Raw genomic sequence first — 144,179 nt, forward strand, 5'->3', positions numbered from 1 at the left:
AGAGTTGATTTGACTCCCAGAGTGAAGTTTTCTCTCTCTGAGTGAACTGGTCTTCAGTCTTTATCCATCAGCATTAAACCAGTCATGTCCTTGAGCAGAGTTCAGGCGTTTTTAGTTGTGTTTGGCCGTTTCCTGTCTTCTGCTCATGTTTTAGGTGAATTGTTGTTTTAACATTTTTGCACCATGAGTGAGGTTATCCACTGAGTTAGTGAGTTCCTGCCTGTGAAAACAGACGAGTTTCATGAAAGGGTGGTGTGCATACTTCATCAGAGTTCATTTACTGGCAGTGAATTTGTCTCTCTGCTTCTTCCTCTGCCATCTTTACCACAGGTGATAAACACAGGGGGCCTAACTCCATTTAGAACTCAACTCAACTCAAACTTTATTTATAAAGCACGTTTGAAACAACCGGAGTTGACCAAAGTGCTGTTCAGATCAAAAACTGCACAAATGACAAAAATAGATACAATACTAAGATACATAAATAAATATGTAGAATAAAATAAGTCAAAAATTGAGTTAAGATTTTGCCAGATGTCCACTCAACCTCGATTAAAACCAGGGAGAAGAGGCGCGTCTTTAAAGATGATTTAAAAACCTCAACTGATCCTGCAGAGCGGAAATGCCAGGGTAAGTTGTTCCAGAGCCGAGGGGCAGCCGCCAAGGCTCGGTCACCTTTGGTCTAAACCTGGTTTTAGCAGGAAACATGAATCACAATTCATCCTGTAAATACTTGAAGCTAACAGCCAAAGTGACAGTTTAGTTTATTCAATCATAATACAACACCAAACATTTTGCACAGTATAGATATTTCAAACTAAATCAATAGTCATGTGTTGAATAATGACTGAAAAGGCAAACTGCTTATAAAAGCATATCCTACATATTCAACTTTTTAAGCTACCAACTTCCAGCAATGCAAAGAAACAACAACAACAGATAACCAGTCACACTTAAACGCTTCAAAGATAGCTTTAACCTTTTTCTTGAAAACCAAAAGAGAATTACATGTTTTTCCATTTATACTGGCATCATCCCAGAGTTTAACTCCAACAATAGAAGCACGTCTCCTCTTCATACCTTTTTCAGCTTTTTGTACGGTAAATTTACAAACACCTCTGAGATTATACGGACTCTCCTGAGTTGAAAAGAACCTCTGTACTGAGTCAGGGAGCGTTTTTGACTTCGCTCTGAACATCATTTGCATTATTTTATAATAAAACAAATCATAAAATTTCATAACATGAGAATTTAGAAAAAGTGGATCCATGTGAGCGTAGTAGTCAGACTTACTGATGATGCGTACGGCTTGTTTTTGTAGTTTTATTATTGAATTTATGGTCGTTTTAAAGGTGGATCCCACAATTCCACACATTAGGATATATAAGGAACAATTAATGAGTAGTAGATTGCAAATGCAAGGCCTCAGAATTTCATACATTTCTAGACTGATATAGAATTGCAACTGACTTTGAAATTTTCCCTTTAATGTATTCAGTATGTTGTTTCCATGTTAACTTTTGGTCGATGACAACCCCAGGGAGTTTGGTCTCATAAACTCTTTCAGTGTCAACATTACAGATTTTTAGTTTAATATTACCATCACTTTCCTTTAGATTCCCCAAAACCATACATTTTGTTTTCTTAATATTTAAAGATAATTTATTGACATCAAACCAAGTTTTGAGATTTTCCAGCTCCCTTTCTACACCACACTAAAGTTCTCTTAAATTCTTACCACAGCAAAATAAATTTGTATCATCTGCAAATATTACGTATCTAAAAAATTCAGTCACATTGCAGATGTCATTGGTATAAAGAATGAACAGTATTGGACCAATCACTGATCCTTGTGGTACACCACAGGTGGTCTTTCTGAATGCTGATACTGGATCATTAATTTGTACACACTGATGTCTTTTACCTCAATAACTTTCCAGCCAAGAATGAACGACCCCTCGTATCCCATACGTCTTTCATTTCTTTACTAACCGTCTGTGATCGATGGAGTACACTCCTCATTTTCATTGGCATTTGCTGTTTCTTCAACCATCTGCATTACTGCAGAAGCAGTAGTTCTGCTTTCTCTGATTCCATACTGATTTTCACTTAATAATTTATTTTTATGAATAAACAGATTTAATTGTTTCACAGACAACTTCTCTAAAACACTGTGGCAGAAGTGATATCAGTCTGTAATTTTCCATACAGTGTTTATCTCCATTTTTATACACTGGGATCACCTGATCAATAACATCTTTAATAATTACTGCATCAATAGAATGTATGTTGATTGATCTCTTATTTTTTAATCTTCTTACAATTTCAATAATATCAGTTTCATGTACCCTGCCTAGAAACATGGAACTAGCATTAGTGTTTATCAAACATATGTTTTGTCAGTTTGTCAGTTAGGGGCCAGAGACCCAAACTAAACATTGTATTACAAAATTCTGTTGTCATTTTATGTTCATTCCATTTCATTAAATCAATATTGAAATCACGACAAACAAAAAGTTGTTTCTTATCGCATACCTTACCTAAAACGTCAACCATGGAGTTAACAAATGAATCGATGCGAGAGCCAGGGGTCCTGTACATGCAACTCAAAAAAATACTGTTCAGATTAGTGGAATGAATTTCAGTGGTCAGGCTCTCCATGATATCATCCACAACTGTACTGTCAACCACTCTACGCTGAAAATCTTTCTGTATGAAGAAGGCCACTCCACCGCCCCTTTTATTTTTGTGGTTTACTCTAAAATGATTGTATCCTGCTAACATAAAATTAGAAATCGTCGACCAAGGTTCACTAATGGCACTGACTTGAAACCTACGTTTCAATGATTGTACATTTTCTTTGATTTGAGGAAAATTTGCATAGAGGCTTTTAAAGTGTATGATTGAAAAACCATCCAGACTAAGTTCATTAAACTGATTTTCCATGTAGTATTTGGAGCCAGTGTTCTGATGTTTGTAAAAATTTGTGTCTGGATCAATATCATTCTCAAAGCTAAATGATTTATTTTCAGTTGACTTCAAAAAACATAAGTGTGACTCTTCATATATTCTATTATAACAGGGCTCAGCTAAATCATTTTCATTGTCATAGAAATCATCATACTCCAGTTCTAAAGGAAAAGATTCATTTTTATCTGTCATATCTTAAATGAAAAAAGCAAATGTCCACCAAAGTCTCAGGATTGTAAAATGTTTTTGTATAATTTAACTGCTCTCTTACATCATAGGGCGGTGGGTGTAACTCAAAGTAAAAAAAAAACAAAACAAGGAATTCTGATTTCATACTGCAAACTTGGCACCAACTCTTTATCGTGCTCCTTTGTTCCAATAAACCATCCCAACCCATTTGCTAACCAAGCTGCATCCATTGTCACTTGTATCGTTCAAGATCTCTCAGATTCCTCCCTGCAGCCACCTTTGCCTGCTCTGGTGGTCCATTTAACTTGATAAATATTTTCCCATTCCTTGTCCATGTTGCTTGAATTTTGTTTTGTTTTCTGAGTATGCGGCTGTGTCCAGCTATTTCAGCATTTTTCTTTGTCAAATGTTCATTTATGTACACCCCTGTGCCCTTTAGTCTTTGTGCCTGTCGTAGTACATTTCTCTGACACGTTGTCTTGCTAAAAGTACTGAAAGAGGAAATAAGGAGCTTAAAACACCATGAGCTCACTCCATGAAAACAGCTCACAGAAGAATGAAAAACACGGCTGCTTACTGTCCATTCTTGAACAAAGGAGCATAAAACACAACCAGATTGTTCCTTCTCTATGCACATCATTAATCATCATTAAGTACTGGACCAGATTTTGACAAATTGAATAAAGCATATATTATTTTCACTGTGATTGCCAGCCAATAAATGCTCCAGATTAATCTCAAATATGTGATGATTGAGAGGAAAGCTGGCAGCTGCCAACAAGGGATCAAAAACTGAAACTGTGCAGAAATGAGTGGTGTGTGATGTATGTGGTTAATAATAAATGGGATAAACGTGGAGAAGTAAGTGCTGCAAGTTAGAGAGAAACAGACAAACATGACCGTAATTTCCTGTTCAGTGGAAATGACTAAAGTGCTGCTTTGACAGTTTGTCCTGGGTCCAGCTCTGTGTCTGCCTCTCCATCTTCCCTGTCTTCCTCCTCCTCATAGCCTCTTAAACATGCTCCTCTTCCTCTTCTTCCTCCTCCTCCTCTCTCAAGTCGTCTCCATCTGCTCTCCAAACTGGCCTGAACTGGTTCCACATCCTGAGACCAGTGTTTTCAGGTCTGCCTGTGTTTAAAAAAGTACTACTGTGCTTTAATTGTCTTCTGCCTCTAGTGGTCACCATCGTGCATCGCAGGTGAATCACAATGTGTGCTGTGTTTTCGTGATTGTCTTTAGAGGCTGATTTAAAAGAGCGAATGCACTTTGTGTCCACCAGGAAGTGTTTAAGGTTTGACCAGCAGGAGGCTGACAGAATAAAGGAGTCTGGGGAAGGATCATTTGGTTGAGGGGTGGGAAACAGTTTTAGCAACAGTGAAGAACTGAAGGTGGTTTCTCCACTCAGGGCTGAGTGTTTTATGAAACCCTCATCAGAACCGTTGTGTTCTGGTAAACAAATCCATGTGTTCTCCTCTCAGCTGTCTTTCTACTTTAGGACCCGTGGCGACCGTCAGTTTGTCGCGCCAGGGTCATCACATTTGGCCCTGATGTGTCTCGCCACACGCCCCTGATCCCCAGATCCTCCCAGCATGTGTGGTCAGGCTGTACGCTGGCCTCCTGCAGAGCAGCCAGACACACGATGTGTCTTAAGTTTGAGTGAAAAACCACAGGAGACTCGCTCTAAAACCGAGTCATGGAAGAGTTTAAACCACCGCTACTTCTACCACAGCCTTCATCACGACTGTGAGTCACTTATTCTCTGCTTTTCATCTCTTCAACTTGACAGTTTGCTGTTAATTTTCAGAAATGTTGACAGCTTTCAGTCAATAGAATGAAAAAAAACATTCACTTGTTGAATAACTTGCTACACCGCTGGTCCCCAACCTGGGGTCTCTCTGGTCTCTGGGCCACAGTCCTGCTGGAGTAGAAAAGGGCCTTCCCCACACAGTTGGGAGCATAGCATGGTCCAGAATGTCTTGGTCTGCTGAAGCATTAAGACTGGCCTTCACTGGAGATAAGGGGTCTAGACCAGACCCTGAAAACCAGCCCCAGACCATTATCCCTCCTCCACCAAACTTCACAGTCAGACAGGTAACGTTCTCCCAGCATCCTCCAGACCCAGACTCACCATCTGACTGTGAACAGAGAAGCTGATTGGTCACTCCACAGAACACGTCTCCACTCCTCACATACAGCGCTGAAGTCTCTGAGAACGACCCGTTTAGGGTCACAGATGTTTGAGACTGCATGGACAGGTGGATTATTTCTAAACCAGGCACTTTAAAATGAGGGACCATCACACACACCAGTGTGTGGAGACAGTTTCTTTGTTTGTCTACTGATGAAACTCCTAAAAATGTTCTGAATTTATTATTACCTCCAACAAGGAGGTTAAGGTTGTTTGTTTGTTTGTTTGTTTGTTTGTTTGTTTGTTAGCAACATAACTCAAAAAGTTGTTGATGGATTTTGATGAAATTTTCAGGAAATGTCAGAAATGGCATAAGGAAGAACTGATTAGATTTTGGGACTGATCCGGATCACCGTCTGGATCCAGGAATGTTTTAAAGGATTCTGTACTATTGAGAGATAGGGCTAATGGCGGAGGTCTGCGCTGTTACCACTTTACACCAGGAGATGGCGGACATGAGTAACTTCAATCCCAGCAGCATTTTCGGGTGTGTTTCTATTCAAAGTTTTGGAGTTATAGAGTTTGAAAGACGCACGCCCGGTCGAGGAGACGAGTCGGAGCGTAACAGAGAGAAAGACAGCAAATTGTAGCGAGAATACTCACAGTGGGCCTCATTCACAAGCAGTGCGTACGCACAAATTACTCTGCGAACAAATTTAGAACCTCCTCAGACCATGCATACACACAAATAATGAAGGATCAGCTTTCTAAAAACTTTAAACACACACCTTTTACCCAAGATTCACAACGTATTGAAACTACATACATTTATAATAAGCTTAAAGGTAATAAATAAAACTGGGAATTTGCTAATGAGTTGACTGAAGGTACTAAATAACTATGAAATGGACACTTTTCCATTGTTCATATACTTAAAATCTTGAATCTTCAATTTAACACTTCATTTACAATTAAAAAAAAGTATGAGCATGTGAGTGAAATAAAACAACTTTGACTTTTCTTAATTCAAAACTGGAAACCACCGCCAACTATGAAATTACGCATCTGCTGCCAATCCAACTAATTAATTGTTGGCCTATAAAAGGAATGCATTATCTCTAAATAATGTAAAGATGGCAGATCTTGCCTTGCTGGAAGACATTGCGGACCGTGTCCTCAGAAGAGAGCGCGTTTTCAGAGACTGCAGAAACATGTTTGAGGAGAGTGATGAACGGCTTATCAGCTGATTCCGACTGCTGAGGCATGTGTTGCTGCAACTCTGCAATTCCGTGGAACAGCAACTGAGCGCCCAAACACACCGCTCTCATCCGGTTCCTCCTGATGTCCAAGTCCTGTTGACCCTGGGTTTCCTGGCACAGGTCAGAGGGAAATTGCGGATCGGGCTGGGATTTCACAGCCCTCTCTGAGCCGTGCCATCCCTAAAGCTTTGAATGACATTATAGCACAAATGGCCAACCACATTAAATTCCCCTATGGAGAACAGCACCAGAGAGAGGTAAAGAGGGGTTTCCATGGCAATGCCAAACACGGTTGGGGCAATTGACTGCACCCACGTGCGCACTACGGCTCCAACTGCAGACTCCATGCAGTTCATGAATCGTAAAAATTACCACTCCATTAACGTGCAGGTAATCTGTGATGCTGACTGCCACATACTCAACGTGGTGGCTCGCTGGCCTTGAGGAACCCACGACTCCTTTATTCTACAGAACAGCACGGTGGGGATGCGTTTGGAGGCAGGGGCTTTGAGAAATGGGTGGCTTGTAGGTGAGTGGAATTTATATTTTATATTATCAAATCTGAAAACATTTCCAGTTTGTGCTGATTATTTCATTTAAATTCTTTTTATCATTTAGGTAACCGTGGATATGGTCTTAAAACCTGGCTGATGACTCCTTTTGCCAATCCAGAGACCCCCAAGAGCTGCGCTTCAATAACATACATGCCCACACCCGCGCTGTAATAGAGCGCACATTTGGGCTGCTGAAGGGCCGCTGGATGTGCTTGGATACAGCTGGTGGCAAACCTCTCTACGCCCCCGGAAGGTTTGCAGGATAATCCTGGCATGCTGTGTCCTCCACATCCTTGCTGTGGTCCATGGCATTCCTGCACCACCCGGAGCAGAACCAGAACCAGACAGGGAGGAAGACGCACCGCCAAATGCAGGAGCTCCTGGCAGGGCAGCAGTTCAGGCTCGCTATGAACTAGTGCAGCGGCTTTAATAATGGTGAGCACTGAAAGATGTTAAATGATTTGATTCTTTGGACTTTAAGTTAAATTATCTATTTTGCACAATTAATACAAAAATGGACAGTGTAATACAGTGCAGGAAGACGCAGAAAACTCATGCGAATGCCTCCACCTAAATAATGTTAAAACTGTCAAAAATTTAAATTGCTTCAATTTGTAACAAGAAATTGAATTAAGTTTGTTCAACTCAAGTCAACAAGTTGCAACTAGAGCCAAGATCGTGCAACTTGTTGACTTGAGTTTAACAAACTTAATTTTTAACTTTCTTTTCAGAGTAGCAAAGTCAAAGCAGCATGCAATTGAGATACAGTTTCAGAGTAAATGATGCAAACACCGAGCTTAACTCAAAAAATAAATTTACTTTTCAACAAAAATATCCAACAGCTGTTTCAGTGTTTCATTAATGTTATTGATGCCCGTTGCTATCTCCTTCACAGCGTCCAGGAGAGCCACCTGATTTTTTAAGACTTCATCAGTCAGTAGTGGCCGAGTGGGATGTGCGGCTGGCACTGGCAAAGGGGACAAAAACGATGGCATCACATCCTCCACATCACCGCCATCCGGGCTTACAGATTCATTAATTGTGCAATCAGCATTGGCAGTTTCAGTTAAATGAAGTTTTGTTTTTTCTGATTGACTTCACTCGTTAATTGCAAGAGATTAAGAATTCCAAATATAAACAAATAAATAATTACCTGTAAGTGACGGATGAATGTCATCACTTTCACCCTCAATCCGTTGACATATGCCAGAGATGGATGAGTGTCCAATTATTGCAGCCAGTGGCTCATCCTGTGGAGTGAAGTCAGGTTGTCCTTGTCCTCTGGTTTCCTTCTTTCTTTTCTGGTCCGATATCCTTTTCTTTGCATCCACCTTGATATCAAACCTCTTTTTCTTCACCTGAGTCACAGTGTGGACCTCAGGTGACGCTGCAATGACAGCCTCTGTGATTGAGGCCCAGGTATCTTTTTTGTCATCAAGACTCCGTGGAAACGCTTCAAAAAAGTGTCGTTTTCCTTGCCTCCACCTCTGACACATTGACTTCAATTTCCACCATTGTGAAATTTCTTCCTTTAATTTTTGGGGCTATCTCTCGCAACTTCAAACCTCCTCGCCAATCTCGGTTTGATGCGTCAAACAGATGTCCTTTTATGGAGAAATAGGGGTGTGGTTTATGCTGATTGCAGATTGCGTGCATGAGCCTGTCAATTAGAATGATTCTGATTCACTAACGTACGCACGGTGGTGAGAAGAAAATTGGCCGGTGCACACATGTCATGAATCTGACGGTGATTTTGGATATACACTGAACTTGTGCACAGAGTAAGAACATTTCTACGCATTTATTAGTGAATGAGGCACAATGCTGGGAGGAATAGAGGAATATTCACCCTCTGCCATGACTTCCAGTCATCCAGTGAAACCCTGGGTGAGACTGTCAGTGCGTCTGTTGGCACCGGTAGTGAAGCCAGTGCTTCACTGTTTCCACCCCACCAGGGAGGGAGTAATCGGTGAATGCTGTGGTGGGGGGCACATGGGGATAGATCCAGGAATTTTTTAAAGGATTCTTCACTGTTGAGAGATAGGGCTAATGGTGGAGGTCTGCGCTCTCCGAGTGCTTTTCAAGTCATAATATAACATTTCACTGTTGAGATCAAACACTTCCTGTTTAAAGGGTTAGAGCATAAAGGGGTCAAACATGTGACCTTTAAATAACGGAGATAATTGTGCATCAATAACATCCACATCCATGGATTAATGTCCTGGTCTGGCTTGTGTTAACACGGACGCTTTTCTACCAGAGCTGGTTCTAGACCTGGTTCAGATCCAGTGCCTAGACAAGCACCAGTTCTGTGGTTTTCCACAGCCAAAGACCCGACTCGGGGTCAGAAATACTGGATCAGCATGGAACCAACTTCTTGCTGGACCAGAGGAAAGAACCAGTTTAGCTGGGGGCGTGTGTGCTTACATCTGTCACTGGGGCGGGTACTGGAATGTACCAAACTAGAAAGAGTGCTGTTTTTAAAGAGTCAAACTTCAGTGCTCATCAGAATATTAACATCAGGTTATTGACCTTTCACCTTGAACCTGACCGCAGTTCAACACGGTCACAACAGGAGACACAGATCTGGACCGGTGACGTTTGGAGCAGCAGGATCTGCCCTCTGTGTTGGTCCAGCTTTGGCAAACTATGGAGACATTTACAGTCATGTCATTCCAGAGTTGTCAGGTCCAGCCAGTGAAAAAGCGAAGTTCCTTGTTCAGTTCTGAAATTAAACAGACTCCAGATTGGCTTCAAGCCGTTTGAGTCCTCCTATTGTAAGCGGATGTCTGACGTACACAGGGTTGGTCCAGTTCTTTCTACAGTCTACGGATGCTACACAAAGGTAGACATGGACCTGTCCCGACTTTTCTGAGATGCGTTGCTGCCATCAGATTCAGAATAAGCTGATATTGTCCTGAAATGTTAAAACGTCTCAGTCTAACATCTGATCTGTTGTTTCTGTTCTATTGTGAATCAAATACGAGGTTTGACAATTACTGACTTCTGATTTCTTTACATTTTACACAGCGCCCCAACTTTTTTGGACTTGTAGAACATGTGTGGAACTGCTGCCTTCAGTTTCCTTTCCTGGGTCAATGAAACGCGCCGTCATTAACACACATCCATACATATCTATGATACATCACTGACAGGATCTGTGTTCAATGACGTCTCCTGGTCAGACGGTCGTTTTGTTTTTGAAACTTCCTGAGATCTATTTCTGTTGAGGAGATATTTTTCCAATAAGCAGTTAAATTCTCTGATACTGTATCTAATACCATAAATATGAGACAACAAGATTGAAAAGATAGCTTTAATTAAAAACTAAGGCTAAATCTACTCCAGGATCAACCTAATCCAACAAGATGAAACAAGCACAAGTAGAAAAACAAGCCGGCGAAAATAACGACTTTAGTCTGAGATAAAAACCCAGAAACGAGGAAATGAATGATTAGGAGGTCTGTCAGAGATGGCACACATGCTCAGGTCTTATTAGGGACATGTCAGCGTGAAACACAGAGTTCATCCTCCTCCAGTCTCACGTCTGGCTTTTCTTCATATCACAGTAAATGGACATCATGTTCTGGGTACGAGCTGGTCCCGCAGGCCTTAAACACCGGAGAGAGCCGGTCTGCAGGGCGGCCTTTAGGCATGCTCAGTGAGAGAAGATTTTCCCAGACCAGGAAGCAGCAAGCGACCGTAATGACCCTGGGTCACATGTTTAGGAGTGTTTGTTGTAACTGCAGCTTTGCCTCCTCTCCTGCAGCGTGTGAGTAGTGGGTGTGGCTGTCTCAGTGAGAGTCTGAGTGGGTGAGTGTGATTAGGTCCTGGTGCTGAAGATGATTGGCTGCTGCAGAGATTGCTGCCACCTGAGTGACTCCAGAAAGGCTACAAATACCTGCTGCTGCAGCCTGCTCTCCCTCTCTACTCCAGCCACTGCCAACAAAGCAGCGTGTGATCAGTAGCCTTGTGTGTGACCAGTTAGTGAGCATCAGTTAGTAGTAGCACCCAAAACTTTACTGTGTTCCTTTTGAGCTTTCGACACTCAGCCGTAGAGATACCCACTTTAATTGTTAAAGTTTATACTTCGTCTTTAGTTGTTTGGAAATGTTGTAGCAGCCAACCTTTAGGTTACATTTAAAAAGTGTGTTAACCCTTCTGCATTAACTGAGATTGGAAAACGCCAGTTTGGTATTTAGGTTTGGGTAATTAGAAATTCTGTCTTACTTGGGGAAATCTTTTGTTGTATGTTTTTGCTCTACGTTAGCAAAATAAACCTGAGTTTAACTTCTGAGGAATTCCTGCTGGCTTTCTCGGGAGTGGATGGAGTCTGGGACAACATCATGTTGTGTCTAGATTCCCCAGGCTGGGAACACAAGACGACGCTAATGTGTACATGAAATAACATCAACACCCCCCAGAAAGACATTTCACTCCTAGAGGGCTGGACTAGACCACAATCTTCTGATTTAAGTGGGTTTTTTTCTAAACAGGCTCTTATCCTGATTAACTGTGTTCTTGTTAACATACACAATATGGACAAAAGTATTTGGCTACACCTGCTAGTTATTAAACTCAGGTGTTTCAATCAGACCCACTGTGACAGGTGAATGTGGCTGAATCCTGATTCTCCCCTTAACCCTCAGTCTGAACTCACCTCTAAACCAAGTGTAAGGGTCATCGCTGACTTAGAAATGGGACACCCCTTATAGCAGTTATTATTTCAGACTGAAGGGGGCAGCAATGTGCCAAAACTGTGTAGTCGATTCAGAGGAAGAAGAAGGAGACGGCACGGTTACTGGCCTAGGATCATAAAAATAAAAGTAAATGTTACGCTACAAAAAGGCAAATAATCCATAAAACATCATTAACCTTCTGAGACCCTGCGTGCACATACTTTCTTTAAAAATTGGAATAAACTCTGCTATTAGAATTTTTGAGATGATTTGCTTGGGATGTCTATATAATTTCCTTTTCTTTTTAGGGGGATTTTTTTTTTTTTTTTTTTTCTTTGGTACTTTCAGGAGAATTTGGGGAAATTATTTTAAGTCTCAGGAATTTGAATGAAAATGTGGGTTGTTCATTTCCTTAAAAGTTTTCTTTAAATATTCCTGAAATTTTTAGGGATTTTGTAAAGATATTTTGGAGATTTGGGGAATTTTTCCATGCAACTTAAATGGAATTTATTTATACATTTCTGTGACTTTGTGTTGACATTTTTAGTGGAGTTTGCTTTTAAGTTTTAGGGAATTTTCCTAAATTTTCAGGAATTTTCTTGGGGGTACTTGGAAATGTTTTGATTTTTGGTAATCTTAGGAGAATTTTTAAAGTTTAGGATATTTGATCAGAAATTTGGGTAGTGAATTTCCTTCTAAATTTTCCTGCAATTTTATGGAATTTTTTAGAGACTTTAGATGTTGTGGGGTTCCTTGGAATTTATTAGTAAATTTTGGGGAATTTGAAATTATAGTGGAATTTGCTTTGAAATTTTGAGAAAAAAAATAAGTGAAATAAAATGTTGCAAGCCTGTTGTCTCCATATGTAGACACCATATTGTGGTCAAAACTACTTCCTGTTTAAAGACAGGGCTTTAGGTTTACTTATCAGGTCCTGATCCTAAATGAGGGGGAGAAATGAAAATTTCAGTACAAACAAAAGCTCTGGTGTCAGGAGGTTAAACTGAGATATTAGAGTGGTTTTAGCAATCTTTAGATCTCTATTAACAAATAAATTACATTTGTAGCTCGATTGCTTGCCTACATTCACCGCCATCTTTCTTTGAGCCTTCAAACTGACCCCTCAACTCAACTCTGGGAGAACTGAGACAGCCCTCACACTTCACGAGAACGTGCTTTTAGAGATTGAGGGTTAAGTCTGAGGGTTAAGTCTGAGGGTTAAGTCTAAGGGGTTAAGTCTGAGGGTTAAGTCTAAGGGGTTAAGTCTGAGGGTTAAGTCTGAGGGTTAAGTCTGAGGGTTAAGTCTGAGGGTTAAGTCTAAGGGGTTAAGTCTGAGGGTTAAGTCTGAGGGTTAAGTCTGAGGGTTAAGTCTGAGGGTTAAGTCTGAGGGTTAAGTCTGAGGGTTAAGTCTGAGGGTTAAGTCTGAGGGTTAAGTCTGAGGGTTAAGTCTAAGGGGTTAAGTCTGAGGGTTAAGTCTGAGGGTTAAGTCTGAGGGTTAAGTCTGAGGGTTAAGTCTAAGGGGTTAAGTCTGAGGGTTAAGTCTGAGGGTTAAGTCTGAGGGTTAAGTCTGAGGGTTAAGTCTGAGGGTTAAGTCTAAGGGGTTAAGTCTGAGGGTTAAGGCTGAGGGTTAAGTCTAAGGGGTTAAGTCTGAGGGTTAAGGCTGAGGGTTAAGTCTAAGGGGTTAAGTCTGAGGGTTAAGTCTGAGGGTTAAGTCTGAGGGTTAAGTCTGAGGGTTAAGTCTAAGGGGTTAAGTCTGAGGGTTAAGGCTGAGGGTTAAGTCTAAGGGGTTAAGGCTGAGGGTTAAGGCTGAGGGTTAAGTCTAAGGGGTTAAGGCTGAGGGTTAAGGCTGAGGGTTAAGTCTAAGGGGTTAAGGCTGAGGGTTAAGTCTAAGGGGTTAAGGCTGAGGGTTAAGGCTGAGGGTTAAGTCTGAGGGTTAAGTCTAAGGGGTTAAGTCTGAGGGTTAAGGCTGAGGGTTAGGGGGAGACCTGGGATTCAGTCTTACTCCGGTCACCTAGCCATGCAGTCTGCAGACATTTAAATAAACAGATTGTTCTGAAGAGCTCAGAGAGGTCAAGCGTGGCTCTGTGATGGATGCCACCTTTGTAATAAGGTGAAAGGTCATCCTTGCTGGATGTTTTTAACAGACAACTGTGAGTGATAATATAAAGAAAGTGGAAGAGTTAAGGAACAACAGCAACTCAGCTATGAGGGAGTAGGCCACGTAAAATTGTGCGTTAGCGTAACCAGCTCTTGGTTCTTTGCATTGCTGCATGCTGCTGAACTTCCTCTAGCATTAATGTAGCAGGAGCTTCATGAATGGGTTTCCATGGCAACAGCTACATGCAAGCCTCACATCACCAAATCCAATGCCAAGGTTCAGATGGAGTAAAAACGCACCGATACTGGACTGTGGAGCAGTGGAGACGTGTTCTGTGGAGTGACCAATCATCTTCTCTGTTTACAGTCAGATGGTGAGTCTGGGTCTGGAGGATGCTGGGAGAACGTTACCTGTCTGACTGTGAAGTTTGGTGGAGGAGGGATAATGGTCTGGGGCTGGTTTTCAGGGTCTGGTCTAGACCCCTTATCTCCAGTGAAGGCTGATCTTAATGCTTCAGCAGACCAAGACATTCTGGACCATGCTATGCTTCCAACTGTGTGAGGAAGGCCCTTTTCTACTCCAGCATGACTGTGGCCCAGAGACCAGAGAAGGACTGGAAAGACTAGATTCCTGACCTCAACCCCATCTGAGTGATTGAGTTTTTAATGATTTCTTAGTTCTGGTATTTAATGTGACGTTTAGGTCTGCAGTAAACATTACAGCCACGTGGAGGCTCCACCCTATGACACTCACCCTGCCCCCTAAATAAAACACAGAATAAATCTCTACCAGCCACTGGAAGACAAAAGAGCCAGAGCCACAGTTATTGATGCATGACAAATAATAGTATTAAAAAAACTTTGTTCCAGACCAGACAGCCCTGAAGGCCCGAGACGTCCGAGATGGAAGAAGCCTGGGTGATGGAGGTGAAGTGGCTTCTTTTAGTCTTGTAAAGCAGCAACCAGTACTCGAGTTGAGGGGGGATGAAGACGGATGGCACCCCCCTGAAATAAAAATAGTCAAAATCATCCCCCTTCTAAAACAGTCATCCCCCTTTTCCATCCCTTGTGGCGTTGCCTGGCCAGGGCATCCTGGGCTCTAGCCCCGAACATTTCTCATTTAGCCCCGGATGTTTTTTTTTTAACCTTAGAAGGAATGAAACAGAGGTGTACATTAACGGAGCCGCCCTATAACACTAAAGGAGAGGGTAGTTATGTAATTTCCTGGCTTCAGTGAATGCAACACAGGCACGACGCCATGACCAATCAGAGAGGAGTTGTATGGAGGCGGAGTATCTTCCGTGTTTTTTTGGAATTATACAGAGCAGCCAATCACAGCTCTCCCGCTCGGTACAGTCTGCCTCCTGTAAGCACTGAGTAGCGGACAGACATGTCAACCAATCAGCACCTACAGCCTCATCCAACCCCCACCTCAACTCTCAGGAGCCAATCACAGCCCAGTTTGCTGACACACACTGGCGGTAGTTTGTTCAAAATTAGCTGATACAGCAGTATGTTCAAACGACCAGCCTTGAAGGAACAACTGCAAAGGAGGAAGGACTTCTAAGCAAAGAGAGAAGTTTTCAGGTTTATCTTCAGTGAATGTTGGTGGAAATCCTGACGGCTCAAACCCCGTGGGTCCAGTTTAGCTAATCTCTGGGCAGGTGCCGCTGTCAAACCCAGATCACAGACTCAGAACATCACTGGCCACTCAAACTCAAAGAGAAGCAGCATCACCAGATCAGGATCTAACCTCTCCTCAAAACCACCATCAAGGCCAGGAAAGTCTTGAGCTGGTAAAATGAAGCGCTGCATGGAAAACCTGATTATTGACCCCTAAACGGCTGCAGCAGCAAGATCATACCCGTTTCTGTAGCGCGCAGGTTTTCATCCTTCAGACTGACTCAGAAACCACCATGTCAGCAGTTTAATGGAACTGAAGAGACTAATGGACTTTCAACAAACTGTACAGAGGACTAACCTGCTCAGAAAACTGAAAACCATGCTCCGTGAGGGTTTGTAAGATAGCTGAGTAAACGTCTAAAGGTAGGCTTCATTTCACCCGTGGTAAAATTAGAATTATATTCTGTAATCATGCATGTTTGGGAGTATAGAGGAGCTCCTATAGAGCTGCTGTCTGTGTAGTCCCACACCTGCTGTTTCACTTTAAATGAGGTTATCAGAGTTATTGAGCAGAGCTGCTGTTTTCCTGTGTGTTGTTGTTACATGCAGCAACAGGCCATGCAGACTGTAATACAGTTGACAATTACAGCACCTTTGTGATGCTGAAGCCTGTTTGCATTTTGCTTTTTCTGCTTTTTCTTGTGCAGCTTTATTGCTTCATGCTTAGCGGACGTTGGTGCTCCTCATTAGTGTTGGCAGGAATAAAGAAATATATAGTTTTACTGTTAAAAGCTTTCCTATAAATAAGAGTTCGGCCGATTGGACCTGACTTTTAATAGGCAGAGAGAGAGAGAGAGAGACATCTTCTTTTTAACAGTGTGTGTTACGATCATCTCTGGGAAACCTGTTGTGCGCATACGTCCTGTGTCTGAGGTGAAAATTCCAGTCTCTGAAATGTTCTAATTTATTATTCATTTAAGTGTTGAGCAAAATGGACTCTTAATAGCTTATATGCAACAACTTATTCACAATGAAGGCTCCAACAGACGTGGCTCCGATAAATGTAGAGTTTAAAATAAAGAGAGCAGTGATGATCCACGTAGACCAGCGGATCCCTGTGCAGCTAGCGCATGTTAGAGTGCTTTTATAAGACAGCAACGATCCGTTAGAGCACTGACCGGCCCTGTGCTGCACTCTTCACCGGTAAACTGAGAAATACTGTCAGACTAGATCAGGGATCATCCAGTACATTTGCACTAGGGCCAGATTTAGTCTTGACAAAGACTCTGGGGGCCAGACTTCAAATAAACTAAAATGAATAAATATGTTCAGTGTTAATTTGTTGACTAATTATTTTCGTTATAGTTTTTGTTAATAGCCTTTTTCCCCCCAATGAAAACGAGACAGTATCTAATAAAAACAAGCGCACATGGACAAAAACTAAAACTAAATTAAATAAAAACAAGATGAACGTGTTTGACAGACTTTTTCCAATCAGACCTCATTTCATCGTGTAGAAAGTAGGGGCAAGGTAGGCATACGTCCAATCACAGCTTCTTTGGCTGTGTGGAAATGTGGGATGAGATCCAATCATAACTGCTTTTGCTGCGTGGTGGCGGGGTGAGTTGTGGAGAGATCCAATCAGTCGACTAAATTTACTGTAAATATCGTTGGCTAAAATGTTGGGAAGTTTCGTCAACTAAAACTAGACTAAAACTAAAACAATTTAGGTGAGTAAATTATGACTAAAACTAAAAGACATTTTTGGCAAAAGACCATAACTAAAACTAAATTAAAAAGTGCTGTCAAAAGGAACACTGAATATGTTGGTCTGATTAACATATTTAGTTTTAGTATTTTCTTTTAAAATGCAGGAAGTGTTTAGGCATCACCAGTGAGATCCATCCCTATTATCAATAATGCAGCAGGCCACATGGAGACGGGCCTGCCTGCAGGATTGGCTGGCCCCTGAAAATCCCAGAGAATTGTCCCTCCCAGTTGTGATTTGGCACCAAGATTGACTCATTTTACACTCTTTAACCCATTTTCACTAATTCATTTGGCCAATTCTTCAACAGTTTTTGCCACTCTTAACACATTTTTGATCATTTTGCCCCTTTTAATCTGATGTTTGACACTTTTCATCCATTTTGCCTCTCTTAAACCCCTTTTCACTACTTTGCCAGGCTATTTTTGCTTTATTTTTGCCACTTTTGTCCAATTTTTTAAATACTTGTTGCCCCTTTTCATTATTCTTGCAACATTTCTGACATTTCTAACTAATTTTGGAACCTCATTGACTAATTTAATCGTCCTATCAGTATCAGTACTGATTGTAGAGACCTTGTTTATATTATTCAAGATTAATTTTGAAAATAAATACATTTTGAAGTACATGTTGTAGTATTTGGCTGTAGACAAGGTGCCACAACACTCAAGAAGGCATAAACATAAAGTGTTTTTTGCGGGTAGGATCCCCAGATTCCCCTACGAGGGTGTGGGCTCAGCCCCAAATATTCCCAGGTCCTAGAAACGCCCCCGGGCTTTGAGTTTGACACCCGGGCTCCAGATGAAAATAGGTCGCTAGCATCACATGTGTTTGTTTCCTGGTCTCAGCTGTCCCAGCCCTCTTTTACCTCCGTGATCACTCACTCCTGGAAGCAGACGTGTCCTTAAATGACCTTTGTCGTCTTTACAAGGTTAGGACTTTGAAGGAGGCCCACTTAATCCTGACTGATCCCAGACCCTCCATGTAACAAGTCTGACTCTCTCCCATCTGGCCTCATCTAGAACTATGCCACAGTAAGATATTTAAAGACCTTCGTCCCTGCTTTTGTTTATTGTTGCCTTGTTTTGTTGGTGGTTACTGCTGGATGTTCTACAAATTGGCCCCTGGGATAACGACTCTCCCTGCAAACACATGTGGAGTGTTTTCTCTGTCTGTGAATGTGTGTAAACTAAAGACGAGAATAAATCCCCTTAAAGAAGACGAGGAGCTCCTGAACTCTTGTTAGTTAAATGAGTATTTTCTTCCACAGTTGGACCCTTTGCCAGTAACCCACGCTGAAGGACTTGGAAGTCCTTATTGAGTTACGCTGCAGAGCTGTGTCTTTAGTCGAAGCGGCACACGGCGCCCTCCTCCTCGTCATTTCTTTGGGTTCATGTGTAGCTTAGACACACATGTCTCTGATTTTACAACTAAACAATCTAAATGTAGAAGTGAGTGATTTTTCTATGAGCTTTAAAAAGTAAGTGATAGCTCTGGAAACATCCCTGGGTGGCTGCTTAGAATAAATCTGTTCACAATCGATCTACCAGCGTGTCCTAAAAGAATGCAAGCATCAGATATCGGGTTGCATCCTGCAGCATCGGACCCTCGCTGTCCATGCTGCATCCATTAAACGTCTCCTTCTACACTCACGTCCTGGTAGCATTTGGAATTAATGAGGATTTTAAGGCAGGGGTGTGAAACTCAAGGCCCGGGGGCCAAATCCGGCCTGTGGTACAGTTACACCCGGCCCACCAGTTCCTGTCATATTTTTATTATAACTGGTCCACTGGTCTGCAGATTTCCTCCAGTTTAAAAATGTAAACATAACCATGACCATCTAAAATATCCCTGTTAGGTCATAAAATCAGAAAAAGTTAAAATACTTAGAAAAAAAAGTCAGGATTGTGGTGAAATACATTTATGTTTTTGTTTCATATTCTTTATTTTCTATCTCACAGTTTTGGTTCTAATGTTTTATTTCATATCTTGACATTTTCAATTCAAAATTTCAACATTTTCTCTTATTGTTTTATCTTTTAGGTCCTCAGTGTAAAGTTTTTGTGTAACATTTTTAACTTTTAAACTCATGATTTGATTTTTTCTCACATTTTAAAGTTTTTAGCTCCTTACTTTGGCTTTTGTCTCACAGTTTAAGCTTTGAGATCCTCAATTTTAAATTTTAAGTTTTATTTTGACCTTAAAACTCAAAATTTAAATATTTTTCTCACACTTTGACATTTTAAACTGATGATTTTGAATTTGTCTCATATTTTGACTGTTAAGAATGATGGCTTTAACTTTCTATCTCATGTATTTGCCTTTGTAAAACATTGTTTTGACTTTAAATGTCATGTTTTGAACCTTTTGAGCTTATAAGTTTGAATTTTTATCTCAGATTTTGAGTCTTAAAACATATCTTTTTGACCTTTTCAATCTAAAAATCTTTCATCATCATCAGTGCTGAGGTTTCCCCCCCCATAATTCATTGCAGCTGAAAATGAGGTTGACAGTTTCTGGTTAAATTTGGACCCTGACAGCAGGGGCCTCAGGTTGGACCCAGATTCAGAATTCAGCCCCCGCTGTGATTCAGTTTGACGTTCCTGCTTTAAGGCATTCAGAAGACGGCGCTTTAGAAAAGTCATCCATACTAGACACTAATAATACTAGTGCATCTCAAAAAATCAGAATATCATGAAAAAGTTCAGTATTTTTTGTCCCTCATGTCAGAAAGGTAAACCCATATATTATATAGACTCATCACACACAGAGTGAAATATTTCAGCCTTTATTTCTTGAAATGTTGATGATTATGGCTGACAGATAAGAAACCCCAAAATTCAGAGTCTCAAAAAATTAGAATATTCAATAAGATCAATAAAAAAAGATGTTTTAGACAGAAATGTCAGGCTTCTGAAAAGTCTGTTCATTTCTATGCATCAATACTTGGTTGGGCCTCCTTCTGCATGAATTACTGCATCAATGCGGCGTGGCATGGAGGCGATCAGCCTGTGGCACTGCTCAGGTGTAATGAAGCCCAGGTTGCTTTGATAGCAGTCTTCAGGTCATCTGCATTGTTGGGTCTGGTGTCTCTCATCCTCCATAGATTCTCTATGGGGTTCAGGTCAGAATCACAGTAACACTGAAGCAGCTTTTGGTACCTTTGGCAGTGTGGCCAGATGCCAAGTCCTGCTGAAAAATGAAATCAGCATCTGCATGAAGCTTGTCAGCAGAAGCAAGCATGAAGGTCTCTAACATGTCCTGGTAGATGGCTGCGCTGACCTTTGACCTGATTAAACACAGTGGACCAACACCAGCAGATGCCATGGCAGCCCAGATCATCACTGACTGTGGAAACTTCACACTGGACTTCAAGCAACGTGGATTCTGGTCCTCTTCAAGGTCCCAGAGTCTGGAGGAAGAGTGGAGAGGACCAGTCAACGCCGCATTGATGCAGAAGGAGGCCCAACCAAGTATTGATGCATAGAAAGGAACATACTTTTCAGAAGCCTGACATTTCTGTTGAAAATATCCTTTTTTTAATATTCTTATGTAATATTCTATTTTTTTGAGACACTGAATCTTGGGTTTTCTTATCTGTAAGCCATAATCATCAACATTTCAAGAAATAAAGGTTTGAAATATTTCACTCTGTGTGTAATGAGTCTATATAATATATGGGTTTACCTTTCAGAAACAAGTGACATAAAATATTGAACTTTTTCATGATATTCTAATTTTTGAGATGCACTAGAACATCTGCAGACACTACCTGATATCAGAACTCTCTTTCCCGTCTCATATGCATTAATACTTCATCTCTGCAGCTCTCTTACTGTGGCTCGCTGTCTCTATGTGCTGATCCAGGATATCTTTATCATCTCTGAGGGGAAATTTGCTTCACAGCCAGCAGTAGCATACAAACCATTCCTCAAACTATAGGAATAAAAACACAGCAGAAGCCATAGTAATGACAGTAACATAAATCATAGACAGATATGACTTTGAGGTATTCAGAAGGCTGATGACTCTTTAAAGAGTGGATGGTCTGTTTCATCAAGGATTGTCGGAGCTTTTTAAGACTTCTGAGTTTGATTTAATCCGTCTGATCACTCAGAACACTGCCTGCATGCAAGCAAATAAAAGAGAACGTAAGAACAGCCGACTCCCCAGAGAGTTAAACGACTCAAATACATGAACAAACCAGATGAAACCTGCACAGTGTCCTCTGGCTGAAGTTTCTCTCAAACTCTGCCACAGATCTCTTTGTTCGCTACACAACCAGAGATCTAGTCGCTAACAAACACACTGATGTCTGAACCATACACAGCCAGCAGAGCAGACACACACACACACACACCCCCACACCCCTATACACACACACACACACACACACATTCTTTGGCATCAAAGAAATCCATGCTTCCTCCAGTCCACTCTTCTACAATTTTGCACCCATCTCAGTGAAGCCTCTCTGAGGCCCAGCCAAACCGAGGACCCATGGAGGACAGGAGCATCATGGTTCATCATTAAATGAAGCTGTTATAACCTCCTCTGTGCCGTGAAAAAGTCATTTCCCCCTGAACCTAATAACCCCATCCTTGGCAGCAATAACTGAAATCAAGCGTTTGTGGTAACTGCTGATGAGTCTTTCTCATCGCTGTGGAGGAATGTTGTCCCACTTTTCTTCACAGAATTGTTTTGACTCAGCCATATTGAGGGTTTTCCAGCATGAACTGTCGGTTTAAGGTCACACCACAGCATCTCAGTTGGATTTAAGTCCAGACTTTGACCTAGCCACTCTTAAACCTTCATTTAGTTTATTCTGATCCACTCAGAGGTGGACTTGCTGGTGTGTTTGGGGTCGTTGTCCTGCTCCATAACCCAAGAGTGCTTGATCTTGAGGTCATGAACTGATGGCTGGATGTTGGCCTTCAGCAGAATTCATGGTTCCATCAATCACAGCAAGTGGTCCTGGTCCTGGTCCTGGTCCAGACCATCACGCTGCCACCACCATGTTTGACTGTTGACATGATGTTCTTTTTATCAAATGCTGTGTTATTGTTACTCCAGATGTAGCGGGACACACACCTTCCAGAAAGTTCCTCTTCTGTCTGGTCAGTCCTCAGAATATTTCCCAGAAGTCCTGGCGATCATCAGGATGTTTTTAGTCAAATGTGAGACGAGCCTTTGTGTTCTTCATGGTCAGCAGTGGTTTTGGCCTTGGATCTCTCCCATGATGCCATTGTTGCCCAGTGTCTTTCTGATGGTTGAGTCATGACCTCTGACCTTAACTGAGGCCAGTGAGGCCTGCAGGTCTGTGGATGTGGTTCTGGGTTCTTCTGGGACCTGCTGGATGAGTCGTCGTTGCTCTCTTGGAGTCATTTTGGTTGGCTGACCACTCCTGGGAAGGTTCACCACTGTTCCCAGTTTTCTCCAGTTGTGGATAATGGCTCTGATAGAGGTTCTCTGGAGTCCCAAAGCCTTGGACATGTCTTTGTAACCTTTTCCAGACTGATGGATTCATTCACTTTGTTTCCTCTGCCAAAGAGGTCATGTGATCGGGTGGGTTTGTTGTAGTTTGTTAGTTCATTTGTTAGCAACATAACTCAAAACGTTGTTGACAAATTTTCATGAAATTTCCAGGAAATGTCAGAAATGCCATAAGGAAGAACTGATTAGATTTTGGGAGTGATCCTCTGGATCCAGGAATGTTTTTAAAGGATTCTTCACTACTGGGAGAGAGGGCTGATGGTGGAGGTCTGCGCGCTCTGAGTGCTTTTCTAGTTTCTCATTTGTTCTTGAATGTCTTGGATGGTGGCCTGATGCGTTTCTTTCTGAGGTCTTGTAGCCTACTTCACTTTGTCTGACAGCTTCTATTTAAGGGATTTCTACATTCAGCTAATCTGGAGGTAATCAGGCCGGGGTGTGGACAGAGAGACTGAACTCAGCTCTCAGAAACTGTGGTTAATCACAGTTAACTCATGATTTAACGAGGGGGGCAATTACTTTTCACACAGGGACAGAGAGGTTTGAATTTTTTACTCCCTTAAAAAAATTAAATAATCATTCAGAAACTGCATTTTCTATTTACTTGTGCTGTCTTTGTGAAATATAAAAATTGGTTTGATGATCTGAAACATTTAAGTGTGATAAATATGCAAAAACTCAGGAATCAGAAGGGGGCTAATACTTTTTCACACCACTAATCAAGCATAACATTCGACCACTAAAACTCATGTTTCTGTTCAGGAATGACAGTACATAACTATAATTTGACATATTAATCAGAAATATTAATGTGCTTTACTGTTTTTTCAGTTTTTTTTTGTTAATTAGTAAATTTGAAAATTCATGGACAACAATAATAATTCTATTTTAGCATTAAAAATATCATTAGGGTTAATGAGCTTCTACATATTGGTGTATTAACCATTGCAGAAACATCAAAATGATTTTGGTAATTACCAATGCTGTTAATTTAGGGCACTGTGTATGTATATATATATATATATATATATATATATATATATATATATACATATGTGTGCGTGTGTGTGTGTGTGTGTACATAATTTTACCAGAAAATAACTAGTTTAATCAAAGCCACAAATAACTATTCATTTGTTTATGCTATATAACCTACTTTAAAATCCCCTATTCTTATAGAAATTAAAATGGGTTAAAAAATGGGGGGTGGGGGGTTAAAATGGGCAAAAACAGGAAGAAAAGTGGTTAAGAGTGACAAAAATCAATACGAAGCGGCAACAATGGACAGAAAATATGATTACATTGATTACAAAGTGGCATATATTTGGGTTAATAGTACCAAAATGTGTTTAAAATGGCTAGAAAAGGGTTAAAGTGTCAAAAACAGGCAGAAAATGGCATGGGTAACCTGCACCAATAATACTGACAGCAGCATCTGTGACAGTGGGGTGTATTAGTGTCCATGGCATGGGTAACCTGCACCAATAATACTGACAGCAGCATCTGTGACAGTGGGGTGTATTAGTGTCCATGGCATGGGTAACCTGCACCAATAATACTGACAGACACATTCATGCTTTAGAGATTCTGGGCTTCCATTCAGACCAGCTTCCTCAGGGACGTCACTGTTTTCTGTTTTTATTTATAAAATAAGACAAAGTTCCCATCTTTTCAGGATCTGGCGTTTGATTGGTTGCTGTGTATTATTCTTTTTGGAGCTCAGTAATAAAAAGCAGCTGTGAGAGAGCTTTAATGCTTCTAGAAGACTCAACGACACACTGGTGCCAAAAGAGAAAAGTTCACACCTGGTTCATCAGTGCACAGGAGAGAGTTCACCACCGCTGTGGCCCGTTGTGGTCTGATCTCTCAGCATCCGATGTTTTCATCGCTGCTTTTTAGTTGGGAAGAGATGAAATAAAGCCAGACTGAATCTTGATGTTCTGACAGTCCCCAATATGACTGATAACATCTGAACCTCCTGCCTTCATATCAACCAAGGAGCATGGCTGCCATGGGAGTGATTTACTGCAGAGTTTAAAGGGTAGAGTGGATGGATGATGGCGCACTAGTCAGTGACAGAGTCCTGGAGCAGGCGTTAGAGCTGAGGTGGTTTTTGTTTGACAGAGCTGTTTACGCCCTCCTGAAAGAAGCCGAGCACAGAGACGAGTTATTTCTGTGTGCAGAAGCAGCAGGGAGCCAGCCGGCTCTCTTTGACAAGCATTCATAACATTTAAACACTTCTGATAGATGAGGGCATGCAGAGAAACCACACGACTGCACCAAGCAGACCAAAGAACACAAGAATGAATCAACTCTGCTGTGATGGATGAGCTCTGCTGGAAGCTGATGGAGGAGTCCACAGTCGGGTTCAGGGCTCTGTTGGAGCCTCCTCTGAGTCTGTAATGGTCTGTTAGATTTCACACATCAGGTGTTCCAGACTCTCCAGAGGAGGAGAGAGCTCCTTCACTGACACGGCTCATTTGTCAAGTGGGAGCAGAAGATAGGACGTTTAAAGACCTAAAGGCAGAAGAGTGTGTGAAAACAGTCCTTTTCTAAAAAAAAAACCTAAACAGACCAGGTTCTGGATCAAACCCCTAGACCAGGGTCTAGTTCTGGTTGAAATGGACCCTGGGTCATGTTGATTCAAGCAGTTCAAGTCCTGTGAGGAAGAACATCCATCATTGTTCTGTATTTGTAAAAGTGGATGATGGACCTGCTGGGACCTTCAGAGACAACTCAGTGGTTCTCAACATGTGGCTCTGGACCTACACGGGGCTCTAGACCTAAATGGGGCTCTAGACCTACACGGGGCTCTAGACCTACATGGGGCCCTTTTATATCTGAACTTAAAAAAAACCTGATTGGGGGTATTATTCCTTTTTTCAGGGCTTTTCTTCATCTCTCTGATTCCCACGTAGCAGCTTCACATGGTTTAAAACTCCTGTTTCTCACACTGGCGTCCTGAAAAACTCTTATTTTAACCTCCGTCTGAAACGCTTCGTTTTCACTGCTGTCTCTTTAACCCACCCCCACCCCCACCACAGACCTGCCGTCCTTTGATTGGCCGATTTTCTGGAGGCTGGCCGGAGGCAGGACTCAATGTTTTGTGCCCACCCCCTCCAATGTGGTTATGTTGTTATGCCGGTACTTGTAAACTCTGAATGAACCGGTCCGACTGAGTCAAATATGGCGAATTTTGATATCCGCCCGTACGTGTTAGACCCGGAGTCTGATCCTGATAGTTTGGAGAGAGAGGGGGAAGAAAAGCAGCAGCAGTGAAGGATAGAGCAGGACGTAGCTGTTTGGTAAGTCTTTCATTACTGTGGTCCTAAATGGATAAATGGCTGAAGGCCTTGTGGGGGCGGTCTGTTCCGCTTTGCTGGCAGCACGGACGGATCTTCTGGCAGCAGTCAGAAGATCCTATTTCGATGACCTCATCAGTTTACTCCATCCACATCTCGTCTCAGGAAGATCCCGGAGAGATTCCCAACGAACTGTTTTCATCAGTTTACACTCTAATTCCAAGATTTCTGCCACACACGTTTATCTTGAGGTTTGAAAATTTGCATACGTGGAGTATGGACACCCTTCATTGTGACTTTATGTTCATGTTTTAAAAATCAGAAAAGTATTATACCCCCTCTTTAAGCTCACAGAAAAATCTGTAAAAAATGAATCTGTTAAAACTAAAACTTTCTATCACATACTGTAACTTTAGCAGGTTAAAAACACTACAACGGGGAGAGTTCTGTAGAAAATACAGTAAAAACATGTCAGATGGCAGGCAGCTGCAAAACCCGTGAACGAACAAAAATGAACCCGCTGTTAAAATCAGGGACCAGAGTGGCTTACCGTGAATTTTACAGATTTTTTTTTTTTACAGTGTAGAAAACAGCTGTTATCTCAGGAAAACACCTCACCTGCCACAGGTACGTAGAGTGGAATTCTTTCCCATCCCTGCTTGATGCAGCCCACACCTTAAGTTTCTCAACAATGCCAGGTTTAGGAAGAAAGGAAGGAAGGAAGGAAGGAAGGAAGGAAGGAAGGAAGGAAGGAAGGAAGGAAGGATGCTTTCTTCATCTCAAGGGAAATTCAAGGTTTTTCATTCATTAGTTTTTTGAGCTTCATAATGCTCCACACATGTTTCATAGTAGACAGCTCTGGGCTGCATGCAGGTCAGTCTAGGCCCTTTTTCATTGTGAAGCCATGCCGTTGTAACTCCTGCTGTATGTGGCTTGGCATTGTCTAGCTGTCAGTATTAAGGTTACAGTATATAACGCTGCCTTTGCAGATGTGGGAGTGACCCATGATGTGGGCACTAATACCCCCCCCCCCCCCATCACAGGGGCTGGTTTTTGAGCTTAGTGCTGATATCAGTCTTGATGGTATTTTCCTTTTGTCTCCAGAAAAAAAAGCATTTAAAGTGTGGACTCAGACCACAGCACACGTTTCCACTTTAGATCAGAACAGATGAGAAACAAAGCCACTGACATCTATGAGTCTGGGAAAGGTAACAGAGACATTTCTAAGGCTTCGGATTCCAGCCAACCATGGTGAGAGCCATTATCCACAAATGAAGAAAACTTGGAAGAGTGGTGACCTCAAGTGCAAGTGCTTTTGGGTAATGCAGCAGTACAATAATCTGCAGGAAGTCCACCTCCAATTAGTATGAAAAAGTACTTTCTGAGCTCTTCTCAGAAAGACCGCATGTATCTGTGAGAATCTGGGCTAGTGCTGTAAAATCACATTTTAGCTGATGGTCTATACCAATGTTTAATATCTGTTTTAGACTCCCAAAAATGACATTTCATCAAAAACAGATCAGAGCTGGTGAAAGCGGGCACTCCTGTGTAATAAAAACCTTCTAAATCAGCGGTCAGGCTTACTGGGCACCAAAATTCAGTAACAACACCAAACAGACACTGATGTGCTTCTAACATCTGTTTATGCCCCAGTCTCTGCCCACGTACAGATGTCAAGATGACCTATATTACCAACACCAGAGTTAAACTGATGCACCAGTCTGTTTAACAGATGTCTGCATGTCAGACGCTTGTCTTTGTTTATTGAACAGTAAAGAGCTCAGGTAGATCTAGTTAAGGTCCAGGTTGAAAACATCAGGATTAAGAGCTCAAATCGTTAAAAAAAATCACTAAATTGAATGTTTAACGGCTCTAATGTGGCACCAGAGGGGGCTCGTTAAAAGTACATCATCATAAAGAGGAATTAAGTCGTTTTAAGTCAAAGTGCAGGCTAAGGTACTCATTAGCTCAAGACGTTTGGTGTTTAATCCTTCTTCTTCTGAATTTCCTTAATGATGACGGTAATCAGTGACAATAAAACCTGTTTTGTGCATGGCCTCCATAAATGATCCCATCCTTTGAGATGAAGCAACAGACAGTGTTTCACAATAAGAACTTTCCCAGTAACAGGATGTTCTATCATTTTTACAGCTTCGTATTTTCCCAGCAGAAGCAGCAGATGAAGCCCCTCTGTCATTTATTTTAGCCCTTTTCCCAGGTCCGTTGTGTCGCTCACTCCTCATCCACATGAGCTGAATCCCCGTCTGGTCACTCAGACTCCCTGTTAGAAGGGTTTAAGACTGTCCCAGCTTTTCATTCTGCAATCTTTGCTTCATTTCTGGGGGAGTTTTTGCAAAGTAGATGATATGAATGACATCACTTTGTCTGAATTTAGGGGCCATTTTAGGATCGACTGTTGATGCCTTCAGATGGGTCAGAGGTCATGTGGAAAATGGTAGATCTTTCCTTTCAGGTGGGGGTGTCACAAGCATAAATAAATGGTTGTTGTAGCAGCTGTAAGGCAGACCAGGACAGCCAGCCAGGGATTATGGTCGTCCTCCATGTTTGGTTTCCTTCAAACTGATCTCAAAAGTTTCTGTGAGGTCTTGCATGTGGGGAGTCCTCACTCTGAGGTCTTCTTCAGACAGCAGGTGTGCGGTCTCAGTGGTCTCACTGACTGAATCAGCTACTGAGCTGCTCAGATGAAAAATCCTCTGGAAGGGTCTTTGCATCTGTGCTGTCCCACATTTAGAAAGCCATTTAAGAGTTGAAAATTGTCTAGAGTGAGGCCAACTTTAGAGATTTTAATACTGTCTGCATGGGTCTAGTATTATTATTTTTGGATTATCTTCTGACATCCGTGTTTGGTGTGGTACATCTGCGCAGATAGGCAAAGTCTTCTGCAGGAAAACACGGAGGAGCTGCATACAACGAAAATGGAGTGAATTTTTGTTTCTGAAGTCCAAATGTTGTGCAAATTGCATTCTGCAGGAGAGGTTTCCTTCATGTGTCCTTTACCAACCAGAGTTTACAACAACATGCCTTCAGTGATTTTTGTATACCCTGACATTTTTAGATGACCAGTAAACTAGTGAGATATCTCCACTAGCTTCCATCATGCATCACGTGTGTTTCTGCAGCTGATCAGGCGGGGGGGGTCAGCAACTCTCCTGTGAACGTACGAGGAAATAAGATGTCTGATGTGAGATAGAAACCTCTCCTGTTACTTTTAGCAGTTTTCATGCAGGTCATGTTGCTGATGTTATCCTGCTCTGTTCATTGAAGATCATCCAAACAGCCCTCCTCACAGATCAGCTGATCTAACCACTGATGTCGAGCCACACGCTTTAAATTGTAAATTGTGTTATACATGAAATGTACGACTAAGTAATCCTGATATAAATTCAGACTCTTGCAAAGAAAAACTGAAGAAGAGCTGTGTGTGTAAGAGCAGAGTTGCACATTTGGACAGCAGAGTTTAAATAAATATTATAATATTTAATTTTTATTATAATAAAAAATATTTATAACCTTTAAGTTTCAAGACTTTGTTAACAATCTTCTACGCTGGCTTTATTTTTTATTTTATTTATTTCTTTAATTTTTTTTTATAAGAAAAAGGAGCTTGAAAAGCAGCACAGACTAAAAAAAATAAAAAATACCCCAAAAAAATATAACCACCATAAATTACTGAGATGCCAGTTCACATGTTGTTTGCATTTCCTGTGGACCTCTGTGTTCTGAAATATTGATGGGGATTTGCCCTGGAATTTTTACTCTGTGTTTACAGACATGGTTGCTTCATACGGGATTAAAAATGCAGATGTCCTAAGGTAATACTAACCCATGGGAATATGGCATCAGATTCACCTACAGAAGATCCTTCATCATGGAAAGATGATGATTTCAGAGTAGAGGAAGCAATGGAGCTTCTAAAAGTCTAAAGTGGACACACCTGCTACTCCTCACTCCTCCTGCAGTCACTGTTTCCTCACCTGTTCCTTATTTCCTAATCAGCTCGATATAAACCACTCTTCCTCTGCTGTTTCTGCTGCTCTGCTCCATTGTTTTGTGTTGTTCCTCTGAGTCTAACTTAATCCTCTGTTATTGTCTCTCATTCCAACATCTGATGAGATTAAAGATGCATTTAATTCATTCAAACAACAATTGCATCTTAATCAGTCCCAAAAACTACAGAACAATGCATCCGTATGGTTTCTCTTTATTTGGGTCCCACTCCTGCTGTAACGTCCCCTTTATCTGACGTCTTTAAAATCACGGTGAATTAGAACAACAATGCCGCAATGATGCTGATCTCCAACAGCCCGTAAATAAAGTCAGTAATGGAGATATTTTCTGTGTCAGGATAAGCTGCTCTATAAATCAGGTCTACTGTTATTGATCCAGAGTCTTCTATTGTCTTCTCTCGTTTTACTCAAAGCGCTTCTCATCTTTGAAAACATGTTTGATTTAAATGTGAGAAATATGCAGAAAATAGGAATCGGGAAAGTGGGTGAATACTTATTCAGGGTGGCGTCTGGATCAGGATCTCAGCGCTGAAACTTTCTAAGTGACTCAGGCTGCACTAACATTCATTACAGCCACAGCCCAGAGCTCAGAATGTGCAGAATGTGTCGTGTCTTTGTAGTAAACCTCATTCACAGAAACGTTGATTACATGTGCATGTGAACAATGCATCCATCACAAGTTTAACAACGAATGGGACAGAGAATTTAAAGTCATCGTTCATTTCTACAGCATGCTCTCATCACGCTGTTCTTTCTCCTACAGGCTGCACCGTTTACGTGGAGAGGAAGAGTTTGTCTTACAGCTGAGCAAAGAAACTAGCTGTAGACAAAATACCAGTGGTAATGTGCATGTGTGTTTCTTTAAAGGACATAAAGGCCAGGTGGAAAGCATTTATTCCTTCAAAAAGATGTAGGATGGCACAACTGCAACATAAGGAACTTCAAACCTGAATCTAAGCTTAAAGCGTACTAAAGCAACAAAACACTGATGAAAAAAGTGGCTTTAGTAACTGCTGAATCTACAAATACACTTAAAGAAATCCACAAAAGCCACAGTTTAGAGATAAAGGAAAAAAGACATCATTTAACAATCCTTAAAGAGCCTGTAAAGTGAAAATAAATGTGTTTAGGTTTGTTGTATGACAGCTCATGGCAGCTCTAATGAACCCCTAAATCAAATCCCAGTCAGATAAATCATCTCTAAGTTTATAAAATTACACTTCAAAATCATGAAAAATGATGCAGGATGGTGTGGGCGTGTCTGTTGAATGAGCTGAAGCCACACCCACTCAGGAGAAATACCATCCTCTCAGATTTAAGAAATGCTACAATCTGATTGGAGGAAAGCAGTCACGCTATATCAAGTCTGTTTCCTGTCTCAGACCTCTGCTCTGATGCTGTCAGTGATCCATAGACCACTGTGGCTGATAGATTTGGTAAATTTACCTCACAGTGAAGAAAAAAACAGCATTTAACTGACTGTTAACTTTAATAAAGGCAGAGACATCAGCTAACAACAGACTGGACTGAGATGAACTGCTCTGGGATTTTAGATTGGAGCGTTAGAGGGGCGGGGCCATTTCCTACTATGGGCTGGTGACATCATAAGGCCACAAATTAGCCCTGCCCACATGAAACCCAGCCAGGAAAGAAGTGGAAACCTTTCTAACAGTCTAAATCCAGAGTTCAGTCACATGTAGATCTCAGAGTTTTCACATTTACAGAAACCAGATTCACACATTTCTAGAGTGTTCAGGGTCTTTAAGTCGGCCACAGCAAGGTTTTCAGGAGTGGAAATGGAGATATTTACGGGGATTTAGGTTCTTAGAAATCTGAAACTCAGCAGAAAGATTCTCTAAACCAGTGTTGATTTTGTCAACCAAAACTGTGACTAACAATGTTAGCTGACAGGAAGAGGGAGAAGACAGAACAGAGCTGTGATGATTAAAACCCTGACCAGTGTTTTCACCAAGGACACTCTAACTGGACCAGAGTCCATGTCAGTATTGTAAGGACTCCATCAGTGAGTTTAGAGAAAATTTTTAAAGACGCAGATGCAATTTCCCACATTCTGGTGCATTTTATCATGTTTTTAGAAAATGATCTCCCTCTGTCATTGTATTGTATTATATTGGTCTGCAGTTACTGTCTGTTATGTTCTGGTGTCATACACAGAGGACTGACACTGACAACATTCTTGGCACTTTATTCTCTATTTTATTTAATGTAATTTTTATTCTATTTGCATCGGATTTTTAGAATTAAACTTGTTTCGGGCTATGTAGCAAGCACTAACCTACTCTTTGCAGAAAAAACTGCCTGTCACCTTTCAGCACTCACCTCAGCAACAGAGCTGTCTCCTGCCCCTGCATGACCCCTGACCCTGCCTCTGACTCACTCTCAATCTCAACCACCTATGGGTGCTTCTTGTTTCATACTTTGGTATCATTCCTTCTTCCGTTCGCGTCGTTTCCTCAGGTCTTAGCTCCATCCAGCGAGGAATTGAAAGAGAGATGTGAGGAAGGGACAGGAGGAGAGAGGAGGTCCAATTTAGAAAATAGGAAATACCTCGGGGTACGACGGTACTCTTGATCGACGTCTTCTACTGATGACGTGGGTGCAGCTGTAGCGCGGCTGGCAAAGCGCTCTCCCTGGATAATACCGGCTTGACTTCGGTTCATTTATCATTAAAATGACATCCAACAATTTTAAATCATAGAATATCAGTGACGTGTGCCTTTGAGTTACTAATGTTTGCCCACCTTGGCACGTTGTATTTGTTGTAATTGTCCTTGGAAATGTTTCTTTAATGGTTCTTATTTGTCTGTGGTGTTGTAAAGTGGCTATGCAGCAGTGTTCAATAAAGTTGTAAACCACCGCTCTGACAGTGTAAAGTCCTCATAACAGTTTTCTTCATTATGGCATGAAATTGTATGACAAAATTAAATGGCATATGTCTATAATTGTGAGCTTTTATGGTTTATATGATTGATTGGTCAATGAACTGTACAAAATACTGTGATCCTTATTATCAACTTTTAGAGCCATCAGTCATCTAACTTATAAATCCCCACAGACTCCATAAAATAACCCAGTTTGGGATAAACTGTGGATAAAGAGTCGTTAGATAATGAAGTTATAATCTGTGAAAAACAAATACTCAATCTCAAATGGTCTAAATTAACCCCAGCAGTTCATTATTAACTGCTCAGCCCATAGACCAGCTGATACCACTCTGATGATGAGCCAAGCAGCCTCATGTAACATATAAAAGTGGCATATTTCATTTAGATCAGCTATTCCAAGAGCTAAATAGGAAAAAAAAATTAAAACATGAATCCAACAAAAGTCAATGCCATTCAGTGCTGGAGGCAACTGAGCCAGGAGAGCACGTCTGCATCACATGATTATGCTGGTGCTGCAGGTAATCATTATATTTGTTTGGCAAATAAAGTACAACTCATTAATGTTAACGGTATTGCATTTAACATTTCAGTAGCCTACCCCTATGCAGAAAAATGTTCTTTAAAGGAATCACTTGTAACTCTAGGCACTTAATTCAGCAGGAGTAGGCGTAGACAAATAGAAAAGCATGAATCTGTATGATGTTCTTTAAATGAACTCAACTGATCCTAAAATAAAGAATGCAATCTCTTCCAGGCTGATGATCCAGACAGCTCCAAACACAAACTGAAAAATATGTCGATCCCAGCACTAAAGCTGTGCTTTGAAGGCGGGGAGCTTATGAAAGACTACAGGCTCACCAGGGCCTCCATGGATGCACTTATGGCAGTACTACCTCTTCAGGGGAGCCGTGGCTGGGGCCAAGAAATTGCCATTCTTACAACTGTTTACTGGCTAGCCCATGGCCTGTCCTACAGTGTGGTGTCCCAGGCCTTTGAAATTTCACTCTCCACCGTCTCCAGGTAAGTTATTGATTAAAGAAAAGGTCTGGTAAATAACTTCTGACAGTGAATTTGAGTCCTCAGACCCTTACCCTTATCTTTTGTTTTTACAGGCTGGTCCACAGGGGGGTCAAAACCATCGGAGACCTGTGGACAACGGTCATCCGTTTCCCCACTGAAGAGGAACTGGGTGAGGTTGGGCACCAGTTCGAGGTCCTGCCCCAGCTTTCTGACACTAGGCCCTACATTGTGGCCCAAAATCTTTTGATAGTCTCCAGATTTCATGATTCCTTGCAGACAGTCAAGGCACCCAGTGCCAGAGGCAGCAAAATAACCCCAAAACATCCTTGAACCTCCACCATGTTTGACTGTAGGTACTGTGTTCTTTTCTTTGTAGGCCTCATTCTGTTTTCTGTAAACAGTAGAATGACGTGCTTTTCCAAAAAGCTCTACCTTAGTCTCATCTGTCCACTAAATGTTCTCCCAGAAGGATTGAGGCTTACTCAGGTACATTTTAGCAAACTCCAGTCTGGCTTTTTTCTGTCTCTTTGTCAGCAGTGGGGTTCTCCTGGGTCTCCTGCCATAGCGCTTCATCTCATTCAGATGACCACGTATGGTCCCAGCTGACACTTTAGCACCCTGAGTCTGCAGGACAGCCTGAATCTGTGTGGAAGTTGACTGAGGATGTTTATCCACCATTCCAACTATCCTGCGTTTCATTCTTTTGTCAGTTTTTCTCTTCCGTCCACGTCCAGGGAGATTAGCCACAGCTCCATGGTTATAAACTTCTAGATTATATTACACACAGTGGACAAAGGAATCTCAGGATCTCTGGAGATGGTCTTTAATCTTGAGATTGTTCAGATTTTTCCACAGTTTTGCTTCTTAAGTCCTCAGACAGTTCTGGGCTCTTCTTTCTCTTCTCCATGCTTGGTGTGACACACACAGACACACAACACAAAGACTGAGTCAACTTTTAGACATTCTAACTGGCTTCAGGTGTGATTTCTAGATTGCAGCACCTGTTACTGCCACAGGTGAGTTTAAATGAGCATCACATGCTGGAAATAAAATGATTCACCCACAGTTTTAAAAGGGGGACAATCATTTTGTCCGGCCCATTTTTTGAGTTTTGTGTAAAATTATGTCAGTTTTTTTTTTTCTTCAGATTTTTTGTGTTGTTCCAATGCACATAAAGGAAATAAACACGTGTAAACCAAAAACATTTGTAATTGCAACAATTTCTGGGAGAAATGGTGAATTTTCTGGAAAAATTCCAGGGATGCCAATATTTTCATCCATGACTGTAGATTGTAAGAATGTACTAATACATAAGACTGTGTGTTAACGGGACACTTTTGCTGTAATCTTCATGCTTGGGATGAGACAGGGTAAGATTTTGTAGCTCCTGAGCCCAGCTGATGGTCCCTACTCTGTCCTGATGATCAATAAGAACTGATGCTACCTCCTGAAGGCTGGGCCGTTTCTTCCTTCTTCTGCTGCCATGCAGGGCCGTTGGGAACACTCCTGAGTGGCTGACCCGTCCCAGACCAGACTGGCTGATGGTATGGAGTTCCCTGCTGCAGGCCTAAAGATGTAAGGGCAGACATGGCAGGAGAACTAGCAGTTCATGGTGTAAGAGTATCTGAACAGTGGATTATTGGGTTAATCTGCCGTTCATTTGGACACGATTCTATGGTTGTTTTCCTCTACCACGGGTTTGTTCATGACATGACAAGCTCTGTGGTTTTCCACCTCAAAAGTTAACTGTTCTTCATCGATGGCGCCATTGTAGCTCTGTGGCCCTCTGATCTCTGGATGACCTTTTGCTGTACCACAGGATGAGACGTAATGTTGATACAGAGGTGATAGTTTGCTTGTTTTTGCAGATGTTTGGATCGATCTGCTCCATGTAGACTGACGCGGTTTGGCAGCGGCGGATGCTGAAAATAGACCTGCTGCTTATCTCTAGTGGAGCACAGCGGCGTGGCGATTCTGGGATGATCCAGAGCACGGGCAGTCATGTCCTCCACTTTGTGTGAATCAGGGCGAATTTAAAAAAAATCCTCCTACTCTCTGTAGTGAATATGAACTGATGCTGTCTGGAAATGTTCTGAATACGTGGCAGATTGATGAATTTGTCCACAGTTGGATTTAGTTTTGTTTTTTCATGACAAAAATAAGTCAACCTCAAACCTCAGTGCATCTGCTCCAAACGTCAGTGGTTATTAGATTTGAGGATTTAGAGTCCTGGAGTTGTGTCGTCTCATTTTTGGCAGGATTTCCAGGACGTTTGTCCTCCACCAACGCTGTCCTGTGTCCTCACAGCGTCCCTCCTGGCGAAGGTTTCTCTTCATCTCCATGTGCTTTTACTTTTGGTTGACCACCTCTGCTAGCAGATGTTTTACCTCCACACGCCAATGTGGTTCTCATTTTCACGCTGCCATCCACTGCAGCGTCTGCGTTTGGTGGAAACGTGTCATTAGGCATGATAACGGGAGCTGTGAATTAGAGCACGTGTGTGTTATTAGGACTATTTACTGCTGCGATAAACACCCAAACCTTTGAGCTTCTGTGGGAGAGGGAAACTGATCACATTTAGCGTTTACAGTGAATTATTCAGTTAGTGACTGAAGTCAAAGAGTTTCATGTGGGATGTGGAAATCTCTTGAACGCAACACATCACTCACACAAATAACTCAAACATGGGAAATAACCAAAAAGCGTTCTAGAAACCCCAAATTCATTACATGGAACCAAAGAGTCAATTTATCCAACTATAAATCTGAGCTTTCTACCTCTCGGTTACTTAGTGGTTAGAGGATTTATCGACATGTGATCTTAGTTAAGATGTCTCAAAAAAACTTTCTCTTGAACTTGGAGGCTGATAAGAAAGCGTTCGAGGCTGTTTTAAATGAATGTGATGCAAAGGAAAGAAGGAAATCTCTTCACTAGAACCTGTCTGACAGTGAAGTAGGCTAAGAGATCTCCAACACATCATGGAACCATCTAGAGAAGAACAGATCACCACAGTCACTGACATCTATCAGTCTGAACGGGTTACACAGACATTTCTAAGGCTTTGGGACTCCAGACAACCATGGTGAGAGCCATTACCCACAAATGGGGAAAACTGAACAGTGGTGAACCTTCCCAGGAGTGATCGGCCTACCAACATGACTCCAAGAGAACATGGACGACTCATCCAGGAGGTCCAAGAAGAACCCAGAACAACATCCAAAGACCTGCAGGCCTCACTGGCTCAGTTAAGGTCAGAGTTCATGACTCACCAATCAGAAAGAGACTGGGCAACAACGGCATCATGGGAGAGTTCCAAGACCAAAACCCCTGCTGACCATGAAGAACACAAAGACTCGTCTCACATTTGACTAAAAACATCCTGATGATCCCCGAGACTTCTGGGAGATATTCTGAGGACTGACCAGACAGAAGAGGAACTTTCTGGAAGGTGTGTGTCCCGTTAACATCTGGAGTCAAACTAACCCAGCATTTCATCAGAAGAACATCAGACCAACAGTCAGACACGGTGGTGGTAGTGTGATGGTCTGGACCAGGACCTGGACCACTAGAACCATGAATTCTGCTCTCTAGCAGAAAATCCTGAAGGAGAATGTCCGACCATCAGTTCATGACCTCAAGCTCGAGCACATTTGGGTTCTGGACCAGGACCATGATCCCAAACACACCAGCAAGTCCACCTCTGAATGGACTAAAGACAAGATGAAGGTTCTGGGGTGGTCTAGTCAAAGTCTGGACTTAGATCTGACTGAGATGCTGTGGCGTGACCTTAAACAGGCTGTTCATGCTGGAAAACCCTCCAATGAGGCTGAATGAATAGAAGAATGGGACAACATTCCTCCACAGAGAGGAGAAAGACTCACTGGCACTTATCACAAACCCTTACAAGGTTGGAACACCCAGTTTTAGGGGTGGGTGGGGTGGGGGGGCTTTTCCCCAGTTAGGTTTGGATGTTTTGTCCCTTCATAAATGAAGCCATCATCTAGAAACAGACTTTAGTTTTCACTCTGGTTTATTTAGTCTGTGGACTTCTTTCTGCAGCCTGAATCAACACAAACGTGCTCTGGCTAAGCTAACTCTGGTTCTCATTATCATTAAACCTGTTCCATTATATTTTCATCTTTATAACAAAAATCTTAAAAGAGTAATGTGTGTCTGTGTCCGACTGTTTCATTGTAGGTTGTAATTTCATTTGGACGTTGGTTTAAGTTGAATGAGAAACATCTGCAGAAATAGGATTTTCTGAGCTTTGATTGGTCTCGTTTAAGTCGAGGAGGATCCGCTGTGTGAAAATGTCTTTTCTTGTTTCAGGCTTCAGCTGAATCTGGCTGTCATTCCTTCGTTTTCAGCCAGAGGAAATTTAAAATCTATACTGCTGCAGATGAAAGTTCTGTGTCCAGCTTCTCTGATAATGAATATTTGAAGCATTAGGTATTCATCACCCCTCGCCATCGCACGTCCAGTCTCTCTCTGTCAACCACTAACATCTCAGTGAACTCTGCACGCTGTTTATGATCTCACATTGTTCCACTTATCTTTCCTCTAAATGTCTCCCAACAACTCGACCGTGTAAGCAGAGACGCCATCAGCCGGTCACGGGTTACCACACATGGGCACCAGTGTGGCACACCCTGTTTAAATCGATACAAAATAAACTTTTTAAATAATGTTACAGTCAAGGTGGCCTATAAAGGGGAGAGCTTTCTGGGTCCAAACCAACTGGGGGATCATGGAGAGGCAAAAGTGGGCAAAAAGTGGCAAACAAAGACAGAAATGGGCCACAATTGGTAAAGAAGTGGCCAAAAAATGAGTTGAAATTGGCAAAAACTTGTTGAGAGTGTCAAAATAGTGGCAAAAAATGGGTTACAATTGGTCTTAAAGGGTAAAATTTTGTACAAAGGTGGTAAAAATGGATTAAAAGTTATTTTAAAAAGGGCAAAATTGGGCACAAAAAAGGTCAAACAAAAGCAAAAGTGGGCAGAAACTGGCCAAAAGGTGTCAGGAAGGTGGCGAAATAGATCATAAGTGGCAGAGAAGTGGCAAAAAAGGACTAAAGTTGCTAAAAGGTTGCAAAAAGAGGTTAAATGTGATGAAAAGATGGCAAAGCAATTGCAAAAGTGAGCAAAAAGTACCACAAAGGTGGTAAAATGGGTTAAAAGTTATAAAAAAAGGTATCAAAAATGGGTTGAATGTGGCAAAAAGTTCCAAAAAAGGGAACAAAAATGGGTCAAATAATAAAAATAAGTGACAAAAATGCCAAAAAGCACCAAAATGGTTTAAGTTTTCAAAATAAGTGGCCAAAAAGGGTAGAAAGAAATTGGTAACTTGGTTAAAAATAGCATGAATTAATCATTTCAACAACATTTTCAAACCAATGATAGCTCGCCACACTTGTCAGCTCTTAATGAGCTAACTGTTAGCCAGGATGCTAGCACCAATGCTACTGATCCAACACACACACACTGATATCATCGATAAATCCCAACTGGGGAGGGCCCATTCTCTGGGTTTTTTCAGAGGTTCAGTCAGACCTGTGGGCAGGCCTGGTTACTCGCCATAACGCTGTAGCTATAACTTATCGTACAAATTCCCACGGCACACCTAGACCTGCCTCGGCACACCGTTTGAGAACCACTGCCTTAAAGTCACAAATATTGTCATACACTTCTGCCCAAAACTCCACAGATTCTCCACATATCCACGCGTGACCTTTCCTCAGATACCTCTCTACCATCACAGGAAGTGGAGCGCTTCATTGTGAAGGTAACATCATCCTACACTCATGTCCTGTGAGGCAATCAGACGTATGTGCTTCCTGTTTGAGACCACCAGAACCACAGCAGCGAGTCTGGGAATGTTCTGATCCATAATCACATAAAAACTCTGTTTTTACTAAACATCATGTTTATTCTTAATTCATTGTTGTGGTTTGCAGACCAGCAGGAAAAAGCTTTAACAGATTTACTGGAGATGTGCTCAGGGGAGGGGGAATCCAGGAATCCAGGTGAGTGAGGGTCTACTTTCCACAGTGAAGAGTGAGGTGCTGCTGGGTTTTTTGGGCTGGTGCGAGGCGTGGAGGGAGGCACTGGAGGAAAAAGAGACAGAGGTAAGTCAAAATGTTCACAGGTAAAGCTCTGGAGATCAATCATAGATCTGTTACTGTAGTCAGGGAGTCTTGTACTGCAGAGCGTGGCAGACAACACGCTGACGCCGAGGCGAGAGGCAACGGCAGAGAAGTAGTGTGTCTGATTAAAGGACCACAGCAGGTGTGGTCAATATCCTCGGCGTCATGGGGGGGGGGGGGGGGGTAGCCTTGAAAAAGCAAAGTTGGATACAGCAGCACACAAACGGAAACTGGCTTTTCAAAATAAAATGAATGAATGAATCACCATATTCATCCTTTTTTAAATTAAACGTTGGCATTGAAAGGGTAAATGCACTATGATTATTATAAAACAACATAAATGAGTGTATCCGGAGCATCTTTGGATTTTATTTACCAAACTAGAAACCAACATAAAGGATCAACACATTTATTTAATTTATTACACAAAAATAAACCTGAATAAATCAAAAAGTCTGTTTCTAAATGATGATTTCATTTATGAAGGGATAAATCCATCCAAGCCTACCTGGTCCTCTGTGAGGAAGTCATCCTTGGCAGCAACAACTGAAATCAAGCGGCTGTGATAAGTGCCAGTGAGTCTTTCTCCTCTCTGTGGAGGAATGTTGTCCCATTCTTCTATTCATTCAGCCTCATTGGAGGGTTTTCCAGCATGAACGGCCTGTTTAAGGTCACGCCACAGCATCTCAGTCAGATCTAAGTCCAGACTTTGACTAGACCACTCCAGAACCTTCATCTTGTCTTTAGTCCATTCAGAGGTGGACTTGCTGGTGTGTTTGGGATCATGGTCCTGGTCCAGAACCCAAGTGTGCTTGAGCTTGAGGTCATGAACTGATGGTCGGACATTCTCCTTCAGGATTTTCTGCTAGAGAGCAGAATTCATGGTTCTAGTGGTCCAGGTCCTGGTCCAGACCATCACACTACCACCACCATGTCTGACTGTTGGTCTGATGTTCTTCTGATGAAATGCTGGGTTAGTTTGACTCCAGATGTTAACGGGACACACACCTTCCAGAAAGTTCCTCTTCTGTCTGGTCAGTCCTCAGAATATTTCCCAGAAGTCTCAGGGATCATCAGGATGTTTTTAGTCAAATGTGAGACGAGTCTTTGTGTTCTTCATGGTCAGCAGGGGTTTTGGTCTTGGAACTCTCCCATGATGCCGTTGTTGCCCAGTCTCGTTCTGATTGGTGAGTCATGAACTCTGACCTTAACTGAGCCAGTGAGGCCTGCAGGTCTTTGGATGTTGTTCTGGGTTCTTCTTGGACCTCCTGGATGAGTTGTCCATGTTCTCCTAGAGTCATTTACCCACTCCTGGGAAGGTTCACCATCATTCAGTTTTCTCTGTTTGTGGATAATGGCTCTCCTTGTTGTTGGACATTTACTGTAGTTCTGTGACTTTGTTAACTTAAAGTGATGGGGATTGAAACCCAGGTCCATAAGGACCTGGTTCTGTGTTTTTGAAACACCTAAAACCAATAAGGTTTCAGCTTATCGATACTGCTATGGAGTCTCACAGGCTCTGTGACATGATGTCATTTTAAGATACAACTAGTGGAAAACATAAATCAGTTCTCACAAGGGGGGCATGAACTAAAAACACATCAATATTGTTCATCACATTAGACCAGAGTCTGGAACCTTCTACTGTCAGCTTGAGGAAAAAAAGACGCTGCCTGTGAGTCGCTGCAAACATGTCCGCCTGTGCTGGGGGTGACAGGATCAAGTACCCCTCACTTCAGCTGCTCCAGGGCAGTTCTCTTCTTCAGGACAGTTCACTTCTTCAGGATGGTTTTCTTCTTCAGGACAGTTTTCTTCTTCAGGATGGTTTTCTTCTTCAGGATGGTTTTCTTCTTCAGGACAGTTTTCTTCTTCAGGACGGTTTTTTTAAGTCTATTTGACTCTATTAGATACAGGACCTCCAAAAAAAACACACAAAAGTTATTTTAAACAATACACTTTTGTTGATGAAAGCAAATTACAAAATGCTAACCTTATGGAAAGTGCCAGTGTGCTGGCAGGTCTGCCAGTATAGAGTGTTGTTTTCAGTTCTGTCAGTAGATGGTGCTGTTCTTTCTTTTGTATTTCTCTGCTAGAGTTATCACAGCCAATCAGAATGACTCAGGTCAGGGAGATTCAGGAAGTGAGTATGATATGGTTAGTTAATGGCTGACAGCGACAGAGATCAGTGTGAAATCAAATCTTCATCCATCCTTCATTGTTGTTATACTGAAAGCACTGCCTGTGAGTATCTATATCATTGAACATGTTTTGAAAGATATTTTGGAGATCATTTGGTGTTTCTAGTATTTTGAAGAGTTATAAATAATACAGCCTTATTATGACTCCATGTAGTTTTGAGATAAACCTCATGCTTTCATGCTGTTATAATTTCATGCTGTCATGCTTTCATGCTGTCATGCTGTCATCCTTTCATGCTGTCATGCTTTTATGCTGTTATAATTTCATGCTGTCATGCTGTCATGCTTTCATGCTGTCATGCTTTTATGCTGTTATAATTTCATGCTGTCATGCTGTCATGCTTTCATGCTGTCATGCTTTTATGCTGTCATGCTTTCATGCTGTCATGCTTTTATGCTGTCATCCTTTCATGCTTTCATGCTGTCATGCTGTCATCCTTTCATGCTGTCATGCTTTCATGCTGTCATACTTTCATGCTTTCATGCTGTCATGCTGTCATGCTGTCATGCTTTCATGCTGTCATACTTTCATGCTTTCATGCTGTTATAATTTCATGCTGTCATGCTGTCATGCTTTCATGCTGTCATGCTTTCATGCTGTCATGCTTTCATGCTGTTATAATTTCATGCTGTCATGCTGTCATGCTTTCATGCTGTTATAATTTCATGCTGTCATGCTGTCATGCTTTCATGCTGTTATAATTTCATGCTGTCATGCTTTCATGCTTTCATGCTGTTATAATTTCATGCTGTCATGCTTTCATGCTGTTATAATTTCATGCTGTCATGCTTTCATGCTGTTATAATTTCATGCTGTCATGCTGTCATGCTTTCATGCTTTCATGCTTTCATGCTTTCATGCTGTCATCCTTTCATGCTTTCATGCTGTCATGCTGTCATCCTTTCATGCTGTCATGCTGTCATGCTGTCATGCTTTCATGCTTTCATGCTGTCATCCTTTCATGCTGTCATGCTTTTATGCTGTCATGCTATCATGCTGTCATGCTGTCATGCTTTCATGCTGTTATAATTTCATGCTGTCATGCTTTCATGCTGTCATGCTGTCATGCTTTCATGCTGTTATAATTTCATGCTGTCATGCTTTCATGCTGTCATGCTGTCATGCTTTCATGCTGTCATGCTGTTATAATTTCATGCTGTCATGCTTTCATGCTGTCATGCTTTCATGCTGTTATAATTTCATGCTGTCATGCTGTCATGCTTTCATGCTGTTATAATTTCATGCTGTCATGCTGTCATGCTTTCATGCTGTTATAATTTCATGCTGTCATGCTGTCATGCTTTCATGCTGTTATAATTTCATGCTGTCATGCTTTCATGCTGTCATGCTGTCATGCTTTCATGCTGTCATGCTGTTATAATTTCATGCTGTCATGCTGTCATGCTGTCATGCTTTCATGCTTTCATGCTTTCATGCTGTTATAATTTCATGCTGTCATGCTTTCATGCTGTTATAATTTCATGCTGTCATGCTGTCATGCTTTCATGCTGTTATAATTTCATGCTGTCATGCTTTCATGCTGTCATGCTGTCATCCTTTCATGCTTTCATGCTGTCATGCTTTCATGCTTTCATGCTGTCATCCTTTCATGCTGTCATGCTGTCATCCTTTCATGCTTTCATGCTGTCATGCTGTCATGCTTTCATGCTTTCATGCTGTCATCCTTTCATGCTTTCATGCTTTCATGCTGTCATCCTTTCATGCTTTCATGCTGTCATGCTGTCATCCTTTCATGCTGTCATGCTGTCATCCTTTCATGCTTTCATGCTGTCATGCTGTCATCCTTTCATGCTGTCATGCTGTCATGCTGTCATGCTGTCATGCTTTCATGCTGTTATAATTTCATGCTGTCATGCTGTCATGCTGTCATGCTTTCATGCTGTCATGCTTTTATGCTGTCATGCTTTCATGCTGTCATGCTGTCATGCTTTCATGCTGTCATGCTGTTATAATTTCATGCTGTCATGCTGTCATGCTGTCATGCTTTCATGCTTTCATGCTTTCATGCTGTTATAATTTCATGCTGTCATGCCGTCATGCTTTCATGCTGTTATAATTTCATGCTGTCATGCTGTCATGCTTTCATGCTGTTATAATTTCATGCTGTCATGCTTTCATGCTGTCATGCTGTCATCCTTTCATGCTTTCATGCTGTCATGCTGTCATCCTTTCATGCTGTCATGCTGTCATGCTTTCATGCTGTCATGCTGTCATGCTTTCATGCTTTCATGCTGTCATCCTTTCATGCTTTCATGCTTTCATGCTGTCATCCTTTCATGCTTTCATGCTGTCATGCTGTCATCCTTTCATGCTGTCATGCTGTCATCCTTTCATGCTTTCATGCTGTCATGCTGTCATCCTTTCATGCTGTCATGCTGTCATGCTGTCATGCTGTCATGCTTTCATGCTGTTATAATTTCATGCTGTCATGCTGTCATGCTTTCATGCTGTCATGCTTTTATGCTGTCATGCTTTCATGCTTTCATGCTGTCATGCTGTCATGCTGTCATGCTGTTATAATTTCATGCTGTCATGCTTTCATGCTGTCATGCTTTCATGCTGTTATAATTTCATGCTGTCATGCTGTCATGCTTTCATGCTGTTATAATTTCATGCTGTCATGCTGTCATGCTTTCATGCTGTCATGCTGTCATGCTGTCATGCTTTCATGCTGTTATAATTTCATGCTGTCATGCTTTCATGCTTTCATGCTTTCATGCTGTCATACTTTCATGCTTTCATGCTGTTATAATTTCATGCTGTCATGCTGTCATGCTTTCATGCTGTTATAATTTCATGCTGTCATGCTGTCATGCTTTCATGCTGTTATAATTTCATGCTGTCATGCTGTCATGCTTTCATGCTGTCATGCTGTCATGCTGTCATGCTTTCATGCTGTTATAATTTCATGCTGTCATGCTTTCATGCTTTCATGCTTTCATGCTGTCATACTTTCATGCTTTCATGCTGTTATAATTTCATGCTGTCATACTTTCATGCTTTCATGCTGTTATAATTTCATGCTGTCATGCTGTCATGCTTTCATGCTGTCATGCTTTCATGCTGTCATGCTTTCATGCTGTTATAATTTCATGCTGTCATGCTGTCATGCTTTCATGCTGTTATAATTTCATGCTGTCATGCTGTCATGCTTTCATGCTGTTATAATTTCATGCTGTCATGCTTTCATGCTTTCATGCTTTCATGCTGTTATAATTTCATGCTGTCATGCTGTCATGCTTTCATGCTGTTATAATTTCATGCTGTCATGCTGTCATGCTTTCATGCTGTCATGCTTTCATGCTTTCATGCTTTCATGCTTTCATGCTGTCATCCTTTCATGCTTTCATGCTGTCATGCTGTCATCCTTTCATGCTGTCATGCTGTCATGCTGTCATGCTTTCATGCTTTCATGCTGTCATGCTGTCATCCTTTCATGCTGTCATGCTGTCAGGCTTTCATGCTTTCATGCTTTCATGCTGTCATGCTGTCATGCTTTCATGCTTTCATGCTGTCATGCTTTCATGCTTTCATGCTGTTATAATTTCATGCTGTCATGCTGTCATGCTTTCATGCTGTTATAATTTCATGCTGTCATGCTGTCATGCTTTCATGCTGTTATTATTTCATGCTGTCATGCTTTCATGCTGTCATGCTTTCATGCTGTCATGCTGTTATAATTTCATGCTGTCATGCTGTCATGCTTTCATGCTTTCATGCTTTCATGCTGTTATAATTTCATGCTGTCATGCCGTCATGCTTTCATGCTGTTATAATTTCATGCTGTCATGCTGTCATGCTTTCATGCTGTTATAATTTCATGCTGTCATGCTGTCATGCTTTCATGCTGTTATAATTTCATGCTTTCATGCTGTCATGCTTTCATGCTTTCATGCTTTCATGCTGTCATACTTTCATGCTTTCATGCTGTCATGCTGTCATCCTTTCATGCTTTCATGCTGTCATGCTTTCATGCTTTCATGCTGTCATCCTTTCGTGCTGTCATGCTGTCATGCTTTCATGCTGTCATGCTGTTATAATTTCATGCTGTCATGCTGTCATGCTTTCATGCTGTCATACTTTCATGCTTTCATGCTGTCATGCTGTCATGCTGTCATGCTGTCATGCTTTTATGCTGTCATGCTGTCATGCTGTCATGCTTTCATGCTGTCATACTTTCATGCTTTCATGCTGTCATGCTGTCATGCTGTCATGCTTTTATGCTGTCATGCTTTCATGCTGTCATGCTTTCATGCTGTCATGCTGTTATAATTTCATGCTGTCATGCTGTCATGCTTTCATGCTGTCATACTTTCATGCTGTCATGCTGTCATGCTGTCATGCTTTCATGCTGTCATACTTTCATGCTTTCATGCTGTCATGCTGTCATCCTTTCATCCTTTCATGCTTTCATGCTGTTATCCTTTCGTGCTGTCATGCTTTCATGCCGTCATGCCGTCATGCTTTCATGCTGTCATGCTGTCATGCTTTCATGCTTTCATGCTGTTATAATTTCATGCTGTCATGCCGTCATGCTTTCATGCTGTCATGCTTTTATGCTGTCATGCTTTCATGCTTTCATGCTTTCATGCCGTCATGCTTTCATGCTGTCATATTTTCATGCTGTCACGCTTTCATGCTGTCATTCTTTCATGCTGTCATGCTGTTATAATTTCATGCTGTCATGCTGTCATGCTTTCATGCTGTCATACTTTCATGCTTTCATGCTGTCATGCTGTCATGCTGTCATGCTTTCATGCTGTCATACTTTCATGCTTTCATGCTGTCATGCTGTCATCCTTTCATCCTTTCATGCTTTCATGCCGTCATGCCGTCATGCTTTCATGCTGTCATACTTTCATGCTTTCATGCTGTCATGCTGTCATGCTGTCATGCTTTCATGCTGTCATACTTTCATGCTTTCATGCTGTCATGCTGTCATCCTTTCATCCTTTCATGCTTTCATGCCGTCATGCCGTCATCCTTTCATGCTTTCATGCTGTTATCCTTTCGTGCTGTCATGCTTTCATGCCGTCATGCTTTCATGCTTTCATGCTGTCATGCTGTCATGCTGTCATGCTTTCATGCTGTCATACTTTCATGCTTTCATGCTGTCATGCTGTCATCCTTTCATCCTTTCATGCTTTCATGCCGTCATGCCGTCATGCTTTCATGCTGTCATGCTGTCATGCTTTCATGCTTTCATGCTGTTATAATTTCATGCTGTCATGCCGTCATGCTTTCATGCTGTCATGCTTTTATGCTGTCATGCTTTCATGCTTTCATGCTTTCATGCCGTCATGCTTTCATGCTGTCATGCTTTCATGCTGTCATGCTTTCATGCTGTTATAATTTCATGCTGTCATGCTGTCATGCTTTCATGCTGTCATGCTTTTATGCTTTCATGCTGTCATATTTTCATGCTGTCACGCTTTCATGCTGTCATTCTTTCATGCTGTCATGCTTTCATGCTGTCATGCCATTATAATTTCATGCTTTCATGCTGTCATGCTGTCATACTGTCATACCTTCATGCTGTCATGCTGTCATCCTTTCATGCTGTCATGCTGTCAATTTCATGCTGTCATGCTTTCATGTTGTCATGCTTTCATACCTTCATGCTGTCATGCTTTCATGTTGTCATGCTTTCATACCTTCATGCTGTCATGCTTTCATGCGGTCATGCTGTCAATTTCATGCTGTCATGCTTTCATGTTGTCATGCTGTCATGCCTTCTTGCTGTCATGCTGTCATGCTTTCATGCTTTCATGCTGGCATGCTGTCATGCTGTCATGCTTTCATGCTTTCATGCTGTCATGCTTTCATGCTGTCATGCCTTCATGCTGTCATGCTGTCATGCTTTCATGCTTTCATGCTGGCATGCTGTCATGCTGTCATGCTTTCATGCTTTCATGCTGTCATGCTTTCATGCTGTCATGCTTTCATGCTGTCATGGTGTCATGCTTTTATGCTGTCATATTTTCATGCTGTCACGCTTTCATGCGGTCATGCTTTCATGTTGTCATGCTGTCATGCTGACATACCCTCATGCTGTCATGCTGTCATGCTTTCATGCTGTTATAATTTCATGCTGTCATGCTTTCATGCTGTTATAATTTCATGCTGTCATGCTGTCATGCTGTCATGCTTTCATGCTGTCATGCTGTCATGCTGTCATGCTGTTATAATTTCATGCTGTCATGCTTTCATGCTGTCATGCTTTCATGCTGTTATAATTTCATGCTGTCATGCTGTCATGCTTTCATGCTGTCATGCTGTCATGCTGTCATGCTTTCATGCTGTTATAATTTCATGCTGTCATGCTGTCATGCTTTCATGCTGTTATAATTTCATGCTGTCATGCTGTCATGCTTTCATGCTGTCATGCTGTCATGCTGTCATGCTGTTATAATTTCATGCTGTCATGCTTTCATGCTGTCATGCTTTCATGCTGTTATAATTTCATGCTGTCATGCTGTCATGCTTTCATGCTGTCATGCTGTCATGCTGTCATGCTTTCATGCTGTCATGCTTTCATGCTGTTATAATTTCATGCTGTCATGCTGTCATGCTTTCATGCTGTTATAATTTCATGCTGTCATGCTGTCATGCTGTCATGCTTTCATGCTGTCATGCTGTCATGCTGTCATGCTGTTATAATTTCATGCTGTCATGCTTTCATGCTGTCATGCTTTCATGCTGTTATAATTTCATGCTGTCATGCTGTCATGCTTTCATGCTGTTATAATTTCATGCTGTCATGCTGTCATGCTTTCATGCTGTTATAATTTCATGCTGTCATGCTGTCATGCTTTCATGCTGTTATAATTTCATGCTGTCATGCTTTCATGCTGTTATAATTTCATGCTGTCATGCTGTCATGCTTTCATGCTGTTATTATTTCATGCTGTCATGCTTTCATGCTTTCATGCTGTCATGCTGTTATAATTTCATGCTGTCATGCTGTCATGCTTTCATGCTTTCATGCTTTCATGCTGTTATAATTTCATGCTGTCATGCCGTCATGCTTTCATGCTGTTATAATTTCATGCTGTCATGCTGTCATGCTTTCATGCTGTTATAATTTCATGCTGTCATGCTGTCATGCTTTCATGCTGTTATAATTTCATGCTTTCATGCTGTCATGCTTTCATGCTTTCATGCTTTCATGCTGTCATACTTTCATGCTTTCATGCTGTCATGCTGTCATCCTTTCATGCTTTCATGCTGTCATCCTTTCATGCTTTCATGCTGTCATCCTTTCGTGCTGTCATGCTGTCATGCTTTCATGCTGTCATGCTGTTATAATTTCATGCTGTCATGCTGTCATGCTTTCATGCTGTCATACTTTCATGCTTTCATGCTGTCATGCTGTCATGCTGTCATGCTTTCATGCTGTCATACTTTCATGCTTTCATGCTGTCATGCTGTCATCCTTTCATCCTTTCATGCTTTCATGCTGTTATCCTTTCGTGCTGTCATGCTTTCATGCCGTCATGCTTTCATGCTTTCATGCTGTCATGCTGTCATGCTGTCATGCTTTCATGCTGTCATACTTTCATGCTTTCATGCTGTCATGCTGTCATCCTTTCATCCTTTCATGCTTTCATGCTGTTATCCTTTCGTGCTGTCATGCTTTCATGCCGTCATGCCGTCATGCTTTCATGCTGTCATGCCGTCATGCTTTCATGCTGTCATGCTTTTATGCTGTCATGCTTTCATGCTTTCATGCTGTCATGCTTTCATGCTGTCATGCTTTCATGCTGTCATGGTGTCATGCTTTTATGCTGTCATATTTTCATGCTGTCACGCTTTCATGCGGTCATGCTTTCATGTTGTCATGCTGTCATGCTGACATACCCTCATGCTGTCATGCTGTCATGCTTTCATGCTGTCATCCTTTCATGCTTTCATGCTGTCATGCTGTCATGCTTTCATGCTGTTATAATTTCATGCTGTCATGCTGTCATATTTTCATGCTGTCACGCTTTCATGCTGTCATGCTGTCATATTTTCATGCTGTCACGCTTTCATGCTGTCATGCTTTCATGCTGTCATGCTGGCATGCTTTCATGCTGTCATGCTTTCATGCTGTCATGCTTTCATGCTGTCATGCTTTCATGCTGTTATAATTTCATGCTGTCATGCTTTCATGCTGTCATGCTGTCATGCTTTCATGCTTTCATGCTGTTATAATTTCATGCTGTCATGCTTTCATGCTGTCATGCTGTCATGCTGTCATATTTTCATGCTGTCACGCTTTCATGCTTTCATGCTTTCATGCTTTCATGCTGTCATGCTGTCATGCTGTCATACTTTCATGCTTTCATGCTGTCATGCTTTCATGCTTTCATGCTGTCATGCTGTCATGCTGTCATATTTTCATGCTGTCACGCTTTCATGCTTTCATGCTTTCATGCTTTCATGCTGTCATGCTGTCATGCTGTCATACTTTCATGCTTTCATGCTTTCATGCTTTCATGCTGTCATGCTGTCATGCTTTTATGCTGTCATGCTGTCATGCTTTCATGCTGTCATGCTGTCACGCTTTCATGCTTTCATGCTTTCATGCTGTCATGCTGTCATGCTGTCATGCTTTCATGCTTTCATGCTTTCATGCTTTCATGCTGTCATGCTGTCATGCTTTCATGCTTTCATGCTGTCATGCTGTCATGCTGTCATGCTTTCATGCTTTCATGCTGTCATGCTGTCATGCTTTCATGCTGTCATGCTTTCATGCTGTCATGCTGTCATGCTTTCATGCTTTCATGCTGTCATGCTGTCATGCTGTCATGCTTTCATGCTTTCATGCTGTCATGGTGTCATGCCTTCATGCTTTCATGCTTTCATGCTGTCATGCTTTCATGCTGTCATGGTGTCATGCCTTCATGCTTTCATGCTTTCATGCTTTCATGCTGTCATGGTGTCATGCCTTCATGCTTTCATGCTTTCATGCTGTCATGGTGTCATGCCTTCATGCTTTCATGCTTTCATGCTGTCATGCTGTCATGCTGTCATGCTTTCATGCTTTCATGCTTTCATGCTGTCATGCTGTCATGCTTTCATGCTTTCATGCTGTCATGCTGTCATGCTTTCATGCTTTCATGCTGTCATGCTGTCATGCTGTCATGCTTTCATGCTTTCATGCTTTCATGCTGTCATGCTTTCATGCTTTCATGCTGTCATGCTTTCATGCTGTCATGCTGTCATGCTGTCATGCTGTCATGCTTTCATGCTTTCATGCTTTCATGCTGTCATGCTGTCATGCTTTCATGCTTTCATGCTGTCATGCTGTCATGCTTTCATGCTGTCATGCTGTCATGCTTTCATGCTTTCATGCTTTCATGCTGTCATGGTGTCATGCCTTCATGCTTTCATGCTTTCATGCTGTCATGCTTTCATGCTTTCATGTGACAAAAATGGCAGATGATGAAATGACAGCGCTGTGATTGTGGACCTGGAAGGGTTAAAGACCGTCGTCTTTGTGTGGAATTAGAGTTACTGTGTGGCTCATTGAAATGAATTGTTACTGCTGATAGTTTTCACCTTTAAAAACATTTTCAGGAGGATTATTTTAAGTAGGCCTTTAAAGGGCCGTGACTGTTGACTAAAGATTCACATGCAGCTGGAGAGCCACTGATCTAAAGCCTCAGAGACAGCTGCCATCACATTCAGCAGTGGTGTGGTTCTTCTCAAACCTGACTGAGAGGAGGACAGTTCTCCACACTGACATTTCTACAGCTGTTTCCTTTCTTTCTTTTCTGTTTCCTGTTTGGTTGTGTTGCTTTTTCCTGCTGTGCTGCACTTATCAAAGAGAAACAGATCTCACTGCTGGATCTGGCAGAGCATCTCTGCGTCTGTGTTTGAGAGTGGGATGCAGGAAACGGAGGATTGTACATGCATAGAAGAAACAGGACAGTGATGGAGCCAAGCATTCCTAGGAAGTTTTGTATCATCCGTTTTATTCAAATTTATTTTATTTAAATCTGTTAAAAACCTCTGTGCTCTGCTGTTTCTCAAAGTGAAGTGCGTAAAACGATCAATGACCCTGACAGAGGCTGCCACATCTCTGAAATCATCTGGATTTAGTTTCAGATTCAGGTCAGCAGAAAAGGAACAGAGCTTCATCGGTCACGTTTGGATAAAATATTACGCTTTGGGAAGTCCACGGCCCGTCTTCATTCCTCGTAGAACCACAGGGCTCCTCTCCTGTTCCACCACTCACATCCAGTCCTCTCTGTGTGGTTTAGATCTGCCGAACCACGATGAGGAGCAGCTGTGTCCCTGCAGGGTTACTGCTGATTCAATCTTTACTACAATGGCACACATTCCTTTCCATCCACTGGTATTTTTGATCAGTTGGATGACTAGGGTGTCTAAAAACTCCAGCAAAGAGGCAGGTGATGAAGATTTCAGGCTGAATCAGGTGAATTCACATTTGTCTGACAGGAAAAATGTGAGGGATTTCTGCACTGAAATGTCTTTAATAATTCTAAAAAGACTAAACCAATGACATTTGTGGTTGAGTATGATGTCACAACCTCATTGACCCGCCTCCTGGAGGGCAAGAAAGACTTCCTGCGGCTGTACACCATGGAGAATCAGATGGTACTCAAGCACATCAGAAACACATTCACCTGTCTGTACTTTAGTAGACTTTCATCCTGGCGTGGGTGTAAAGGGAAGAACTGTTCTATTTAGAATATTCCACTACTGTTTGTTCCTCTGGTAGTGAGAATAAAAACTGTGTGGCCCATCCCTGCTCAGGGCATTACTGGGGAGCTGAACCGGCACGTCTCCACCTACCGGAACACTTTCTAGACTTGGGACTTGGACTTGGACGTGGCAGGGAGACCAGGGCAATCCTCCTTTGAGCGTCATTACATTAAAAAAAAATCAGCACTTTGTTTATGAGGTAGTACTGCCCCTCAACAGTAGGTGGCAGTATGTCAGGTGATGAGGGAAGGACTATTTATCATGAAAATCATAAAAATATTGGAGTTTTTATTTTAGAGGTGCTAACGGCATCTTACAGTAGGGGGCGCTACAGCAAAACTGTAAAATTAACATTGGGATTTGTAGAGAGGCAGACCTTGATTATACATGTAAAATCGGGTGTTTCACATGAGAGTTACACCCACTTCCTGGGTGCGTTCGAAAAGTCCAAAAAATTACCTACTAAGTCCTTTCCTATTCACTTTTCCTTAACCCTGACTAGAAACGTCACAGTGTTAAGGAAAGGTGTGAGTTAGAGGATAGGAAAGGTGGGAGTAAGAGGATAGGAAAGGTGGGAGTAAGAGGATAGGAAAGGTGGGAGTAAGAGGATAGGAAAGGAGAACTGTGGTGAGTGAGGAATCCAACTGCACTTTCCCTCGGAGGATGTTACAGACGTGACGTGTGTTTTTGTGTAAAAACTACAATTTAACGTTGATGGACTACAAAATTCGCAACTTCCGCTCAGTGCGTCCTCTGTGTTGTTTTGTGCTGTGAACGCTAAAACGTCAGAGATATGAGCTCAGTAAGATTTTTATGTCCTGAAGTTTCTTCAGGGAGAGGAACTGTGAACATCTAGACCAGCAGAAACCTTTCTCTTAATCTGAACTTTCTAAGTCAATACAACCAGATGAATAATGTTCAAGTCCTTTAGTTTCATAACCATATTAAATACCTTTGCTTTATTCCCTTCCTAATCATTTTGTCTTTAATTCTCTGGTCTCTGTTAAATTTATTCCAGAGTCTACTCTGGTTTCATCTTCCTCTCAGCTCGTTCTGTGAAAAGCTCTATAAACCGCGTCTTCCCTGCGTAATTATGATGATAAATATAATAATCACAATACAGCAACATGCCCACTTTATCGCTTTAGTTGGTTGTGATTTACAAACTTAAAACCTTTACTTTAATATTTCAAATTGCAAGACAAATACAGTTTAAAATACTGACTGATTGTTTACTATTTAAATAAAATGGGAATGAGAAGAAATGAAATGGTGATCATGAGTTGAATGACAAAGTTTTCATGTCTGTAATATTCCTCTGTTCATCCCTACTGCCTTCATTTATCACGTGGATTATACGTTTGACTGGATTATACGGTTTAAATCGGGGTTAGTAAAGTTATTCTAGTTATTCTAGTTATTCACTTGTTTTGATGAGCGGTCAACAGGTGCGTCACTTTAAATGAAGTTTATGCAAAGCATTGTGGGTCGTCTTTCCTTTATTCTCTCCTTTGGTAAAGGATGCTCCAGTGTTTCCTAGGCTAAAGGAGATCATAAAGGAAATAATGAAGCTCCTTTCCTTACCATTTGGAGAATTCGAACAGTCCTTATCATGGCCAACACTTCAATACTTCTGGGTCATTTCACTCAGTTAGGAACCTTCCTAAGCAAAATGGACTTTTGGAACGCACCCCCTGTGTCATGGCGAAGGATCAAAATGGCTGCCGTGGCCATTGGGGCATCTGTTAATGAGTCATATCAATTTTAGTACAGATTTTGATGAGTTCAGGTTAAAATCAGAGCATGATATGTTCAAAACAGTAAGCAAAATACAGAAATGACCCATTTGCATCACTTCCTGTTGGCAGAGGAGGGCGCCATGATGAGCCGTTTTCATGTGGGCGTGTTCAGTGTGATACTGATGTGTTGCCATAACACAGTGAAGGCCATAGAAGGATGTCCACCAAAGTTACATCAGTTTTCAGTGAATAAATGTCCAAAAAGAGGCGTTATTTGAAATTGGGGCGGAGCTGGTGGACTTCCTGTTGGGATTTTGGCATGGGTCCAAGAGGCTTTTTTATAGGTATGGTCATGGTGCATGTCCTGCCCAAAGATCATTTGCCTAAGTTGAACGGTGTTCAGGGGCTGAATTTTTAAAGTGAGAAAAGAGGAAAAAGGGGCAAAATCAATTTTGTTTTGTCAGAAGGGGGCGGAGTTATTGATTTTTGATGTTGGTGCGTGATTTGATAGAGGCTCCATGTGTGATCACCATATAGCGGCGCCGCCCACTGGTTAAAAGTCAAGCCTTTGATAACTTTTGGTCTCCATCTTGTCTAGTTTCAGGAGAAAACACTCTGGAGTCAATCGGATCAGTCCCCTCGGACTAGTTCGTTCAAATGCGCGGACTGTAAATTGACCAAAAAAGGGCCAAAACTGGACACTTTTCCTTGATGTCACTTCCTGTGCATTTTAGAGGATGGTCATGATGTAATTTTTGTTTGTCTAGTGAAGATATATATATGTGTACTAAGTTTCATGCATGTTGCTCAAACCTGTGAGTGTGGCCCCTGAATAATAGTGAAAACCAGGTTTGGGGCCCCTGAGGGGCCATTTTTTAAGTGAGATGAATGGAACCACCAGAATACTTAATTTTACACCAGGATCTAACAAGCCACCATTTGTGAGTTTTGGAGCATGTTAAGGCCCCAAAAATGCAAAAGTTGTGAGAGAAAAATAATAGTGAAGAATTCCTTGCATTTTGATAGGGCTCTCGCACTGGTCGGTGCTCAGGCCCTAAATATATATTTGAAAGAGCATTTAACAATAAGGAGAGACGACAGGAGGCATTGAGGACTGACCTCAGGAGCGCTCTGGGTCTGGATTCTGAGAGAAGGAAATAAATGCTGCCACCTGCTGGTGAAAGAGTGCAATCACTGTTTTTCTCTGATGATCATTTCACAGTAATGAAAAGCTTTGTGTGTGACTGGTCTCTTTTAGACCAGAAACCACTGACCACATCCTGGAGAAGCATCACCTGTTCAGCCGGGGAAACCTGATTAAACACAAAAACGTCCGTCTGGCCCAGAGGAGTTCTGAGAGTGAGCCTCGGCTAGGAGAAAACTGTGAACCCCCTCCCCCATAAAAATAAGATAAAAACAATTCAAACAACTATATTTCCAACCATTCTGTCTCTTCTGTTAAGATTTTGATATTTTGGTTTGCATGTTTTTAACATCCATCTTCCCCAGGAAATCAGCTCTTTAGTCTCAGTGATGAACTCTGAGTTTACATGGATGCAGGATTACTGAACAGCAGATCATCCTCCACCTTCAGTCTGGCCTGGTGCTCTCTTTGGATCATTGTTGGTGCCATAAACCTTTCTTAGTGTTCAGGTCCCTTCAGTGACCTAAACTCCTTTTACTTCCTGTCAAAAATCCCCCTGGTTTGGTCTCTAGACTTAGAGCTTAGCCTCACTCTGACCCCAGGGTCATACCACCACCTTGTGCTGTCATTAGCGTCTACATCTTTGCTGATTAAACACGTTAGCCGTTAAGCATCATCAGGAAAAATGCAGGAAAATCCTAACTTTATTAGTCAGCTCTACATTAACTATAAATCAGGTCATTTTGGCCCATGCACAGCAGAATTTAGCAAAGCAAATCACCTTTTTATAGTTTATGGTTGGACTGGTTGCCAGCCAGTTGCAGGGCTGAAATATAGAGACAGACAACCAGGCACACTCACACCTACTGCCAATTTAGAGTTACCAATTACCCAAAGCTTCACCTCCTCCACCCCAGCCTCCTCCTTTATAGACTAAAGCCTCACCTCCTCCACCCCAGCCTTCTCCTTTATAGACTAAAGCCTCACCTCCTCCACCCCAGCCTTCTCCTTTATAGACTAAAGCCTCACCTCCTCCACCCCAGCCTCCTCCTTTATAGACTAAAGCCTCACCTCCTCCACCCCAGCCTCCCCCTTTATAGACTAAAGCCTCACCTCCTCCACCCCAGCCTCCTCCTTTATAGACTAAAGCCTCACCTCATCCACCCCAGCCTCCTCCTTTATAGACTAAAGCTCCACCTCCTCCACCCCAGCCTCCTCCTTTATAGACTAAAGCTTCACCTCCTCCACCCCAGCCTCCTCCTTTATAGACTAAAGCCTCACCTCCTCCACCCCAGCCTCCTCCTTTATAGACTAAAGCTCCACCTCCTCCACCCCAGCCTCCTCCTTTATAGACTAAAGCCTCACCTCCTCCACCCCAGCCTCCTCCTTTATAGACTAAAGCTCCACCTCCTCCACCCCAGCCTCCTCCTTTATAGACTAAAGCTCAACTTCCTCCACCCCAGCCTCCTACTTTATAGACTAAAGCTCCACCTCCTCCACCCCAGCCTCCTCCTTTATAGACTAAAGCTCAACTTCCTCCACCCCAGCCTCCTCCTTTATAGACTAAAGCCTCACCTCCTCCACCCCAGCCTCCTCCTTCATAGACTAAAGCTTCACCTCCTCCACCCCAGCCTCCTCCTTTATAGACTAAAGCTCCACCTCCTCCACCCCAGCCTCCTCCTTTATAGACTAAAGCTCCACCTCCTCCACCCCAGCCTCCTCCTTTATAGCATGTAACACCTTCATATTCATGCTACTATGAATTAACTGCATTCAAACTTTTATTCATTACGAGTTGTCATTAATGTATCTCTCCATATGGGGGTCTCTGAAACATAATGGTTGATTAAATAAACAAATCAGTTATCATGTTTTAAGTTTCTTTATAGATATTAACTCATCATGTCTCATTCTGTCCATCCACAAGAACAAAGACAGAAATCCATCCTCATCTTTCTTTCTTTTTAAAAAGGAACCCTGCATGATCAGAGCAGGTAATCTTTTTGAATGCTAAAATTCTCCATGTGTGAGACGTGCAGCATCTCTGAGATCAGCCCTAACACTGGCTGCCTATCTGAAACAGATTACAGCAGAGGAACAGTGACGTCACAGCGCCAGTGCAGACCAAAACATGGCAGCCTCCTGGTTAGTTTATTAACTCAAACTACTCAAAATGCAGATATCTAAGGGGTTTTAAAGTTCAGTATACATACGAGAGATACAAAAACCTATCCAACAAGATGAACTGGTCTGATCATGCAGGGTTCCTTTTAAAGTGTAATACATCAGACTCAAGTCTGTAAATTCCAGTTATATTAATTGATCAGCCTACTCAGAGCATTGGCTTACATCAGATTGGTTGCTCTCACATCTGCTCCGTGTTTAGTCGGCTAACTCGATTTTTATGATAAAATAGAAGCCCTGACTGATGCCTGGAGGACCTGTGAAGGAGGCGATCTTATCCTCGGCCTGTTTGCATTTTAAATCTAAACAGCAGTTCCCCTTACAAAGTACAGAATCCCTACCCCGTCTGATCCAACCACAGCCTTTACTAACATTTCTTTAATAATATTTGAAAACAGCTCCGGATCTTTTCTTTGTAGCTGTGGACATCAGGCGTCTCGCTTTTTATTTCAGAGTTAAATAAACAGGTTTTCTTTCTTTCTCCCAGATCCTTCAGGCTCTTCAGCTCCTAGAAAAACAAAACCTCTGCATACACACGTCTAAGGATGTTTCTCTGCATAATTACAACATTTTAACTGAGTCAGGTTGGAAGAACCAACAAACCCTATAGCTGCACATGGAACAGGAGAATTAAAGAAAACACAGCACTGACATCTTTCTTTCTAAAAGGAACCCTGCATGATCAGAGCAGGTAATCTTTTCTGAATGCTAAGTGAAGTTCTCCATTAAGGTGAGGGGAAATCTCTGAGATCAGTTCCAAACACTGGCTGCCTATCTGAAACAGATTACAGCAGAGGAACAGTAAGTGTTGGGTGGATTTTGATGCTTCAATGATAAATCTTACAGCAAAGTAAATTTATTAACTCAAACTACTCAAAATGCAGATATCTATGAGGAACATGTAAAGTTCAGTATGACAGCAGAGATACAGCCTATCCAACAAGATGAACTGGCCTCTGATCATGCACCAGCCTTGCTAAACAGATCATCAGACTCAAGTCTGTAAATTCCAGTTATATTTGAAACAGATCATGAGCACAGCCTTCATTGAATATTGTCACCTTATCTTAATAGAAACAGATCATCAGCACAGCTCTCTGAGTTTTAATAATAGAAACAGATCATCAGCACAGCCCTCAGAGTAGACGTTAATAATTGTTTGAAACGCGGTCAGATCATCAGCACAGGTTGCTCTCAAACAGATCATCAGCACAGCCCTCGATTTTTATGATAAAATAGAAACAGATGACTGATGCCCTAGAGTAGACCTGTGAAGGAGGCAGATCATCAGCACAGCCCTAGAGTGCATTTTAATAGAAACAGATCATCAGCACAGTACCCTAGAATCCCTACGGTCTGATCCAACCACAGCCTTTACTAACATTTCTTTAATAATAGAAACAGATCATCAGCACAGCCCTTTGTAGCTGTGGAAACAGATCATCAGCACAGCCCTTTATTTCAGAGTTAAATAAAACAGATCATCAGCACAGATCCTTCAGGCTCTTCAGCTCCTAGAAAAACAAAACCTCTGCATACACACGTCTAAGGATGTTTCTCTGCATAATTACAACATTTTAACTGAGTCAGGTTGGAAGAACCAACAAACCCTATAGCTGCACATGGAACAGGAGAATTAAAGAAAACACAGCACTGACAGATCTCTAAAAGATCCCCGTAACCGCGCTGAAGCATCAGAAGTTAGAGCTGTTTTTCTTCAGCTGGAAGTGAAGTTTAAATTAAGGTGAGGGGAAATATAAGCAGTTCCAAATACTAGTCGTTCTGGCACAAAAAGTAAGGAAGTAAGTGTTGGGTGGATTTTTGATGCTTCTTAATGATAAATCTTACAGCAAAGTAAATTCTTATTATTTCCTTTAAAAATGGAGCCTCGTCTATGAGGAACATGTATGTAAGGGATGAGCAGCAGAGTACAGCCACACCAGCCTGGCTCCTCGGCCTCATGCTGCTCACCAGCCTTGCTGGAAACAGATCATCAGCACAGCAATAGAGTAGACGTTAATAATAGAAACAGATCATCAGCACAGCCCTAGAGTAGACGTTAATAATAGAAACAGATCATCAGCACAGCCCTAGAGTAGACGTTAATAATAGAAACAGATCATCAGCACAGCCCTAGAGTGGACGTTAATAATAGAAACAGATCATCAGCACAGCCCTAGAGTAGACGTTAATAATAGAAACGGTCAGATCATCAGCACAGCCCTAGAGTGGACGTTAATAATAGAAACAGATCATCAGCACAGCCCTAGAGTGGACGTTAATAATAGAAACAGATCATCAGCACAGCCCTAGAGTAGACGTTAATAATAGAAACAGATCATCAGCACAGCCCTAGAGTGGACGTTAATAATAGAAACAGATCATCAGCACAGCCCTAGAGTGGACGTTAATAATAGAAACAGATCATCAGCACAGCCCTAGAGTGGACGTTAATAATAGAAACAGATCATCAGCACAGCCCTAGAGTGGACGTTAATAATAGAAACAGTCAGACCATCAGCACAGCCCTAGAGTGGACGTTAATAATAGAAACAGTCAGACCATCAGCACAGCCCTAGAGTGGACGTTAATAATAGAAACAGATCATCAGCACAGCCCTAGAGTAGACGTTAATAATAGAAACGGTCAGATCATCAGCACAGCCCTAGACGTTAATAATAGAAACAGATCATCAGCACAGCCCTAGAGTGGACGTTAATAATAGAAACAGATCATCAGCACAGCCCTAGAGTACACGTTAATAATAGAAACAGATCATCAGCACAGCCCTAGAGTACACGTTAATAATAGAAACAGATCATCAGCACAGCCCTAGAGTGGACGTTAATAATAGAAACAGATCATCAGCACAGCCCTAGAGTGGACGTTAATAATAGAAACAGATCATCAGCACAGCCCTAGAGTGGACGTTAATAATAGAAACAGATCATCAGCACAGCCCTAGAGTGGACGTTAATAATAGAAACAGATCATCAGCACAGCCCTAGAGTGGACGTTAATAATAGAAACGGTCAGAGAGGAGAAATAATCCAGAGTCAACAGGTTTTCTTTATTTTGTTTCAACATTAATCCATCGTTTTACAAACAGTTGAACTCTGAACACTTCCGACAACCGTCTCCTCTCATCCTGCGCTCCGATTGGCTGCAGTAAGAGGTTTAATAGTCTGTTGGGGGCGGGGCTGGCGTTGCACATATTTTGGCCCTTTGAGTCAAATTAAATAATCACAATAAAAAGAAAGAAAAGGCTTCACCAGAGAGGGTAAGACTTTGAGTAATTCAGGCAACAAAACGATGAGCTTTGGTGTTTCTTTTGGCAGCGATGACCACGGGCATTTTCTCGCACAGTTCAAGTACATTTTCAAGTGCTTACAGAGCACACGGAGACGCTGGAATACAGTAAGGCTGCTGAACACTTAACCGTTTGATTGGTTCAATACTGATTCAGTCAACAAGATAGGAAAGCTCAGACAGATCCTAAAGCATCATGAGGGTTGATTTTATTCCATAAATGGAGAGGGAATGACAAAAACAACAAGAGAAACTCTCTTTAAACAGCCGCTACAGCACCTGATGGTGTTTCTAATGAGAAAAAGAAAGGGCCAAAGACTGAAGATCTAGATGTTTGTGAGAGTGATTTCAGATGGAGATGAGATCATCTATGATGAGAAAACCCATGAACAGGTCTGCAGCTTCCTGACACTCAGAGAGAGCTGCTGCAGACAGAAGCACTGCTGTATTTTATGGCCTGCCCCATCTGCACGCCACATTTTGTTGAGCTCACCTCGGTTTAACGAAACAAGGTGCTGCTTCTTAGCAAATGAAATATATTTTTCCTCTATGTAGAGCTTGTAAAGGTTAAAAAATCTACACAATCATCTCTCTGTATCCCTGAAAAGTCGACAGACGATGCCTCACTTCATTCTCCATTAACCATCTAAACCCTCTCATCCCCAGCTCCTCTCTTCGTCTCCTCTTCCTCAGCTGGGTGGGGTGTTTAATAGCGATAATGGTCCGGTTTGAAGGGCCCCTCCACAGGCAGACCCAGATACTTGGCCTGCTTGTCTGACAGCTTGGTGAGCTTGACCCCGAGTTTGTCCAGGTGAGCAGCAGCCACCTGCTCGTCCAGCTAATGAGACAAAGAGGAAGAGAGAGACGAGGTTCACTGTTAGAAAAAAAAAAAAACAGAAACAACCAAACGGCTGATTTAATCTGAGTTTAACCTCTTTATCAACACAACAAGGACAGCAGTTAACATTTACCAGAAAATCCTGGGGGAATCCCTTATACCTTTTAAGCATCAAAGTAGTGTCCGATATACTAGGACTGGGCAATTAATCTCAAATTAATTTAGATGAAATCACAGGATGGCCTGCTGCAATTTTCAAATCACAGAGAGTGCAGTATTTCTTTATCCTAAAAATTTGTGCCAAAATACCAGTTTCAATTCTTTTTCTGCAGCAGAGATGTTGTGCATTACATATGCAATCATTCAAGTGGCATTTTTTTTAGAATAGTCTGCAAAAAAGCCTACTTTCTACATTTTTGTGCATTTTTCTTTTTGAATATGAGAATGATAAAAATAACCATTCCCTTCAATACATACATTTATATCCAATTTGCAGTACGAGTCAAGATTGGCACAATAAGTCATCTGTTGGAAGTAAGATAAGATAAGGAACTTCAGTAATAATCGCATATCAAGCCTGGACCAGGGCTGGGAAATTAATCGAAAATAAGATTAAACAGCAACACTGGCTGCTGCAATTTTCAAATCGCAGAAGGTGCAATATTTCTTTCGCTTGAAATTTGTGTTAAAATACCAGTTTTCACTTTTTTTTTCCCTTACAGCGTGGATTTTATGTATTAAATATCATGCAGTCATTCAAGTGCCATTTTTTGGAACTCTACAAAAAAATTCTTCTTTTTGTGCATTTTTCTTATTTAATTATAGGAATTAAATAAGACTGATCACTCCCTGCAGTACAACAATTCATATTCTTATTTTGTAATACAAGTCAGAATCATCACAATTAGATTTTTTTTTTCCAGAGTTGTTCATCCCTTGTTCTAGTATTGTGTTGGTTTTCATAAAGAATGAGATATTGCTTGTGTTTTTTGGAAAATACATGTGAGGGCTCGCTAAGGAAATAAATGCTTATCAAATCACAATATTGGGTAAAAAAAATTGCAATTAATTTTTTCCAAAATGTTCAGCCCTGGCCTGGACTACCAGACTTCTGTGCTGCAAGGACGTCAGATGAACATATTCAAAGTTAACAGACCAGAAAGACCAGAAAAATGAATCTCATAGAACTTTTTATAACTGACACCCAGACCAACAAGAAGCTTTTCCACAGCTGCATTTGCCTTCTTCAGGCCTCGTCTATCAGGTGAAAAATAACACGCTAACAAACACACAAAAACAACTTTCACTATCATTTATCGCCGAAAAATCTGCTCACATTTTGCACACATGGCATTTCAGAGCGTTAAAAATGTGCATGAATTTCATTTTAGGAGCACAAACGTCCTCTTTTGATTATCTGGGGCTGGAGGACTTTTTCCTTTTCAAACTGGCGGATAACTATCTCATCTCTTGTTGATCTTTGGCGGGCCCTGGTTGTTTGCCACCAGCAAGGAAACAAAAGAAGAAATTGGGGAAAAACTGGAAATTGGCCGGCAGGCTAACAGAAAGTTGTCCTTAATTTTTGGTGTCAAAGTAGAGGACTGTAGGAACATGGCAAAGAATTTAATAAATAGTCCTCATCATGTATTTAGCAATGTGGGTTTGGAGAATCAGAGCTCTGTATAAACGCCGTGCTTTGCACCTGGATTAAAAATGTTCTGGAACAGATAAAAACACCAGGATCACTCTGAAGATCAGCAGTTTCAGATCATAATTTACTCTGCAGAGATACAGCTTATGGCTCCTGAGGTACTGTAAAACGCATGTGTTACTGCTTAGGATCGTTGATAATCCAGCAGAGTTTGAAGGCAAAGCTTTTCCTCATAATAAAAAAGCTGGAACCTGCACAAGTCTGACAGTTAACCTGGTTTTTCTTCAGTTCTGCTACATTGGATTTCCATCAATTCATAGAAAGTCAGAAAATCTTAATATCTGACCGTTTGGTCTGAAATATCTTTTGGATTTCTTTGTGATCTATGATGTTTCAGCCATGAGATGAATCTTTGGTTTTTAAACTTTAGTTAGGACTAAGGCAGTACTGAATGAACAGAGCGGGATCAGCCTCTCCTAGATATGAAAATGCTTATTAGCCATTCTCTGGCTGCAGTTTCCATCTTTTTGCAGAAATGAGATTAAAAGCTTCAAACTCCGGGTTCTTCTCTAAGCTTTTGATTCCAGTTTAAAAACAAGAACTTATCTTCAGCCCATAAAAGGAAGTCAGGACTTAAAGAAGAGTCCATATGGATGCTCTGTGAGGATAACCCCACTCTTTAAAGCTTCATGTAATCTCCGGGTTTTTATGGCTGCTGTCTTTAAAACCTCTAAATAAACGTACACTCCGTCTCATTCAGCAGCAGATCTCCCTCTGTTTTCTTTGTGTATCTTAGCTCTGCTTCTAAAGTTTAAAGTTCCTGTCCTCCATATGAACCTGGAGTATTAGGTATAGAATATTGTGTTTTCTTACCTTCTTGGGCAGGAAGTAGACTCCAATAGGGTACTTGTCTGGGTTCATCCACAACTCAATCTGAGCCAGAACCTGCAGAAGAGAGGAGGCGATGAAAGGAAGCACTGGAAGGAGGTGTGATGGGACTGTTTGTATTTGAAGGCCTGTGAGTTTCTCCTGTGATAGGGTTTACAGCATGCTTTTTCACAGTTTCCCTTCTCTGGCTCACACAAACTCGCAGTACCTGGTTGGTGAAGGAGTTGCTCATGACGAAGGAAGGATGTCCCATAGCACAGCCGAGGTTCACCAGTCTGCCTTCAGCCAGGACGATGATGTGGTTACCGTTCTTCAACCGGAAGCGATCCACCTGGGGAGGAGAGGCAAAGAGAAAAGAGCAGAGATTCAGCCTCCAGCAGATTATAATGTGGCGATGAGCTACAAACATCCAGCAGTATAATAAAGCAGATTCATACAGGTTTTAATGTTCCTACCTGAGGTTTGATGTTGATTTTCTCAGCAGCGTTCTTGGTGAGCCAGCTCATGTCGATCTCACAGTCGAAGTGTCCGATGTTACAGACGATGGCATCGTCCTTCATGTTCTCAAAGTGACTGAAAGAACCAAAAAATCAAAATGTTTCTACAGGAGCCGAACTTCTGAGCTCAGTTAAAGCATTCTGAATTTTAGTCGTTGTTTCTCCCGCTCATAAAGACGTTTAAATACTCTTTCCAAAAGTGCTTCAAACTCACTGTCCCAGGATGATGTCCTCACAGCCGGTGGTGGTGACGAAGATGTTTCCCTCCTTACAAGCCTCGTCCATGGTGGTCACCTCATAACCTGCAGAGAGGAGAGGGATTTACACTGTGATGGTCCCAATATCAGAATTATCTCAGAGGATTAGACAATTAACTCTCATTAGCATTTTAAAAAGAAGATCTTTGTTATTAGAAATTTCAGTTTAAACTCAATTAAACAGACATGTTTTAAACCTTTCCAACCCTGGAGATCAGTCTTCATGTCAAGGCTCTCAGCAAAGTTTTTATAGTTCACTAAAACTAACTAAATAACTAAAACTAAAATTCAAAACTTATTTGAAACAGACACACTGACTGGCACCTACACCAGAGTCTGGGGAATATAATGGTCTGATCTGGTTGGTTAAGACTTGACACAGTGGTAGTTTTATGTCTGGAGTTTATTCAAACATAATCATTAAATAATAATCAGACCTTGATCTAGCATAACTCAGGAGACATAAGGCTCTTTTGGATTACATCAGCTACTGTAGCCACAGAAATGTGTTAAAAACTACAGGCAGACCTGACAGAGCTTCAGAAATAATCAAATCTTTCCTTCATCCTCTCAGACTGCTGTCTGTGTGAGAACTAAAGGTTCTGGACATCAATCATTCCCAACTTTAATCGAGATAGATTTAAGTTTATTGGTTAATTTCTGGATAAATAACACAATCCTAGATAAACTAATGAGCAGACACGCCCACTCTGCCTTTTGACACACATTGGCAGATAGTCGAAGAAGATCACTTTAAGTATTACAGTTCACTTTTTACAGGATGTAGACCAGAGAGGTCTACGATGGACCAGAGAGGTCTACGATGGACCAGAGAGGTCTACGATGGACCAGAGAGGTCTACGATGGACCAGAGAGGTCTACGATGGGACAGAGAGGTCTACGATGGACCAGAGAGGTCTACGATGGACAGAGAGGTCTACAATGCACGGAGAGGTCTACGATGGACAGAGAGGTCTACGATGGGACAGAGAGGTCTACTATGGGACAGAGAGGTCTACGATGGCACAGAGAGGTCTACGATGGACAGAGAGGTCTACGATGGACGGAGAGGTCTACGATGGTCAGAGAGATCTACTATGGGACAGAGAGGTCTACTATGGGACAGAGAGGTCTACGATGGCACAGAGAGGTCTACGATGGCACAGAGAGGTCTACGATGGTCAGAGAGATCTACTATGGGACAGAGAGGTCTACTATGGGACAGAGAGGTCTACTATGGGACAGAGAGGTCTACTATGGGACAGAGAGGTCTACGATGGGACAGAGAGGTCTACGATGGCACAGAGAGGTCTACGATGGACAGAGAGGTCTACGATGGACAGAGAGAGGGCAACAATGGAGAATAATGGGACTAAACTTTGACCCAGGTAAAATTCAGACAACTTTTTATTTCTCCTTCATGGATCTGATCATCATAGATGCTGCTGATGCCTGCCTCTCTGTCTGCTCTCAAACCAATCAAACACTTTGCACTGAGATTGACAAATACCAGGAACAAACTTAGAGAGAATGAGAGGCAGAGTTTAAAGTTCCTGCATTGTCTGATTGTTTGTATTACATGTTTTCTGCACAGATGAGCTTGTCAAACAGCATGGAGCATACCGTGCTCTCCATTTAAGCCCATCACTCATCATGACCTCTCCCTCCCTCCACTAAGAACATTTACAAAGAATCCATCTAGATTGCATTAACCCACACTGTGATGTAAATTACTGTGTGTGTGTGTGTGTATATATATATATATATATATATATATATATATATATATTATTTTATGACTATGTAAATAACTGTATATTTTATTTTATTTTATTCTAATTATTAATGCATGCACCTTACCTTATTTTTATTAGTATTTTTATCTTTTCCTAGTTATCTATTTTTCTCCTATTTGTATCTACCATGGAAGCGTATTTTGCACCAAAGAACACCAGAACAAATTCCTTGAAAGTGTAAAAAAACCTACTTGGCGATAAATCTGATTCTGATATTATCAAAAACGGGTTTCTCCAAATGTCCGACACAATAAATACGATTTTTGCACTTAGAGCGGTATGCTGGATCGCGCTCATGTGAATAAATTAGAAAAGCCTAAATTAATTGATTAATTGCTGAGAACTGATTGAGAAAACTGAACACCAAACTCACAAGTTAATTTAAAAAGTTGTTGCACTCGCTGTTGAAGGACTGACTTACTGATCACCAAATGTTGAACTGACCTGTCCCCCTCCCCCTCATCAAAACTACTGTTTAACCCCTCATCACGTACCCTCCATGGCGGCCTGCAGGGCGTTGATGGGATCGATCTCTGTGACAATGACACGAGCGCCAAACCCACGCAGAGCCTGAACACAGCCTTTACCGACGTCACCGTATCCTGCAACCACGGCCACTTTCCCAGCAATCATCACATCGGTGGCTCGCTTGATGCCGTCGATCAGACTCTCCCTGCAGCCGTACAGGTTGTCAAACTTGCTCTGCACAAAGGAGAGGAGGAAAATGATATTTACTCAATGTTTCTACTCAGAATGAGGATTGGAGAGTTCAGACTGAGACGGCTGTCAGATTGCAAATATTTTTCCATACATTTCCATGAGCTTTTCTTTAGAGCAGCTTGTTGTATTTTAGATAATATTCAAAGAAATCAGCTAGGACTGGAAGTGCAAACTGACTATTATATGAGGAATAAAACACAAGTATGCATTTCAAGTCAAACTGACAGTGTAATAGTTCATTAAAACTCATTTAAGGTCTCATTTCACACCATCAGCCTTCCTCTACATTTGTCCGCCTATAGGTGGCGATGTGTTACCTTTGTGACAGAGTCATTGACGTTGATGGCGGGGATTTTCAGCTCGCCTTTCTTGAACATCTTGTACAGGTTGTGGACCCCTGTAGTGGTCTCCTCTGACACGCCACGGATACCTGAAAAACAAGAAGTATGACATTTTCAGAAACAGACATTTTTTTACCAGAAGTCCAGGACAAGAAACATGAGGTGTGTTATTTCTAGACAAAGAAGTTACTAAATTATCTATTTATTTATATAAAACGATGTGTATAATTGTAGGTGGACAGTATGACTCCGAGTCCTCCACATGTTGGAGTCTCAGTGCAGACCTCCACCGCTCTCTCTCTGCCGCCTTATGACACAGCTGCAGCACTGACGGCTGGGCTGCAACGCCTCAAGGGGCAGGATGTGAAACATGTCAAACATTATTATACTTGGTTTTCTCTGAAGGAGTGACTGTGCTCAGTAGGCGGGGTCAGCTGTCACAGACGGAAGGTCCGATTTCTGATCCTGCAGCTCCTGCAGTCACATTTCGACGTGTCCTTAGGCCAGAGTCCTAAGCCTGATTTACTTCGACTGCTTGGTCAGTTACTGTGGATGGGACTGGCTAATACTGGTGTCCAGCCCTCACCCTTACTGTATAAATGTCTAGTGAACTGGAGTGAAAGGGTAGGTGTGACCTGCAGTGTAAAAAGCACTTTGAGAAGACGTCTAGAAAAGCTCCAGTCTCTTTACATTTCCTGCATTTAGAACTGAGGGTTTTCATAAGGAATGCCACTGACAGAGGGCAGCCCCTGGTAAAAGTGTCATTTCTGAGTGTGATTATGGTGAAATGCTATGCAGATCTCCAACCATGAGTCTGACCTGCAGAGGACATCATTCATACTACACAGCTGACGGTACACTGGATGTCAGACACTTCACTGACATGCCCACATCTGCACAATCTGTCCCCAAAAGCCAGTGATCTTCAACTGGTGGCCCAGGGGCCACATCAGGCCCCCCATATCTTCCCATTAGGCCCCCAGAACATTATTCAATTCAAAATGTGCAGAGGAAAAATGTGTTGTGGTAATTCTGGCATCATTTCTTTAATTTTCTAAACTCTCTACAGCAGTGTTACTCAACCCTGCTCAACCAAAGAGCCAAATTGTTGTAAAATGCCATCGCAAGAGCCACAACCCAAATGGTGAAAAGTGACTAAAATGGGCAAAAAATCTATAAAAAGATGGGGAAAAGGGGGAAAAGTGGTAACTAATGGCAAAAGGCAGCTGAAATGGGTGAAAAATTGCAAATAAGAAGGATAAAACTGGCTAAAACTGATGAAAAGTGGCAAAATGGGATAAAAGTGGCTAAAAGCAGTGGTATGTATGGGCATAAAGCAGCAGAAATTGATTAAAAGTAGCAAAAAATGTTAAAAAAAAAAGGAAAAATAAAGTTTAAAAATTAAGTTTGACCGGTAAAATCAAACGTATAAGTGTGGGAGATAATCTGGTTAATGTAACTTGCAATTATAAATTTCTGAGGTCAAAGTTTAAAGGAATAATATTTCAAATTATGACAAAAGAGCCATAAATCATCACAAATAGCCACACGTTAAGTATCACTGCTCTACAGTTACTAAAATGGCTATCTAAATAACTGAGATTGACATCATTCATTAAGAAATGACTATGTCGGCCATTTTTAACAAATTTAACGCATGCTAAATAAAAAAATGTGTCAGTCCATTCTTGATGAAGAGCTGCTGTTGTCAAAAACTTTTGGCTTCAGGAGTTTTAGAGTTCAGTTTCCCTGCTTGGGTTTTTCCATATATCACTACACAGCGTATCAGAATCAAACTCATGAAATTCAGCTAAAATGTCTCAGTCGCCCCCTTGTGGCTGGTTGCGATATAGCCACTGATCTCACTGCTGGAGCCTGATAATTGCCAACATCCGAATGAAAATAAAAATCTGTAGAAAATATATTTAAACATTTCTTGTTTTATTTAAAAGTTTGGCCGCTAAAGTGCCTGTTTAGGAAAAGCTGGCCCTTGTACAAATGTAGTTGATGACCCCTGCCATCAGCCTTTCATTACTTTTACTAGTGTGATTGCTAACTTCCTTAGCTCTGGAACAGCTGGAGGTCAGTCATATTCTAAGCGGTTCTTTTAACAGACCAGAGTCTTTTTCATACCTGACAGTTTCGACTGCTCATTTGCAGTCTTCCTCAGAGTGGTCGCGTGATGTTGCTGTGACGCGTCTTGTCAGCTGATTCATACAGGTTTTGGTTTGCATACGAGCAACAAAACACAAAGCAGAACAAGAACAACTCAAATCTGCCATTTCTGACCATTGCAAAAGAGAGAACCACATCATGGACTGGGATGGAGCAAACATCACTGGGACAGAGGACAATAAACATTGTTGCTGGATTAAAGAGGCAATTGAAATACCGAAACGTGCCCACAGGACTATCAACCGGGACAAGGGGGCCTTTTTGCTCTCACACACCTGGGATGCTGTCCTGAAGAGGTCGGACTGCAGATGGCGCTGTTGTCCTGCCTTTACTGGTAGGAAGACAGCGCCAAAACCTGTATAAATCAGCTGACAAGACACGTCACAGCAACATCACGTGACCACTCTGAGGAAGACTACAAGTGAGCAGCCGAAATAATACAATACAATAATTATTTATTCCCGAAGGGAAATTCATTTTTCTGGCGTCTCATCTGTTTATGATAGAATTTTTACAGTCTTATTGGTGATGGTATGAAAGATCTTCTAAATCTTTCTGTCCTGCAGAGAAGAGAGAGGAGCCGTCCACCACCGTTGTTTCTTTGGTCATTTAGGGAGATGAGAAAGGAGAGGAGAAACTGTCAGATATGAAAAAGACTCTCTGGTCTGTTAATGGACCAAATGAACCTTATTGGACTAGCTGGAGGTCAGCTACAGCATGGTATGGGTGCTCATGCAAGAGGGGGGGGTCATATTAAGACTTGATGATGGATTTGTGATTAGGGCACTGAGTGCCAAAAATAACCACATAACCAAACTTTTACTTTTACTTTGTGACTCCTAGTGCAATTTAAATCTGTACATTTTCAGTGTCTAACATGACTGGAAAGAGTGCATCAAAATGCACAGCTCAGCTGTGGCGGACCACTGCTGCCATCTAGTGGGCAGTGAATGCCAAAAACCACAGAGGTTTTCTGCAGCCAGGTGTTGGTGTGTTGGTGAGCTGGCTGAACTAACCCCACTTTTAAAAAAGACAGCGCTATGATCACCTGTCCTCTCTGTGTGATTGTTACAGTGACGGTTTTAGAACAGGAGACTGGTCCTGAGAGTTACTGCAACACCTTCCACTCCATGTCTGTGATGTTTTTAACAAAACCTCAACCCTTTTCCAGCTGAATCTGAAATTAAACAACCTCTGGTGAACAAACCCACCTGCCAGCAGTTTAGGGTACTTCTGGTGGACCAGGTTGGTGAGGTCTCCTCCATCATCGAGAATCATGTTGAGGGGCTGACCATCTTTGAAGTAAATAGTCTGCTCGATGCACCAAACGTACTCCTCGTCTGTCTCGCCTTTCCATGCGTACACTACAGAAAAAGAGACACATTTAATTGTTTTCTGATGTTCTGACCATTTCTCCATCCTGAATGACTGAATCAAGTTTGTCAGTGGACAGTATGACTCTGAGTCCTCCACATGTTGGAGTCTCAGTGCAGACCTCCACCGCTCTCTCTGCCGCCTTATGACGGCCGGGCTGCAATGCCTCAAGGGGCATAGAGCATTTTTTTTAATTCCTCAGAGGTGGAGCATGCACAAACTGTAACATGCATTAAGAGTTTCTTTGTTCATTCATGTCTAATTTTAGACATAGTTTGGACACGAGGGTGTCAGTAAGGGAAAGGATGTTTTTATCTTCCTATTTTAGCCAGTATGACAGGTTTCACAGCAGTTAAAAACAGAAAACTTCTGTTTCGATAAGTGGGCGCATTTTTAAAACGTGTGACTTACCTGGAACGCCAGACTTGGCGATGGCGGCAGCAGCGTGATCCTGAGTGGAGAAGATGTTGCAGCTGGACCACTGAACCTGAAGACAGAACGGGAAGGTTCATACACTGAACACAGGACTGAGTTTACCAATCAGCTTTCATGTGCTTTAATAAGCCAACATTGCTCTAATTACTTGTTTCATAACAATATTTTCTGAGACTCATTTAACACAAAAATTAATAAATCCATATGAACTAAATCACAGAAATATTAGACTGTCTGGTGGACTAAAGACACAAATGTTAGCCTCCAACAGACAAACCCAGGGAAAAACCCACCAGGATTACTCCGTTTACTCAGCTTATGCTTAAAATAAATGAAAGATTCCCTTCTGATGCTCATTTTTGCACTCCAACTAAATCAACTGGATCAGCTGAATAAATGCTGACAAAAGGATTTCTAAAGTTTACCTGGTTAATTTAAAGGTGCTACAGTGAGTAACTGTGTCTATCACAACAAGGATATAACCTTGTGAATACTAGGGGTGTTAGAAAATAGCGATACACTGATACACAGCGCAATACTGTATTGATAACTTAAATGCAGTATTGATATTTTTTGTAATTAATTAATTACTTTGTACTCTGTTGGTAGTTTGTGGTGTAATTTCACCCCCTGACCACTAGTTGGCAGCAGGCAGTTGACTCTTGCCTCTTCTCCTCTGCTTAGACGAGATCATGGGAGACTTCTGGTCTGAGTGAGCCGGTTGCTCATGCCTACCCATCAGAGCAGCTTCTGCTGCATTTGTAGAAGATATGTGGACTTATTTTGGCTTCCAAAACATTAAAGACAGCACAAACTTAAGACAGGAGTCAAGTCATTTGTAAGACATGCCACGCCACAGAGCAATACTTGAAGACACGACGAACCTGAGCATCACAGCGATAGCTTAGCGGCTAACATGAAAGAAGTCTGCTGAAGCTACTGCTGGTTTTTACTCATGCAACCATAAAAACAGTCAATACTAGGGCTGGGCAAGTAATCCAAAGTTAGATTAATCACAATATGGCCTGCAGCAATTTACAAATCGCAAAAGGTGCAATATTTCTTTAACCTGAAATTTATGTCAAAATACCAGTGTATTACTTTTTTTCTTTTTTGCAGCAAAGATGTTACATTACATAAGTATGCAAACATTCAAGTGCAGTTTTTTAGAATAGTATACAAAAAAATCCTACTTTCTTCATTTTTATACGTTTTTATATTAAATATGAGAATGGCAATACATAAATTCATATCTAGTTTTCAATACAAGTCAAGATCTTCACAAATAGGTATTTATTCAAAATTGTTCAGCCCTTATTTAGTTTAATATTAGGTTGGTTGGTATATAGAATAACTGATTGCCTGTGCTTGTTGGAAAATACATAAGATTTGGAACTTAAAGAATAATCACATTTCAAATCGCAACTGCAATATTTGGTAAAAAAAAAAAACAACAACAACAAAAAAAAAAAAAATCGCAATTAGATTATTTTCCCAAATTGTTCAGCCTTAGTCAATACTTTGTTTTACTTTTTTGTAAGGACCTGCGCCGTGTAGTGAACATTAGTAATGACGGCTTCTGTTACCATAAAAACACGTCATCCTCACAACAGTCCACCAGTCCTTAAAGCTGGACATGAGGATGAGTCTACCTCCACAAACACCTTGTCATTACATGAAGACATACAAGCTGATGTATCATAAAATGTAAAAGATTTTAGTACATTTACTCTATACTGATTTATTTTTCCACTTTTCTCATAAAAATCCTGAAAGCATTTTAATTCACTACAACAAATGGGAAAAATCCTCTTCAGATTGCATGCAGGACCATATATTTTATAATACACTTTATATTTTTTTATTTCTATACTATAGATATGATTTAAACAAATTTTTAATAGATTGAGTCTGTTATATTCCATATTAACTTAAAATGACATTGTTGTTTATATATATATATATATATATATATATATATATATATATATATATATATATATATATATATATATATATAGAACACACATGCACACATACAAATATATATAAATATCGCAGTATATTGATATCGGCACCCCTGTATCAGGATACGTATCGTCTCCCCAGATTCTTGCCAATACACACCCCTAGTGAACACCCTACTAGAGTGTGTGACTGCAGGTGGACAGTATGACTCTCAGTCCTCCACATGTTGGAGTCTCAGTGCAGACCTCCACCGCTCTCTCTCTCTGCCACCTTGTGACACAGCTGCAACACTGACGGCTGGGCTGCAACGCCTCAAGGGGCATAAAGCATTTATGAACACCTTTAAGGGTTTCATATCAAACTGAAGCCATCATGCACCATTTTTGATCAAGATTTTAAAGGCTTACAGAACAAACTTCAGCCATGTTTACCTTGATCAAAACATAATAAGGCATCTGTTCATAGACTTAAAAGGTTATCTACTAGAGCAGTGGTTCTCAACCCTTTCAGCCTGCAACCCCCAAAATAAAGGTGCCACAGACAGGTACTGTACCTGAAGGTGGCTGAACAGCTTTAAATGGGCAAAACTGGGTGGAAATGTGGTGAAATGGGAAAAAAAATTGATGAACACTGGCAAAAAAACGGTAAACTTGGAGAGAAAAATAGGCAGATATTGGCAGAATTTGGTTAAAATAGCAAAAATGGGCATATCAAATGGTGAAATGGTGTTAAAAAGGGAAAAAAATAGGCATAAAAGTGGTTAAAGGGGGTTAATAGTGGCAGTCATGGGTCATTAAATTTAAGTGGCAAGAACTGATTTAGAATTGGCAAAAACAGGCAGAAAAAAGTGGTGGAAAGGGTTTAAAATGGACAAAAATAGGTACTGAACGGTAGAAATGTGTTAAATTGGTGGGAAAAAATTATGAAAGAGGTAAAAAAAAAGTATTGACAAAATTGGTGTAAAGTTGCCACAGTGTAATTTTAAAAATGTTCTTAGTTTTTTAGGGCATCTGTAGACACCCCTCTCAGTGTCTCGCTACCCCAAAAGGGGTCCCTACCCCAAGGTTGAGAACCCCTGTTGTAGACATCAGTGTAAAAGTACTCCTGCACCCAGACTCCTGCTGACATACAGACATGATCAAATAGTAAAAACCTCCCAGACTGAGAGACCTGATTGTTTATTCTGTCATTCTCAGGGTTCAGGTCTCTGCAGGAGTGAGCCAGTCCTGGTCCAAGAGATAAAAACAGGATAACACACTGCACGGCCTTGAGGCAGACAGAGGGAGAGAGAAAATCCCTGGCCCGCTCAGCTTGTTCTGGTAAACAGACACATAACCTTGTGTCCCTCAGATAATAGTGCTGTAACAAGGCAGAAGATTTCTCTTTAGGCGGATGTTGGAGTGGGAAATAAAAATGATTTCTTTGGATAAGCTCATGATTTTCAAAGGTGCATTTAGAAATTCATCCCAATGCCATGAAAAATCAACAGACACCCTTGTGTAGACTAAAGTTGACAACAAGAAGGTAAAGGTCACCTCAGCTCCGAGGGCGGTAAGGGTCTCGATGAGCACGGCGGTCTGCAGGGTCATGTGGAGGCAGCCGGCAATACGGGCGCCCTTCAGAGGCTTGGACTGGCCGTACATCTCCCTCATCTTCATGAGGCCAGGCATCTCGTTCTCTGCAATGTCGATGGCCTTACGTCCCCATTCGGCCAGGCTGATGTCAGCTGTCGGAGACAGAGAGAGACGCCAGGGTGTTCAGAGAAATATGAATAAACAGTTCTGCACAGCAGCAGATTTATCACCCAAACCTTTCTTCATTTAAACTCCTTAAACTCCTCAGGAATATCTTCCCATGCATAAACATTTCTCAGACGTACAGGGGAATTCAGTTAGGCTCCAGCTTCCTTTAAAATCTTTAAAATCATACCAACAGCATGCTCTGCCCCCTGCTGCCTTTGAGTAATGGACACAACTTTAACAGCATTTAGCTCATCATAAAGACACCAGCAGAGATAAACTGCATTAAAGAAAACACAAAAGAAAGGAACCACAGCTCTGTTGAAATAGTGTGGTCCCCATTTTTACAGAGTACATAAAGTATGGGTGGCTGAGTTTGAAATGCCCTGTTTGCTGTAACAAAAGTCAAACCAATCTTTTTAGATGGAAATGTGCTAATTACATTAACTGTAGCAGGATGTGAAGTACTGTGTCACATGCTCTCTAATATCAGCTGTAAACTCGGAGAGCAGGAGGAAGTCTTCACCACCTAACAAACAGGACTACTGCAGAACCTGCAGCCTGTGCAAACAGCCTTCAGCCTGGATAACTGCTCTGAACCAGCACTGAGCTGAATGAACCTGCCATGGAGAGGATTAGGAAGTTCAAACCCAGGTCAAAGAAGTGGCTCAATACCCAGACTGAGAGGGGGCATCTTTTTGGAGAATCAAGCTCCAACAGGGCACCAGCTCTGGACGGTCAATGGAATCCAAACCAATCAAAAATCCCCCCAGTATAAGTATGAACAGTACAGGAAGGCCTACGATTTAACTTCACTAAACTAAAGAGAGTATTTTAACTAGAGATGAGGAGTCAGAAATGGTCAGAAGTCTGACCTTTGATTTACAGAGAATGACGATCAGATTTCAATTTAAGCCAGAAGTTATTTCCTAAATCTGACCGACAACAGAGATATAGAAATGAAACCTGAGATACAGTCATTATTTAGCACCTTTATTAGATTTGTTAATGACCGTTTTCCTCTGCTATTTATTAAGAATGCATGATATCAGTATCAGCTGGTATTAGGTTAAAAAGTCAAATATCCATATCAGCAGATATGAAAATTAGGGATGCACGATATTATCTGGTATCAGCAGATGTCAAAATTTCTGTCAATGTGAGTCATAGCGATGCACGGTATTGGATTTTTGCCGATATGCAGATATTAACAGATTCAGTTTAGCCGATGTGGATACTGAGATTTTTAACGTGAGTCAGACCTAAAACTGCAGTCCTTAAAACACATTTCAACATTTAAGGATGAAGATGAACACGAAGACTTAAGCTAGCGTGAGTCAGTTGGTCCTGTAGAAAACTCAAACTGATTTATTTGAGATACTCGATATTACTGGCCTGATGTCAGCATCGGCAGATATCAAAATTTCCGTGAATCAGTTGTAATGCTGCACAATCAATCTATTAATGTAACTCTAATTCCAGTCACAATGTCAGAAAGTGCAATTACAAAATTAGAGGCTGCATAATTGTCGTATTAAGTAGCACTGAAAAGGTTTGGAAAAATGTCAGCAGAAAGGCCTTCAACTTTAAGAGTGCTCTTACTTTCAATAAAGGAAAAAAACTTTTTTTTAATATTCAAGTTAATTTGAAAGCAGTATCGCAGAAACTTCAGGTTTTATTTATTCTTTTTAAAGCTAATTAATATTTGTATGTTCGGAGTCGAGAATTTCTCTCATTTCCTTGATAGCCAAGTGAGTAGACTCATGAAACCATTTATGGATTATGTCATAATCGCAATCCTAATATTGTCCAGAACATGATACCAAACTCTGCAGCACTAGTCCGTAGTTTCCAAACTCTCTCTGCCAGGCCCCATATTAACCAAAGCAGCTGTGTATCACACATTTTCATCACATAGAGCAGGTCTGATGCAGAATCTGCAGGCACAGAATGAACCATTGGTGTCAAAGGTATACTATAAGCTCTATTTGTAGAGTGGCATCGATAGATTCTGTTTAGTATTTTATTAATATTCAACCAGATTATCTGCATGTGAGTGCAGATAACGATCCATCAAAGATGCCTCCACATTACTCCTGCTTCAAGAGATGGAGCGTTATTATTCACCAGCACAGGGAAAAGGAAGAACTGATCCAGATTTTCCTTGTTAATCCCCTTAATTCCTTTAAGGGGATTTAAAGATCCCAAATTATTTTGTGTTGTCATATTTCTATACTTCAGTCATTTTTGATTCCTTGCATTTTAAACTGGTAGAATAAGTTAGTTTGAGGACTGAGAAAATACAGAAGCTTTGAATTAAACTCTAGATCTTCAGTTGTATTTTAACCAACCTTTTTGCCTTTATTGGATAGGACAGTGGATAGAGTTGGAAACAGGGAATAGAGCGGGGAGAGACATACAGGAAATAGTGCCACGGGCCTTAACCACGCGACTACCGGCGCTCCCCATGGACTTCTATTTTTGATGCCAGGGTGTCCCAAACTATGGATACTGACCATTTTTACTATAAAGTTTCAAAAATCTGGTATAGTGCTGACCTTGTTGACCCCTGTGGTTAAATTGTCGTAAACCATTGTCAGAAATAAACCTCTGGCTCCAAGGTTGTTGCGGGGTTAAAACAGCTCATCTGAAGGATATAACCTCATCTGACTGAACCATGTTGGTTACAAAACCTGCAGAAAATGTTTCAAAATGATCAAAAGTGTGCAGAGACTTTAAATTTTCAGTAAATGACACCATCAGCTTGACTGACCATATCAGTAACTAAATGATCCCTTGTATTAAATCTGCCTGTATAAAGCATGTGCTGCAAACCCAAAACTCTGTGCATGAAAATGTTATGGTAAATTAATATTTTAATTGCAGAAGCAAAATTACCCTGTTGTCTGCTGACAAGAGGCTGTACTGACAGACTGGCTGTAGTAAATGTGTGATATGCCATTGAATAAACACATTTAGAATAAGCTCACTATCTGAACTCTATACACTTCAATGGTGAGAGCAGACTTTGATCCCAAGCTATCTGTTAGCAGGGCATTGTGCAACTTAATCTGCTTTGAACCAGATGCTTCACAGCACTGAGCAGCATGTGGACATGCAGAGGATAACAGCACTTTATCACTGCAGTAGTAGCAACGGATAGTAGAAACCAGTGCTTCTCAAATGGTGTGGCAAGGCTCACTAGTGGGCCTTGTGGTTAGTCTAGGTGTTCCTTGGGAACGTGTACAACCATACACTATTTGTACATCTTTATGGTAAGTACTGTAACCAGGTCTGCACACAGATCTGACTGGACCCCTGAACAAAAAACAACAACAGAGAATGGGGCCCTCCCCAGGTGTGATTCACTGATATCAGTGCATGTGTTGGATGAGCAGCATTTTTAACCTCTTTTTACCAGTTGTTTGCCACTTTTAATCACTTTTTACCACTTTTGCTACTTTTAACCCATTTTTGCCACATTATGCCAATTTTCACCCATTTTTGCCTTTGTTTGGCCATTTTTTTGCCCTATGTTTCTTCACTTGTAACCCTTTTTGTACCCACTTTTTTGCCACTGGTCACCCATTATAGCAACCTTTTTAACATGTTCACTAGTTTTTGCCACTTTAAACCTATTGTCTGCCCACTTTTTCACCAATTTTGCTATAGTTTGGCCATTTTTTGCCAAAATTTTCATCACCTTTTTTCCCCTATAACAACTTTTTACCCATTATTGCAACATTGTGCCAATTTCGCCTGTTTTTGCCTTTGTTTGGACACTTTTTTCCCCGTTTTTTCATCACTTGTAAACCATTTTTTACTATCTTTGCCAAGTCTTTCTACCTTATTGACACTTTCAGTACATTTTTGCCACTGTTAACCCATTTTTTGGACACTTTTTGCCAATTTTTTTCCATGTTTTTGCATCACTTTTAACAATATGAATATTAAGATTTTAGCTTAACCTTTGGTGTGCCTTGGGCAAAAAAAGTTTGAAACCCACTGATGTAAACAAACTCCAACTCTGCATGCATTATGCATTCAAGGATTTTTTGCTTTTCCTATTTTGAATAGTTTATTGTAGAGTAGCACCACAGCTCCTCTTTTCTATTTTATTTTAGGGTTTTAAGATGCATCTTCATTTCTAAAGCAAATGTTTTTCTAGTTTGAAAACTTTAAAAATAAAATTTAAAGTCAAAACTTTCGTCCCTAAAGGCTTTCGCAACGGCGCACCACGTGCACTCCCAGTAATACTACGTTATTCAAGCTGCACACAGACCAGCTCTGTCTACCTGCTCCTGTCACTCATGCCTCAACTGGCTGTGAGCCGCGAGGCATCATGGGAGCTGTAGTTTACTAACACAGGCTATGTCAGGTAACCTAACACCTCCCGGTCCGCTGAAAAACTACAAGATCCACAGGCTTTAGCTGGGAGACAAGTCCATGCTCGGCGCTAGTGTGGCTCTAACATGTCGATTCATTCTCAGATTGTCGTTAATTCCGGACTATGATCTTAGATAGCTTAAATTTAACCCCTAAATAGACTAAACGTAAAGTACACGTAAAAAATTAGCTAACCGACAATGACGACGCCGTTCAAACAGCCATTATACCATGCTAGCAAGTTAGTCTCAACAAAGACGAAGTGAATTAAACATTTAAAGCATGAATTTACATTCTAAGATGAAATTAAAATGTATGGCGTTGCCTTATTAGCTTTAAAGCTACATACGGATAACAGACGACTGTGAGGCACTGTACGTAACACATACTTGACGGCATGCTAATTCGCTTTCTAAGCCTTCAGCGGCCTATCTCATTAGAACCGGTAAAGTTGTATTCACAGACACTGACCAACTTTGTAGGGAAGTTTCTCAGACATGGCTGTTTCTTGGTGTTTTGTTCCGGGAGCTTGAGTTCAGCAGCAGCCTAGCCCACAGACGGAGTCAAAGAGGGAGGGACGGACACATGACGGCTCGCTTTTTATCGGCCAAACTCATTCAAACCAGTTTACACGGTGGGGCGGGTCCAACGTGGGTCCGTTCTGGATTCTTATTGGCTGTGGCAGCTCCCGCCCCGCGTGTGAGCGATCTGATTGGGCAGGGGTTGATGTTAGACAGCTGGCCAATGAGGGTTCGAGATGCAGTGTGGGTGGGACTTGAGTGGTTTGGAGCAAGTTTGGGCTGGACTCAGTTGGCAAACAGTAACTGTGTAACTATCCTGTTATAATACTCAGTGAAATGTCTAACTTTAAGGTCACAGAACCACCTAAAACACATGTAATCTATCGCTCTCACTCATAACAACATTAATAACTGATCTGTTTGACTTTCCATGTTGTTAAACGATAAATATTTCCATATGGTGCATTGAAGAATAAGTGTTTTGTAGTATTTCAACAATGGAAACCGACCATATTGCTCTTTAGACCAGTGAAAACTTCACTGAAACTGAGAGGAAAGCTATAAACAGCAGAAATATAACATTATCAGGAAACTGTTTTAAACCTGTGAACAAGAGCACTATGAATAGCCATTACCCAACCTGACCCCTGACCCCGGCCTTAACCTTTCCTCTAGTATTTTCTCCACTCTGGACTTCGTCTTGGTGTCGCTGTGGGTGAAGGTCCTCACACATGCTATTTCACAACTTCATGGTATTTTGAAACTTAATTGGATTCCTGGTTATTCCAATTCTAATTTCCAATTCTGTGGGCACGCCTGCCTCCTTCTGGTCTACGGCATCATAGATCAGGATAGATCTCACTGGTAATGCCAAAAAATGTCCTGCGTTTTGAAAGAAAATACAAATACTTATAAAATAATATGTTAATCAGAACAAAACATTGATGTTTTTTTTATTCGGCAGTCCAGCCCCCAGAGACTCTGTCAAGACTAAATCTGGCCCTTGTGAAAATGTACTTGATGACCCCTGCTCTATGCCATGACATTGTCCTCAGGCCTGAATCATGCTTATGCTTCTTTAGGGTTGTATTTTAAATATAATATAATAAAACATGTTTCAAGCATAAAATAATGAAGGGACTGTGGGAGTCGATGGTATAGCAGTTTGGAGCCAAAACCACATAGGATGCTGCACCAGACACTGGTAAACTAAATAAACATGATCAGTTTTTAAATAGCTTGATAAATAGAAATAATGCATGTATATGAATATGCAGTGTACCTTATGTTGTATGGAGAAATATTTTAATATGTTTTAGTTACCAAAAATTAGTTTGGTGTTGTTAGAGCAGGAAAAACGTCACGCACAAAGCAGGTCTCAAAGACTTATTTATTTATTATTTATTATTTATTGCACCAAAGAAGTGACGTTTCCAGCACTGCTGCTCTTCACCAGACTAAAATGTCAAATGCAGAGTGCTTCATTTTGTACAGGTCAGCACGACTTTGGTGCAATAACTCACTTGGATTTTTGGAGGCCTGCTGTGTGTTTTTCTCCCGTGTTTCTTTTTTTGGCGTTACACCTGACCACATTGGTTTGGATGTGCATGCTAAGACTTTCTTGCACATTCTGCAGTTAGGTAAGGTTTGTTCGGCCAATCATGCTGAAGCAGAGACTCCACTCTGCATGTTTCAGATGCCTTCCTGCCTCAATAAACCTGACAAGATGATCAGTCTATTGTCCAACAATAGCAGTCATTTAAAATCCTTCTGATAAAATGGATCAGATGAGGAGCAGCGATGAAGGGTCCCAGGGTCTTAGTGATAACTTTCAGATCATTGTGATGGTTGAGAATGTAATAATGACTGTTAGGATTGAAGATTAGCTGACCGAGTGACATGTTTGATGTGTATGACTAACTACAACTAACTAAAACTAACTAAAACTAAGACTAACTAAAATAACTAAAACTAACAAAAACTAACTACAACTAACTATAACTAACTACAACTAATTAAAACTAACTAGAACTAACTAGACCTAACTAAAACTAACTAAAACTAAGACTAAACTAAAACAAACGAAAACTAATGGAAACTTAATAAAACTAACTAGAACTAACTAAAACGAAGACTAATTAAACTAAAATAAACAAAAACTAAGACTAAGTAAGCTAAAACTAACTAACCAAAACTAACTAGAACTAACTAGAACTAACTAAAACGAAGACTAATTAAACTAAAATAAACAAAAACTAAGACTAAGTAAGCTAAAACTAACTAACCAAAACTAACTAGAACTAACTAGAACTAACTAAAACTAAGACTAAACTAACTAAACTAACTAAAACTAAGACTAACTAAACTAACTAAAACTAACTAAAACTAACAAAAACTAACTAGAACCTTACTAAAACTAACTAGAACTAACTAAAACTAAGTCTAACTAAACTAACTAAAACTAACTAATTAAAACTAACAAAAACTAACAGAAACTTACTAAAACTAAATAGAAGTAACTAAAACTAACTAAAACTAACTAGAACTAACTAACACTAACAAGAACTAACTAGAACTAACTAAAACTAACTAGAAATTACTAAAACTAAAAATAACTAAACTAACTAAACTTACTAAAACTAACACTAACTAAACTAACTAAAACTAAAACTTACTAAAACTAACTAAAACTTACTAAAACTGAGACTAAATAAACCTGAGACTAACTAAAACTAACTAAAACTAACTAGAACTAACTAAACTAACTAAGACTAACTCAAACTAACTGGAACTAACTAAAACTAAGACTAAAACTAACAAAAACTAACTAGAACTGACTAAAATTAACTAAACTAACTAAAACTAAGACTAAACTAACTAGAACTAACTTAAACTAAAACTAACAAAAACTAACTAGAACTGACTAAAATTAACTAAACTAACTAAAACTAACACTACCTAAAACTAAGACTAAACTAACTAGAACTAACTTAAACTAAAACTAACTAAGACTTACTACAACTAACTAAACTAACTAAGAGTAACTAGAACTACCTAAAACTAACTAGAACTAATGAAAACTAACTAGAACTAACTAAAACTAAGACTAAACTAACTAAAACTAACTAAAACTAACTAAACTAAACTAACTAAAACTAACTAAACTCAAACTAACTAAAACTAACTAAAAGTAAAACTAACCAGAACTAATGAAAACTAACTAAACTAAACTAACTAAAACTAACTAAAACTTACTAAACTAAACTAACTAAAACTAACTAGAACTAACTAAACTAAACTAACTAAAACTAACTAAAACTTACTAAACTAAACTAACTAAAACTAACTAAAACTTACTGAACTAAACTAACTAAAACTAACTAAAACTAACTAAAACTAACTAAACTAACTAAAACTAACTAAAACTTACTAAACTAAACTAACTAAAACTAACTAGAACTAACTAAACTAAACTAACTAAAACTAACTAAAACTTACTAAACTAAACTAACTAAAACTAACTAAAACTTACTAAACTAAACTAACTAAAACTAACTAAAACTTACTAAACTAAACTAACTAAAACTAACTAAAACTTACTGAACTAAACTAACTAAAACTAACTAAAACTAACTAAAACTAACTAAACTAACTAAGACTAACTAAAACTAACTAAACTAACTAAAACTAACTAAAACTTACTAGAACTAAACTAACTAAAACTAACTAAAACTAACTAGAACTAACTAAACTAACTAAGACTAACTAAAACTAACTAGAACTGACTAAAATTAACTAAACTAACTAAAACTAACACTACCTAAAACTAAGACTTAACTAACTAGAACTAACTAAAACTAAAACTAACAAAAACTTGCTAAGACTAACTAAGACTTACTACAACTAACTAAACTAACTAAGAGTAACTAGAACTACCTAAAACTAACTAGAACTAATGAAAACTAACTAGAACTAATTAAAACTAAGACTAAACTAACTAAAACTAACTAAACTAAACTAACTAAAACTAACTAAACTAAAACTAACTAAAACTAACTAAACTAAACTAACTAAACTAACTAAGAGTAACTAGAACTACCTAAAACTAACTAGAACTAACTAAAACTAAGACTAAACTAACTAAAACTAACTAAAACTAACTAAACTAAACTAACTAAAACTAACTAAAACTAACGAAAAAAGTAAAACTTACTAAAAGTAAAACTAACTAGAACTAACTAAAACTACCTAAAATTAACTAGAACTAACTAACACTAACTAGAACTAACTAAAAGTAACGAAAACTAACTAGAACTGACTAAAACTAAGAATAACTAAACTAACTAAAATTAACTAAAACTAACTAGAACTAACTAGAACTAACTAAGCTAACTAAACCTAAGACCAACTAAAACTAAGACTTAACTTACTAAAACTAACTAAAACTAACTAAACTTACTAAAACTGAAGAGCCTGAAGACGTCACACAGTGATTTAATTTTAGGTTTAGCCTAAACTAAACTAACTAAAACTAACTAAACTAAACAAACTAAAACTAACTAAACTAAACTAACTAAAACTAACTAAAAGTAAAACTAACTAGAACTAACTAAAACTAAGACTAAACTAACTAAAACTAACTAAACTAACTAAAACTAACTAAAACTAACTAAACTAAACTAACTAAAACTAACTAAAAGTAAAACTAACTAGAACTAACTAAAACTAAGACTAAACTAACTAAACTAACTAAAACTAACTAAAACTAACTAAACTAAACTAACTAAAACTAACTAAAAGTAAAACTAACTAGAACTAACTAAAACTAAGACTAAACTAACTAAACTAAACTAACTAAAACTAACTAAAATTAACTAAAACTAACTAAACCAAACTAACTAAAACTAACTAAAAGTAAAACTAACTAGAACTAACTAAAACTAAGACTAAACTAACTAAACTAAACTAACTAAAACTAACTAAAATTAACTAAAACTAACTAAACCAAACTAACTAAAACTAACTAAAAGTAAAACTAACTAGAACTAACTAAAACTAAGACTAAACTAACTAAACTAAACTAACTAAAACTAACTAAAATTAACTAAAACTAACTAAACCAAACTAACTAAAACTAACTAAAAGTAAAACTAACTAGAACTACCTAAAACTAAGACTAACTTAACTAAAACTAACTAAAACTAACTAAACTTACTAAAACTGAAGAGCCTGAAGACGTACACAGTGATTTAACTTAGGTTTAGCCTAAACTAAACTAACTAAAACTAAGACTAAACTAACTAAACTAACTAAACTAACTAAGAATAACTAAACTAACTAAAATTAACTAAAATTAATTAGAACTAACTAAAACTAACTAAGCTTACTAAACCTAAGAGCAACTAAAACTAAGACTTAACTTACTAAAACTAACTAAAACTAACTAAACTTACTAAAACTGAAGAGCCTGAAGACGTCACACAGTGATTTAATTTTAGGTTTAGCCTAAACTAAACTAACTAAAACTAACTAAACTAAACTAACTAAAACTAACTAAACTAAAACTAACTAAAACTAACTAAACTAAACTAACTAAACTAACTAAGAGTAACTAGAACTACCTAAAACTAACTAGAACTAACTAAAACTAAGACTAAACTAACTAAAACTAACTAAAACTAACTAAACTAAACTAACTAAAACTAACTAAACCAAACTAACTAAAACTAACTAAAAGTAAAACTAACTAGAACTAACTAAAACTACCTAAAATTAACTAGAGCTAACTAACACTAACTAGAACTAACTAAAACTAACGAAAACTAACTAGAACCTACTAAAACTAAGAATAACTAAACTAACTAAAATTAACTAAAATTAATTAGAACTAACTAGAACTAACTAAGCTAACTAAACCTAAGAGCAACTAAAACTAAGACTTAACTTACTAAAACTAACTAAAACTAACTAAAAGTAAAACTAACTAGAACTAACTAAAACTAAGACTAAACTAACTAAACTAAACTAACTAAAACTAACTAAAATTAACTAAAACTAACTAAACCAAACTAACTAAAACTAACTAAAAGTAAAACTAACTAGAACTAACTAAAACTAAGACTAAACTAACTAAACTAAACTAACTAAAACTAACTAAAACTAACTAAACCAAACTAACTAAAACTAACTAAAAGTAAAACTAACTAGAACTAACTAAAACTAAGACTAAACTAACTAAACTAAACTAACTAAAACTAACTAAAATTAACTAAAACTAACTAAACCAAACTAACTAAAACTAACTAAAAGTAAAACTAACTAGAACTAACTAAAACTACCTAAAATTAACTAGAGCTAACTAACACTAACTAGAACTAACTAAAACTAACGAAAACTAACTAGAACCTACTAAAACTAAGAATAACTAAACTAACTAAAATTAACTAAAATTAATTAGAACTAACTAGAACTAACTAAGCTAACTAAACCTAAGAGCAACTAAAACTAAGACTTAACTTACTAAAACTAACTAAAACTAACTAAACTTACTAAAACTGAAGAGCCTGAAGACGTCACACAGTGATTTAATTTTAGGTTTAGCCTTAAATTCAACAATCAAATTTAAATAAATCAAATGAAAAGTGAAGAGTAGCCTGTTTGATTGTGTTTTTAAAAAAATGCATGATGTTTTCCTTTTGTTACCCTTTTGAGAGTCACCCCTGACAAGAATCCTGAAAACTGTTAAAAACAACAAAAAAAAAACAAAACTAACATTAAAACAAACAAACAAAAAAAAACAACAACAACAAAAAAGAAAAGATTCTATCTAAAATTAAAACTAATAAAAATATAATGAAAAAAATAAAACTAACATTTAAACTAATAACAATGTAATGAAAAAAATTTAAACTAATGTTTAAGCTAATAAAAATACAATGAAAAAATTAAAACTAATGTTATAACTAATGAATATGTTCATTTGAAATTAAAAACAAAAAATTTGAAATTAAGACTCAAACTATCCCAAATGACTCTAACATTGATCCCTGTAGATTACAGCATCTGTTGGTCCTTGTTCTAGAGAGAACAGAGAACATAGTTCTGTGTTTTAGTGTCTTAAAGATGGCTGCTCTGTTCTCAGGTCCTTGTTCTAGAGAGAACAGAGAACATAGTTCTGTGTTTTATTGTCTTAAAGATGGCTGCTCTGTTCTCAGGTCCTTGTTCTAGAGAGAACAGAGAACATAGTTCTGTGTTTTATTGTCTTAAAGATGGCTGCTCTGTTCTCAGGTCCTTGTTCTAGAGAGAACAGAGAACATAGTTCTGTGTTTTAGTGTCTTATAGATGGCTGCTCTGTTCTCAGGTCCTTGTTCTAGAGAGAACAGAGAACATAGTTCTGTGTTTTATTGTCTTAAAGATGGCTGCTCTGTTCTCAGGTCCTTGTTCTAGAGAGAACAGAGAACATAGTTCTGTGTTTTATTGTCTTAAAGATGGCTGCTCTGTTCTCAGGTCCTTGTTCTAGAGAGAACAGAGAACATAGTTCTGTGTTTTATTGTCTTAAAGATGGCTGCTCTGTTCTCAGGTCCTTGTTCTAGAGAGAACAGAGAACATAGTTCTGTGTTTTATTGTCTTAAAGATGGCTGCTCTGTTCTCAGGTCCTTGTTCTAGAGAGAACAGAGAACATAGTTCTGTGTTTTATTGTCTTAAAGATGGCTGCTCTGTTCTCAGGTCCTTGTTCTAGAGAGAACAGAGAACATAGTTCTGTGTTTTAGTGTCTTAAAGATGGCTGTTCTGTTCTCAGGTCCTTGTTCTAGAGAGAACAGAGAACATAGTTCTGTGTTTTATTGTCTTAAAGATGGCTGCTCTGTTCTCAGGTCCTTGTTCTAGAGAGAACAGAGAACATAGTTCTGTGTTTTATTGTCTTAAAGATGGCTGCTCTGTTCTCAGGTCCTTGTTCTAGAGAGAACAGAGAACATAGTTCTGTGTTTTAGTGTCTTAAAGATGGCTGTTCTGTTCTCAGGTCCTTGTTCTAGAGAGAACAGAGAACATAGTTCTGTGTTTTATTGTCTTAAAGATGGCTGCTCTGTTCTCAGGTCCTTGTTCTAGAGAGAACAGAGAACATAGTTCTGTGTTTTATTGTCTTAAAGATGGCTGTTCTGTTCTCAGGTCCTTGTTCTAGAGAGAACAGAGAACATAGTTCTGTGTTTTATTGTCTTAAAGATGGCTGCTCTGTTCTCAGGTCCTTGTTCTAGAGAGAACAGAGAACATAGTTCTGTGTTTTAGTGTCTTATAGATGGCTGTTCTGTTCTCAGGTCCTTGTTCTAGAGAGAACAGAGAACATAGTTCTGTGTTTTATTGTCTTAAAGATGGCTGCTCTGTTCTCAGTTCTACACCAGGAGGTTTCAAAGTGAGCCTCTCCCAAGAGAAAGGCATTTTTTTCATGGACCTCCACCCTTATTAAAAATGATTTTAACAGCCATATTTTGAAACATTAAGGTCTCATCTTAACATTTATATGTAGCATTTTTATATTAATGTTTGCATGTGTTTTTAAACGTCCATTTTTCCCAGTCAGTTTCTTGGTTTCAGTGATGAACTTACTCCTGGATTATATGCTCTGATTTAGTAGAACTATGAGTCATGAGTAAATCCACTGTTATCTTTAACTTGAGGCTCTAGCAGACAGCAGTTTTCCTGCCTGAGAATTAAAAAGATGACCTTTTCCCACCATTTGCTTTTTACCAATCAGAATATTAGAATCAAACTTGGTGATGGACAATCTGAGAGGTATAGTTGATGAAGTTGATGGCCTCTGCCATAGACGGTTAAAATGGCTTTCTTTAAGTAAAAAAAAAAGTGATTTCCCGTGAAAACAAAGAGTCAAATTTACACTTTATGTTGTCTCTGATGTTTCCACATTTTCTAGACAGGTCAAAGAGCTAACTTGGCTTTACATTTCCTGTAAAATACCACCATAGTCCATGTGAACACCATGAGATCTCCTCCTCACCTCAGAGAGAAATTAGCAGCGAGTGAACTTGATGATTTCAAATAGAAAAAGTCAGACACTTGCTGATGGAGGGAAAAAAGAGGAACTTACTCCTGAAAAAGCAGGAGCAAAAGTTGAAGTGAATCCCAACTTTATTCAGATAAACAGTTAACAAGTCCATTCACAGAACTACATGTCCGACCTCCTCATCAACAGAAGAACAAGAACAAACTAGTGTGGAAGTTTGATGTTGTTTTGATATCAGAGCAAGGATTTGTTCCTTAAAGAGCCTGTAAAGTAAAAATAAATCTGTATTTAGGTTTGTTGTATGACAGCTCACTGTGTTATGAACCTCTACATCAAATTTCAGTCAGATAAAACATCTCTGAGTTTATAAAATTAAACTTGTGAAAAATGAGGCAGTGAAATCTGCTCCAGGATGGTGTGGGCGTGTCTGTTGAATGAGCTGAAGCCACGCCCACTCAGGAGAAATACCATCCTCTCAGATTTAAGAAATGCTACAATCTGATTGGAGTAAAAAACTCATTATTAGCCCCGCCCCTTGACCTTATGTTGACCTCATGATCACAGCACAGCTGCCTTGGCTCTGGTCCGGGGAAGGGACAAAGTCTGTTTCCTGTCTCAGACCTCTGCTCTGATGCTGTCAGTGATCCATAGACCACTGTGGCTGATAGATTTGGTAAATTTACCTCACAGTGAAGACAAAAACAGCATTTAACTGACTGTTAACTTTAATAAAGGCAGAGACATCAGCTAACAACAGACTGGACTGAGATGAACTGCTCTGGGATTTTAGATTGGAGTGTTAGAGGGGCGGGGCCATTCCCTACTGTGGGCTGGTGACATCACCAGTCCACATATTAGCCCCGCCCACATTAAACCCAGCCAGGAAAGAGGTGAAAAACTTTCTAACAGTCTAAATCCAGAGTTCAGTCACATGTAGATCTCAGAGTTTTCACATTTACAGAAACCAGATTCACACATTTCTAGAGTGTTCAGACACTAACTTTATATTTCACTTTAAAGGGACTTTAAGGAGATTTTTCAAACAGAAACAGGCAAAACCAAGCTATTTATTCATCTGTTTCTTTTATTTAAAGACTCGGGTTATCATTTTGATACAATTCATCAGTGTTTGATGGATGAACTCAAATCCTTCCATGCATAAACGTGTCAGAGAATAGATGGAGGGTAGTGTAGATGAAGCCAAAACAGAAGACAATATTATTTTATCACAAAGACGAACATTCAACATGTTCCTCTCTTTATGGTTTTGCTCAACAGCTGATTCAATGGGAAAAAATCCAGCTCACCGTCCTGGTCTGACTAAATATTCACGAGAGGTCACTGTGTCCAAAGGCTGCAAAAATATCACACACACTCACGCTCACAGGCATTCTCTTTAAATTCAAACAGCGTAGGACTTTCTCAGGCCACGTCACTGTTAAACTGACAGTTTCAAAGAAGTTTCAGGCTTATTTCAAAGTAAACTCAATGTCCTGTGCAGCCATAATGGAGGTCTAACAATGCTAAAATAACATCTGAATATTATAACTGGACTTAAATAACATGTAAGAGCAACTTTGGTTAGTAAAGGAGCCCCTTTGTTAAGAAGTGTGGCCGACTGCTCGCTGGTCTAAAACCTTGTAAAAAATGTTCCTATTGGTCTAAGCCGCTAGTTTAGCATTTCTTCCATACAAAGTTAGGCTCATTTTTCCAAACTGTGAACTGCAATCTACTTAAATGACAACTACACTGCAAAAACATCTTACAGCCTGTCCTCACAGCACACAAGCATCTGACGCTGCGCTGCATTCTGCAGTATTGGACCCTCGCTGTCCACATTGCATCAATTTAATATTTAACTCTCTGTCCTGTAAAAGTGTTTATCCCTAAAAATATGGTGCTTTTATTTTGAATGTGCAGAAATATTGTTGGGTGCTTTGCACTAATTAGAGATGCAGCAATTGTAAAATAAAAATCTGATGTTTGCAAAACAGAACTAAGCTGAAGGCTGTTAGCAGTGCTGACTTACTGTTTCATTAGCTTTTGGTAGAACGCTCCCAGGATGTCAACATCCCTCTGGTCTGACCAGAGTTTGTCCAACAGATCACATCTTTGCACAAAAATAAAGCAGCTGTTAGGCATGCTGAATCTCAGCTTTAACTTGGTGCAGTCTGACTGACTGACATTTGTGCATGCCCATATTATTTAGTAACAACAAACGTGCGTAGAAACGCTGTCACTGATGTTACACCGAGGCATCTGTGCATCCTTATTATTGGTGCTTAGTTGAATAATTTTGCCTCCATGTTAGTGCAAGTTGGAGTAAAAAAGTAGTACCGCATCATCTGCATGCTGTTAGAGCAGACTAATACGAAGCATCTGAATTAAACTGAGTTGTTAGTTGTAGCTAATGCTTGCTTGCTTTGCATGTGGTTAGGACACACTGTTAAGAGTGTTTGTCTAATTTCTGGCCAAAAACATCTGCAGTCATATCTGTCTTTTCCTTCTCGAGGCTGACGGAAAACCAAACCAATGAAAACCTGCCATCACAGGACGTTTTCCTAACTATAAGATTTAACCTAGCCTAGCTGCAGATTAACGGTGACATTTCACTGAGAAAATCCTACATATTTCATAATTTATCTTCCTTTTCTGTAGTCGAGGTTTCTCAGAGAAGCTGTGGATGATTGGATGTTGTCTTCATCACAGAAGAGCAGAGAGATGAAGACGCAGGAAGCAGAAAAATGGCTGAGTCATTCTGTTTTTTCCCCCAAAACATTTGTCGATTCTTCACATTCCTCTCAGAAACAAGCCTTTCCCTGTTCCTCCACTCACCCTGCCCTGGAAGTATGCACTTGCACCCTCCTGACTTAAGTGCTTGTTCATGCACTCTTAAAGAGACGTTCGACACAGGAACCACAGGCTGCCAGGGCATGACTTTTACTTCATGCCCTTTAGAAACAGAGGAGTGTGCAGCCAAAGCAAAGAAAACAGAACATGAACTAGAGGAGAACAGCCTGGGTCCGTTTCATTTTGAGTCAGTGAATTTGTGCACAAGTGCATACTTCAGGATGAGGGTGAGGTTAGATGTTGGGACGTAGGCTTTAAGACAGAGCAGCATGCCAGCAGCCCAGAGTCCCTGTCTCTCTTCCAGATGTCTGAGAGAAGCCTGGGAGCACAGAGACAGGCAGGAGAGGGGCAGTGGGTAGCTTAGTTAGCGGCCCAGGCTTCCAGGTCCGCCATGTCAGCCTCGTCTTCTTCTTCCTTCTTCTTGGCTGGAAAAGAACAAGCAGAAAAAGAATCAATACATCTGTCCTGTTTGTACATTTTCAAACTTGGCAGACAAATTTAGGCCTCATTTGTCCAAAACCAAGTTTAGAAAATTGTTTTCTGTGGCTCAATTTGAAGCTTGTCACAGTTAATTATTTGTCCGAATAACCCTGAAGTGTGTGGTGAGGAAATGATGGCTTTACTGCTGGTGAGCATTTTTAACCCTTGTGCCCTCCTCGGGCATTTTTGGCCATTTTCTCAAGGTTTATTTTATTTTAATTTGTGATCATTTTGTCAGTTTTGGCATGAATTTTTACAGGAACTTTTCTTTTTAGTTAAATTTTTGAAATCCAACATGTTTTACTCTTAAATGTCATTCAGACTCTCTCAATGAATTTACTACCCTCTGGACACCTTCAAGGCCAAAAATGTACAAGTACAAAAAACTGCCATTAAATCAGCATACATTAATATTTTTTCTACTTTTCTTTCATAAATCTCTTTAACAACTTCAGACCTGCTCAAAACTACCAAACCTTTTAAACTCACACAAAACTCTCCATAATACAACAGGCAAAAACACAAGAATGTGGTGCATGGTCCTAAAATGAGTAAACGGTTGAATCTGGTGGAATACAGTAAAAATGTCAAATTTCACTAGACTTCTTCACATTGAAATGCTGACATTAAAGAATGCATGATTTTATACTGCAGTGACAGTGAGATTAAAAAACCTGGTTTGAATGGAAGTCAATGGGGGCATTTTAGCCTCGAAGGTGTCCAGAGGGTATTTCTGACTTTAAGTAAAAAATATCAATGCAATCAGATCAGTTTTGTTGCTAATCTTTGATCCATCCAAGACTCTCATCACCCCCAAAGCCCCATCTCTCTACTATTTATTATATGGAAAATAATCAATTTTTTCTGTTTTTTTGCAGCAAAAAATGAAATATTTCAAATAATCAAACTGGCATTAAAAGTGTTAAAATTCTGAAAAGTATTGAATTTTTTGCAGTTTTGAGCAGGTCTGAAGTTGTTAAAAGATTTATGGAAAAAAAAGGTAGAAAAATACTGATGTATGCTGATTTAATGGCAGTTTTTTTGTATGTTTTCATTTTTGCCTCGAAGGTGTCCAGAGCCTAGTACATTTGAGGAGGGCACAAGGGTTAATCTCTTTGTTTATGAAATAAAATACAGAAGTTAACCCTTTTAGTCTGATGTTGACTTTGTATGATTTTCAGGTTTTAAAGTGGGCAGAGTTAGACTTCAGTGAGGGAAAGGCCGGTCTAGTGCTGGTGTTTGGAGGACCAAAGTCTTAAAAATCATTTGAAACCGTCCTAATGTCTGTGGTCTCCCACATTTTCAAAATCTTTTAAGACGTGAATATCAGCCAGCCTAAGTGGACAGTAAACAGCAAACTCTCCTACTTCCAATAAAATAAACTAATTTCACTGATTAGTTATAATCACTATAATAGTTTTAACTATAATACCTGGTCTAGATGGTAGTGATGTAGACGGTACGCTTGGTAGAGGAACGTCCGCTGGTCCCTCGATTTCCAGAAGGTTCTGGTCCAGCTCTTCCTGTTCCAGCTCCTCCAGCTCAGCCATAAGCTCATCCTGAACAACAGAGAAGAAAATTATTGAAGATTTTAGGCTAAGAAGGCACATCATATCAACATAAACCCACAAAGAAGAGTTTTAACAAACTGAATAGAAGTTCAACATTGTTGAAGCCAAAGACCAGGGCTGTATTTTTAATGTTCTGCATACATAAATGCCTTACATCTGTCTACACTACTCCTCTCACCAAAGCTGTGGTCTGTAATAAGAATTAAGGTTTTTTGTCACAATACCAGAATTTTTGACTTCAACACAATACCATTAAGGAAGTTAAATTATACATTTACCTGTTCTGACACCACAGAAATGAAAAAAATAAGTCATACAGATATCTAATATTAAATAATTTCTAGTTGAAATTCTCATTATGTGCTTATAATACCCTGCTCCTGTTTGAAAGGACAGGACAGAGATGGACAACATTGGAGTCTTATATGTAGTGTGTACCTGATCAGCTCAGTCAATAAAATATTCTCCATCTATCACTAGGGGGGTAAAGTGGCTCTGTTTTAGCAGGATCGTTCCTTTTCTACCCATTTGTTAAATGGCTCTGTTGCTTTCATTTGAAAAGGGTTTATGTGGATAGAAAGGTCAACTTTGTGCTTTATACTGATGTAAAATAAAATAAAGTATTTTTCCTCACAAACTCCTAATAAAGATAACGCTCTGAAATTCTTCTTGTGTTTGTTCTCACCTCGTCATAATCCTCTCCAAAACCGACCGGTCTGGAAATGACATCTGAGATTTCTTGAGCTACTTCCTGCTGTTCTGTGATTTCAGCCATGAGATCGTCTACTTTGTCTATATCCCTGTGAAACCAGAAGACAGAGAGGAAAGAGACAGAATCATTTCAAACAGATGTCTTTATACAGAACACATCCTACAGAAGCTAGCAGAGAAGTCCAGGGCGTGCTGGGCGACTGAGGGATGCAGTTAATAGGATTTACTCCATAAATACTAATAAAAACATCTTTAAAGAGTGTGAAGCGTGGTCCACACATCTGCCTCAAAGTCTTCCTTACATGTTTTCATGAGCCGCCTTCATGGCCTTGGCAGCGTAGCCCATATTCTTCAGGACTTCTGTGTTGGTGTTTGCGTTCTCTAGCGCCTCCCTCTGGAACTCAATGGTAGACAATGTGCCGTCAATCTGAGCCAGCTGCTTCTCATAACGCTTTTTCCTCTTCAAGGCCTGCAGAGCCGCTAAAACACGGAAAGAAGAGAAGGAGGCAAAGTTAGCTCTGGAAAAGAAGGAGGACTCCAACATACTCGAGGCTGTGATAATCCCCTCCGAGGACATCCAGTCTGCATGTCGTGTATGAGAATATCCCAGCTTTTGGGGTTTACACACAGACATCAGAGTTTTCTGCATTTAAACTGGCATGGACAGAGTTAAATTCCCCCAAAATAAGCTATATTTGATATTTCTGAGCCCTGAGACTGACAGCAACCCCAACAGGATAAGTGAATAGAAAATGGATGGATAATATTAATGATCAGGTCTGATCTTGATTTTAAAAAATTAATGCAAAAATGTGGGAAAAGTATAAATGAATAGCATTTTCATTGCTATTTCTGTATGCTGTCTGTTTATGGTCAGTGTGAGAATGTTTAATGGCGTCTGAGGGTTAAAAACCATGAAAGCAGTGATTATCTGGATAAATGAAATTTCCAACAGTCATTTTTTGAGGGTATGCAGGCGGAGCTGCACGCACCACAGAATTCACCAAATTCTAAGAGAACAAAAAGTTAAATTACTCCACCAACGGGCCGTTCTGTCTGAGCCCTACTTCTGCAGACAATCCAAAGCTATCCCTGTAAATAAAGTCCCTTAAAAATGTCCTGAACCGGCTTTCTGTCCATCAGCAAATCAATTAACATACTTAGGTTAATGATAGCTTTCTCTACATGTCTTAAACCTGTTTCCCATGTGGATTTGAATCCACAGCAACAATAATCTGAAGCATAATCAGGGAATTCCCAGGTGATGAGGAGCTGGGGAATCACCTGATGGAGGAGCCGGCGTCACAAACCTGCTGATTCACACTAGAGGAGTAAGAGAGGTGATGAAATAAGCAGAGATACGTGAGTGTGTGAGCTGGTGTGTGGATTAAAGCTTCATTTAAGAGTCCAGATTAGAGGAGAAGAAGATAGTTATGCAAGATTTAATAAACCTGGGCAGATTTGGATTTAGCCGTGTAATTCTTTGGTCTTCTAGCTGTGGCTCTCTTTGAACTGAAGTCATGGTCAGCTTCAGTAAAGGGGGCGTAGTAGAGTAGTAAAGTGCAGCTCTGCTGCTATCTGAGCTCACTGTCCACAGTTCAAACTATTCCTGCAGATTTTATCCAAACAGTTGGAGTGCAAATGTTTTCTAGAGTTTCACCCTATAAGCAAAGGCTGCACAGTGACTGGGTCTTAGGACTAACCACGATTAAACCACCAAACATCACGTGTTTAATGAGAAGTTTAGCATCCTAGCGTTAGCATTAGCTCTGCCTACAGATAGCAGAGACCCTAGAGCTGCATTCATACTGCAGGCAGCAGTGACCCAAACAGACCAGTGTGAAAAACTTCAACCGTCAGAGTGAAAACAGTCCAGCGGCCTCTTACAGCATCTTTAACACGACCGTTTCATGAGGTGGCAGCAGGGCAGCGTTTAACTCTACAGATCTGATCTGTTGTCTCCAAACTAAACATGCAGCAGAATACGGAGACTTCAACCATAGCAACAGGCAGCTTCACCGACGATACAACCTCTGGACTTTAAGAGGAAAGACAAGTGCCCTCGAGGGATCGATAAGGCTTAAAGATAACAGAAAAGTGGTCGAATTCAGCATTTTGGACAACCAGCCCATCTCTGTGGTGGAGAATTTGACTTTCTGTCTGAGCCTTTAGACCCACGCTATACCTGCCGTCTCCACATTACAGTACTGACACTGGCTTACCGGAGGTGTACAACAAAGTGACAGCATCCTAGAGAATTTAGAAATCAACCTCACTGCCGTTAGCTTCACTGCAGGCGTTTAGAGCTCTGATGTTAGCCCCGTGTCACGGCTGAGTCTCTACACAGTCCTCCACCTCTGAGTTAAAGCGTGCGGTGCTACATACACACCAGGTTAGAGGATCTACCACAGCAGAGCAGGTACAGCAGGCCATCCAGGATGTTCCTGAACAAGAAGCTTCACTTCATTTTAAAGCAACAGAGGGTAAAGAAATAAAAGTGAGGGAGGAAAAAGTGACGGAGCAGCTCCAGGTGAACTTTAGAAATGTCTCTGTAATAACAGGAATGCTTGTATTTGATATTTGGGTTTTATTGCAGTGTTAATGTTCTGGTTCATGTCTCTGATTAAGCTGCTACATTTCAATAAGGATGTTGTTCTGAATCTGTGTGATTATGTTTTTGATCCTATTCAAGTTAAACTGTTTACACCAGGAGTTTAAAAAGTGTGTGAGAGTGAGCCTCGCCGAAGAGAACATCATTCATTCAGTGGACCCCCACCCACACAAAGATTCAGATTAAAACAACAACAACCATATGTTCAAACATTTCTGTCTAATTTTAAATATTTTTTAACATTTTTATATCTTCGATATTTTGGTCTGCAGATGTTCTGAAACATCCGTCTTTACCAGGTAATCAGTTAATTGGTTTCAGTCATGAATTTACTGCCAATACTACCTGATTATTCTGCTCTGATAATCCTTAAAGCAGCGTTACTCAACCAAAGAGCCAAACTGTTGAAAAATACCTCTGAGAGAGCCACAATCTAAGAGGTGAAGCAAAAACAGCTTAAAGTAGCAATAAAAATACGTTAAAGATGGCAAAAATGGTCAGAAAGCAGCAAAAATGGGTCAAAATGGGAATAAAAAGTGAAAAAAAAGATGGGTGAGAAGTGACAAAAAATGAGTAACAGGTGGCAAAAACAAGGCAAAAAAAAGAGTAAAAAAAGCAGTCAAGAGTGGCAAAAATGGACAAAAAGTGTCAAAAAAGTTTCCCTTTTTTAAGGTTTTCTGAGGGAATAATATTGAAAATGAAGACATCAGAGAGCCACTAATAATCCCACATTGAGCATCACTGCCTTAAAGTTACTATCAGTCTGTTCTGTTTGCTCCATGCAGAGGTTTGCAAACAAGATCTTTTTTTCTGGTTTATGGTTCTGTGCCTCCCTGAAGCTCTGTGGCGCCCCCCAGGGGAAGCCAGCCTCACACTTCGAAAACCGCTGGTTTACACCACTTGAACATGGAGTTGGGATGTTTTTAAGTCATTTTTTATTTCAGTTTTTGTGACTAATATAGTGAAGCTAATATGTAGTTGTATTTATTTATTGATGGATTATTAAAGTGAAGCAGAGCTATTACACCATTCTGAGCAGAAATGTGATTTTATGTTTTTTACAACAGTGTTGGCTGAGGTTAAATGGAATAAGTTTGACATATCTAGTAGTTTTTCAGTTTATTTCAGTTATTTTTGGCCAAAAGTGCTGATGGGGACAACCCTACTAGGTCAGTAGACTGATGGCTAAACCACCTGTTACATCAGAACATTAAATATGATCATACTGGCTGATCTCTGAAGTCCTACATGCAGCTCCTGGAACTAAAAAGTGATCATTTTATTCATAAAATAAGTGAATTATGCTCTGTGACAGCTGATAATGACTTAATACAACCAGACCTATGGACTGACTTCTGTTCCCAGCTTCCTGTACATTTTTAACCACTATGTACCTAAATCATGGCAGTTTTTAAGGCTCTACCATCAGAAACAGAAGCACCTCCATCAGCCTCCCTCGGGTGTTTTTTGGGATCCAGAGGAGCCAGACAGCGGCTGACAGAACCCTCTCATCGGATTATTTCAGCACTCTGGTTTATTCCTGGCCTGATAACATCATTACCAAACCTCATACAAACATGATCTCATCATACAGAGTGTATCCGCTCTGTAGTTCTGTCATCCTTTAGTCTTCCTGCTGCTCTCTGCTATTGACGGCTGCCTTTTACAGACACCATGACCTCCTCCATGTTCAATGTCAGATTTATGAGTAGGACACTTGGGTGTTTTGTATTCCTGCTCCCATAAATGTAATGCAGAGGAAATAAGGGTTATAGAAGTTACTACTCTGGTTGTCAAAATGTTCAATAATTGATATCAAGATGCATAATACTATCATCCAGCATAATACAGGCAGATATGAATTACTGATATTTAGAACCAATATTTACAATATAGTTGTGAAAATCAGAGCCGATCATGCTTGGACAGTATCCTTTTTTTATCTTAAAGATGACTTTAGGGGCGTTTTGCCTTTATTTACAGGACAGCTGCAGAAAGACAGAAAATGAAAAACCAGCCAAGACCAGGACTTAATCCCAGAACATGTTTTGAGGACTGTTGTCTCTGCACGAAGGCACCTGCTCCACCAGCTGAGCTAAACCCCCGTATCTATTCTTTAATGGTTTAAGTCAAGGGTTAAGTTAAAACCCCATATTAGCTCAGGGCATATCTAGCATGTGCAGGAAGACAACCCTTTTCTGACAGTTACCCCTGTACTGTTCAAGTGTTACTGTCCAAGGGCACCTGGCTTTCACCTGGAGATTACAAAGCAACCAGAGCGCATGGTATCATCTCTGCTCATCCCTTTTTTAATCCTGCTTCCCAGAAATGTCCCATGTTATATGGTGTTGGACATTAGACAGGTCCACCACTAACTGCAAGCACAGCGATCAGAACGCATGCCTTTCTTCAAGCTTCATTCACTGCTTTAAAAATGATGAGAATGTTTATGCAAAGCAGGAAATGTAGTCCATCTCAGTCCGGATGTGCCAGATCTGTGCCTGCTTTTTATTTAGGACATCTCCACTCAGCCCTAGCCAACACGCTAGCTGCCAGCAGGGATTTTTCACTACTTTTGAAGCTGGCTTGTTTAAGGTACTTGTGCCGTTAACACAGAGATCTCAGAGTGTACTGTCCCTCCAAACAGGTAGGGCTTGGTGTTTTTCCACCTCAGTTTATCTGATCAGCTGTTAGGGTCTGCAGACTTCACCAGAGGAACATCAAACTAAGCTAAAACAAAACTAAAATAAGCCATTTTCACTCGAGTGGCATTTATGTGCCGTTTACTTTGGACATGAGAGGAACGTCTACAGATGGAGACAGCAGAAAGACGGAGGGAGAGAAACTTTAGTGGAGACTGGTTAGCAGCAGAGATCCAGACTACCTGGTGGTGTAGGTGTGTAGAGCCCACCAGAGCTGCTGCTGTCATGAGTGGGTCTTGGTTCTTCTTCAGGACATTTCTGATCCAGGACAGCAGCTGACAGATGACTGCAGCCTGCATCACTCCCCTTCCAGAGTTCCCTGCTTTACTGAATGCTGTTTTTTACTGATCTTCTTCAACTTTCTGAGGATAAAATAGAAAAACCATCCCCGCCCAGAAGAGCTGAATGGAAGTTGCTGTGCTTTACTTTTCTAATGGCTGGTAAGTAGACAAACTATGGTCAGCATGAAAGGTTTACCTTCAGAAAATGTCCCGACGGTTCAGGCAGAAAACTGAGCTAAAATAACAAATTTGAGCTTAATCTGGTGGGGTTTTTTCTCTGCTCAGCTGTTCAGCATTGCCAAATATGGTAGTGCCAAACACAACAACAACAAGAATAAAATGTCCCAAAGACCATACAATTAAGCCACTGTGGTTTTTGGCCCTGCGACTGACTGGCAACCAGTCCAGTGGATACCCTGCCTCTCGCCCGATGACAGCTGGGATAGGCTCCAGCCCCCCCACAGAAAATGGATGGATGGTTTTTTGGCTCTTTTTTTAACTTAAAACTGGCTCACTACATGGGGCAGCTATACCTGTCTGTGGGGCTATATAGCCTAGCTTACCATCCTTTATGAAGGGGCAATGCTCCCTGAAATCTCACACAGCTAATGGCACGACTATCACCAAGTACTTTAGACCAGTGGTTTTCAAACTTTTTTCACCCAAGGCACACCATATTCATGTCAATACAAAATAGACTTTTAAAACAATGTAACAGTCAAGGTGGCCCATAAGGGGGATAAAGGGCAGAGGTTTCTGGGGCCCAGACAACTGGGCAAAAGGTGGCAAAAATGGCAAAAAAGTGATGAAAAAAACATGGCAAAATTAGGCAAAAAGTGGCAAGGCAAAGTCAAAAATGAGTAACAATTGGCATAAGGGGCCATAACAGTGGCAGAAACATGTTGACAGTGTCAAAAGGGTGACAAAAATGGGTTACAAGTGGCCAAAAAGGGTTCAATGTTGTAAAAAGGTGGTAAAAATGGTTTAAAGGCGATTAAAAAAATGGTCAAAATCAGGTAAAAAAAAAAAAAAAGAAAGTGGCAAAGGCAAAGTGAGCGGAAATTGGCAAGAAGGTGGCAAAAATGGGTTGAAAGTAGGGGTGCACGATAACTATCGGGCCGATAACATGACGATGAGTCCCGATAACATATATATTTATGTCAGCACAGCAGTGCTGGCGTTTGTTTTCTTTCTCAGGAGACTACACATTCCAAAACAGCAGGTGGCGCCACAGTACACGACCAGCTGTTAAAGCACCAGCGAAGAAGAGGAAGCAGCAGCCCCTGTGCTAAAATGCTAACAGCACGGAGGCGTTATTCAGTATTTACAGGGAGGATAACATGACCGTGTGTGTAGAATTTGCCCTGCAAAGGTCGCAAAGAGTAGAAAGAAGTCCTTGACGGATCTTATGAGTCACTTAAGAGTCATCATCCTAACGACGTTAAAACAAAGCGGCAGCAGACACTAGCCTCAGCCGCTTCGGGCATTAGCAGGCGTTGAAAACTGCAGAAAGCTTCCAGAGCCAAAAGGCCCAACGCTATAATAACAAAATCAGTCTGACAGCCTCCTGATCCACCGCTACTTTCATAGACGTAGACCTGCCTGCTCTGTTTAATGTGGTTTCATTCAGTCTGATCCACGTTAGGAACAGAAGTTAGCCACAGACCACGGAGGACTTCACATCCTTAACCTATCTCTGATATGACTGATGTCAGTGCATATTATTAATCTTTATGTCAAACATCAGCTCGCTTTAACTGTGGCTTAAGCAAAAAAACAAAACAAAACAAAACAAAAAAAACAGACCCCCAGATATCTCCACTGTTAAGCATAACAGCCTGTTATCATTTGGTTTTATGGGGGAAAACCATCTGTCAGGTGTGTGTGTCTGCTGTACTTGGAACACAAATGTTCAACTATAAAATGTTAACTATAATAACAGTTATAAAGACAGAATGGTTCCTTTTTCTTTTTGAAAAACACGAGTGATATTAGTTAAAATTAGTTATAAATATCTTTGCTCACTACATATTAGCCCCTTCCTACTCCCAGATGTGCATAAAAACATCAAATAAACTTCTTTTGTTAAATCAACAATTGAAAAAAATTATCGGTTATTATCGGTTATCAGCCATCAGGAGTAGGAAATTATTGGTTATCGGTATTGGTTCAAAAAAATAGTTATCGTGCATCACTAGTTAAAAGTGTACAAAAAAAAAGGTTGCAACATGGGTAACGTGTGGCAGAAAAGTGGCAAAAAGGTTAAAGGTGGTAAAAGGGGTTAAAAATTATGAAAAAATTGGCAAAAAAATGTTCAAACAGTAGCAAAAGTAGGCAAAACTGGCAAAAAAGTTGCAAAAAATGTAACTTAAAAAGTTTCAAAATTGCAACAAAGCAGCAAACATGGTTTAAGTTGTCAAAATTAGTGGCAAAATGGGTAGAAAAATTGTTTAAAAGTAGCATGAATAATGATCATTTCAACACCAATGTCAACTCAATAATAGCTTGCCAAATGAGGTAACTGTTAGCCAGGATGCTAGCACCAATGCTACTGATCCAACACACACTCTCATCAGTAAATCACAGCTGGGGAGGGTCCATTCTCTGGGTTTATCAGGGGTCCACACAGATCCAGGGCACACCTAGACTGGTCTCAAGGGACACTAGCGTACCTCGCCACACCATCGCAGAACCACTGCTGTAGACAAACTGCCTACAAAAACACCAGAATGTCCCTTTAACTGGTGAGTTTCTGCAGGAAACACTGTGTATCATATCAGAGTGTAAACTGACAGATAGGGCTGGGAAATTAATAGAATTTTAGATTAAATCACAATATTACACACTGGATTTTTTAAATAGTTCTTTGACCTGAAATGTCAAAACACCAGTTAAATAGATGTTTACCAGCAGAGATGCTACTCTACATATCATGCAACACTTTGCAAAAATTTATACTTTCCCTATTTTGTATGTTTGTCTGATTTAAAATCAGAAAGACATAAAATAATTATTCCAGTCAATACATCAGTGACTCAGGATGTTCACAGTTAAATTGTTTAGTCTTTGTTTAATCTACCAAATACTGTGTTTATTATAAAATACAGTGATTTATTTCTTCTGTGTTTAGAAATAAACAAGATTAGGAGCTTACTAAATAATCTTCAAATAGCAATAACAATATTGGGGGAAAAATCACAGTTAGGTTCTTTTCCTAAATCATTCAGCCCCACTGACAACACTAGTATTCTCTCTTTCTGTTCCCGTGTTGTTCTAACTTCAACCTAAAGGGTCAAAAACAAAAGAGAGGGATTCAGAACAGAGTGAGAAGGAGGTAAAGCTTTGTATGATTAGAGGGTGAACCAACCAGAGCCCTCATGCAGATTATTTTAGCATGATAAGTCTGGTATGTTAGCTATGAAGAACTAAAGGACTGTTCTGTTGTCACCCAGCTGGAGGTAGTCTCTCTCTCTGACGGGGAAAGGTATGCTGAAAATCAGGTTCCAGTGTGATGAGGAACAGGACGTTTAAAACCAGTTTTAGATGGAGCCAGTGGTCTGAGAGGATTTGTGGTTACATCACTGATCTCTCTGAAGCCACAGATGGCTGTTTGACTTCCTGTTATCAGTTTGTGGTGTGGTAAACCTTCTTGCAGCAATTGCCATTATTATACAGAATATTACTAGGAAAATACTTTGGATGCTCTCCTGAAACACTTCTATCAGTAAAATTACAGAAGAAAATGTTTGATTTGGATTTTTTCCAACCTTATAATGAAGCTGATGATGAAAATATCTCAGAGTAATCATCCCAGAGACATTTATAACACTAGAACAGGGTATAAAGGTTCATATTCTTGGACTGTAACAGCACCAGGACCTGCTGGCTTTCTTCAGGAAGTTGATCATCAAATGTTCATAAAGCTAGAAGGTATTACGTGCCCCTGTTTGACCAGTAGGATGGATGTGCTGCATTCACTGACCCCTAAACAGAACAGTGAACACATGCATGTTATCATCATGGTGTAGTAAAACAGCTGTATAGTTATGGGTGGGACAAATACTGGATATGGAAACATACCATCATCTTATCCTGTTCTTCATAGCTCTTTCACCTGATTATTATTTATCATACTTAAACAATAAGGACACTACCAGTGCTTTAGTCCTGAACAGAGATCTGCATATCAACACTTCCTTCCCTCCATCAGCTGTGCATGCTACCAGGACATGTAGAGCATGGGTAGTTTATAGTCATGTGATTCAGTGACTAGAGGAAAGTTGGTCTTTTAAAGCTCTGGGATGCTGCAGGAATCAGAAAATTACAACATACATGATTATGACCTCTACATTTAATCAAAAAATGTTTTTTTTTTTGTTTTTTTTTACAAGTTAACTGATTTGTCTGGTGTGGAGGTGATCTCTCAGTCCTGCAGAGCAGAGCTGTCTAACCAGACCAGACCAGACCAGACCAGACCAGAGTCTAGAGGAGTCTAGGAAATGCAATATTGTGATTGCGATTTAAAATGTGATTTTTTTTCTGTTGTTCAACAAACATCAGCAAGAAATCACTCTTTATTATAACAAGTAATATTTTCATAAAAACAATTAAAATGATACTTTAATGTTTGAATGTTTTTTTGCCACTTTTATCCCATTTTTGCCCTTTTTCACCCTTTTTTCTCCCCACTTTCACCCATTTAAGCTACATTATGCCATTAAATACCACTTTGCCCATTCTTGCCCCTCTTGACTGCTTTTTGACCATTTTAGTCACTTTTCATTCATGTTTTGCCACTTTTGGTCCATTTTATACCAACTGTAACTAATATTTTTGGCACTTCTCACCCATTTTTCACTACTTTCTGACCCTTTTCCTCCCCATTTTTGCCCATTTTCACACATTTTTGTTGTTTTTTTAGCATTCTGCCACGTTTAACTTATTGCTATTTCTACCTCAAGCTGTTTTTGCAACTTTCACCACTTAGATTGTGACTCTTGCAAAGGTATTTTTCAAAATTTTGGCTCTTTGGTGGAGCAGGATTGAGTAACACTGGTATAAAGCATAAAAAAGAAAAAAAAGATCGAATCAAACTGATATTTTGACATTTTTCCGGTTAAAGAAATATTGCGCTGTCTTCGATTTGAAAATTGCAGCATGCCATATTGCGATTTAATCTAATTTGCGATTAATTACCCAGCCCTACTAGCTGCACCTCTTTAACAGCTTTTCTCCTTTCTTTGATGTAACCATGCTTTTAATGGAAATGCTGATATAATGAACAATAAGCAAGCTCTTTTATATCAATGACAGGATCTGCCTCTCATTTAAGAGCCAGTTTCCTAACTTCCTTTTTGTAGTTATTTAATGCACATTTAAAATCCAAACTGATACCAAATCAAGATCTGTTTGGGGTCCAGAGGACCAGGTCTGACTACTGAGCTGAGCCAAATGATCCAGAACTCCTAAAAGAGGCAGATTTCCCATCATAACTAAAGGGGCAAGATCAGGGTTTACAGTGCTAGACTGTCCTGAACCTGACTGGACCGTCAGGTGGAAACAGACCAGGTATAAGAGATGTCTGACTTTACCCCACCAGACTTTAGCCAGAGGCTTTTCACCCTCTCCTGCCGCTGGTTCTTTGTGAGCTTTGGAAACGTTTGGCCTGGGTCAGTATTTTCAGGACTTACTAGTAGCTCACGTTTTTCCCAGTTTGACCAGTTGGTGCAGCCGTACACAGCACCTCTCTGTGCAGACATCACCTTCTCCTCTCTCTGGAGTTCTTCATTGGGACATCTCCAACAACCAATCTAAATGAGCAGATGCAAGAAATTCAAGGCTGAAGAGGCTGAAATTTTCCATGGACAAACATTTATCAGACATCTTAGTTAAACAAGACTGAGACCGAGCTAGCAGAGCGTTTTTGTGTTTATGTGCCACAAAATTGTGCTTTAAAAGAACGCTGTCAGCCTAATGTTTCAAATTATTATGTCAAAGGCAGAAAAAATTAAAAGTCAAGGCCAAAATAAAGAGAGAAGGCACTGTGGTGTCTGTGACTGCTCCAAACATCAGTGAATGTGCGGTACTGTCCTTCAGCAGAGACTAACAGACGAGACATTCACTTCAAACTGAGTGAGCGTGGCTGCAACAACGCACCATCTCCTCCAGTTGCAGCAATGTGAACCGACACTTTCAGAATGTTGCCAAGCATCCTGCTGCAAGCTGATGCAAGTTTGACCTCTGACCTCGTCTCGATGGCCAATCCCTGCTGTTCAGATTGGTAGACAGTGCAGTTTTTCATGCTCATCACCCATCCATAGCCAGTCCCTTATTATCCTGGTGGCAGTTAGAAGAGGCCTGTCCCAGCATGCATTGGCAGAGTGTGTGTATCACCTGAACACCTCCCAGGACCATCACAGAGTAAACCAGAGTGAGCGCTGTTTCTGACTCAGAGCAGACAGTTCATCTTTGTTTGCTTGTGTGATCTCTTCTGCTCAGCTTTTGGGAATTCACCTTTTTTTGACTGTTTTTTGGAGACTGATCTGCAGAAAATTAAGTTGTTTCTGTTGGGTTTAAAATCACACAGTATTATTGCACACTTCTGAGTATGGAAACAGTATGGAAAATACTAAAACTTGGGTCAAAATTTTAACTAAAGCTGCAGCAAGACAGAATATGGGATCAATATGGGAAGCTGAGACTTGGCAGAGAAGACAAAGCTATCATCAGATCTAGACTAGTTTCTTCTACTAGGACAGCCCTGATTAAACAGAGCTGCAGTGTACAATACAATACAACACAAGAACTTTATCTGGGCAATTAATCGCAAATCGCAATATGGCCTTCTGCAATATTCTAATCGCAGACAGTGCAATATTTCTTTAACCTTAAATGTGTCAGAATACCAGATATAGTTTGTTGCAGCAGATGTTTGATGCTCTACACCAGTGTTACTTTACCCCGCTAAACCAAAGAGCCAAACTGATGAAAAATACCTTTGCAAGAGCCACAATCTCAGTGGTGAGAAGTGGCAAAAAACAACATGAAGTAGAAATAAAAACAAGTTAAAGGTGACAAAAATGGTCAGAAAGCAGCAAAAATGTGTGAAAAGGGGTGAAAATTGGGAGAAAACATGGAAAATGGTCAGAAAGTAGAAAAAATGGTTCAAAAGTGACAAAAACAAATGAGTGAAAAGTGACTAAAATAAGCAAAAAGCAGTCACAAGTAGCAAAAATGGGCAAAAAATAGGAAACAAGTGGTATGTAATGGCAAAAGGTAGCTATTTAAGGGCAAAAATTGGATTAAAGTAGAATAAGTGGGGAAAAAGTGGCAAAAGAATTTGCAAAATGGCCCAAAATAAGGAAAAAGAAGTGGAATTTAATGGCAAAAGATAGCTGAAATGGGTAAAAAGTGGCAAAAAAATGCTGAAAATGGCAAAAACAAAGTGTTTGTAAGGTATTCTGGGGGAATAATATTTAAGATTAAGACATAAAAGATTCACAAATAATCAGAAAAGAGCCACATGTTGAGTATCACTGATCTACACCGTATGCAAACAGAGTTTATTTGTAGATTTTTTTTTCTCTACAAAAATCTTACTTTTCCCCCTCATGTTTGTGGTTTTTTTTATTTAAAACATGAATAACAAGAAAAGATCATCCCCTTTAATATGGCAATTGATATCAAATTTGCCATATAAATCAAAATGGCTTTTCTTTTTTTAAGTTATTCATTCCTAGTTTTATTTACCTAATATGGTGCTCTTTTTAATAAAGAGTGATTTATTGTTTGTGTTTGTTAAAGAACACATGCGATGGGGAGCCTAAAAATAATCACACATTAAATCGCAATATTGGGAAAAATAATCGCAACCAGATTATTTCTGCGAATCGTTCAGCCCTGCTGCAGTGAAGTCCTCACCTGTGGAGTGTAGCAGCATTAGACCAGGATCATGGTCTCCATAGACACAAAGAAAACATGTTTACTCATTTACCTAGCTCTGATGTTTATCAGTACCTCACCTGTAGGACGTCCTTCTCTCACTGCCAGCAATGTTTGACAAACAGATAAGCTAGACGTTTGAAATGATCTCATTCTCTATGTTAAAGATCAGAAAACTCATTAAAAATGTGGGGCTACTGAAACGTCGTTACATCATGATAGAGGTGGACTAATCTGTGGTTGTAAACGTGCGTTAACTGAGACGCTCACAGAGCCAGAGTTACACTGACGTGTTATCAAAGACAGTCTTTAAATGCCCACAAGGACACGCTTTAAAAGCTACTTCATGAATTTCTAAAGACTCAGAAACTCTCTGACACTCCCATCAGCTTCACTATAAAAGACGGTTTCTGGTTTATTCTCAAAGTTGTACATCACTTTAGAAAAACGCCCCTGTGAATGAAGTCATTACAGAAGAGGGCAAAGGTCAAGAAATGTTCTCCTTTCACAAATCAAGGACGGAGGTAATAAGAAGTCAGTCTGCTACCAGCTTTACTTAGACCTGAACAGAGATGACCTCTGGTTTTATAGTGTTAAAATGTCTACACTGATACTTTCTGCATGTTTTAAATCAGTTTATCGGCTGATATCTGATCAATAGTAAGAAAAAGCACTCAGCTTTAAAGAACTTTACAGATTCAGACATTTTTCAGTGAAATGCTGGGTCAAGTTTAAACATGATGGATAAAAATGTCTAAATTATACAAATATCTCACATATTTTTGCAGTTTAGAGAGGACAGAGAAGTTGGCTTGAATATTGTCTTAATAAACAAAATAACCAAATATCAGATGTCTCAGTCTTCTGTTTTTGTAGCGTGGTTTAAAAAGGCATTAATATCATTTAAGTTTGATCTGACATTGAAGCAGTAGAAACATCTGGGGTTCATGGCCCATAAAGCACTCTGTCAAACCTTGTTTCTCAAAGTGCTATATAAATAAAGTTATTATTATTATAAAAGCAGCAGTGAAGTGAAGGGCTAACTTTTTTTAACATCCTGTGTTTACCTGAGCAGGTCTGGGCTCCTTCACTCATTTTATAATCTAACCATCTGTGTCACATCATGGCACGTTTTAAAAATCAGAAATAGGATTCATTCCTGATTGGCTTCTCTCTGTTACAGGCTGTAACTATCAGACACATCTACATCACCCTAGATGGAACAAACTGTCAGCTGCACTACTAAAACACCAAATAACCGCCGGGTGTGGCAGTACATTCTGACCAATAAACGCCTGTTCTAAATAAATGCCGGGTGTAATTCATGTACAGCTCTGATATGTGACTGAGATGAGAACTGTATAGAATCAACTCACGACCCCCCCTCCCTTCCTGTTCTTCTCCCTGTTTGAGCTCCGTAGCTCCGCCCCTCTCTTTACGTGCCTCCCTTCTACGGTCTATGGCGCCTCCTCGCGGGTGAGAATGTCCGCTGGCAAAGCGCTCGTGGAGTGATTCTGCTCTGCTTTCCACTGAAATCAACGGCCCAAACACTTCATCTCATCATGAACAAATTCTACACGGGACCGAACGCCGCCGTAATTCCGCCATTGAACCAACTTCTCACTGAGCTGAGATATGGAAGCTACAGGGGCCAATAGGAACGCTCCCTCTGACCTGAGCCTGATTGGCTGCGAGTACTAGCCTCCTCATTGGCTGGGGCACCCCCGTCCCTTGCTCGTTTTCTCAAGTGGGACAGCAGCGCCATGCCCCGGTGCAGCCAAAAAATAAAAAGTACGACATTAACTTTAAACTGTCTGTTGTGAACTTTGTTTGTTTAGTTCCTTCCCAGTATTTAAAGTGTTTAGAGAGCGTTGAGTTGACAGAAGAAGACAAAAGTAGAACTATGGGACTGTAATCCTGTCTTAAAAATGTAAAGGTGATATTCATACTGCTGGAAATAAATAGTTTGATTAAATTTACCATATTTTTCCAATTTTTGCTAAGCAAGATTTTTGTGAGAAAGGAATCAAACGCCTGTTCCAAATAGCCGCCTGGTCCTTAATAAACGCCTGGTCTGCTCAGGGATTGAGACAAATAAAGGCCTGGGCTCTTATTTGGTGTTTTACGGTAGAAAGACTCTGTGTTCCTTTAATATGACACATCGACCCCGTACCAAACCATCACCCTAAACTCAGGCATGAACAAAATCTCTGGAATGAAAAAAGAGAAATGGGCTCATGGATTATGGGTCTGATATGGACGTAATTAATAGATCGGATATCTGACTGACGGCGCCGATCCAAGTGACCGATCCAAATCCATCCTACAGTTTGCGGTAGACCATGAACGCACCGCGGTCTAACAGAGACAGTCTGTGTGTGACTGAGCTAGCATTCGTTAGGATGTTCTTAGCGGTATAATTACCTAGTAAATAAACGTAAATCTATATTTAGAAAAGTCAAAACTAGTCTGAAGATGAGAGAACACAAAGATGGGTGGGTGTGACGTTAGCCTGATATACTCTCTACAGCGTGGCTAGCATTGAAAGCTAGCGCCGCCCGCCTTCGTTCCTCTTTGCAGATTAATATCCTGCTTTTATATTCTGCCTCTTTTCACTTCAGGTGAGTAGTCAGACGTGAGCGTAACCCTCGACAGCCCACATACCACTTCATTTCCATTTACTAGTTTGGAAAACTGTCGTACCGCCGTCTTCCTGCTACACGCTAACAGCTTAGCCACCGCCGAGCTTCTCATTGTTTATACCCGGTGAAGGTCAGGGAGGAAGGCTGCGGCCATTAACTGAAGCTACAGCGGCCTCTAGTGGTGGGAGGTTCATTAAAGAGCATTATAGACAGGGAAAACGAGAGCTAATTAGTTTAACTTAAAGTATTAGTTTAACCTGAGTGATGCTATTTAGCATCAGCATTGTTGTTTATAACTTAAACTCAGTCGTTGCTTTTTAGATAATGCTGATATTTAATTTTTAGTAGTAGTTCAAATAAATTTGTTTGTAATACATTTAAATTCAATTCATTTTTGTATTTTTTTTTTTTTTGCTTTTGAATGAGAGGAGCTGGGTGGTTTACTACAGCCTCCTGTAACCTCACACATGATACCAACAACAATAATAATAACTGTTAAAAATATACAGTCCTTCACAAATGTGTTAGACCAGCTGTCATCTCTGTCAGAGACCATCCAGCATCATGAATGTGGACTCTTTCATTTTCAGTCAGCTCTCCACGTTTTACCATTTTGAACAGGAATGAGGAATTTCAAACTGAATTCACCCAAATGTGAGCCGGCTCACTGGGCTTCTCTGAGAAGTCAGAAATGAATCAAGCATAACATTCAACCACTAAAACTCATTTTTCTGTTCAGGAATGACAGTAAATAACTATAATCTGACACATTCATCAGAAATATTCATGTGCTTTACTGTTTTTTCAGTTTTTGTTTTAATCAGTAAATTTGAAAATTCCTGGATAACAATAATAATTCTATTTTAGCATTAAAAATATCATCTGGGTTAAAGAGCTTCTACATATTGGTGTATTAACCATTGCAGAAACATAAAAATGATTTTGGTAATTACCAATGCTGTTAATTTAGGGCAGCTGTGGCAGAAACCTGACTGTGGTTAGGGTTAGGGTGCTCTAATACATCTGTTAAGCTCTGTATGTATCAGAATCAGCATCATATCAGCACATATTTATCAGAATCGGATCGGAACTGAAAAAAGTGGATTGGTACATCCCTAGAAATAAGTCAAAGTTTGCACCTTTCTGTGACGGTTTCAGATGTTTCTGAAGCCAAAGTGTTGTGCTTTAAAAACTAAAAATGTCCAACAGTCTGACACACAAGTGTTTCAAATAGAGTTTGGATCATTTTAATGACTGATAGGATTTAAAGTACCAAAGTACTCTTAAAACGTGCAGTCTAATAAAACAGGGATGTTTCCATACTGGAAAGTTTGGGAGTTTAATCGAGTTTCAGTTTAATTTATCATGTTGGCTTCCTATGATCGCCAACGCAAGATCACTGAGATTATATAACCGTGCTGCATAAACCTGGTTTAATCAATGGTTTGTTGTATTTTAAAGTGTTCTAATGAACTGTGAAGAGCTAAAAATGATGTGAAACCCTAGAGTAATGAAGTTCAACAGTTACAGCTCTAGTCTATTCAAACAGCTCATGTTGGTATAACAGTGACTTCAGGTCATTAAAAGCAGTGATTGGTTGCCAATGACTTGCAGTTTTGTTGCTGTGGATTTAAAGACAGGTATATATAGATATATAGATACTGACAGGTACTGGAATAGTTCCTTTAGAGGGGACAGCCCTGCTCCTGTAGCCTTCTTGGCTCTAAGTTGTCTCTATCATGTCTACCTGTCTAGTTAAATCTTGTGTATTAAATGTGTCTCTATCATGTCTACCTGTCTTCTTTAGTTAAATCTTGTGTATTAAATGTGTCTCTATCATGTCTACCTGTCTTCTTTAGTTAAATCTTGTGTATTAAATGTGTCTCTATCATGTCTACCTGTCTTCTTTAGTTAAATCTTGTGTATTAAATGTGTCTCTATCATGTCTACCTGTCTTCTTTAGTTAAATCTTGTGTATTAAATGTGTCTTTATCATGTCTACCTGTCTTCTTTAGTTAAATCTTGTGTATTAAATGTGTCTCTATCATGTCTACCTGTCTTCTTTAGTTAAATCTTGTGTATTAAATGTGTCTCTATCATGTCTACCTGTCTTCTTTAGTTAAATCTTGTGTATTAAATGTGTCTCTATCATGTCTACCTGTCTTCTTTAGTTAAATCTTGTGTATTAAATGTGTCTCTATCATGTCTACCTGTCTTCTTTAGTTAAATCTTGTGTATTAAATGTGTCTCTATCATGTCTACCTGTCTTCTTTAGTTAAATCTTGTGTATTAAATGTGTCTCTATCATGTCTACCTGTCTTCTTTAGTTAAATCTTGTGTATTAAATGTGTCTCTATCATGTCTACCTGTCTTCTTTAGTTAAATCTTGTGTATTAAATGTGTCTCTATCATGTCTACCTGTCTTCTTTAGTTAAATCTTGTGTATTAAATGTGTCTCTATCATGTCTACCTGTCTTCTTTAGTTAAATCTTGTGTATTAAATGTGTCTCTATTATATCTACCTGTCTTCTTTAGTTAAATCTTGTGTATTAAATGTGTCTCTATCATGTCTACCTGTCTCCTTTAGTTAAATCTTGTGTATTAAATGTGTCTCTATCATGTCTACCTGTCTTCTTTAGTTAAATCTTGTGTATTAAATGTGTCTCTATTATGTCTACCTGTCTTCTTTAGTTGAATCTTGTGTATTAAATGTGTCTCTATCATGTCTACCTGTCTCCTTTAGTTAAATCTTGTGTATTAAAGGCTGGTCTCTGGTCTCTGCTCGTATAAATAGCAGTAAAAATGTCAGGCAGTCTTGGGGACAGCTCTGTGTTCTGGCTGTCATCTGCCAACTTTGCTCTTCCTTGTTGGGCTAGCCTGCGGGCTAACTCTCTAACTAACTCACTGACTAGCTGTCTGTTGAACTAGTGAGACTTTTTCCTCACCTCGTTTATTTTTCGTGCCGTTCTTCTTCGCCGTCATGAGCTCCTGGTCGATCTTCTTCTCTAAGAAGTCCTGCTTTTTGGCCAACATCTCCTCGGTCTCCCGGAGTTTCTGGATAGCCTCCTGGGGTGTCGGCGCTTTCCCACCCTTACCCCCGCTACCGAATATCTTAGCGAATAAACCCCCACCGGACATTCTGGTGCTAAATGTAAACAATAACGACTAGATTAACCGGTAACACACCTCGTTTGTTGCTATTCCGAACAGGCAACCGTTAAATTGGAACTGTTCTCCGTCTCTCTGGTTAACTACCGTCTCCGAGCTGCTACTGCTACGGCTGCTGTTGTTGTTTTTGTCTCTTCTTCCGCTTTTCCACACAGGCCTCGTGATGTCATTACGTCAGCGCTCTTACGTGACTCATAACGTGAGGGGAATTTTCATATGACAACATTTTTCCAAACTTTGGAGCTAAATTAAGATTATTTAAGATTAAAAATGAGATTATTAGGTCCCGAGCACCGACCTCGGTCGGCGAGGACCCTATTGAAATTGTAAAGATTATTATTATTATTATTTTTCCGCACATTCTTTGCTCGGTTTTGGGGTCTTAAACCCCCTAAAAAGTCCTGGATTTTGCCTCATCTCATCAGAAAAAATTAAAATTTCGTATTCTGGTGGTCCCAGACCTCTACCTCAAAAAATGGCCCCATAGGGGCCCCAAAACCAACAAATCAGGAGCCCCTCCCACAACTTTGTCCGACATGCATGAAAATCGCTACACATATGTATCATGACCAGAGGAACAACAAATGCTGTTATGGCCATCCTCTAAAATGCACAGGAAATGACATCATAGCCAATTTGTGCCCAATCTTGGTGATTTTTGGCAAATTTACAGTACTCGCATTTCAACGAACTCCTCCTAGGGGCCTTGACCGGCAGACTCCAGAGGTGTTTCTAATCTACTCAGATTAGAGATCTCAGTTTGTGCTCTGCAGGAGTTTTCACCAGGGGGCGGGGCCGTAATAAGCCGCCAAACTTTGACGAGCATTTTCACCATTTTTCTTAAAAAAAATGGTGAAAAGACAACAATTATTGTAAATAACTTTTCAGTGCTTACACCAATAATCACCAAACTTCTCAGAGATGATCACCCATAGGTCCTCTATCAAATCACGCACAAACATCAGAAATCAATAGCTCCGCCCCCTTCTGACAAAAAAAATTGATTTGGCCCCTTTTTCCACTTTTCTCCCTTTCAAAATTCAGCCCCCGAACACCGTTCAACTTAGGCAGATGATCTTCGGGGAGACTATGCATCATGACCCCACCTACAAAAAAGCCTCTTGGACCCATGCCAAAATCCCAACAGGAAGTCCACAGGCTCCGCCCTAATTTCAAAAGAAGTCAATTTTTCGGACAATTGGACACTGAAAACTGATGTAACTTTGGTGGAGATCATTCTGTGGTCTTCAGCATGTTACGGCAACACATCAGGATCACACTGAACACGCCCACATGAAACGCCTCATCATGGCGCCCTGCTCTGCCAACAGGAAGTGATGCAAATGGGTCATTTCTGCATTTTTCTTACTGTGTTGAACCTATAATGTTCTCATTTTCACATAAAGTCCTCAGTATCTGTCCCAACATTGACAGGTGTCATTAACAGACACCCCAGTGGTCATGGCGGCCAATTTGATCCTTCGCCATTGGACAGGAAATGGGTCATTTCTGTATTATTATTCCCGTTTTTAACCTATAATGCTCTGATTTTGACCTGAATTCCTCAATATCTTTCCCAACATTGACATGTTTCATTCCTGGATGACGTAGTGGCCATGGCAGCCATTTTGATCCTTCGCCATTTGACAGGAAGTGGGTGTAACTCTCAAATGAAACACCCGATTGGCTTAAAATTTCACATGGATGATCAGGGTCTGGCTCTCTACAAATTTCAATGTTCATGCCATGGATTTGCTATAGCGCCCCCTACTGTGAGATGCCATCAGCACCTCCATTTTTTTTATTAACACTTGTAGAAATACAATCTCTCGTACGAGTACAAACAATAGCAGTCTTCAAGACACACATAAACAATGAAGTCATAACAAAAAAACAACAACCTAAAAAACAGAAGGGAAACAGAAAGGGCAAGGCATCACGCTCTACTTTATAATCCATACTAACATATCGTACACGTTTAGCTCCGATGGCATCATTATTAATACTCCATTACAAGGACACAGCTCCATAAGACCAGGTAAGATTCAAACACCAACAGGCTTTCATATTCTCCACCTGCTGGTAGGTATTCATCAGGGTTTGTAGCGACACACAGTAGGTCTTAATTACATTCTTGAAATGAACAGTTGATGGTTTCTGATTCTTCCATTTGCAAATATGAACATGATATTTTCCCAACATTATAATTATGTTTATCATCGTAGAATTTTCTGTGGGTACATTATCATTGTATAATAAAATCTGTTGTACTTCAAAAGTGCCAATATTTTCAGTTTTTATGTTCAGCCAGTTTTTTACATCGTGCCAAAATACTGATGTAGTTGAGCATGAAAAAAAAGAGATGTTCTATTGTTTCGGGTTCATTTTCACAAAAAACACAACTGTCCACCTCAGATTTGAATCTCTTCTGGAGTACTTCAGCTACAGGGTAATACCCACTGAGAATTTTAAACTGAACTTCTTTTGCCTTTGGTGAAATTGGCCATTTCAGATATCATTAAGGATTTTGTTAGTTACTGATGAATTGGAATTATTTAACCTAAGCTTCGGTACACACTTACAGTCATGGAATATAATCCCCTTCAGGGTTCTGGGTTAGGGTTAGGGTTAACCCTAACCCTAACCCAGAGTTTTATTATTACACTTCCTGTCCCCAAGTGGCATTTGTTCAACTTTCAAAGCTGGTAGGACCGTCTGAACCTCTGCATGTGTAAGAATATTTTGTATTATTTGCATCAAGGGGAGAAGAATAGCTTTACATGTTCTGTCATATTCTCTATATGAACATTGGAGCTTATATCTATCCTTTATCCTTTTTCAAACCAATTTTTCCGAAACAAAGTGTTCCTATTAATTGTAATTGTTCTGTTGTTCCACAAGGTGGAGCAATGTGGAGTAAAATTATGGGAAAATATCATTTTCCAGTAGTACAGTACTTGTCTGTGGAATTCTGACAGCTTTATTGGTAGTTTTGTGATTTCAAAATCACATTTTAACAAAAACTCAGGTCCTCCCACCTTTTTAAATATACTTTTAGGAATATGAAACCAGAGAGATTCAGATTTTGTCAAAAAGCTTTACCCCAGTTTATCTGAAACACTCCAAGCATTGCTTCAGAGTCTAGTGTTTTAAGCCTCCTTTACTGCTCTCTTTGACCAGCTGTGACTGTTTAACTGTTTAACATGGGGAACATACAGGGAGCGACGGGGGTATACCAGCTTTGAGATTCCTTCTGCTTTGATAGCAGATTCCTACAGAGATGGATAAATCTCTCATTAACCAGTGGTTTAAGGACTTATTCATGGTCTCTGTTTTACTAGAGATTTTATTTTTTACAGTTTTTCTGCATCATTTGTTAAATTTATTCCTGGGTATTTCACCTCCCTTTTGACAGGAATATTCATTATTTGAGAATCATTTCAGGGATACAGGGGTAGGACTTCACATTACTTCAGATTTAAATTTAGGCCTGAAGCTTTGGAGAAAATAGAAATAATGTTCAGTGCCTTTTCGATGATAGATTTGTCCTTTATGAAAAAAACTGTGTCATCAGCAAACTGACTGATTTTAAATTCACGTCCAAGAATATCAATTCCTTTCAATTCTGGCTGATTTTAGACTAGCTAAGCTAACAGCTGTGTACACAAGATGAAGAGTTTTGGGGATATTGGGCAACCTTGTGTGATTCCACGAGAAATCTCGATTCTCTGGGTCATTCCTGGGTTTAGCAAAACATGACTGACAATTTCATTATAGAGCATTTTAGTAACCTTACAAATTTTTGACCAAATCCAAATTTTTCCAATGTTTAAATTAGAAATGTATGTTCTATAGAATCTAAGGCTTTAAAAAAGTCTATAAATAAGAATCAACCTTTCTGATTCTGTTAGGGACTGGTAATCTGACATGTCCAATATCAGGCTGACATTATCATGTATGTATCTGCCTCTGAACGCTGACTGACACTCTTCCACCAGTTTACCCAGTGTTTGTTTAAGTCTGTCTGCAAACACAATGGCTCTTAGTTTATAATCATCACAGAGAGGAGATGTTGGTCTCCAGCTGTGAGTTTCATTAGATTCTTATTTGGTTTTGGTAACAGTTATTAACCCTGTTTTCATAGAGGGACATGAAGAACCTCGTCTTAGACATTCCAAGAAGGCTTTACACGACAGATCCTTCACTTCTTCCCAAAACTATTTGTGGAATTCTGATGTTAAACCATCGATTCCTGGAGGTTTCCCATCTTTCATCTGTTTCAATGCACTTTCAAGTTCTGCCAAAGTTAAGTCATTTTCTAAAAATTCTCTATCTTCCTCATTTAGTGTTTTAATTTGATTTTGGATTGTTACAAATAGAGATTCACAACCATCTTTAGTAAAGTTCGAATCATATAACTTGTTATAGAAGTGCTATATCTCATCTCTGATCTGTTTTTGGTCAACTAAAATAGTATCATTTATTTCAAGTTTATTTATTCTTTTTTTACTTTGCCTATGTTTTTCTAAACCAAAGAAATACGCTGTGTTTCTCTCCCTGTTCTAGCCATCTAGCCCTTGATCTAATAAATGCTCCCTTAGCTTTCTCCATGTAAATCTCATCAAGTTGAGTCTGAAATGATTGTCCTCAGTTGACATTATTGTTTTCTTACAGAGATTGTTTATTTCTTCATGTTGTTTTTCCATGCGTGTTTTGGTCATTCTTTTCCTCGTATCAATAGCTAACTTTTTTATTTCAAATCTGAACCATTCCCATTTGTTCAAATCAGACAGATGTGTTTATTTCATGTAAGAGAGTTTTGGTTTGTTCACAGATTTCTCTGTTATGTAAAAGACTGTTATTAAATTTCCACATGTTCTCTGATAATGTTGGTAGTCTGAGAGTTTTCAGTGTAAAATATATCATGCAGGGGTCTGTAAGAGGTGATGCTGCTATTTCACATTTTGATATATCTTTGCATAATCCCTGTGATATGAGCCAGTAATCTGGTCTAGAGCACTGGTTTCTGTTTGAGGCGTTAAACCACGAGTACCTTAAGGAGGTAGGGTTTGACACTCTCCAAATATCGATTACATTCAAAGATTGGCAGAGTTTTTTTAAATCATCATCATAAACAGGCTGCTGTCCTCTGTGTGGAAAACGATCTGACCATGAGTCTGGTGCCTAACTGAAGCCCGCTCCCATTATCACATTCTCTATCATATGAGTTATTTTACTCTCCTCCATCAGCAGGTCTAGTTTACCCATCAGTTCTCTGTTTAGCGTTGAACTGTTATAACCGTAAACACAGTAGGATACACTGATACTACCATGAGCCAGTGTCCATCTGTGGCCCTTCTGTGTTCGATTATCTTGCCTGAGTATGGGTGTAATAAAACCATCACTCCAGCAGAGTGAGAGGTCCCATGAGAAAAAAATCTCATCACCTCATTGTTGTTTCCCAAAGTTTTCTTCTGAAGTTATGAATGTGTCTCTGGTAGAAAGATAACATTAGCCTTCTGTTCTTTACAAAACATAAAAAGTGGCTTGTGTTTAACTATATTTTTTAACCCTCCAACATTTAAAGATAAAACAGACATGAATAGTGTATGCCCTGTAGAATGCGCTAAATGAATTAACCCTGCGCAGGAATGAACATTTTGTCCCTTAAGAAGACTGTAACCCCGGAAACGATTACACTCATTAAATATAACTGTTTTAGACTCTCTTATTCAGTTCTTATAAGAAAAAAAACCACTCAATCTTGCTACTCAGCGTTTGTTACCTAGCTTCACATAAGTTCTTTTCAGTCTTAAACCTTTCTCTTTACCTGTCTTAGTGGTTTCTCATGTCTTTCATGGATCAGCCCGTCTATTATGGCATATCCTTCTTTGAGGGTTGCTTTCTTTCCATTCGATGTGCTTCTTGGACTTTGGCCACAGCTTGGCTCGAGCTTCTCTGTCCTCCTTAGAAAAGTCCTCTCTGAATTGAATGCTGAGTTCCTCACAGACCCTTGCATCCTTTGACTTCTTCCACACCTCCTTCCTGATAGACGGCGTTGCAAACTGGATGATGATAGGTCTCGGCATGTTATTGTGAGCTGCATCGGTCTTCCTTCCTAGACGGTGCCCAGGTGAACTGTCTGAGTTTGTCCACAGCCGCTGGGATCACCTTGGTAAGGATCCCGACCACTACCTCACTGTTTCTCTCCGGTAAGCCCAGCAGTCTTAGGTCCCATCCTCTCTTATATCTGGCGTTCTCCAAGCACATCTCTTTTAATGCCATGTTTTCTTTCTTTAAAGCCTCAGTTTTCCCCGGCAGTTTTCTGATTTCTTTTTTATTTTCTTTAACTGCTTTGGTGTTAGCTTCAATGAGGATGCTGGCAAACGTTTTAGCTTTAGGCATGGCGTTGGTCAGTTAAGCTCGTATATCTCTTTAAACTCGGACTGATTGTCCAAAAAGCTTACTCAAGGTCTGATTAATAGTCTTGTTTTCCTTGGGTTGGCATTAAAACTTCTGTAACTCACATTAGGGCGAAGAAAAACGTATTTACATTGGACCCCGCTGCTCATTCCGCCATCTTTTTCCCTCCCCCATCAGCACCTCCATTATTCCTCCCAGGGGACTTACCTCCTGGACTCCAGACTGGTATTTCCTGAAAATAGACAACATGGAGATCTCAGGTTGTGATCTGCAGGAGACACTCCAGTGGCCATGGCAGCCATTTTGATCCTTCGCCATTTGACAGGAAGTGCGTGTAACTCTCAAATGAACCATCCAATTGCCGTCAAATTTCACATGTATGATCAGGGTCTGGCTCTCTACATATTCCAGTGTTAATTCATGGTTTAGCTGTAGCGCCCCCTACTGTGAGATGCCATTAGCACCTCCAAAATAAAAATTCCAATATTTTCAGGATTTTACATGATACATACTCCTTCCCTCATCATCTTTACATATCAACATCCACCTCTGACATACTGCCACCTACTGTTGAGGGGCAATACTACCTCATGAACAAAGTGAACCATGCTGATTTTTTTAAACATAATGACGCTCGGGGGGGATCGCCCCGGTCTTCTTGCCGTGCAGCAGCACACTGCAGGGGTTCGCATACACCCCACTGATGCCACACACTGGCGGTTGCGTGACGCCCCGACCTGCGCCGCGGTGCGAGGGCCCTTCAGTGCTGCAGCCCTAGTTACCTTTGATATTCGTGTTGTAAGTAAAACCCCGGTTCCAAAAAGGTTGGGACACTCTGTAAATGTGAATGAAAACAGATCCCATAAACCCATGTTTTATTACCTCTGCCAAGGAGGTCATGTGACCGGCAGGGTTGGTTTGTTAGCAACATAACACAAAAAGTTAAGGAGAGATTTTCATGAAATTTTCAGGAAATGTCAGAAATGTCATAAGGAAGAACTGATTAGATTTTGGGAGTGATCCGGATCACCGTCTGGATCCAGAAATTTTTTAAAGGATTCTGTACTATTGGGAGATAGGGCTGATGGTGGAGGTCTGCGCTGTTACTACTTTACACCAGGAGATGGCGGACATGAGTAACTGCAATCCCAGCAGCACTTTGGGTGTGTTTCTGTTCAAAGTTTTGGAGTTTATAGAGTTTGAAAGACACACACCCGGTCGAGGAGACGAGTCGGAGCGTAACAGAGAGAAAGACAGAGAATTGTAGTGACAATACTCACAATGCTGGGAGGAATAGAGGAATATTCACCCTCTGCCATGACTTCCAGTTGTCCAGTGAGACCATGGGTGACCAGGCAAGGCTTCCACCATGACAGTCCACCCATAGCGAAGACAATGCTTTGCCTCACCATGTTTCCACCTCACAGGAGAGGGAGTAATTGGTAAATGCTGTAGTGGGGGGCACATGGGGACAGATCCAGGATTTTGAAAGGATTCTCCACTGTTGGGAGATAGGGCTGATGGGGGGGGTCTGCACTCTTCGAGTGCTTTTCTAGTTCACAATGGAACATAAACCAGGTATCAGATTTTGAAACTCAGACATTTTACAGTTTAGTGATAAAGATAAGCTCTTTGTAGTATTATGACAGCAGCATATCCCAAAAGTAGGGACAGGCTGTGTTTACTGTTTCGTAGCAGGCTATCCCCTCTTTTTTTATCAATCAATCATTTTTCTATACAGCAGCCAGTCATAACTGAAGTTTCCTCCAGACACTCTACAGAGAGTCTAGATTTAGACCATAATATTAATAATGATAAAAATAATCCATCCATCATTTTCTGGTTTTTAGATGTTTTTATTTGTTTATTGGTTTTTTAAGGCCTTCACTGGAGGGTGAAACTGGGTTTCTCCTATCGAAACAAACGCAGTTTTTCTTTTGTTGCAAGAAAGAAACTCATTCAGCAACATTTCTGTCTGTGATGGATTATGGTGATGTTCTTTACATGCATGCTGCCTCATCCTCTGAAAATGTTGGACTCAGTCTCCCATGCTTCCCTGTGATTTATCACTGGTCTGGGTTTTCAGACCCATCTTTGTGTTTTATATGAGAATCCTTGTTGGTCGTCCTTCTACAATAGAAGGAGGGAACATTGGTATATCCTTCTTTATAAGGCTGTTTTACATGAATGACCTTATCTTTGTTCTTTACTGACTCCAGATGCTGTCAGTGGCTGTAATCTCCGTTCTCATCCTGTATGAGATTCCTCACACTCGCTCTGTCTTTGGTCAAAGAGCTTTTCCTGTTTTTGCTCCATCGCCTTGGTCAGAGTTACAGGGTCATCTTAAGCCAGAGCATTCTGTTAGTTTAGGAGATTTCAAAACCAGAATTAGGGAACATTTGACCAGTGTGTGCACAAGTTCTCCTGCTGAAAGCTGCTGATTTGTTGATTGATGTGACCTTTGCTCTATGTCCTGTTCTAATGTCATATATGTGACCTTATGCTGCTGTCTTTGCCAGGACTCCCTAACAAAAGAGATTTTTGTATCTCAGTGGGAATAAATCCTGGTTAAATAAATAAAATAAATAAAAACTACCACCTTACATCTTAGATGTGTTGGAGTGGAGTTCAAGCTCTCACATGACCCGCTCCACTGACTGGTTAGTTCTTAAAGTTCCTCGAGCTTCTACTGGACTTGGTAAAACTGCATTTTCCTTCAATGCTCATGGAACAAACTCCAACAAACTGTAAAGACTGAAGTCCTACCCCCTCCAGCAGAGTTTAAGATCTTGGTTTCCAGTTGGGATGGTTTTAACTGGTTTCTGCTGGTTCTGACTGATTGTCTTTGACTCATTTTTTTTCTTGCTTGTTCTAATCTGCTTGTAATCTCGATGACATTGGAAATGAGGGAAACCTCAGTGTGAGAATGAGAATAAATAAAGGTTTGAAATTGGAATTGAACCTAACGAGCATGTTTCTGGTGGTGGGAGGAAGCTGGAGCACCTGGAGACAACATGCAAACTCCACACAGAAAGGACCTGACCAGGAAGCGAACCAGGAACCTTCCTGCTGTGAGGTAACAGCGCTAACCCCTGCCCCGCCATGCAGCCCATAATAATAATAAAAATGACAATAATAACACTACTTTTTTCATTATATAGAATATAAAACACTTCCCTAACATATCAAATACAACCACAGCTGGTAAAATGTCTAAATTAGAATAAAAACAGGACACAGGAAGATGAAATTGCATCAACATTTTAATAAATTGTTACATGATTTTACAGTGGAGCATGACCTGGACAAATGCTAGGAACACATCACATTTTCATTTGTAAGTCATGACAGAATCATGAAGTCAGAGAGAAACTAAACAGGCATGAACTTTACAAAATCACTCCACCACATCTTCAGAGTAAAGAAATAAACTTCAGGTGACACTTTAAAACACCGAGGTGTCACATCAGATGCAAGCATTGAGCGGCCATCCAAGCTCCTTCAGAAAACTACGCCTCCCATGATGCACCACACCATATTTCTCTAGTTGGAGATGAGGCTGAGCTGAACGCCAGCCAATCAGGGCCTGAGTGGTCTGAGGGACTGGAGGAGACGGGCCGACCTGGAGGAGTTAAACATGTTTAAAGTAAACAAGAGAGAATAAGAAGGCAAGTTAAGCTAGTCAGTCAGTAAACAACCAAACAGCAAACAGGTAAAACAACAGGTAAGACATAAGTGTGTAAGCTGTTAGGTAAGCATTAAAGAAGGAATCAAGATTTTTATTAAGCAGTTAAAAAAGTCATTTAACAAGGAGAGGAGGAAGAGAGCTAGAAAAAAGACAATAAAGAAGTATTTAAAAAAGAACGTCAGTGACTGATTTATTCAGTAAGAACGTCAGTGACTGATTTATTCAGTAAGAACGTCAGTGACTGGTTTATTCAGTAAGGACGTCAGTGACTGGTTTATTCAGTAAGAACGTCACTGACTGATTTATTCAGTAAGGACGTCAGTGACTGATTTATTCAGTAAGAACGTCAGTGACTGGTTTATTCAGTAAGGACGTCAGTGACTGATTTATTCAGTAAGAACGTCTGTGACTGATTTATTCAGTAAGAACGTCAGTGACTGATTTATTCAGTAAGGACGTCAGTGACTGGTTTATTCAGTAAGAACGTCACTGACTGATTTATTCAGTAAGGACGTCAGTGACTGATTTATTCAGTAAGAACGTCAGTGACTGGTTTATTCAGTAAGAACGTCAGTGACTGATTTATTCAGTAAGGACGTCAGTGACTGGTTTATTCAGTAAGAACGTCAGTGACTGATTTATTCAGTAAGAACGTCAGTGACTGATTTATTCAGTAAGGACGTCAGTGACTGGTTTATTCAGTAAGAACGTCAGTGACTGATTTATTCAGTAAGAACATCACTGACTGATTTATTCAGTAAGAATGTCTGTGACTGATTTATTCAGTAAGAACGTCTGTGACTGATTTATTCAGTAAGAACATCACTGACTGATTTATTCAGTAAGAATGTCTGTGACTGATTTATTCAGTAAGAACGTCTGTGACTGATTTATTCAGTAAGAACGTCAGTGACTGGTTTATTCAGTAAGAACGTCAGTGACTGGTTTATTCAGTAAGAACGTCAGTGACTGATTTATTCAGTAAGAACGTCTGTGACTGATTTATTCAGTAAGGACGTCAGTGACTGGTTTATTCAGTAAGAACGTCAGTGACTGATTTATTCAGTAAGAACGTCAGTGACTGATTTATTCAGTAAGAACGTCTGTGACTGATTTATTCAGTAAGAACGTCAGTGACTGATTTATTCAGTAAGAATGTCTGTGACTGATTTATTCAGTAAGAACGTCAGTGACTGATTTATTCAGTAAGAATGTCAGTGACTGATTTATTCAGTAAGAACGTCTGTGACTGAGTTATTCAGTAAGAACGTCAGTGACTGATTTATTCAGTAAGAACATCAGTGACTGATTTATTCAGTAAGAACGTCTGTGACTGATTTATTCAGTAAGAACGTCAGTGACTGATTTATTCAGTAAGAACATCAGTGACTGATTTATTCAGTAAGAACGTCAGTGACTGATTTATTCAGTAAGAACGTCTGTGACTGATTTATTCAGTAAGAACGTCTGTGACTGATTTATTCAGTAAGAACGTCAGTGACTGATTTATTCAGTAAGAACGTCTGTGACTGATTTATTCAGTAAGAACGTCAGTGACTGATTTATTCAGTAAGAACGTCTGTGACTGATTTATTCAGTAAGAACGTCTGTGACTGATTTATTCAGTAAGAACGTCAGTGACTGATTTATTCAGTAAGAACGTCTGTGACTGATTTATTCAGTAAGGACGTCAGTGACTGGTTTATTCAGTAAGAACGTCAGTGACTGATTTATTCAGTAAGAACGTCAGTGACTGATTTATTCAGTAAGAACGTCAGTGACTGGTTTATTCAGTAAGAACGTCTGTGACTGATTTATTCAGTAAGAACGTCAGTGACTGATTTATTCAGTAAGAACGTCAGTGACTGGTTTATTCAGTAAGAACGTCAGTGACTGATTTATTCAGTAAGAACGTCAGTGACTGATTTATTCAGTAAGAACGTCAGTGACTGATTTATTCAGTAAGAACGTCAGTGACTGATTTATTCAGTAAGAACGTCTGTGACTGATTTATTCAGTAAGAACGTCAGTGACTGATTTATTCAGTAAGGACGTCTGTGACTGATTTATTCAGTAAGAACGTCAGTGACTGATTTATTCAGTAAGAACGTCTGTGACTGATTTATTCAGTAAGAACGTCAGTGACTGATTTATTCAGTAAGAACGTCTGTGACTGATTTATTCAGTAAGAACGTCTGTGACTGATTTATTCAGTAAGAACGTCAGTGACTGATTTATTCAGTAAGAACGTCTGTGACTGATTTATTCAGTAAGGACGTCAGTGACTGGTTTATTCAGTAAGAACGTCAGTGACTGATTTATTCAGTAAGAACGTCAGTGACTGATTTATTCAGTAAGAACGTCAGTGACTGATTTATTCAGTAAGGACGTCAGTGACTGGTTTATTCAGTAAGAACGTCACTGACTGATTTATTCAGTAAGGACGTCAGTGACTGATTTATTCAGTAAGAACGTCAGTGACTGATTTATTCAGTAAGAACGTCAGTGACTGATTTATTCAGTAAGAACGTCAGTGACTGATTTATTCAGTAAGAACGTCTGTGACTGATTTATTCAGTAAGAACGTCTGTGACTGATTTATTCAGTAAGAACGTCTGTGACTGATTTATTCAGTAAGAACGTCTGTGACTGATTTATTCAGTAAGAACGTCAGTGACTGATTTATTCAGTAAGGACGTCTGTGACTGATTTATTCAGTAAGGACGTCAGTGACTGGTTTATTCAGTAAGAACGTCAGTGACTGATTTATTCAGTAAGAACGTCAGTGACTGATTTATTCAGTAAGAACGTCAGTGACTGATTTATTCAGTAAGAACGTCTGTGACTGATTTATTCAGTAAGGACGTCAGTGACTGGTTTATTCAGTAAGAACGTCAGTGACTGATTTATTCAGTAAGAACGTCAGTGACTGATTTATTCAGTAAGAACGTCAGTGACTGGTTTATTCAGTAAGAACGTCAGTGACTGATTTATTCAGTAAGAACGTCAGTGACTGATTTATTCAGTAAGAACGTCAGTGACTGGTTTATTCAGTAAGAACGTCAGTGACTGATTTATTCAGTAAGAACGTCAGTGACTGATTTATTCAGTAAGAACGTCAGTGACTGATTTATTCAGTAAGAACGTCAGTGACTGATTTATTCAGTAAGAACGTCTGTGACTGATTTATTCAGTAAGAACGTCTGTGACTGATTTATTCAGTAAGAACGTCTGTGACTGATTTATTCAGTAAGAACGTCTGTGACTGATTTATTCAGTAAGAACGTCTGTGACTGATTTATTCAGTAAGAACGTCAGTGACTGATTTATTCAGTAAGGACGTCTGTGACTGATTTATTCAGTAAGGACGTCAGTGACTGGTTTATTCAGTAAGAACGTCAGTGACTGATTTATTCAGTAAGAACATCACTGACTGATTTATTCAGTAAGAATGTCTGTGACTGATTTATTCAGTAAGGACGTCAGTAACTGGTTTATTCAGTAAGAACGTCAGTGACTGATTTATTCAGTAAGAACGTCAGTGACTGATTTATTCAGTAAGAACGTCTGTGACTGATTTATTCAGTAAGGACGTCAGTGACTGGTTTATTCAGTAAGAACGTCAGTGACTGATTTATTCAGTAAGAACGTCAGTGACTGATTTATTCAGTAAGAACGTCAGTGACTGATTTATTCAGTAAGAACGTCAGTGACTGATTTATTCAGTAAGAACGTCTGTGACTGATTTATTCAGTAAGAACGTCTGTGACTGATTTATTCAGTAAGAACGTCAGTGACTGATTTATTCAGTAAGAACGTCTGTGACTGAGTTATTCAGTAAGAACGTCAGTGACTGATTTATTCAGTAAGAACATCAGTGACTGATTTATTCAGTAAGAACATCAGTGACTGATTTATTCATTGTTTCACACTGTCTGTGACTGAACCATTTATTCAGTAAGAGCGTCAGTACTGATTTATTCAGTAAAGGCGTCAGTGACTGATTTATTCAGTAAGAACGTCAGTGACTGATTTATTCAGTAAGAACGTCTGTGACTGATTTATTCAGTAAGAACGTCTGTGACTGATTTATTCAGTAAGAACGTCTGTGACTGATTTATTCAGTAAGAACGTCAGTGACTGGTTTATTCAGTAAGAACGTCAGTGAGTCAGGTGGGTATGTGGTCAGGTAGGCAGGGAGGCTGAGCGGTCTACCTGGTGGTGTTTATCTGCTGTGGTCTCAGGTGAGGTCAGCTGACATGGAAGCTCCTCTCTGGCCTCTTCCTTCAGTTTAAAACTTTCTCTCTCATACTGTAAGGAGAATAAATAGACTTTAGGAAATCAGATCAGTGTTCTTCCTCTCAGGGACGTAGCTGGGTTTTAGGGCCCCCAGTAAGAATATCACACAGGGCTTCCCTGTCACAAGCTAGTCAAGCAACAACTGTGTCATTTTAACAAATATCTGAGCTTTTAAATGTATTTTTAACCGTAATTTCTGGATTTATGAGCTATATTTTTAAAATGGCTGTATTACATTTACTTGCATTGTTTCACACTGCTGGACTGAACCATTTGGACATTTCTGAAGGAGGAGCAGCCCCCCAGCAGTTTATTTCACTCTTTGTAACAGGTGTCAAACTCACGGCCTGGGGGCCAAATCCGGCCCATGGAACGATTATATCCGGCCCGCAAGTTCATATCACCTTTGTGTTCTAAGTAGCCCACCAGTATGGCTGCAGATTTCCTCCAGTATAAAAATGTAAACTTCAGCTTGATTATTTAAAATATCTTTGTCAAGCCATAAAAATCTAAAAAAGTAAAGAGCAAGAAAAATTAGATACAAATTCAAGAATGTGGGGGAAGAAATAATTTGTGTTTTTATTTCATATTTTCAATTATGCATCTCAAGATGACGACTCAGACTTATGATCTTGACTTTTCATTTCATACTTTAACCTTTACAACTCGTAAATTGGACTTTTTATATAATATTTTCATCTTTTAAGTTCCCAGTTTTAAATTTAAGTCATGGTTTGACCTTTTCAACTCCTTACTTTGGATTTTTAATTCCATATTTTGACTTTTAAACACAGGTTTATTTTTTTCTCGTATTTTGACATTTTGAATTTATATTTTTTTACCTTTAATATCATATTTTGACCTTTTACACTCCCAATTTTGAATTTAAATCATATTTTTAACTTTTTAAGTCATCATTTTGAATTCTAGCTCATATTTCGACATTTGTAACTCCTTATTTTGGCCTTTTTATCCAGCATCTTGAACGATCAGACTCACAATTTAAAATTTTAAGACATAATTGACTTTTAAACTCATGATTTCAAATTTGATCTTGGATTTTTTACCTTCCAAACTTATGATTTCTACTTTCTCCTTGTATATTTGCTCTTTAAAAACATTTATTTTTCTATTTTTAATATCCTGTTCTGATCTTTTGAACTGATAAATTGGAATTTTTGCCTCAGATTTGAGCTTTTAAACTTTACATTTTACTTTTATTGAATTTCCAAATGATTTATCATCAGTGCTGTTTTTTTCATGTTTTATCACAGGTGAAAATGAGGTTGACAGGTATGTTTAAATGTGGACCCAGTTAGGCCCTCAGGTTAGACCTGAATCCAGAATCCGGCCCCTGCTGTGACTGAGTCTGACTCTCCTGCTCCATGTGATACAAATTTCTGACTGTTGACCAATTCATTTAGTTTCTTTTGGTTCAATAATTAATAAAAGAAAAAATAAATAAAAACACACTTTTCATTTCAGGCTTCCCAAGGGCCGTCCCAACTATAGGCCCGCCCATCCCTACAGTGGGCCCACCAGTCCCTACTGTGGGCCCGCCCGTCCCTACTATAGGCCCGCCCGTCCCTACAGTGGGCCCGCCCGTCCCTACTATAGGCCCGCCCGTCCCTACTGTGGGCCCACCAGTCCCTACTGTGGGCCCGCCCGTCCCTACTGTGGGCCCACCTGTCCCTACTGTGGGCCCGCCCGTCCCTACTATAGGCCCGCCCGTCCCTACTGTGGGCCCACCAGTCCCTACTGTGGGCCCGCCCGTCCCTACTGTGGGCCCACCTGTCCCTACTGTGGGCCCGCCCGTCCCTACTGTGGGCCCACCTGTCCCTACTGTGGGCCCGCCCGTCCCTACTATAGGCCCGCCCGTCCCTACTGTGGGCCCACCAGTCCCTACTGTGGGCCCGCCCGTCCCTACTGTGGGCCCACCTGTCCCTACTGTGGGCCCGCCCGTCCCTACTGTGGGCCCACCTGTCCCTACTGTGGGCCCGCCCGTCCCTACTGTGGGCCCACCTGTCCCTACTGTGGGCCCGCCCATCCCTACTGTGGGCCCGCCCGTCCCTACTGTGGGCCCACCTGTCCCTACTGTGGGCCTGCAAGTCCCTACTGTGGGCCCGCCCATCCCTACTGTGGGCTCGCCCGTCCCTACTGTGGGCCCACCCGTCCCTACTGTGGGCCCGCCCGTCCCTACTGTGGGCCCACCTGTCCCTACTGTGGGCCCGCCCATCCCTACTGTGGGCCCACCTGTCCCTACTGTGGGCCCACGTGTCCCTACTGTGGGCCTGCAAGTCCCTACTGTGGGCCCGCCCATCCCTACTGTGGGCCCGCCCATCCCTACTGTGGGCTCGCCCGTCCCTACTGTGGGCCTGGTAATCAGGACCCTCCCCCATGTTACGCCCAGGCTTCCTTTATCAAACCACAAACACATTCTTTTGCCTGGCCCTCATCATGTGCATGCTGTGGCATCCATTCAGCAGAAGAGGGCGCTGTAGTCAGAATCTGATCCCTGTAACCATGACTGATGCTTCATAGTGTCACGCTTGATTCTGTAATGATGAAAGTTTTCAGGGTCTAAATTGTGATTGGCCGTGTGTTTGGTCAGAGGTGAGATCAGGCCTTCATCTGTTTATTCAGGCTGTCGCTCTTTGAACGCCATATTCCCTGTTTAGTAGAGTATTGAAATGTTTTCCCTCGTGTGTTACTTTTGAATCATCACTATGGCAACAGTAATAATATTGTCTTAAGCCTGTGCTTGTGCACACATACGAGCGGTTGTGTGTTTGGTACCTCTTTGTAGGCCTCGGTCAGGAAGCCCCACTTATTAGGCCAGATGTTCGCTGCATCCTTCTCCATTTTAACGTGTGCTTTCCTAAAGACAGAGCAAACAGATAAATGAACCTTCCAACCAATCTCATCATGTGGAGTCTGCTATAACATAGCTAAAACAACATTTCAGAAAGACTTGGGGACCTCTGTAATATGAAACTGATGCTCCAGATAGACTGTCATGTCCATGATATATTTCACATCCATCTGGGTAAGAGGCCCAACCCTTCCAGTCCTCAGCTTTTTTAACCCTTGTGTCTCTGCTGCCGTGGTTCCACCAGCTGTGTGTAAGTTCAAACCTAGTCAGACCGAAGTTCTGAGTTTACGCTCTCCTAACGTTTAAGGTGTTGCACCAGCTTTAGGCTTAGGTTCTAACTTAAATCTTACACCTACCCCCTGCTAGGTGTAGAGTCCTCCGTAGAATACGTCGGTCACAGAGATAGCTCTGAAACACGTGGTCACCCAGAGGGTGGCGAGGACTTGAGGATTTTACCGGGGATTTGGTGTCAGCACTGCGTTCTCCATGATCAGTAACTGTTGTTTTCCATGAGTGGAGATCACTTCCACCGTCCACGGTTATATTATCTCCTGTTATTAGAGACTCCACCACTAGATGTCAGTGTTGTTTTATACTGGCTCTAGGTTTAGGCTAACCTTGTTAATCAGATGGATACGCCCTATCCGTGTTTCTCTCTAGTGAATCCATCTTCAAAGCTCCTGCCTGAACCGTTTGGGCCCGGTTAGAAAATGACAGGACCAATCAGCGACGAGGGGCGGTACTTTCAGGCGTGGCGGAGTCGTGACGTAAACAAGCAGCAGCAAGAGCTGGTGCAGAGATGGAGGAAGAGGTTAGCGTGGATGCTGCTAAAGCGCCAGTTTGATCAGAACTGGACGACATCTCTTCATTAAAAGAAGAACAAAGAACAGCAGTGAGCTGTTTTCTTTTCAAAATCCACAAAAGTTGTGTACTAACATGTCTACAGTCGCCATGGTTACCGTCATTCCTGCGCATGCGCAGCTCAAGAGCGGCTGCGTCCTGTGTTTTGTTGCTCTGATTGGCTGTAGAGATGTGACTGACAGAACGTTCATCCAATCACACTCCAAGTTTTTTCAAAGCCTCTGCCTTTTCTCAGACGTTTCCTACTGAAGCTTTCTCAGATGGACGTGTGGAACTAATCCATCTGGAGTGTCAGGTTAGGTTCAGGCTGTAGGCTTCACAACACTCACACGGGAAAAATGCTTTTTTATATTTTTCATCCACGCTGGATGCTATCATATTATCATGATAGTCAAGCAGTTTTTTTTTTTTTTTTTTTTTTCGAAAAAGCAGTTAAGGGTTCAGTCCTTCACAAATGTATCAGACCAGCTGTCATCTCTGTCAGAGACCATCCAGCATCATGGAGTGCTTTAATGCGGACTCTTTCATTTTCAGTCAGCTCTCCACGTTTTACCATTTTGAACAGGAATGAGGAATTTCAAACTGAATTCACCCAAATGTGAGCCAACTCACTGGGCTTCTCTGAGAAGTCAGAAATGAATCAAGCATAACATTCAACCACTAAAACTCATTTTTCTCTTCAGGAATGACAGTAAATAACTATAATCTGACACATTCATCAGAAATATTAATGTGCTTTACTGTTTTTCAGGGGGTTTTTGTAAATCAGTCAATTGTAAAATTCATAATTTCATTCAATAATTCTATTTTAACATTAAAAATATCACTGGGTTAAAGAGCTTCTACATGTTGGTGTATTAACCATCAAAATGACTTTGGTAATTACCAATGCTGTTAATTTAGGGCAGCTGTGAAACCTGACTGTGGTTAGGGTTAGGGTGCTCTAATACATCTGTTAAGCTCTGTATAGGATCAAAAATGGCATTTGAAGGGTTAATTTTTAATGCGATTCATTAAATCATGATATAAATCAGTCAAGAACCCCTTCATGAAGAAACTGGGAAAAAAAGTTTGGAAAAATATTGATCTCTCATAAATTTTTTCCATTTTAAAGGTCAAACTACAAACTTTGTAGTTAACAAACTGAAAGTAACTTTTAAGGGTTAAACTCATTCTGTCTGCTGAAATAGACAAACCATGACACGTCACACTGACAGAGGAGGAAGATCACGACTACAGTGATAAAGTAAAAGTACAGATACTCTGAATTACTGAAGGAGAAGAAAAATACTGATTCAAAAATGTACTTTTGTTGTTTTTGACCAAAAATGGAAAAACAGTCATTTTTCTGTTTTTTCCATTTTTGGTCAAAAAAAAAAAAAAAAGAATGAGAGTTTCTCTCGTTTTTTAAAGTCTGGTCTCAACCAGGAAATGGATCTGAAAATACTTTGACCCCCTTTATAAAGAACAAGCTGACTGCTAATCCGTGGCAATCGCTATGATGAACTTTAGTGAGTTGGCATTCCCCATCAGTGTGAAACTAAGTTCAGACCATTCCTGTGTGAATGAGATAAATCAGTCAAGACAGAGAAAGCAACTGGAGATTCCTGAAAACCAAACTGTCAGCTATTACCTCTGCATATCAGAAATTCACAGCTTTCTTCCACAACACACGACTAAAATATGAACATGAATAAGAATTGCTTTGCATTTTTCAAACATGTGGATGTAAATTTAAATAAAAGACTGTCCCTCTTAGTCTTTTCTGTGGATAGATATAGACACATATGAACAGACATTTAGTAAAAAGCATGCAGATATGATGTTTAATCCACAACTCTAAACCTCTTAACTTTTTCGCATTGACTTATGGTCCAGTGTAACTGCGATATTTTTCAGTATTTTAGATAGTCAATAACAGTGATTAGATATAAAAAACCTATAAAGCAGAGTTAATGAAATGCAGTAGTCAGCAGTTTTACCAGATTTCATCCTGATGAACAAAGTTAACGGGTTCAGATGTTCTCAGAGAATCCGCCATCTGTCCTGACCTTCCTGTGTGTGTCTGTGTGTGTGTGTGTGTGTGTGTGTGGGTGTGTGGCTTTTTCTTTCTCAGCTCGGCTAATGTTTCACCTGAGTGTAGCTCACACTGACAGACCTGTTTACCGTCGTCATGGAGACGGAATTCCCTGACACACTGATCACCTCTGTAACCGTGGTGACGCTGGGAAGGAACCACCGGAGGGCAACGAGGGGTCACAAAACTTTGAGTTTTCAATCTGTGAGGTGGAGCGTACCATTCTGATCCAGACGGTCATGAAGTAGTTTACCAACATCCTGGGACAGATCCAGGACCCCCGAAACTACATAGACGAGAAAACAAACATGAACGTTAAACCCCAACTCCAAAAAAGTTAGTGTAAGGGTCCGGTCTCTGGGTTTATCAGGGTCCAGTTTCTGGCTTTATCAGGGTCCAGTCTCTGGGTTTATCAGGGTCCAGTCTCTGGTTTATCCGGGTCCAGTCTCTGGGTTTATCAGGGTCCATCCTCTGGGTTTATCAGGGTCCATCCTCTGGGTTTATCAGGGTCCAGTCTCTGGTTTATCAGGGTCCAGTCTCTGGGTTTATCAGGGTCCAGTCTCTGGGTTTATCAGGGTTCAGTCTCTGGGTTTATCAGGGTCCAGTCTCTGGGCTTATCAGGGTCCAGTCTCTGGGTTTATCAGGGTCCAGTCTCTGGGTTTATCAGGGTTCAGTCTCTGGGTTTATCAGGGTCCAGTCTCTGGGTTTATCAGGGTCCAGTCTCTGGGCTTATCAGGGTCCAGTCTCTGGGTTTATCAGGGTCCAGTCTCTGGGCTTATCAGGGTCCAGTCTCTGGGCTTATCAGGGTCCAGTCTCTGGGCTTATCAGGGTCCAGTCTCTGGGCTTATCAGGGTCCAGTCTCTGGGTTTATCAGGGTCCAGTCTCTGGGCTTATCAGGGTCCAGTCTCTGGGCTTATCAGGGTCCAGTCTCTGGGTTTATCAGGGTCCAGTCTCTGGGTTTATCAGGGCCCAGTCTCTGGGCTTATCAGGGTCCAGTCTCTGGGTTTATCAGGGTCCAGTCTCTGGGCTTATCAGGGTCCATAGTGGGCCTGATTGAAACCCCTGAGTTAATAAATGAATGGGTTTGGCTGAAAACTTTTGTCCATGTTGTGAAGGATTGAAATTACATTTTAAACATTTTTAAATTTTTAAAGCAATTTGTCCACTCAGATAACTAAATCTATAACATCATAATATTTAGAGTCATTCACACTAAACTGTCTAAAACATCCCTTGGTTTTAAACTGTCCTGTTTGTGAGATGATGCTTTATCAAACATGTTTAATAAACATGTTTTATTAAACATGTTTTATTAAACACGCTTTGTTAAACACACTTTATTTAACATGCTTTATTAAACATGTTTTATTAAACGTGTTTTATTAAACATGTTTTATTAAACACGCTTTGTTAAACACACTTTATTTAACATGCTTTATTAAACGTGTTTTATTAAACGTGTTTTATTAAACGTGTTTTATTAAACATGTTTTATTGAACATGTGTGAAAGCTGCAGCTCAAAGTGAAAACACTCCCCTCTGTAGGTGGGCACAGGTACAGCATCCTGCCTCTCTAAGGTCAGGTGTGGTAATGAGTGCTCTCTTTGTCTGAAGCTGGGCAGCAGTGTGGCAGGACTGTCTGGTGTGTGCAGGTAAGGGAAAGCCTTGGGGAGACACAATGACTTGATCATAGTTAGATATCTAGGAATTGAATGATTTCCTGTGCATTTAGATTTGGTGAAGCCGTCTATTGATTGATCCGGATTGAAGCATGTTTTGTAGAATTTTACATTGAGAAGGTAGGCTATAAATAAGAGGTCTGTGGGTTTGATTGTAGACTTTTTGCTAATAATATCATTCATTCCCTAGGAAGTCTGCCCCCCCCCCCATTTGAGCCAGAGTAGCCAGCCTGTTTGACTCTCCCCAGTCAGGGCCCCAGATTGAGCAAAGGTAACCTAGACTGGCATGGGAAGGTAGGAGGGTTATCACCCTCTGAGGTATGTTAGTTGGTTTATGATTTTCACTGATGTTTTCTTAATTACAGATTTACTTTGCCAGACTGCTGCTTTGCCATTGCCTTCACCTTCCCTGATTTGCCCTGACCAGCTTGGCTTTGCTGGAGTCAGTCTTCAGACTGTTTAATTTTGCTTGTTTAGGATGTTAACACAGATTTAATTATTGGTTCATGGATGCCAATTCAGACTATTGTTCCAACTTATGTAAGAATACTTCACTGTGAACTTGTTTATTTATGACCCACATGGTGCTGGATAATTGTCTTTTGGTACACACCTTGACTATTTAATATCTGTTACCCTTTAGTGAGCCTGAACCAGCTGAGACTCACATTGTTTTATTTTATTCTGTTACAGAGGCATGAGCTGGGGGAGTACACGTGGGGTCCACAGGTTTGCATGCGGTGTGGTAGGTCTGGTGGTTATCACTTGCATGTCTTGTAGACTTATTTCTCTTGCAGTATAGATTTGCAGTGTTGGAGTTCACGGCGGTGCTCATGTGGTGGTACGATAGAATCTCCCTGCAGTAAGTGCCCTGTAGGACAGGAGTTTATTTCAAATTCTCACGCTAGCTTTTAATTGTAGTGATATGGATTTAACCTTACAAAGTTGTGGAAATAAAATTGATTGTTCTTACTAATTGTTTCCTTTTTCTTTTAGGGACTTTTTATTGAGAGTCTTATTAATTATAAATAAAAACATCCTACTTGTGAATCAAATGCACGTCTCCTGCTTCCCTTGAATCTGTAAATTTGCCTGTGTCAACACATTTGAAGTAAGGGTCGTCCCCTGGACCAGGACTTTATTCAGACCTTATGTGTCTGGTCACAAACGCTTTATTAAACACGCTTTATTAAACACGTTTAATAAACACGCTTTATTAAACACGTTTAATAAACACGCTTTATTAAACACGCTTTATTAAACACGTTTAATAAACACGCTTTATTAAACACGTTTAATAAACACGCTTTATTAAACACGTTTAATAAACACGCTTTATTAGACATGTTTATCAAACATATTTATTAAACATATTTAATAAACACGCTTTATTAAACATGTTTATTAAACATGTTTATTAAACATGCTTTGTTTAACATGCAATGATGGTGCTTGTCCAGCAGGTGGCGTGCTTGCCTCACATATCCTCCTGTAACATCAGGCCCACATTAGCAGCTGTTGCTCATCCCTCTACTGGACTAACTGAGGATTAACTTAGAAACTAAATCAGCATCATCCAGCAGAGTTTGGTCGTCGCGAGCGTGCAGAAATCAGCAGCACGCCACCGTCCTGCTCAGAGAGTGACTCAGGGCTACGCTGGGAAGAGAGGAGACATCTACTCTCCTTCCTGACAGCCTGAACCAACACTAAACGCTCCATCTAATGGCTGACGAGGGTAATGGACAATCATTTCCAGGGTTTTTGGGGATACCAATCAGATTGTAGGGGGCGCTGTTTGGCCCTAACTGCCACTGGGTCAGTCCCTGGAACATTACTGGTTCTACTATTTGCTCATCAGGGATTAGGAGAACAAGATATTATTTTGATGGCCTATATTTCCTCCATATACAGATTAGATCTCTGATTAGTCACAAAGACATCAGTAAATCCTTCCTGCTGAGATGTTTGTTTACAGAATTAGCATGTTAGCACCATCCTGTGCTGAAACTATGAAAAACAGTCGAGCACAAGCTCCACGTTCAGATGTGGCCCATAGGGGAGAGTGGGGTGAGGTGTGCCAGTTTTTACTCAAAGTGACGTTAAAGTGAGGCCATGACAGAAACGCCTACAGCTTAAACATGAACATACATGTGACAGAAGCCAGATAAAGTTCCTGTAAGTCAGCATCCTGCTGGTTTTCTTCAAAATGATCATTTTTCTTTTTTTCCCATTTTTTGCAAGTCCATCATTTAAACTACTCATTCGATGAAAAAAGTAACACAAACATGATATTTAAAAGCGTTAATTTTGTGTTTTTAAATGCCCTGTTTTCTGAGTTTCTGCGGGGAGATTGAGGGGAGGGGAAAGCCAAACTGCTGGGTGATGATTGGCCACTCAGCCTGCCATTGTTCCCAGTTTCACCCATTGAGATGACAATAACAAACACCGCATGGCTCAAACGCCACCCCTCCCCCGGCACATATCTACAGCTGTTTCTAGTTATCACCTTTATCAACAAGCCTCAAGATGCAGCCTGCAGCGAAGAAAAGGAGAAGAGACGAAGAAGAAGCGGCGAGAATTATCGACAGACTCGGGACGACTTCAGGATCACTCAGGAGTTTGATGAAGGCGGATTTCCTATGGGATTATTTTGATGAGCGTCACCAGTCCGATTCAGAAGCTTGGTTTGGGTGGACTTTATGTTAATGTGGCTCTATGGTTCACGCCCATTACCTGGCCTGCCTGAAGGTAGGAGAAGTCCTGAAACTTTGAGCCTGGTTTTCTCAGAACAAACAGGAACTAGAAGTTAACATTCAAATGAGCATATCTTTGTAAATATGCTCAGATTAAGGTGACGATACACCGTTAGAAAGCTTGGAATCTACGCTTTCATAATGTGTAAAAACTCAGAAATGACCTCGGACGACTTGCAGGAGTTTTTACCAGCTTTGGTCTCATATTTCAGGATGTGGTGCCTCCCTGGGAACAAGAACTTTGGGTCTGAAATAAACAGTTTAAGAAGCTGTTGGAAAAAAAGGGGTCTCATGGCACAACTTGCCCCTGATGTGGGCTAAATTGTGATTACTGAAGTAAAACAGAACATTTGAATCTCATAAACTGTAACGCTCTATAAAAGCACGACAAATTCAATACAAAGTTATGGACGCATCATTAATCCTCCAGCAGTAGGCATGGACTGCTACAGATGGATCCACTTCAGTTAGGCAGAGTTTGCAGGAATGAGCTGATGGAAATCTGCAGGATTGGATGGACTGACAGTAATTCTGATGCTGATACCAGCCGCTCTGACTGGAATGGTTTAGCCCGTTAACTGCACCCACCGCTGAACGCGGCATTTCCCTCTGGAGCAGGAGGAAGAAGTCAAAGTCAGCTCTTTTCTCTCTGTCCACACATGCAGCTCACCTCTGACAGATATCTTTAAGAAATGTTCCAACAGTTGAAGCTCCAGAAGACCCCGGAGTGACTCAGAGCGACCTCTTCATGTGATCTGACCTGTGACCTCTGGTCTGTGACGTGTTTGAGGGTTCCAGGTGTCACAGACTCCTTCACCACAGCTTCAGAGAGCAGAAGGAAACACTCAGAATAAATCTGTGGTTGTTTTTGGGCTTCTTCTGTTCTCTGCTGGGATAACAGAACTCCACGGCCCTGCAGGACTGCGGTCAGACCATGTGCTTCTGTTTGGTGTTTTATGATTGACTCTGTGGATGTGGGGAATCTTTAAAGGGAAGCTAACAGCTCTGAGACGTTCAAAGTGCCGTTATCATCCTACGGTAAATGAAAGGGAGCTCCTTAGGAAGCTCCAGACCGCAGAGAGACGGCGTGGAAACGGTGGCCTCACGCTGAAATGTTCCTGATTCATGTGTGGAGTCTCTGTATGAGGGCCAGATGTTCCTCCACAGTTCGGTCTTTATTTCAACCTCCAGAGTGTTAGACGGACAGAAACAGTCTGAGCGGGGCGGCGGCGCTTACAGGGACGTTTTCTGGAGAGTTAACGGAGGTTCTGCATGTTTTAGATCTTTAAATCACAGTAAATGCTCTGACCTACTTTCATATCCAAACATGTTTAAACATGTTTATTCATTTAAACGTGCATTAAATCGCTCACTCAGACATCAAAATAAAATTATTTACAACATTTCCAACACCAACAAAAATTAGTCCACCTTAAATTATTAAAACTAGAAAAAGTAAATATTTTGTTTGCATTTTGAAATTAAAGGACAGTTACTGATTTTTTTAGATGATTTTGCTGCTATTTAAATGTTGTCTTTCATAGATTAAATAAAGAAAATTACCTGTTTTATTCCATCACATGGAATCAGCCGGCTGTGATTGGTCGATTTCAATGTCAATCAAACCTAATTTTTTAGTCAAAGTTCTATTTTCTTTAACTTTTTATAAAACTGTCATCATCAGTCATGCCCTTTTTATAGCTTTGTATTTTTTCTTCATTTACTCCTGAAAATTCAACTTTCAAGTTTTTTTAGTGCCTTTTGAGGTTTGTTCCCAATTTTCTGTTCTTTATTACTTCTGAAAGCACAAACCAGCAAAGCTTTTCATACACTTTCTGTTTTAATCCTTAAATCAAACCTAAAATGATCAAAGTAAATGATACGATAATGCTCAGAGATGAAAACTGGATGAAAAGTGTGATTTAATGCAGCAAATGTAGGTCTAAAACATGCAAAACAACCTCAGTAATACAGATTTACACTTCCTTAGATTACAGCTCAGTGGATTGGATTCAGCAGGGTTTTTTAGCATGTTGGGGCTTTTTTGTGAGATTTAATTCCTGATGTTCCCCACTCTTCTGTCTCTGAAACCTTTCAAACCTTCAGACTCAGTACGTTTACATGCCGTCAGTAAAAGCCGAGTTATTGTCGGTCTGTCTGAAAGTGTACCAAACCAAACGTCTACAATCAACCTGTTCACACTTGCACTAACTCCTGAAAACTTCCTGACTTCATCAGGATGAACTGAGCAGAAACATCAGTTCACACCCTGCTGGCACTGACCTCACCTGACGGATGGGAATCTGCAGGAAGACTACCTGCTGTGAGGGACAAACGTCAGCAAAATATCTGGGTAGGTTCCCCCAGCAATTTCCAGAGTATTTCAGGATGCATGTGTGAAAAGGGCTGATTCTGTGGTTGGAGATCAGTCTAAAGCCCAAACTGGACCGTTCATTCTGAGCATGCTCCAACCAAGCATCGGTCTGGAGGTCAGACAGCAGAAGTGTTCTCCATTTAATATCACATTTTCCTACTTTTTCACTTTCTGCCACTTTTATCCCATTTTCACCCATTAAGATTATCTTTCCTACCTTTTTGCCTATTCTGCACTTTTTTTGTCACTTTAGTTGCATTTTTGCCCCCCTTCCCCCCGTTTTCTCCCCCTTTTCACCCATTCATGCTACCATTTCTCATTAAATACCACTAGTTTCCTCTTTTTTGCCCATTTTTGCTGCTCTTGACTGCTTTTTGCCCACTTTAGTCACTTTTCACTCATTTTCTTTGCCCCTTTGGACCATTTTATGCCAACTGTAACTCATTTTTTGTCACTTCTCAATTTTGCTACTTTCTGACTCTTTTTCCACTTTCCTCCCCATTTTCATCCATTTTTGTTGCTTTTTGACCGTTTTTGCCCCCTTTAACTTCATGCTGTTTTTGCTGCTTTGAGATTGTGGCTCTTGCAAAGATATTTTCAACCATTTGGCTCTTTGGTTGAGTAACGCTGCTGTAGAGTGTCTTAGTTTGGGCGTCTCCGGGTAAATCAGAGATGAATGAATGGATTCTTGGCTGATAAATCCCTTTTTCTGCCCTAATGTTCTTTGTTGAGGTGAAGATGATGAAGATGATGAAGATGATGAAGCTGGGACATGAGGAACACTCAGCGGTACGTCACCATCAGGCAGCGCTGACTCAGGAGATCTGTGATGTTCAGAGCTCATTCAAGGTTTCATACCCAGGAAAAAGAAGTCACTGGAAACAGACGGGAAAGTGTGACACCTCTTATTTATCTGCTCTTCTTCAGAGGTCTAGCAGCATCCTTCATCTGCTCATCCTCGCGTCTATCTCAGAGCATTTCCTTCTGTCTTAAACGGCAGACATGGTGAGACCAACAGTGCCTGTGTTTTTAGATTTGTGAGTCATTTCCAGCACTTTATCAGCAATTACCTCTGCACTTTCAAAAGTGCTATCTGTTTAAATTTACTGTTGTAATCTGTCCCTTAAATGTTTTATTTTGTGACGTGTGCTGCTGACCTCTTGGCCAGGTCACCCTTGTAAAAAGGGTCTTTATCGGTTAAATAAAGGTTAAATAAAAATAAATAAGAGCAGAAGAAATGTCCAGATTCAACGTCTGTCCTCAGGATGATGATGATCTTGTTCCTGGTCAGAGAATGAATGGACTAACGGTCATTTCTCCTTCTGCGTTTGCACACTGCCCTGCAGGCTCATGCCCATATATGGGCATAAGGGGGCTGAGTTAAACTCAGCAGTGGGTTAGAGATGTAAAGAACAAATGTGATAAAACTCAGAGGCAGAGATGTGAATGACTGTCATCAGTCCGTCTTTATCATAGATTAGTGGAGGAAATGTGGAACTTGTGCTGCTGGTTCTACTGTACTGGGATGTGTACTACATAATCCAGATCTCCTCTGATAACAGGACTAACCCGGCTGAGTAACGGGTTAATTCTATTAAGATTGCAGATGAGAAAGCTTCACTTTTAAATGAACACGTCCCCCGTTACAGAGCCTAGATTAGCAGCTTTATCACATTTCTTCTGCTTTCTTCTCTTCATTCCAGCAGCTCTGATCTGAACCCAACAACGACGCCCTTCAGCACTGTCCCAGATCCAGGAGGTCCTGGCTGATCTCTGACCCCCCTGGCTAAACCAACATATGTAAGTCTTTATCTCTGAACGCTTCAGGAACAGCTGATCAAATTCTTCACATTTTTCACAAGTCAAAGGCATCACAGCTTCAACAGAAGACCATTAAAGTCCTCTAACGGCCCAGAACGGACATTTCAAAACAGAGAAATGAAAAATGAGACAACACCAGCAGCATCAGGAGAAATACCGTTAAAGTTGAACCAACCAGAGCTACAGGAAACCCACTGAAACAGGTTCATGTGTTAAATGTCCTCATTATTTTACGCCCAGGTAGGCCCTTTAGCGAGCAGCAGTGTTGGCCACTAGATGGCGCCCGTGTTCCTCAGAGTTCTCCTCGTT

General features: G+C 40.3%; 3 protein-coding genes and 3 non-coding genes across 6 annotated transcripts; all 6 read right to left on the bottom strand.

Moving 5' to 3' along the window:
- Nucleotides 1-61,654: 61,654 nt before the first annotated feature.
- ahcy (adenosylhomocysteinase) lies at nt 61,655-81,149 on the bottom strand. Its single transcript, XM_041783750.1, has 11 exons — nt 81,004-81,149; nt 75,943-76,133; nt 72,416-72,491; nt 71,842-71,994; nt 68,432-68,544; nt 67,889-68,096; nt 65,556-65,643; nt 65,300-65,417; nt 65,053-65,175; nt 64,830-64,901; nt 61,655-62,305 (listed from the first exon to the last, which is right to left on the bottom strand). Exons 1-11 carry the CDS (start codon nt 81,029-81,031, stop codon nt 62,174-62,176), a joined length of 1,302 nt encoding a protein of 433 aa, XP_041639684.1. The 5' UTR covers nt 81,032-81,149; the 3' UTR covers nt 61,655-62,173.
- LOC121507583 lies at nt 68,683-68,816 on the bottom strand. Its single transcript, XR_005991733.1, has one exon. It is a non-coding gene; the product is annotated as a small nucleolar RNA SNORA17 (small nucleolar RNA).
- LOC121507585 lies at nt 72,071-72,183 on the bottom strand. Its single transcript, XR_005991735.1, has one exon. It is a non-coding gene; the product is annotated as a small nucleolar RNA SNORA17 (small nucleolar RNA).
- LOC121507584 lies at nt 74,602-74,731 on the bottom strand. The gene has a single exon (XR_005991734.1). It is a non-coding gene; the product is annotated as a small nucleolar RNA SNORA17 (small nucleolar RNA).
- A 9,942-nt stretch (nt 81,150-91,091) lies between the features above and the next one.
- Nucleotides 91,092-115,164, bottom strand: chmp4ba (charged multivesicular body protein 4Ba). The gene is made up of 5 exons (XM_041782963.1): nt 114,801-115,164; nt 95,981-96,158; nt 95,653-95,767; nt 94,829-94,955; nt 91,092-93,341 (listed from the first exon to the last, which is right to left on the bottom strand). The coding sequence occupies exons 1-5, from the start codon at nt 114,991-114,993 to the stop codon at nt 93,277-93,279; spliced, it is 678 nt and encodes a 225-aa protein (XP_041638897.1). The 5' UTR covers nt 114,994-115,164; the 3' UTR covers nt 91,092-93,276.
- A 9,527-nt stretch (nt 115,165-124,691) lies between these two features.
- Nucleotides 124,692-135,268, bottom strand: LOC121507535 (uncharacterized protein C20orf85 homolog). The gene is made up of 4 exons (XM_041783948.1): nt 135,149-135,268; nt 132,230-132,311; nt 129,350-129,445; nt 124,692-125,068 (listed from the first exon to the last, which is right to left on the bottom strand). The coding sequence occupies exons 1-4, from the start codon at nt 135,205-135,207 to the stop codon at nt 124,913-124,915; spliced, it is 393 nt and encodes a 130-aa protein (XP_041639882.1). The 5' UTR covers nt 135,208-135,268; the 3' UTR covers nt 124,692-124,912.
- Between the last annotated feature and the right edge of the window lie 8,911 nt (nt 135,269-144,179).

Source organism: Cheilinus undulatus, linkage group 3 (assembly GCF_018320785.1).
Source record: "Cheilinus undulatus linkage group 3, ASM1832078v1, whole genome shotgun sequence".
Classification (NCBI taxonomy): domain Eukaryota; kingdom Metazoa; phylum Chordata; class Actinopteri; order Labriformes; family Labridae; genus Cheilinus; species Cheilinus undulatus.

What these genes read in the sequence shown, in the direction of transcription:
- ahcy (XM_041783750.1), bottom strand. Translation starts at nt 81,031, where the DNA reads ATGTCTGAGAAACTTCCCTACAAAGTTG. An exon ending in GAGGACATCATCCTGGGACA is followed by an intron (nt 65,418 to 65,555) that starts GTGAGTTTGAAG and finishes TGGTTCTTTCAG; the next exon opens with TCACTTTGAGAACATGAAGG. An exon ending in TCTACTTCCTGCCCAAGAAG is followed by an intron (nt 62,306 to 64,829) that starts GTAAGAAAACAC and finishes TTGTCTCATTAG; the next exon opens with CTGGACGAGCAGGTGGCTGC.
- chmp4ba (XM_041782963.1), bottom strand. Translation starts at nt 114,993, where the DNA reads ATGTCCGGTGGGGGTTTATTCGCTAAGATATTCGGTAGCGGGGGTAAG. An exon ending in CGGCACGAAAAATAAACGAG is followed by an intron (nt 96,159 to 114,800) that starts GTGAGGAAAAAG and finishes TCCGTGTTTTAG; the next exon opens with CGGCTCTGCAGGCCTTGAAG. An exon ending in TTGGAGAGGATTATGACGAG is followed by an intron (nt 94,956 to 95,652) that starts GTGAGAACAAAC and finishes TCTGTTGTTCAG; the next exon opens with GATGAGCTTATGGCTGAGCT.
- LOC121507535 (XM_041783948.1), bottom strand. Translation starts at nt 135,207, where the DNA reads ATGGCGGATTCTCTGAGAACATCTGAACCCGTTAACTTTGTTCATCAG. An exon ending in GTTCATCAGGATGAAATCTG is followed by an intron (nt 132,312 to 135,148) that starts GTAAAACTGCTG and finishes CTCTGTCTTTAG; the next exon opens with GAAAGCACACGTTAAAATGG. An exon ending in TGACCGAGGCCTACAAAGAG is followed by an intron (nt 129,446 to 132,229) that starts GTACCAAACACA and finishes TTCTCCTTACAG; the next exon opens with TATGAGAGAGAAAGTTTTAA.